The 116,470-nt window shown below is 40.1% G+C and overlaps 11 protein-coding genes and 1 long non-coding RNA gene across 14 annotated transcripts; 7 read left to right on the top strand and 5 right to left on the bottom strand.

Moving 5' to 3' along the window:
- The first annotated feature begins 13,227 nt into the window (after positions 1 to 13,227).
- LOC107303608 lies at positions 13,228 to 14,830 on the top strand. Its single transcript, XR_001549566.1, has 2 exons — positions 13,228 to 13,653; positions 14,453 to 14,830. It is a non-coding gene; the product is annotated as an uncharacterized LOC107303608 (long non-coding RNA).
- A 6,879-nt stretch (positions 14,831 to 21,709) lies between these two features.
- LOC102704312 (premnaspirodiene oxygenase-like) lies at positions 21,710 to 23,953 on the top strand. The gene is made up of 2 exons (XM_040521198.1): positions 21,710 to 22,186; positions 22,838 to 23,953. The coding sequence occupies exons 1-2, from the start codon at positions 21,710 to 21,712 to the stop codon at positions 23,873 to 23,875; spliced, it is 1,515 nt and encodes a 504-aa protein (XP_040377132.1). The 3' UTR covers positions 23,876 to 23,953.
- A 4,003-nt stretch (positions 23,954 to 27,956) lies between these two features.
- Positions 27,957 to 32,386, top strand: LOC102719269 (protein CLP1 homolog). The gene is made up of 10 exons (XM_006647011.3): positions 27,957 to 28,275; positions 28,393 to 28,461; positions 28,581 to 28,682; positions 29,046 to 29,287; positions 29,387 to 29,525; positions 29,632 to 29,688; positions 30,156 to 30,290; positions 30,584 to 30,816; positions 31,980 to 32,024; positions 32,105 to 32,386. Exons 1-10 carry the CDS (start codon positions 28,087 to 28,089, stop codon positions 32,190 to 32,192), a joined length of 1,299 nt encoding a protein of 432 aa, XP_006647074.3. The 5' UTR covers positions 27,957 to 28,086; the 3' UTR covers positions 32,193 to 32,386.
- A 260-nt stretch (positions 32,387 to 32,646) lies between these two features.
- On the bottom strand, positions 32,647 to 36,741 carry LOC102704591 (serine/threonine-protein phosphatase PP2A-3 catalytic subunit). The gene is made up of 6 exons (XM_040520381.1): positions 36,305 to 36,741; positions 35,467 to 35,581; positions 35,074 to 35,182; positions 34,911 to 34,988; positions 33,979 to 34,170; positions 32,647 to 33,317 (listed from the first exon to the last, which is right to left on the bottom strand). The coding sequence occupies exons 1-6, from the start codon at positions 36,555 to 36,557 to the stop codon at positions 33,144 to 33,146; spliced, it is 921 nt and encodes a 306-aa protein (XP_040376315.1). The 5' UTR covers positions 36,558 to 36,741; the 3' UTR covers positions 32,647 to 33,143.
- A 7,330-nt stretch (positions 36,742 to 44,071) lies between these two features.
- LOC102704868 (25S rRNA (cytosine-C(5))-methyltransferase NSUN5) lies at positions 44,072 to 49,211 on the top strand. Its single transcript, XM_015833026.2, has 13 exons — positions 44,072 to 44,387; positions 45,220 to 45,278; positions 45,455 to 45,505; positions 45,757 to 45,889; positions 46,448 to 46,533; positions 46,687 to 46,785; positions 46,885 to 46,938; positions 47,408 to 47,552; positions 48,073 to 48,134; positions 48,241 to 48,328; positions 48,541 to 48,624; positions 48,721 to 48,882; positions 48,967 to 49,211. The coding sequence occupies exons 1-13, from the start codon at positions 44,123 to 44,125 to the stop codon at positions 49,188 to 49,190; spliced, it is 1,512 nt and encodes a 503-aa protein (XP_015688512.2). The 5' UTR covers positions 44,072 to 44,122; the 3' UTR covers positions 49,191 to 49,211.
- Positions 49,212 to 49,433: 222 nt separating this feature from the next.
- LOC102705138 (19.0 kDa class II heat shock protein-like) lies at positions 49,434 to 50,429 on the bottom strand. The gene has a single exon (XM_015833451.2). It carries the CDS (start codon positions 49,983 to 49,985, stop codon positions 49,458 to 49,460), a length of 528 nt encoding a protein of 175 aa, XP_015688937.1. The 5' UTR covers positions 49,986 to 50,429; the 3' UTR covers positions 49,434 to 49,457.
- A 6,248-nt stretch (positions 50,430 to 56,677) lies between these two features.
- On the top strand, positions 56,678 to 64,132 carry LOC102705410 (aminopeptidase M1-A). 2 transcript variants are annotated; one of them, XM_006648392.3, is made up of 19 exons: positions 56,678 to 57,025; positions 57,633 to 57,778; positions 57,859 to 57,961; positions 58,735 to 58,921; positions 59,025 to 59,118; positions 59,590 to 59,743; positions 60,039 to 60,143; positions 60,226 to 60,342; positions 60,995 to 61,108; positions 61,620 to 61,802; positions 61,949 to 62,228; positions 62,301 to 62,422; positions 62,499 to 62,596; positions 62,679 to 62,856; positions 62,958 to 63,072; positions 63,150 to 63,217; positions 63,309 to 63,386; positions 63,472 to 63,546; positions 63,639 to 64,132. In XM_006648392.3, exons 1-19 carry the CDS (start codon positions 56,777 to 56,779, stop codon positions 63,819 to 63,821), a joined length of 2,649 nt encoding a protein of 882 aa, XP_006648455.2. In that variant the 5' UTR covers positions 56,678 to 56,776; the 3' UTR covers positions 63,822 to 64,132. The 2 variants fall into 2 exon arrangements, with proteins under 2 accessions (XP_006648455.2, XP_040376795.1); XM_040520861.1 differs by having other exon boundaries at positions 62,682 to 62,856.
- A 143-nt stretch (positions 64,133 to 64,275) lies between these two features.
- LOC102719736 (U-box domain-containing protein 52) lies at positions 64,276 to 68,262 on the bottom strand. Of its 2 annotated transcripts, none has more exons than XM_015833764.2 (8): positions 68,047 to 68,262; positions 67,658 to 67,746; positions 67,400 to 67,521; positions 67,124 to 67,306; positions 66,382 to 66,691; positions 66,172 to 66,270; positions 65,657 to 66,085; positions 64,276 to 65,217 (listed from the first exon to the last, which is right to left on the bottom strand). In XM_015833764.2, exons 1-8 carry the CDS (start codon positions 68,240 to 68,242, stop codon positions 64,450 to 64,452), a joined length of 2,196 nt encoding a protein of 731 aa, XP_015689250.2. In that variant the 5' UTR covers positions 68,243 to 68,262; the 3' UTR covers positions 64,276 to 64,449. The 2 variants fall into 2 exon arrangements, with proteins under 2 accessions (XP_015689250.2, XP_006647075.2); XM_006647012.3 differs by having other exon boundaries at positions 64,428 to 65,217; positions 66,172 to 66,273.
- Positions 68,263 to 70,245: 1,983 nt separating this feature from the next.
- Positions 70,246 to 75,682, top strand: LOC102705696 (U-box domain-containing protein 34-like). Its single transcript, XM_040520368.1, has 9 exons — positions 70,246 to 70,312; positions 70,450 to 70,718; positions 70,808 to 70,923; positions 71,927 to 72,048; positions 72,178 to 72,470; positions 72,598 to 72,699; positions 73,816 to 74,241; positions 74,363 to 75,115; positions 75,294 to 75,682. Exons 1-9 carry the CDS (start codon positions 70,246 to 70,248, stop codon positions 75,486 to 75,488), a joined length of 2,343 nt encoding a protein of 780 aa, XP_040376302.1. The 3' UTR covers positions 75,489 to 75,682.
- A 5,626-nt stretch (positions 75,683 to 81,308) lies between these two features.
- Positions 81,309 to 82,910, top strand: LOC102705981 (allene oxide synthase 4-like). The gene has a single exon (XM_040520376.1). The coding sequence runs from the start codon at positions 81,342 to 81,344 to the stop codon at positions 82,908 to 82,910; it is 1,569 nt and encodes a 522-aa protein (XP_040376310.1). The 5' UTR covers positions 81,309 to 81,341.
- Positions 82,911 to 93,929: 11,019 nt separating this feature from the next.
- LOC102706259 lies at positions 93,930 to 97,533 on the bottom strand. The gene is made up of 4 exons (XM_040520378.1): positions 97,129 to 97,533; positions 96,676 to 96,941; positions 95,653 to 95,765; positions 93,930 to 95,555 (listed from the first exon to the last, which is right to left on the bottom strand). The coding sequence occupies exons 1-4, from the start codon at positions 97,531 to 97,533 to the stop codon at positions 94,225 to 94,227; spliced, it is 2,115 nt and encodes a 704-aa protein (XP_040376312.1). The 3' UTR covers positions 93,930 to 94,224.
- A 6,120-nt stretch (positions 97,534 to 103,653) lies between these two features.
- On the bottom strand, positions 103,654 to 108,232 carry LOC102706537 (beta-galactosidase 4). Its single transcript, XM_015833313.2, has 17 exons — positions 107,807 to 108,232; positions 107,584 to 107,679; positions 107,387 to 107,499; positions 107,172 to 107,238; positions 106,985 to 107,077; positions 106,729 to 106,872; positions 106,512 to 106,600; positions 106,311 to 106,416; positions 106,127 to 106,214; positions 105,855 to 105,973; positions 105,593 to 105,757; positions 105,332 to 105,501; positions 105,134 to 105,237; positions 104,933 to 105,042; positions 104,626 to 104,838; positions 104,287 to 104,489; positions 103,654 to 104,178 (listed from the first exon to the last, which is right to left on the bottom strand). Exons 1-17 carry the CDS (start codon positions 107,996 to 107,998, stop codon positions 104,070 to 104,072), a joined length of 2,181 nt encoding a protein of 726 aa, XP_015688799.2. The 5' UTR covers positions 107,999 to 108,232; the 3' UTR covers positions 103,654 to 104,069.
- Between the last annotated feature and the right edge of the window lie 8,238 nt (positions 108,233 to 116,470).

A 116,470-nucleotide genomic window follows, 5' to 3' on the forward strand; every position in this document is an offset into this window, starting at 1 on the left:
GCTATTATAGATGGCAATCGACAGTGCACAATAGGTTGCAACATGTCCAAGGGCAATTTTGTCTTTTCTCCATTGCAAACTGAGGCTGCGTTTAGCTGGCAAAGCAACAAAATTTTGCTAGTCGTCGGACCGTCGAAATGAATTTTCAGACACGAATGAAAAAACGAATTTTACGGTTTACATAGAAACCATGGGACGAATCTTTTGAGCCTAATTAATCTGTTATTAGCGTATGTGGGTTACTATAGTACTTATGGCTAATTATGGACTAATTAGGCTCAAAAGATTTATCTCACGATTTCTAAGTGTGTAATTAGTTTTTCGTTTTATCTATGTTTAATGCTCTATTTAGGTGTCTAAAGATTCAATGTGATGTTTTTGTTGAAAAATTTTTGGGAACTAAGGTGGTGTTTAGATGCGAAAATTTTTGGAAGAAGTGTCACGTCAAATGTTTGACCGAATGTCGGAAGGGGTTTCGGACACGAATGAAAAAACGAATTTCACGGCTAGCCTAGAAACCACGAGACGAATCTTTTGAGCCTAATTAAGCCATCATTAGCATATGTTGGTTACTGTAGCACTTATTGCTAATCATGGACTAATTAGGCTCAAAAGATTCGTCTCAAGATTTCTTGCATAACTGTATAATTAGTTTTTTGATTTATCTACGTTTAATGCTTTATTTAGGTGTCCAAAAATTCGATGCGATGTTTTTGAAGAAAAATTTTGGAAACTAAACCAGGCCTAGACAGGGAGAGTAACAGCCAAATTGCTGACAGCGGTGGTACCCTACGAAAGTTTAGCAAAATTAAGAATACATGTAGAACTTGTCAAACTCCGGACACATGACAAATTTTCTGATGTCGTATTTAATAATAACTAACCCCATCCGTGCAGCTGGACGCGGCCTGACTATTGACGTTACTATTCTTCTTTTCTTTTGACAGTGATTAGTTAAAGTATTTCTGACGGCAGATACGTTATCTGGGCCCACCACGAAGTTTCCAGGCAACTTCCGATATTGTTTAGTATTGTCTTCCGGTCCTTTCTTGTTGCTCTTTATTGGTCAGTGGTCACACATTCCACAACGTGACCTGTCGTCGCGTTCTTTCTAAGAGTAGGTAGGGTACGAGCTAGCTATTCTTTAAAATTTAAAATTGGGGAGAAAAAACGGTGAGCTATTAATTTATTAATTTATTGTTAGCTGTATATAGGCTCTAAGACAAAATATGTGTACGATATGTGGGACCATCTATTGATGTTTTATTAGTAACTATTGTATGAGTTGGTTATTGGATTAACTGTAGATGAATTAGAGCTAGTAGCTGGCTATACTATTGAACTTGCTCTAATGATTTGCGTCTCAAAATTTAAATTTTAAATTTAAAGCTATTTAAAGATTTTTAATTTTTAATTTATTATTTATCTTAGTTTATAGATCGTTAAAAATACGTGCATAAATTTTTATTAATAAATTACTTTTATAACAAATATATCGTTTAGTTTTTCAGTTAAAAGGCCGAACGATCACCCCTATGTTAGGTTGTTTCTCGGTGCGCTGAGTGGAAACCGGATATGATACCGACGGACTTTAGCCAGAGTTATAAGCTTTTACTCTAGAGATAATATATATAATATTTTGATTATAATGCTAGCGATAATTTGTATATTTTATTTTTATATTTAATTTAGAGTTGATTTTGAGATTTCTTTGATGTAGTTTGTTTCTGGACTTTATTTCTAGTAAATCTTTGATAACGCGCATATAAATGTTTCACTATAAATATATTTTGTTTGTAAATATATTATTTTACTTTTTCCGCATCATTGTTTGACACTTCAATTAAAGCCCCGTTTAGTTCCTAAAAACTTTTCTAAAAATATCATATCAAATCTTTAGACACCTAAATGGAACATTAAATATAGATGAACATTAAAATAAATTACACAGTTATGGGAGAAATCGTGGGACGAAATCTTTTAAGCCTAATTAGTACATGATTAGTCATAAGCGCTACATTAACGAATATGCGCTAATGATGGATAAATTAGACTCAAAAGATTTGTCAAGTACTTTTCAGGAGAAATCTAAAATTTATTTTATAATTAAACTACGTTTAATACTTCAAATATACGATTAATGTGACCCCTCCCAAAAATTTTTTGGAAGCTAAACGGGCCTAACAAGTCTGCTTTTAAGATCAGTCGTCCAGAGCTCCGTGGGAAGGGTAGAGATAATGGTTATCATTTTTTTCGCAGTTGCAACTGCTTATAAACTAAAATTTAAAATTTTGAAATTAATTTTGGACTTGATTTTATGGTTTTTCATCATGATTTGTTTTATATATTTCGCTTTTAAATCGCTATAAACATGTATATAAAAGTTTTACTTGTAAATTATTTTTCGTTCGCAAAAACGTGTTTTTGCTTATTTCTCTAAAAAGCGAAATGATGGCAGCCAATGTTGTGTGCTTTGAGGGAGGATGGCAAATCCAAGTGTTTCTACGTGACTACGGCGGCCGCGTTCGGCAGTGGGGAAGGAGGATTAGTTATCTGACGCAGAAACATAGTAATAGATTAGTACATGGTTAATTAATTATTAATTACTAAAGAAATATGAAATAGATTAATATGATTTTTTAAATTAACTTCCCTATAGAATATTTTTGCAAAAAAAATACCATTTGCAATTCGAAAAACATGTGCGCTGAAAACGAGAGAATCTGGGATAAGTAGTAGTGTAGCAAAACACTGTCTGCTTGAACTATCGGGTGACCTTAGAGCAAGTATAATAGCAGGCTATAAGCTGGCTATATGCTTACGTGGAGGAGAGAGTATATGAGAGAGAGTATAAGCAGGTTGTTAGCTTGTAGCCAGCTTGGGCACAGGAACCAAGAAACTCCGTGAGAGTGACATGTGGATCCTGCATTAATGATGAAGAGCTAAATAGCATATGTGTGGGCTAAAAGAAGACTATAAAAAGACTTATAGTCATCTTGTTGGCTATATTATTAGCCTTGCTCTTACTCTGAGGTGGTGTTTAGTTTGCAAAAAAATTTTGCAAAAACATCACATCAAGTTTTCGGATACATATTTGAAGTATTAAACGTAGTCTAATTACAAAACAAATTTCAGATTCCGGCTGGAAACCGCGAGACGAATTTTTTGAGCCTAATTAATCCGTCATTAGCACATATTGGTTACTGTAGCACTTATGGCTAATCACTTTCTAATTAGGCTCAAAAGATCCGTCTCAAGATTTCTTCCGTAACTGTGCAATTAGTTTTTTGATTTATCTATGTTTAATGCTTTATTTAGGTGTCTAAATATTTGATGTGATATTTTTGAAAAAAAATTAAGAACTAAACAAGGCCTGAATTTAGGACTACAATGGTTGTTGTTGTTTGGTTCTTTTTAGCTCTATGCCTTAACACCAAATTCTAAGGGCATGAACAATGCTACGCGTGGCCGTACGAGCCCACCAGCCACGATGCCATGCACCATGCCCCGCAGAGGCTCATGCAGCTTGTAGAGGACATGGGTGGCTTTATCCAGAGGGAGCCCCGTGTGGGCCCAAAGTAGGAGGAAGGAGAGAAAAGTAGGCACATGCTCGACCGCTCGGCTGCGAGATCTATCGCTCCATTGCCAAGATTTGTCGATCTGTCGTCAAGATCCGTCACCGAGCTTCGGTCCGATTAGTGGTGATGGAGAGAGGATAGGATGGCGGGCGTCAATCCGATCGAGCCGACGTCGGTCTAGTCGGGGGCTGAAGATCCTCAGCCACACTCTAAACCACGTGTATTGTACATAACGTGTCCTTTGAGTGGCTTTATCCTATTTAGAAGACAAGGATTCTTATTGAGGGTCCATGCATTGTTCATGCCCTAAGGACGTTCATAGTGCTCTTTGGGGTGAGTGATCTTAGTTTGCCACGTAGAAGTTGTACTGCTATGAAGAAGAGGGCATGACGAGAATGGTTTCGGCTGGGTGCTCGCTTCTTGCAGAGAACGCGAATGGTATTGGTAGAGCTAGGGCGAAGCCACGCGGGTACGCGAGAGGGGATACTTGAAGCTCATTCGCGCCAAGAGTAGGAGAAAAGTGGTGGTCAAAGCATATGTAGTCGTGGCGCCCCAATTTATGCCACTTCTGCTATATGGGAGTCATCGTCACCCGATTAGTGCCTCCTCTGCTCGATGGGCGCCGCCACTGCCCGATTTGCGTCGTCGTTGTGGTCGGATCTACGTCGCCTTATCGAGCTCGCTGTCGTTGAACATGGGAAGGGGAGTGAGGGAGTGCAGTGGGAAGAAAGGGATGATAGCAAAGAGAAGAGGGTTAGTTTTAAATTCATTTTCTGAATTTTAGGGTGGTTATGACAAAATTTTAGACTAATACGTAAATAGCAAAGAAGTAAGGACTAAAATATAAAAAAATAAGGGCCAACAAAGAAAATAGTTGTACCAGTTAGAGCCATTAGCATTTTGAGAGATATTCTTAGGGCCCGTTTAGTTCTTAAATTTTTTTCTTAAAAACATCACATCGAATCTTTGGACACTTCGATAAAGCATAACTGCACAGTCAGGAGGGAAATCGCGGGACGAATCTTTTGAGCCTAATTAGTCCATGGTTTGCCATAAGTACTACAGTAACCCATATGTTTAATGATAGATTAATTAGGCTTCAAAGATTGTTTCGCGCTTTCCAACCAAGCTACGAAATTTGCTTTTTTTTCATTCGTATCTGAAAACTCCTTTCGACATTCGGTCAAACATCTAACATATTACACAAAAATTTTCTTTTTGCGAACTAAACACGTCCTTATTGGATGAGTGACTTTATTCTAGTTGGAACTTGGGGATCCAATACACTGTGAATGCGGTAAACACTTAAGGCCGTGTTCGGCACTTCGGTTTCTAACCCAATATTCTCTTGTTTTCTATGTACACGCATCCCGAACGGCTAAGCGATGTATTTTTTTACAAAAAATTATTATAGAAAAATTGTTTTTAAAAAGCGTATTAATCTATTTTATATTTTTATACTTAAAAATTAATTAATCATGTACTAATCTATTACTACGTTTTCACGCCGGATAACTAAACACTCCTTTTCCCATTGCCGAAAGTGGCCTTATATGAGGTATACGTTTTCTTGGGTTCCAATTTTTTTGCCGCGTACGAATGTAAGTTAGTACATAATTAATTAATTATTAGTTATAAAAAATAAAAAATAGATTAATATGATTTTTCAAAGCAACTTTTCTATAAAAAAGTTTTCTCAAAAAATATACCACAGCTAAGGAAACGTTTGCATGAAAAACAAGAGAATATGAGTTAGGCCCCGTTTAATGACAAAAGTTTTTGAGAGAAAGGTCACATCGAACATTTAGTCGGATGTCGGAAGGGGTTTTTGGGCACGAATAAAAAAACGAATTTCACAGTTCGCCTAGAAACCATGAGACGAATCTTTTAAGCCTAATTAATCCATCATTAGCATATGTGGGTTACTATAGCGCTTATGACTAATCATAGACTAATTAGGCTCCAAAGATTCGTCATACGATTTCTTCCATAACTGTGCAATTAATTTTTTATTTTATTTATATTTAATGCTATATTTAGATGTCTAAAAATTCGATGTGATATTTTTGACTGAAAACTTTTGGCCTTTGCCAGGTGGAGTTATGGCTGTACGTTGTTGGGGTGTGACGTAGATAACCAACGATTGCACGTTCTGGTCTCCTTCTCGGTGTGCTAGTGCCAGTCGTGTGTACATGCTGGCATCTAGATTGTTTTAGCTGATGTACATCCACATGGATAGTCGGTTTTGCTTGATCGCTTTGATGCAGCAAGTTCAACAGCAATGCTCCGTGTGTGAGCATATCGATGTTAGTTGTTTGGGACGATTTTGTTTCTGCCCTGATTTTCAAGTCTAATATTAATTTTACCTCTCTCTTTTAGTGTTTCTGTTTTAGCCCTCTATTTTTTTACAGAATGAACCATGAAAATTATGTTGATGTTAGTTGACCAATATATTCAGTTTAAAAAATAAAAGATTTAATTTCCGAATTAATGACGAAACTACCTCTGTTTAAAAATTATAAGTTTTTAAACATGTCATTTGAATTAATAATATATTACTTTTGTATATTTCCATGAAACTTATAATTTTTTAAAAATTTGACATAGTTTTGAAACTCCGTCAAATATTTTAAAAAAATTATAAGTTTTTAAACATATCATTTGAATTAATAATATATTGCGTTTGCATATTTCTATGATTTAGAATGGAGGGTAACAACACAAATGACTAAAAAAACAAGAATCAAAATGATATTTTCGTGCAGGGGTAAAATAATCCTTTAATATGTTATTTAACACGTTAGTCCTTTCATCCAAAGGAGGGGCAACTGGTTCGTTCAATTAAAAAAAAGCAAAAACGAAAACTAAAAAAGAAGGGCAAAATCAGTATTAGAACCTGAAAGAGAGACATAAACGAAATTGCCCCTAGTTGTTTGGTGGGACTGTGTAGGGTGTTGCGGGGCATTTATAATGTAATGATTATGATAATTTTCATATAATTAAATGAAATTATTATATAAGACAAAAGATGATACGACGGATGATTGAATAAAAAAAGAAAATCATGTCTCTGTCTTGTATGATGAGATAGAGTTTTTACGTAAGATCCAAGACAAGATAAGAGATGAATAACATTAAGGACTTCTTCGGATCACAGGAGTTTCAGAGGAAACAGTTTAATTCCTCTATTTTTTCTCTGAAAATCCTTCAAACCGAAGAGACCTAAATTTATATATGAATTAATAATGTTTGTATTGTAAAAGAGATATCTAATATTAGTTTTTTAAGGTATCGAGGGTATACAAATCATGAGCACGTCATCAGGAATGCTCTTGATCAATGGTGTTTGGATAGAGGATCTTCTTGTCGACTCGCTTTTTTTCTTTTAAATTGTTGGGTTTTTGCTCCTACTCATCAAAATATGTAGACATTGGTTACACTAGAAGAAAATTATCATCGCCTGTAAAATGTTGCTCAGACATCATTCGATTTATTTGTGGGAGTAGGATTACAAATACCTCTTCTGCTCTAAAATACGAAGACGTATTAGATTTTTCCATGGTCTTCAATGTTGTAGTTCGATTATGAATTTTTAATGTATTATTAACAACTACAAAATTTATATTATATAAAAATGTTTTAACTATGGATTTATTCATAACACTAAACAATTTAATTATTAGTTAAATTTTTAAGTATCGACTTTAGGAAAATAAGGCTAACTTATATTTTTAGGATGCAGGGAGTAATTATTAAGACAGGGGAGTGCAATGAAGTGAGCTAATCCACAAGAAAAAAATTGATTTAGAAGAATATTTTTTCACTGGGCTGATTTGGATGAATAAATACAATTAGTTTTTTATGTGCTCTTGGTCATGAAAATAAAGCAGTGAAACAATACTAATGTAGAAAACATTTACATTGATTATAAAATTAAGGTCTAAAACTCAGAATCAGTTTACTATTATAATCTAACCGGCCTATCTTTTCACTTTTGATATGCTTACAGGGAATTTTTTAAATTTTTAACCTTAAATTTAAAGTTGATTTTATAGTTTTTATCATATTTTACTTTTCAATCTTGACCTTTATATATATATATATATATATATATATATATATATATATATATATAAGTTTTATATGTAAATATGCCGTTTGATTTTTTCCACAGAGAAAGTCACACAATCACCCCTAAGTCTTTAAGCAAAATAATCCATACAGTTAAATATCAAGTGGATAGATGCATGTCGGGATTAAAAAAATTAAAAGAGTTTAGTAGAAGGACGCAGACAGACAAAGCTATCTTCAACGTTGTAGACTTCAAATCATGTAAAGTTGAGAAGTAGGTTTGCTTTCAATAGTTTTAGAAAAAAAGACATAGTCAAAATCACTATGCTCTAGCTTTTAGAGTTACTCACTCAATTTCCTATTATAAGGCCCTATTTACTTCCTAAAAACTTTTTCTAAAAATATCAAATCAAATCTTTGAACATCTAAATAAAGCATTAAATATACATAACACTAAAACTAATTACACAGTTATGGAGAAAATCGTGAGACGAATCTTTTGAGTCTAATTAGAATGTGATTAGCCATAAGTCCTACAGTAACCAACATGTGCTAATGATAGATTAATTAGACTCAAAAGATTCGTCTCGTGATTTATACGCGGAATCTGAAATTTATTTTGTAATTAGACTACGTTTAATACTCTAAATGTGTGTCTAATTATTTGATGTGATGTTTTTGCAAACTAAACAAGGCCTAAGTCTGGTAAGCTTTGTCGAGATTTATTTATTGATCAATATATATTATTTATATATATGTCTAAATTTATTAGTATCCACAGACAATGTTAGAAAATTTTATGTTAGAAAATCTTATGCCATTGAGTTGTCGATCGTACATTACGTAACAATCTGTCTCATTTAAACAAACATAATTATCATTTACGTAGTATTTTATAACGACTTGTTTAATTATTGAAGGAACTTAAACATACTTATATTGATTTTATTTTTAAAAAGTAAAATAAGTTAAGTCAACTAGGGATGATCATGGGTCAACCCGTGGATATTTTAGTGTCGACTGATGAAACTTAGTTGATTTAGAGCTGATCCTAAGTTACCTGTGGGTCAACCCACGCAAAGTCAACTATGCGTCCATAAAAAGGACTATTTTAGAGTCATTCCGTGTACTCATTCCACCATACAAGAAATAACTATCGTTGAAGATTTAGATACGCGTATTTGGTTTTGTATTATAAGCCTACACTCCACGTCACACGAGTCATTAATTATGTGCGTATATTACAATCCAAAGATATATTCGTTTTAATACTTTAGAAAACACATCGGTCAGTCCGTCCGTCCTTCCTCTCCCGTTCCACCTCTTGAAAACAAAAAAAATCAACTGATTCCCGCCACGTTCACAAGAAAATTAGAAGAAGAAAAAAAAAGAAGCAAATTATTCGGTCGTACGCCTAGATCCAAGCCCTAAAATTCAAACAGAGAGAGGTGTTATACGGTATATACCTGCATAAACTGTGCAAGGCTGTACGTAGCGGATGTTCGTTTAGTTTTGTTGTTGCAGGTTTCAGATGATTCTCACGTAACAGCCACGTTCAGAGAAGAAGCTCACGGCCGGGAAGGGATCCATTTGCGATAGATGAGCAAGCAAGCATTGGGTCATGCACCGTGAGAGGGGAAGGGGAGGAGGAGGAAGAAGACGAGCACGGCGATCGATTCGAGGCGGGTTCATGATCACGGTGGCCGGCCGGCCGGCCGGGAACCGGAAGGGAGTGATGAGTGAGTGAGGTCGGGCACGCCGGGCGAGGGGGTGGGTGCGGTGCGTTTCCAGGAAATTGCCGCCTTGATTTGGATGCGGTCCTACTGATTTTTATAGGCCGCACTATTGTTTTAAAGTGGCTCTAGGCAGCGTTCGCAAATGACATTGCTCATTAGTCAAATCAGCGCACTTAAAACGAAAAAAGTCATTAGCATATAATTAATTAAATATTAGCTTTTACAAACTTAGAAAATGAATTAATCTGATTTTTTAAACAACTTTTATATAAAACTTTTTAAAAAAAATATACCATTCAATGATTTGAGAAACGTGCGCATGAAAAAAAGTGTCCTTTGGTCGGATTCGAACGCTGCCCTAGTTTGTTTGCTGGGAGTATTTCCTAACCGCGTCCCGCCGGTCAAACGCGGCGCGGGCAGCGAGCCGGAGGAAGCTTCGTCGAAGGAGACGAGACAACCCACGCTCCTTTTCTGGGCGAGTGCGTCAGGTACTCACGTGCGCCGTGACAGGACTGGTTGGGCCCGACGAACGATTTGTTGGAGTCTAAAGTATATTTTAAGGTGATGTTTAGTTTGTAATTTATTTTTAAAAAAACATTATATCGAGTTTTCGGATATACAGTGGAAGTATTAAACGTAGTCTAATTATAAAATAAATTTCAGATTCTGGCGGAAAACCGCGAGACAAATTTTTTGAGCCTAATTAATCCGTCATTAGTACATTTGGTTACCGTAGCACTTATGCTAATCACTTTCTAATTAGGCTCAAAAGATTCGTCTTAAGATTTCTTCCGTAACTGTGCAATTAGTTTTTTAGTTTAAATATGTTTAATACTTTATTTAGGTGTCCAAAAATTTAATGTGATGTTTTTGAAAAAAAAATATTGGAAACTAAACACGGGGTAAAGAGATAGGGGGAGAGAAGAAAGGTGGATTAATTTGCAGCAGTTCCACACGGACTCCAAGGCAAAATATGTGTATGACATGTGGGACCATATATTGATGCTTTATAGGTAACTATTATATGCATTGGCTATTAGATTGATTATAGATAAATTGGAACTAGTAGTTGGCTGTAGTATTGAACTTGCTCATACTAGTTGTCAAAATGTTTCGGCAAAAGGATCACGTCGAACGTTTACCTAACGTCGGAAATGGTTTTTGACACGAATGAGAAAACAAATTTTAGATTCCGTCTGGAAACCGCGAGACAAATCTTTTAAGTCGAATTAATCCATCATTAGCACATGTTGGTTACTGTAGTACTTATGGCTAATCATGTTCTAATTATGCTCGAAAGATTCGTCTTATGATTTCCGACACAATAATTAGTTTTAATATTCATGTATAGTTAATACTTTATTTAGGTGTTCAAAAATTCAATGTGATGCTTTTAGGAAAAGTTTTTAAGAACTAAACATGGCCTTCTTTTTTTCCCATTTCTGTCATTTTTTTCTTTCTTATTATCTCTACGGGGAGCCCTTGTAAACACTTTATACATTCAAACTTTATATATACTATTTTTATTATAATTTTGACGTACATTTTTATATAATATTTGTAAATACAGTATTTTAATATGATATTTTCAAATTCATTTACTATTTATATATTATATAAGTTAAATTTGTTTCGGTGCATATAATCTTTTCATATATAAAGATAAAACTTTATACATATAAAAATAAATTATAAAAGTGTATACGTACAAATATACGTAGATGTTCACATCACGCAGATGTTCACTAGTTAGGTGATAGTATCCGCCCACAGGGATGGTTGCAGTGAAAATAATCAGAAAATCACCTAATCACTTCCATAATAGGCACAAAAATTTCTTGAAAACATAATCAACATCAGGAATATTGAAAAAAAAAAGAAAACCAAACTTTTCGATCAGAAACATAATGGTTTCAGTCTGAAACCAATAACTTGTATAAAAAGAACAAACATTATCATCACATATTTAACTTGCAATCTCATGTAATTGCATCACAAATACATACGACATCCACGATTAATTGAGATGTGCTGTCACGCCCATTCACGCAACCAAAATTTAAGGTAAAAGTGTATCTAATCCCAGTACAAGGTCATTCCGGGTACATAGTTGAGAAATTAATTAAGGTAATCATCGTCTTGCGTAAACAAATAAAATATTTTTCTTACCAATGCAACGAAAATAAAAGAGAACATCTAATTAACGTGGAGGCTAGGTCGATAGGCATCGTTGACATGAGCGACACGCCAGTTCTTCGGAACAACCACCATCTGACATATACTCCCTCCTCTCGAGAAAAAAGAGGAGATTGCAAGATTAGGAGGGTGTTTAGATTGAGAAAATGTTTGGGAGAAGTGTTACGTTAAATATTTGATCAGATGTCGGAAGAGGTTTTCGGACACGAATGAAAAAACGAATTTCATGGCTAGCCTGGAAACCGCGAGACGAATCTTTTGAGCCTAATTAATCCGTCATTAGCACATGTTGGTTACTGTAACATTTATGGCTAATTATGGACTAATTAGGCTCAAAAGATTCGTCTCAAGATTTCTTCCGTAACTATGCAATTAGTTTTTTGGTTCATCTATATTTAATGTTTTTGAAAAAAAAAGGAACTAAACAAGGCCTAAGTATAGCTCCAATACTCAACCAGCCATACCAATTATATAAGTAATAAAAAAGAGTGTCACGGTGTTATTTTACAGTAAACCATATTTACACACATTTAGTTGGCAAACAACAAAATATTGAGTAATTATTAAGCAATATTAAGTCAAATACTTATCAGTGTTACACCACATTGCACCAGGAATAACCATTGACTAGTACTATGCTACACCAGACAACGCCAGCTACAACCACCTATGCTAACCAAGTTATTACACCAAGTTTAATTATTAAAAGAGTGTGACGAATCGTGACAAAGCTCGATTAATCACCCACAACGGTGGGCACGATTATTTGAACAATTTTACTCTGGCCATATATGTACAACTTTATCAATAACAGACAATCTCAATGCACGTATCCGAGCACCAACATACCACCATGATACCCTAATGAGAGGTTGTAATAGAACCGTCCACATCACCCCCTTCTAACCATTATAGCACACTAAGGTTGCACCCCCAAACAGGAACCCCTAGCGGGCAAGCTATCCCTCTTGCGTCATAGTAGATCAATCCAACAGTCGATCAACCCTTTCTCGAGCTAACCCAACTCCATCACACCTACCTTCGTCTCGGTGCCTAGTAGTAAAAAGAGCTATACTTCTACTAGTCGTTGCCCATGCTGACTTACGTTAGTATGAAATATCCCACAAGATTTTCACGTGAACATGTCTTTAACTGGTATGGGTGATCAACAGAACCATGAACCCACAGCCTATCATTTTGTTCGGTTTTAATTGATTAAGAGAAATTATGAACCAAATACATTTACCAATATGAGCATGGAGTTAGAGGAGTTATAAATAGTGGCATGAGTACGGTAGCCACCCTTTTGGTTAACGATCTTCTTGCCAAGATCGAGATTCTTCTCGACAATAGTGAGGGTGACCTATTATATACCTCCAGGCCCTCCATGTCTTCCGCAGCAGCCTCCTCCGTTGCATTCACCGAGCTTTGGCATCGTTGTAACAAGCACGCCGGGTATAGCATCATCCCCCTCCTCCCACAACTCTCGAAATGTCTCTCGGGTGTAAAATGCCCTCAAACTATAGCTCTCGCCACCTCCCCACGTCTTAGGAGTTGTTTGGTTGGGCTGATTTAGGCCCGTATTTGTTACCAGCGTTAATTGATTTCGTTACAATAGTTTGGTTTAGATGGGCCGTTTTCGGCCATCCGATACCGATACGGGAGGGGAGGTGCGACCGTGGGAGACTTCGCCCCTGACCTAGAGCCGTGCCACTGCCTCCAGATCGGGAGCGCAGCCGCTGCTCGTTGCCCCCGGCGTCGCTGCTCTTCTCCCCCGCCCCGGCGCCACCGCTCTTCTACCCCGCCCTCAGCGCTGCCGCTCGTCACGCGGTCTCCTGGGGCGCCCCTCATCGCAACTCGCCCAAGAGGCCAGGAGGAAGGAGCCCATGATCCCCACCGAGCCACTGGAGCAGACACGACGCTACCTTTCCTCCATGACTCCGTCCAATAGTCCATCGACGGACCAGTTTTAGCAGTTGCTGCCGGTCGCCGTCTTCACCCTCAACTCCTCATGTCCCCGTTGGAAGCTACCTTCAGTGGGATGAGCTTCATCGTCTGTTCAACATGAACGGGTGATTGAGTCCTCCATGTGATTTCTGTGATAACTTCATGTGATTTTGCTTCTACTAATTTCTGAAAAATTCCACTATATGATGAAAAAATAATAAACTAAGGAGATCACCGGTAGCTGGAGGTGTTTGCTTTTTGTTGGTATGGTTTCTGAAGTATGGATTGCTCACTTCATGACTTATAAATCTGAACAAAATAGTTTTTGAATGCATTTTTTAGCCGAAATGCTTAGTTCTGAATTAGCTAGTACACCAAATTTGTTGTTCTGAATTAGTTCTGAATGCTCACTTCATGACTTATATATGGAATGCATTTTTTAGCTGAAATGATTAGTTCTGCAAAAGTAGAACAACTAAGTAGCTTGAACTAGTTTGCTACCTCTGAATTTCTACTGCCATTGTTGGTCATCATACTGTCAGTGTAGGTGAGAAACAGTGCTGAAAATGTACCCTGTAAGGCCAATTCATGTTGACTAGAATATTGCTCTTGTCAATGTTCTCACACAAGACCAAAATGCAATAAGAGTAATAATGCTAAGAGTATGTATTTTTTAAGCCTTAAAAAATATTGATTCAGCACCAGGACAAGTGGCACCAGGCTAATAATGTTTTTAAGCCTTTCTGTTCATGTCACATGGTTTCATATTTTGATTAATAAAGATTAACTTGCAAGGGCAAAACTGGTTTTAACTGTAGTTCTGGGTGTCTATTAGCATATGATCATTTTCTCTCATTGCTTATAGTTTTTGCATCTGATCTTTATTTTATTTTCATAAATTTATAAATTTTCTTCCATTTTCAGATGAAGCAAAGAGAAATTGATGTACTGGCACAGTTACAACATTTGAAGCTTGTCACAATATTTTGGAGCTCGTCTATTATTTATGACATTTATGCTAATTTGCATTTAAGATTGTTAAATTGGTAGCTCACATTTCAAGATTATGTGCTTGCTATGTGCCCAAATTTGAATTGCATCACTAGCTTATATAGCAGCCTAGAAGCATTCTTTTTGTTTCCAGTCAAATAGAAGCTGACAGTGATTAATTATGTATTTGTGTGATCATGTATTTCCTCGCTGCATTTGTAACCCAATAATAAACCCTGGATGACGGTCATGTATTAATCATGTATTTGTGTTAGGTCATGATACGTGATACGAATTATTTTCGTTGTGACAGTATCATCTCAACGGTCACGTGTTTTGACGTGTACTCCATATCTGTTACCTTGGAGAGCAACCAAACAACGTTAACTAATCAGTATATATTATCGTACCAAACCAAACAAAACATGTAATCTGATAAAATAAAATCGGTTATAGCCGGAACTATTCTTAGTCAAGTCACGTTTGCGTTACCTTGATCGAACCAAACAGCACCTTATTGTCTTTGACACGAATCTCGTACGTATAATCATCTGTGCCTTCGGTTGTTTGTGCTACCCAACACATCCCCCGTAGCTCCACATAAAGTCGCTCGACGCTCCGCCACCTATGTCTTTCTTGGCTGTTATTTTGTTATTTCTCGCCACGAGGGTTTCTTATTTCACGACATGTTATTTTGTTTACGAATTAAGGTATTTTGCTTTTGCTCGTCTATCACCATGGCCAGGTGCTGCCGTTTTTATTTATTTATTTTCTACACATGGCTACTCCAAGTTTACCAATGCATACATCGGATAAATTTGATGATTTGGCACGCTGTTTGTTGCCAAATTACTTATATTAACAATTACGAGTATAACATATCTGAGTCGTTGGATGACAAATAATCGAATCTCGGTCTCGTCTCAAGAGCGTTAAAAAAAAATCAAATCTGTGGGTGCATGGTACGTGGAGCCTGCCCAAAAAGGCTAATGCGCGACCGTGCGCGTGCGAGCGGGCCGCACGAACACTCCTCCTCCTCTCCTCGTTCTGCCCTTGGCCGGCCCAATTACAGGCCCACCAAGTCGGCCCAATCACCTGAAACAACGTTTTCTTTTAATTTTATATGTGTAAAGTTTTTTTTAACTTTATGTGTATAAATTTTACATATATAAATTTATATGTATAAAGATTTTTCTATATTAAGTTTATATATATAATTTTTGTGTATATTTACACTTATATATATATGTATCTGTGTATATATAAAGTTTGTATGTACAAAGTTTATGTATATAAAGTTTACGTGTGTGTGATCTATATATATATATATATATATATAAAGTTTACATGTATAAATTTTATGTGTGTGTATATATATATATAAAGTTTACATGTACAAAGTCTAATAACCGATCGCTCTGCCCGAGCCTACCTCCATTAACGAGCAGCCTTTCCTCGGGCCCGGCTGCTCCCTCTCGCGCGCACTGGTGGGCCTGCACCTGGCACCTGGACTGGGCCGGTCACCCTGGCGCATGGCGGCACTAGGCCTTCGCGGGAGAGGGGCCACCACTATCCGCGTCGCCAAGCGGGCCGGGCTCCTCGCGCTCGCCCATGGTCCCGACCGGGCCAACCGTCTCCGGCCCATCGGTCGGCCTGTTAGGGGATCAAAAGTCCTCTGATTGGGCCCCTGCTCGCTCCATGCCTTGGCCAGTCATTTGGTTTCTATTTTTTTGATTAACTACTATAAAATTTTAAACCGCTTAAATTTACATTATAAACTCCACATCCAGCATATACGGTGTAGATATGGGATTTGGACTTGTCTTATACGGTGCCTTATATGTATAGTACTTTCTCTCTATTTTAATATATGACTTTAACCATTTATTTTATTCTAAAACAAATTATGCAAATATTAACTATATATATTGTGTATAAAATATTTACAAAGATAAAATGAGACGTAATAGAATAAATAATATTGCCTAACTTTTAAATAAGAGGAATAGCTTACGATGTAAATGATTGTCTTGGTGTACACCTCCTTCATCTTCATCTTCGGTTTCCGACGTAAATGACCATCACTCTTTATGCCATGTTGCCTTACATGTGTAGCTGCCATGTCCTCAACGCACGCATATGGACAAATCCAATAACAAATGTCACCCAAGCCCTTAAATGCTCAAAAGACAAACGCATGTGAGAGCAAGTTTAATATTTTATCTCTTTTACGACGTTAGACTTTCTAGTCTTGCATAGATTCATATGGATGCTAATGAATATATATATGAATCTACGCATGCTAATTGAATAATTTAGACAAGACTAGAAAGTCTTGCAATATAAGACAGAGGTATTAGTATACTATACTTACTCGCTATAAGCATTAGACTCAACACGTATAATAGATCAGGTTCTAATTCTTGCTATTTATCATTTTCTCTCATATATGTATTTAATATATTTTTCTTGAAGTATCTATAGTTGTAGATCTCTCGTCATGAGAGCAACCCATCTTCTTTTCTTTTGCATTCACTCTCTCCTCCACATCAATTTATGACTTGTTTATACCCTATTATTATACTTACTCTTAATACATGTTTAAAAATAGCAGAGCTATCAACAAATCCATAACATCACTAAAAACCCTATGAAAAGTACTGATACAAGTGTATGATATTTGTGGACAGCAGGATTTGAATAATTTTAGATGGAGTCGTGTATACACCACATCACTTGTGCTCCCCTCAGACTGCAGGCTTGCATATTCAATTCAGTTAAACCGACGAACTTATGGGATTGTTTTGATTCTAGTACCATGGTTTTTTATTTCCATATAGTCTGTCCTTTTTGTAATCGGTCCATGGTATTTGTGAACACTCGAAAGGAGTTTGTTGCTAAGATGTAATTTATCATCTTCATTTACATCGTCCTCGTTATCGTACAGCTTGTGATGTAAATGATTGTGTTAAGTTGGTGCACCCACGATTCCACCACACCACTTGTAGTGCTTGCCAGATCTGCTTATTAGCATTATATATTCGGTTAAACCAATGAGTTTGTCAAATTAATTACTTTGATTCTGTTAGTCCAGTTTTTATTTCCAAATATATAGTTTGTCCTAGTTAAAAGACAAAATTTGAAAAGCCTATCCTAATAAAATGATAATAGCATTCTAAGCTTAGCCCAATTCATATATCGCAAGCCCGGGTTACAATCTTGTTTTGGGTTAAAATTCCGAACCTTACAAGGATGACGAGTTATCTAAAATCCAGCGAAATTTTAATAAATCTCAAACGAAATTTGACACAAACTAGCTCATCAAAATTTAAACGGAAAAATAAACCTAGTAATTACCACACATGCTCTACCTATGTGGTGGGCTGGCTAGCTCGTGGCAGCTCTTCATCGTTTATATAGAGGTTGCATGTATTATTTGAGCAAGATTATTCATTGTTTTTTCCGCGTGCGTTTTTTGACAGCTAAACAACATTTTTTTATTAAAAAAATTTTATATGGAAGTTTATCATCCCACTATTGTAGATTAGATTTTAAATTTGTAGTACTTAATTCATCGTTTATTCTATCCAAGAGATGTTAGAAAAATCAGATATTTTTTATCTCTCGAAGAAAAAAGAACATAGACATAGCCCTAACCTAGGCATGGCCAGCTAGGCCTCGCGGTTGCAGTGTAAACATATAATAAGTATATATAAATATGCATCTGCGAAATTACTCGAGCCACAGCTGCAGCGCAACTGGAGGCGGCGGAAGTCAATTAATAAGCTCAAGAAAGGGCATAAATATGCAGCAGGCCACTTAATAAGTTGCATGGGCCGATTCGTTTGCGGCCGGCGGCCGGAACTTACCTTAGGGCCTGTTTGAATACTATGGACTTTTTTTCTTTTCCTATCACATTAAATATTTAGACGCTAATTAAAAGTATTAAATATAGACTATTAATAAAACTCATCTCATACTCTTGGACTATTTCACGAGACGAATTTATTGAGCCTAATTAGTCCATAATTAGCGAATATGATGCTACAGTAAACATTTGGCTTAAAAAATTTGTCTAATGAAATAACCTTTATTTATACAATTAGTTTTGTTATTAGTTTATATTTAATACTTCTAATTAATGTTCGAACATACGAGATGATAAAAGACTAAAAAAAATCTCTGGATCTAAACAGCCACTTAAACTATACAAGTCAAAGTCGATCGATAAGATGCAGAATTTATTTCTTTTGTATCATGTAAATTACTATATAGTAATGTACTCCTACGCAGCCCCTGGAGTTTCAACGGATCGAGATGGTCCTCTCTTCCTGCAACAACAAGAAGTCGTCTCTCCATCCCGGCATGCTTGTCTGCTAGCAGCAACTTTTCATCAATTCGGACATATAATTTCCCTTTTTTTTTCCTTTTGCAAAAAATAGTACAGCGCAGAAAAGCATAACGCGTACGTTTGTTGACTGGGTTGGCATATCTTGACATTGACAAAATCCCCCCGTAGACTTAATTTTAACTAAGTTTCAATTTTTTTTGTCCGAATATATCATCTTCAGCGGTTGATCGATTTTCTCTTGTCCCACAAATGTATTGATGTATTCCCGTCCGCTAGGTGGGTAACGGTGACACTTTTGAGTGTTGTCAAGGCTCCTTGGTGTCCCCCTAGTAAAATACTTTAGGTAAAGACCAAGTCCAATGTCTGGATAGGGGTCGACTGCGCATATGACGCTGTACCCTCCCAAGAGATATACTTTCTTCATCCCTAAATATTTAACACCGTTAATTTTTTTATACATGTCTAATTATTTTATATGTACACATAGCAATTAATGCTTGTATTTGGATTAGTAGATAGGCCTACTAAAAAATAATAACCGAAATTTGGTGTAAGCACGCATTAACTAGTTCAATAAATTGATTCAACCATATGGCGGCATGTGCAATGTTGGTTGAATCGATCAGCCTTTCTTTCAACATATGATTTTTACGATAGACACTTATACAGTTGTTTGACTTTTGGTTGGAACAATTCAGAACGTTGAACAAGAAATCTTGACTTAATATAGACGTTCTCCATATTTATAAATGAATTTCAAAATAGATCTACCTGGCTATGCAATATAAAATTGTGTGCTACCTTAGAGGCCCGTATAATTGTTAAATTGTTTAATGAGAATAAACGGGAGGTCTATGCACATCGTTGTGTTGAAGGAGAAGGATCATATATTGTACTGGCGTTTGCATTTCGTTGTTGCCTTCCTTTATTTTCTATTCGAGACATCTACATTAATTGACATTCCAAGCATTTTATGAAGAGATATGTCATATCTCATATGCCAAATAACCTGTGTTGTCTAATATTCTTATAGTTTTTTTTAATGACTGAGACTACGTACAAGAAACGGAGAGCATGCAGATGCTCACGAGGATTTAAAAAGTCAACTTCTTGTACAATATTGTTCCTAAAATAGGGGATTGGACTTTATCCATCTGCTGGCAGCCGCTGGCATACATTGTTTACGCTAGATTTCAACCGTGGCTCTCTAGTTGTTGGATTTCAAATGAATTGTCAGGGGGATCATATTCAATCTTGAGCCGACAGTACAATAAGGCAAAAACAAAGTGAGGAGATGGTACACAAGCCTTACGAGCGATGGTGACAATGATAACAAGCTCCTTGTTGATGTCTTCATCTTCCCTATTGCTATTAACACATGATTTTGATAGAGGACTTATAGATTAAGGTTAGAGTTTAGAAGGTGGGAGGGAACAATAGGGGTAGGGGTTGAGAGAGGGGTAAGAGGACGGTTTCTCTAGGTTTAGAGGGGTAGCCGAGAAGACGGCGAACAAAGGGTGGGTGGCGAATAAGGGTGGGGTAGCAAGGGAGCATCACCACCGGAGTTGCTGGGCTAGAGGAGGGTAGTGGTCGGATCGGCAACAGGGGTGTTAGATCTAGAGCGGTTAGGAGGTGAGAGCCATGCCATCGAAGATAAGGAAGGTGTGAAGGAGGGTGGGTGAGGTGGCATGGTGGGCATGCCTCATTGGCATCGGCAAGGCCAAGGGGTCGCACGAGCGCATGAGCCGAGGGAGCGATACGAGGAGCAGAGAAGATATAAGGAAGGACAGTCACATAACTGTATGAATCTCGCTGCAATCTGAACTGTCCGAAATTCAACTGAAATTTCTTTTGTTTTCAGGTAACTTAGAATTAGGCAATTCTTGTTAGAATTAATCTTGTTCTTTTCATATATTTGTGTGAGTTGTGTATGTGCTTAGTATCTCACATGGCTTAGTGGCGGAGTGAGGCAACCATGTTGTGAGTGCGTGTCTGGCGAGGTGTTTGGTCAATTGAGTCATGGCACAATTTTAGGAGCGGGAAGAGGTCACAATCTTTTTTGCATGGACGCATGCAAAGGCAGAACGTGCAAGAGTGGTGCTGACTCTAGCCAGGCTGAGAGCAGCTAGGCTAAAGGATGCGGACCAGGCAAAGATCATACAGGCAACCAAACAGACCCTATAACATGGAGGTGTGGCCTGCACGTAGGGAAGTGATTAGTGGTTAAGCCATGGAGTGTTTGGCTACGTTGTGCGGCCAATACATGGCTCAACATGTGCTATTTAAGCAGTGTTATCAGCTTGTGTTTTGAGCAGAGAAAAACAGGAGTTGGTGAGTGTTTGTGTGGTGCTGGGCGTGCAGCACTAAAAAATTCCCTAGTCCAGTGTGTTTGTGCTTCTTATGGGGCGTGTGCTCGTGTGAGAGAAGGTGAGCTGGGCCATCCATTCTATTGTTTACATATACATCCCCAGGCAGACCAGACCAACTTTGCCAACCTAGAATTCAATGAATCAAATCATTCAACCCTGTAATACCGCAGGAGTACATGGATTTCCATAGCAATTAATTATTGAAGACGAAAAGTTCTGAGTAATTGCAAAGTGTACTTACGTTGCAGGCCATGCAAAGACTAACATTTTTCCTCTGAAGACCAGCTCAAAGTCTCCTAAACATGTAGTTTGGACTTTGGACTTCTGAAAATCAACCGTTGCCTCCTAATTCTGCTATAAATACCCAGGTTCATTCCATGCACGCTACCAGTCACATCAGTCATCAGCTGATCAGCATACGCAGTTAGCTAGCTAATTAATTATAATTAATTGAGCTAGCTAGCCATAGCCATGGATGAGCTCTTGTACCAAGCGCTCCTCCTCTCGGCGCTCGCCGTCGCGGTGCTCCAGATCGTTAAGGTCGCCCTCGTCGGAGCGAGGCGGCAGGTGGCGGCGCCTCCGCCGGCGCCGCCGGGCCCGTGGCGGCTGCCGGTGATCGGCAGCATGCACCACCTCGCCGGGAAGCTCGCGCACCGCGCGCTCAGGGACCTCGCCGCGGCGCACGGCCCGCTCATGATGCTCCGGCTCGGCGAGACGCCGCTGGTGGTCGTGTCGTCCAAGGAGGTGGCGCGCGAGGTGCTCCGGACGCACGACGCCAACTTCGCCACCCGCCCCAGGCTCCTCGCCGGCGAGGTCGTGCTCTACGGCTGCTCCGACATCCTCTTCTCGCCGTCCGGCGAGTACTGGCGCAAGCTCCGGCAGCTCTGCGCCGCGGAGGTCCTGGGGCAGAAGCGTGTCCTCTCCTTCCGTCCCATCAGGGAGCAGGAGGTGCATATATATGGCCCGCTTTTAGCTAATTAGATATTGCTTATAAGTATTTAATTAATTTAATTCACACATTATATAGCCATATTATATGCAGCTTAGTCCCTAATTCATGTTGGAATGAATACAATCATGGAACCTATTGCCCAAATATGCATGTGGTTGCAATTGAATTGTAGAGTGTAGACATGTTAAAGGATTTTCACAACCAGTCAATCTAATTTCAAGGACAATTTTCGACTGGTTCTCTACTCACACTACAACTAATCTAGACATTTCATTTTTTTGTTATTTAACAAACTATGTATGTTTTTATTGACATTTTGACTATTAGTAATATAAAAACCATAAATAAATGGCTTAGACTATTTTTCTATAGCATTTTTCCCATCTTTAAGAAGTACCATGAGGTATCACTGTTTTCTATGTAAAATTTAGTACCTTCTAGTATTTAAGGTATCAAAAGATACCAAATTTTACATAGACTCCTGATACTTTCTCGAGGATGGTAATTGCTCATTTTTCTATTAAAATAATACTTGTAATAAGTACATAACCATCCAATCAGCTGTAAAGACCATTGTATAAAAGTATTCTTTCAAATTTTAAAACCTTGTAAAAGAAATTCTAATGCAACAAGCTTCCCCTACTTAGATGGCAAGCCGAGTGGAGAGGATCCGTGCGGCTGGGCCACAGGTACCAGTGGATGTCAGTGCACTCTTCTACGACATGGCGATCAGCATCGTCTCCTGCGCATCATTCGGGAAGAAGCAGAGGAACGCCGACGAGTACCTCGCAGCGATCAAGACCGGGGTCAGTCTAGCCAGCGGGTTCAGGATCCCCGACCTCTTCCCGACATGGCGAGCGGCGCTCGCCTCGGTGACCGGCATGCGCCGCGCCCTCGAGGACGTCCATAGGACGGTGGACTCCACCTTGGAGGAGGTCATAGAGGAGAGGAAAGGCGTAAGATCCGGCATGGGAGACAATGAGGAGAACTTGGTTGATGTCCTTATCAGCTTGCATGAGAAAGGTGGTCATTTGGATAGAAACAGCATCAAGGCGGTGATATTCGATATGTTCACGGCTGGGACGGGAACACTGGCGTCGGCGCTGAATTGGGGTATGTCGGAACTGATGAGGAACCCGAGAGTGATGAGCAAGCTACAGTGTGAGATTCGGCAAGCATTCCATGGGAAGGCCGCCATTGGGGAGGATGACATCCAGGTGAGCAACCTCCCCTACCTAAGGCTTTTCATTAAGGAGACTCTTCGGTTGCATCCTCCCGTGCCTCTCCTTGTGCCCAGAGAGAGCATTGACATGTGCGTGGTCAATGGCTACACGATCCCTGCAAGGTCACGTGTTGTCGTCAATGTATGGGCCATTGGTAGGGACCTAAAGTACTGGGATGATCCTGAGGAATTCAAGCCTGAGCGGTTTGAGAGCAGCAAGGTAGACTTTGTAGGGAGTAGCTATGAATACCTACCTTTCGGAGCTGGACGAAGGATGTGCCCTGGCATTACCTATGGTTTACCTGTCTTGGAGATGGCCTTTGTGCAACTCATGTATCACTTCGATTGGTCGCTCCCAAAGGGTGTCACACAAGTAGACATGGAGGAGGAACCTGGACTTGGTGCACGACGTATGACACCCCTGCTACTCTGTGCCACCCCATTCATAGTTCCAATATTATAAGGCAAACTTTAATTGGTGTTATTTGAATGACATGTAACTATTGGGTTCTATTAATGTGAAATTTTGTCTTAATGTTCAATCCATGGTGAACCTTATATGCCTTCAACGTTGCCATCCAACTCACTAAAAGGTTGTGTTTCTTTTCGATCACATATATTTCTTATATTGTCTTAAACAACTTTCGAAGCTTAAATATTAACAAGAATATGATCTGAAGTGCCCAAGAAATATTCAATTAATGTATATGTTCCATACCATATTTATCTTCTTTTCTTTTGTCGGGCCGGCAAAGCTGGCCAACCCAATTTATTAGGAGATGAAGAAATAGTAAAACCTAACGTCAATTAAGGAGGGATGAGATGTGCCTCTTTCATCTGCTTGTTTAAATTTTGACACTTAATTTAGAGTTGATTTCAATTTTTTCGTTGTATTCTATTCTCAAGATCAGCTTGTAAATTACTAGCAATATACCCGTGCAAATGCTATGACCCAATTTAATAATATAAATAAGAAATTATAAATTATTTTTAATACAATAATATATAAACCAAACATTCAAATGTGTTTATCTATCAAATATTTGTTAATTTGATTATTTAAACAATTTAGGACGGAAGGATTACATCACAAACCAAGAACTCTACAAAATGCAATTTTAAATTTCAAATATGAAACTTACTATTACTGGACGTGATGTGTGAGTTCAAATTAATACTCCCTCATGCATAATATAGCTATATTTAGAAGTAGGGGTGGGCAAAAATAAATCGGCCACCAAATACCGAACAAGTAGCGGTTTTTTAGGTTATCGGTAGGATGCTCGGCTTTTGTTTTTACTTGGATCGCTATTTGTCTTAGAGATCAGTTTATATTCATTGCAAACTAAAGGTGCCGAAGAAACCAAAGTCCTTGCACAGCGGTCGGTTAGTCGTCTTCTCCCAAACGATTAGCATATGTATGTGCAAAGTTTTCGTTTCCCAAGTAGGTACGGGGCCTATCAACCATCGTGGGTTGCGCGCTATGCGTGTGTGGCATGGTCCCATGCTTTGCTCCTTGAGACATATGTCTGGGATAGCACATCACATGTGAGGTTTTCTCATGTTCGGTATAAACCAAAACCAAGGAAACCAGACTGATTTTCTTTGGATATTTTCTATTTTGGCTTTGCTTTTTTTTCAGCTAATCCAGTTTTTTTTACACAAACCAAACTTATCTTAAACCAAAGAAATCAAACCGAGCAAAAAAAAACGAATGCCACCCCAATTTAGCACAGTGGTAAGTCAAAATTTAAAACTTTGACTATAACTATTAATAGAAAATTCAAAAAAAATAATGGTGTTACTATATTTATCATTAAACAAAAAATCACATTGTATGACTTTTCTATTTAAAATATTTTATTTTATAAATATTGTTGGTCTAGGTAATACCTCAAACACCATGTCAAGATTTAGAAGTTAGAATAGAGGAAGTAGAACTCAAATTCACTTGGTCTTATTTATTGCCAATTTCATTTGTTCCAACACATAGTTCAGGTAGCTACGTCCTCTACCATAATAATAGGGTTAATTAGATATATACCATTATAAATTTGCTAGTTTTGAAATATATCATTACTATTCAATTAATTGTAAAGATGTCATTATAATTTCGGAACTATTCAAAATATGCTACTCCATACCCTTTTGATGTATTTTTTAAAAAATATTTAGACCATATTGTCCCTCTGTTGTTCATTGTCTCTTGATATGTGTAAAGGGTAATTTGGTCCAAAAATAGCATACTTCAAATAGGACGGAAATTATAATGACATCCTTACAATTAGTCTAATAATAATAACATATTTCAAAACTGACAAATTTCTAATGGCATGAATCTAATTAACCCTAATAATAGTGCGAGAATTCAGTGAGAAATGTGTTATAAACTTAGAATTCCCTAAACATCGCAAAATTACATCATGTAGGAAACAATGTCGTTGTGATCAGCATGTAACATCGGTGGTATGGGATTTATATCCTCACCCTTTAAACAATGATGGTAGAAGTGAACAGTGGTTATGAAATTGGATGAATATTAGCCATCCGTATAAAGATAGATGACTCTAGATCTTCTGCTACAGTTACAAGCTACAGTAAAACAATAATTTTAATACCTACCATAATTTGCTACGGTGATGTACTAATGTACAGTGCAATCGCAACCATGCTTTGTCATTATAACTCACTGTTCACCATAGTATATCTCTGCTAATGGCAGAGGACTTGAATCCAGTGGTATGGTACAGACGTACAGTAGTAAAAAACAATCTAAGGCTCTTTCTGATTCTAAGAAAATTCATAGGAATTTTAGAGAATTTTTTTCATAGGATTTTTTTCTACAAAGAGAACCCTATGAAATTCCTATGGAATGCATCTTCTCATATAAGTTTTGAAGCAAATTTAACAAGAGATAGAACCTCATGAAAAAAATTCTGAGTCTTTTATCTTTCCTCAAATTCCTGTGTTTTTCCTATGGTCCAATCAAACGGTTATTCCTACGTTTTTCCTGTGTTTCGCAATCCTCTATTTTACACTTGCATTCCTATCAGAATTTTATTTTTTTTCAATTCATCCGTTTTTTTAATTCCTGTGATTCAAATGGGCCCTAAAATGACAAATTAATTTACATGGGTCATCAGCCATCACACGATCAAAATACCCAAACCCTGAATTGCAGCTGCTACATCATGGATGATCTACAGATATGATACATAATCTTCACTACATTGTTTTGTTTCATCAGTACATCAGTAGTAAATTGTAGTATTATTTAGATTATTTAATTTTCTTCGTCGGTGGTAAAAGTCACCTAGCTAGCAACCGAAGAGAATTAGAGATTACGCTCGTTGCGCTGGAGGAGGGCACAGATGGCCCCGGTCGCGGCGGCGGCGGCGACCTCCCAGGCGCGCGGCGTCGGCCTGGCCGTGGCCGTGGCCGCCCCAGACAGCTGGTGGGCGAGCTCGAGCACGAGGAGCGCCGCGAGCGCCGACAGCGGCGGCCTGAGCCTGCCCCTCCCCGGCGAGCCGCGGGGCGTCCCCTCGAACCGCGTGAGGCAGTAGACGTAGAGGAACAGGAGGAGGCGGTGGCAGGTGAAGACGGCCGCGAATAACGGGGCGCCGCGCTCGAAGCGGCGGGCCTCCACGACGGCGCTGAGGACGACGAAGGCGCGGCCGGCGAGCGCGGGCCAGCCGCCGTCGCCGGCGGCGGCATCGGCATCGGCTGCGGGCTGGTGATCCGCCTGCGGTGGCGCTGGGTGCGAGCCCATCGGTGATGGATCGAACAGGGAGGAGCGAGGCGCGATCGAGAGAGAGAGGAGGCAATGCGAGGTGGTGGTGGTGGCGGCGGGTGGAGTAGCTAGCACGGAGCAGGAGTTGATCGAGGGGAAGGAAGACGACGACTCGCGAAATGATGAGATGCTGGGTGTGGACTGAGATGGCACCGGCACCAATGATATACCGGCACCAATCATGTCTCTTGCTCAAATTGACGTCCGTTCACTTTTTATCTACGTTTAACTGTTTATTCTATTTAATATTTTTTATAAATATATAAAATTATAAGTTATAATTTAGTAATAAATTAAATCACTATAATATAATTATAGTAATTATGTATTTTTAAATAAGAATGATTGAACATGAATTAAAAATCAATGGTATCGAGTAAAAAAATTGGAGCGAGTAATGCGTGTTACATGTACGTGCACAAAATTTAAGAAAATTTAACTATTTAAATATGTGCTACGGATTTTATAATGTGTTACCAAATTTTCTTATATGAAATAATCACCTTAATTTGATTTTATATGTAGATATCAATATATATTTAATTGGTTTTTAATATCAAAAAATTTAAGGGCTAAATTATAGAACTACAGTGAGGACCACTGCTCTTTTTATAGGAGTATAGATTATTATTTTTAAAAAAATAAAAAAATATTAAAAAAGAAATAGGAGCTTGATTGATAGCGCCATGCGAGCCCAAAGCCCAATTGCTACATGGGCCAAAAATGCCAAACCATCCATCCAAACAACAAATCCTTTTCCATTTTCCTCCTCCCGAACCTCGCTTCGGCTTCCTCACGCCACGCCGGCCGTCGCCACCTCGCTCTCCGGTAGCCGGCGGCGCCGCCTCCCAGAGGACAGCTCGCCCCCCAGCCCACACATCCCCATGGCCGCCGCGGGCGGGGCCGCGCAGCCGCCGCGGCAGTACAAGCTGGCGCCGCAGAGCGAGCTGCGCGTGGAGGTGCCCCCCGACGCGCCGGTCCGCGTGCGCCTCGTCGCCGGCACGGCCGAGGTCTTCGGCACCGAGCTCCCCCCCGAGGGATGGGTCCCCGTCCCTCCCCGCTCCAAGATCGCCGTAAGCGCGCCCCCTTTCCCCCACTTCCCCCTCTCCCGCGGAGAAGAGAAACCCTGACCGCCATTCGCCCCGGCTCAACTGATTGCATGTCCCCTTCTCTCCGTGTGTTTCGGCTAGATTTTCACGTGGCACGGCGCGACGGTGGAGCTGGACGGGGCCAGCGAGAGCGAGTACTCGTCCGACGAGGTGATTTTTTTTCCCCCTTCCCCTCCTCTCGTTGTGAATTTTGGGGGTTTTGAGGCTACTCAATGTGATGCGGTGTGGTGGCGAGAGAATTACATTTGCTCTGTTGCTGTGGCTTGTAGACACCGATGGTGATTTATGTGAACACGCACGCAATCCTCGACGCGAGAAGGGCGAGAGCGAGGGCTGCCGCGGCTCAGGGTGCCCCATTGGAGGCCTCGCAGGTTGGTGATCTTGTCTCATTCCATTTTCCAGCTCGTCATGCAGGTTATGCGCGGTTCATTCGTCAAGAATTATGTAGGACAGTAGAAGGTGCATACTTTGGTTGTTTTTCATCGGCGTCTATGCCCCTTCACATGCTTACAGTTGTTTTAGGTTCCTAGAAATAAGATAATTGTCTGTAATCTGTAGTTATGTTCAACAACCAATGTGCTAGAGCAATAACAAGTTGGTGAGTAGCCTATGGTCAGTCGGTCAAAGATTGAATATTGGTGTTGAAAACCTTGAAACATTGTGCAAAAAAAGGTTATATTGGTCCAGAGAATTTTGGACTGCATTGCTTAGTTTTGCTTCTCTTCCCGGTGTAGGGACCCAGAGTGATCATTGTGGGGCCAAGTGATTCTGGAAAAAGTACACTGTGCAAAATGCTCCTTAGCTGGGCTGCCAAACAGGGGTGGAAACCTACATATGTGGATTTAGATATTGGCCAAGGATCGATAACCATACCAGGGTGTATTTCGGCAACACCAATAGAGAAGCCTATAGATATAGTTGATGGAATTCCCTTGGAGATGCCGCTTGCATACTTTTACGGTCATCCAAGCCCAAGGTATGGCAGTTCCCACTCACTGTTTTTTCCATGTGTATAAAGACTTCTATTCTTCTACTCAACAGTTTTGGCACCTCAACTGTCTTTTTGTTGCTACAGTGTTAGTCCAGATGTTTACAGAGCTCTTATGAAGGAGCTAGCTCAGACATTGGATAAACAATTCTCTGGCAATTCTGAATCTAGGGCAGCAGGAATGATTATCAATACTATGGGGTGGGTTGAAAACCTTGGCTTAGAGGTAACTTTTTGTTCACTAACAATTTTGATTTTGGTTATGTGTGTTGACTGTTGATGGCTAGTATTTATATTCTATCATGAGTTAATTCACCATTTGTGTTGTGCAGTTACTCCACAATTCAATTGAGATTTTCAAGGCCAATGTAATATTGGTATTGGGACAGGCAAGTGCCTTTTGTTTTCTTCATAGTTGTAGCACTCTGTTTAAGCGGAATGTCGCCATTGTACTTCATAGTGCTGTTTCAGGAGGGATGTGCTTGCGCTATAGGGCTGTATAGAGCTCCCTATTCATTTAGCAATCCCTGATTATTGCTATCTGTGCTGGCAAGCTTATACTAGAATATATATTCAGTTTGATGTTGATGTTGATGTTGCCTGCTGTTTCTATCCCTCAGTATAGAACTGTCAATTGTCTGGGGACAACCAAGCTTTCTGTCATGTATTGTGTTCCTGTCCAGGCATTTTCTCATGTAGTGCCATTATTAGCTTGTATTCTTCTTATGCTGTCAGAGGGCAATGTTAATGCAGGACATTTGATTATTGGTAGGTTTATCTTTACAAGTGGTATCATGAATAAGCATGAAATGAAATGGTTGAAGATTGGTTCATTTGTTTGATTTTTCTAATGCAGGAGAAACTCTGGAAGATATTAAAAGATGCAACAAAAAATAAGCCTGGCATTGATGTTGTAAAACTTCATAAATCAGAAGGTGTTGTTCCGAGAAATCCAAAGTACCGTCAAAAGACTAGAAGCTTCCGAATCAAGGTATTTTTTCTGATTATAGAGTGCAGGATTGTGGGTATTACTAAATTTGGCCTTCAAAAGTAGATATATCGAATTAAAGTAAGTTGATGTTTGGTCACTTTTTTCATATTGTTAGCACTATCTTGCAATTGGAGGAGGTTTAAATACACATGCATCTGTAGAACGCAATCCACTCTTTTTCTTAATTTTTTATAATGTTAATTTGCAATCATAGAGTAGCATTTGTTCAGTTAATGTCATCCTTCTATTCTGCTCTGGTTTCCTAATACTAAATTATAATACTCTCTTTGCAGGAATACTTTTATGGCATTGCGAATGATCTAGCACCACACTCAAATGTGGTTAACTTCAGTGATGTCTCTGTGTACAAGATTGGTAGTCATCAAGCTCCTAAGTCAGCATTACCAATTGGTGCAGAACCTGTGGCAGACCCTACTCGGCTTATTGCTGTTAACATCAGCACGGATATGGTCCACACAGTTCTTGCTGTTTCATACGCCAAGGAACCTGACGAAATAATTTCCAGGTGTTGTTACCAACTGTCCAAATTACTGCCTATATTTTTACATCTTACTACTTTCTTATAACTTATAGTCAATACAACTTGATACATTATTTGTGCATATAATTGGTACATCAGGCATATGAAAGAAAAATACAGAGTAGGTGTACAGATTTTTGTCTTGTCTTTTAGCTGGGTGAGTTTCTTGCATGTTTTACATGCTTGACATTATTTTGCTTTCTTCAGAACAATCTAGTATCTGTATGCCCTAAACAAATTCTGTGAGCATCTTTGTGGTTGTGTCCCTAGCTAGTATGCACGTTGCAGCTATTGCCCACCTAAACCTGAAAAATAGATACACATGGAACAGCTTTCAATACTATATAAGTTTATAACATCTTCCGTACCTTATGAGCTGTGATTTTCTGATGCATTATATCATATAAATTCAATTCAGTATATATTTGACATCTGCAGCAGTAATTTAACCAGTGTAACTATAAGGCCAGTCTCAATGAAGGTTTCATAGAGGTATCATACACATTAGTTAGATGACACATCAGCACAAAAGGAAATATTTGTATGAAACTATGAGGATAGAGAGTGAATTAGTTTTATGGCTATGAAACCTTTGGACACTATTACCAAGTCTTCGGTAACGTAGTGAAACTTGCATTGAGCGGCTTGAGCCGTTTTATGCAATCAAACTTTCAACAGTAATTAAATGTTTTATTTAGCTTTGGAAATGGTACAATAAAACGTTGTACTGTGAGTAGCTGTTTCATGCATCGTTTTATCGAGTTAGCTGTTTTGAAAACTGTGTAGTGAAACTGAGCATTGAGACTGGCCCAATCTGCACTGGTTTGTGTAGTCATGCATCACAAAATATCATATATACTAGGTATACTGTTCCTCTTCTTTTTTTGACATGCACATGGTATGGATTGGTGTGGCTGGCCACTGTTACATCAGCCAACCAAACACTTGCTGAAATGATTTTAGTTCTTGGCACGATAAACTTAGCTGCATTTCCTTATTTGTCTGTGTAAACATAACTGTTGGTTTACTACTTTAGCCACACCTCTAGTCTTTAGTTACCACTAGGCAAAAACTGCAAAGTTTGTAGCGTTCTTTTTCTTGTTACAAACCGACTGTACGTTCACTTATACCCCTTAACGATTGTGCAGCAATGTTGCCGGATTCATCCATGTGACAGATGTTGACATCCAAAGGTACACAAAGAACCAGTAGAACAAAACGTTTGCCTGTTCATGGATCTGTCTTTCGCCCAAGCTAATTTCTTCCATTTCAGGAAGAAGCTCACGTACATTGCACCGTGCCCAGGGGACCTGCCAAGCAAGTTGTTAATCGCGAGCTCGTTAACTTGGTACGAGGCTTGATTAGCTAGATGCAGAACAATGGTAGCTAGGTGGTCAGTTACCCAGATGCCCAGATGGGTGTAGCTGTGGTCGTATTTACGTTGTAAGTTCGTACTAAACTCAATGCACAGCTAACTGAAAACATGTAACAGCAAACTTCACTCGTTTGATAAGCTGCTAAACAGTCTGGCTGTGAATGAATCATTGTGATGGTGCTCCAATGGTGTTGGCCTGTGTCATGCTGTTACCAATTCGAGTATTCTGTTATGATGATAATCATTCCCTTATGGAGTTTCATGATGAACTGTGTTTACATGGTTGCCTTTAATGACAACGCATGAATGACAGGTTAGCATGTTACATATATAGTTACGAAAAGTAACAATATGAGGATTAGCAACATCTGTAAAGGTCCTTCAAAAGAAAAGCCAACATCTGAAAAGGCAATAGATCTCAACCACATCCATGAACTTTAAAAATTAAAATTAGTTGAGCAGCCAGCTAAAAAGATCATTGCCAACTATGAATATTAAACACAGAACTCATTACAACACTAACCCAAATTACACACAAGGCAAATCAGATAGGAGCCATTGCTGAAAGCACGACGACGAGAACTATCTTCCCATCTGGAGATAATTTATTCGGTCATGCTGTGAGCACATCAGGCATATGCATCCTGTGAAGACCGAAAAAAATATTAATAGGGGCGATCCTAATGCAGCTTCCCTTTTCACTGTCTACCAATAATACAAAATGGAAGTACATCAGGAGAAAAAATCCAGTGCATGTAACTTTCAAAAGTCTTTGTATAATGGTTGAGAAGCAGCAGCAAAATCTCCAAACAAAAGAATCGAGAGACATACAGCCCGGGCTCGCGGAACCCGTATCTAAGGGACAGAAGATCTACAGACACCGACACTGCAGAGAGGAGCATCAACACAGGTGAGTTAAAATGGTCAACACCACAAATTACAAAAAGTAGTCGGGGGTCTTCCGCGTTGTGTCTGGTTCAATTTGTCGAGGAGCTGGATCGAATTGGAGGAAGTTTTGATCCATGTTTTCTCCAATCTCAAGAATTGCAGCCATGTTACCACAGCGGTAACAGTAGTTTGGTGCACTGAAGACCGTGACAACATTCTTATCCTGGATGACACAATCACAAGACAGTATATCTGAATATTGCATCCAAGGCAAGCAAATTATAGAATATGATTGGTCCCTTGCACGATGCAAGGCATACAAAAAAGTACAGTCATGAATACAGCCATGTCTTCTAGGCTAACACATTACGCATATAACGACACTGAGTCTAATTACTATAAAATGCTCCAAACCTCTTCAGTGAACCTGCCTATTTTCCTTATGACATGGATATATGTGGTGTGTGATCTATACCAGTATGCATATTATCTGCACCAATTCAACTGACCCACTCATGACACGATAACAAAGGAACATCAACACTCATCAAACAAGAAAGTTGCATTCAGGTTCTAATTCTATGATTAGATATGCCTTAGCAGTTTGGGGTTAGCTCCGAAAATTCACATGCATGAAATTGTCTGAGTTCTTAAAATTATGTAGCTTTTATAACTAAATAGCCTGATATTCCCCCAGATTACATGCACCTAAAAATACAGTTGACAAATGTACTTGCAATATTGTCATTGCTATTCCAGCAATTTCCAAAAGGATGGCTATTTTAAGATTTTGCAGAAGACACTTTTAGGGAATGTTTACAGCTGTTTAATTAACATGAGAAGAACTTAATTATAAAAGGTAATATTGCATTATGAACACCTACCTGGCACCAATTAAATCCTTCCATTACAAGTTGATGTGCTCTTGAGATGAGAGATAGACCATTTGTATGGTTAAACTGTTGAGCGATATCTTGCCCAAATGTATAACCTGCTCCTCTCGGTGAAATTCCCCACCCACATCTGTCATCTGGATCAGACCACAAAAGATCACACATGGGTCCTTCATGAGGAACCTGCAAGTGTTTAGTGAAATTTGTAATGTTAGATGACCATAAACATTTGAGAAATAAAGTGCAACATCTTCTGTAAATGAATCACAGGTTATGATGCCAAGAGGCCCAGAGCTAACAAATATCACTGGTAACCTTCACAACCTCCTAGATAATCATCTAACCACGAAAGAAATTTAAGGAACAACAGGTGATTGTTCAATCATATAAAAATAAAATTATCCACAGCATGACCCACATCACAAATTTTATATAACTAAAGTTGAACAGCAGTGCTCTACCTAGAAAACGAAATCCATCTTCATACACTTGCAAATTTGCAACAGCGAGCAGAACCATCATATTAAAAATATTTCTGTCAAAACTGACATAGCTAAATGGTATATCCACAATGTAGACACTCTTAATTATACTCCTCAAAAAGAGGAGTCAGCGACTCATGGTGATGGTGTGTCCTACACCCACCCCCATCAAGACCCTTTTTGGATAACATATGGATAAGTGTGGGCTGTAACACAAATAGTAATGACCTAATTGGCTAATTTTATAGCAATGCTCTGATCCTCCTAATAAAACAAAACAAAACATAAGGGCTCATTTGAAAGCTGATTAACTTATTATTTTATTACTTCATTAATAGCCCATATAGCCACAAAAATTTCTGTTGTTATCACCACATTGCTGGCACACAAGACGACTAACAAACACTGGTTCACCAAGAAAGTGCTAACACTGCTTCATACCTCTTGTATACGATCAAGAGCACGGATGTTATCTAAAGTATCCAACGATGGAGAGAGACCACCATGAAGGCAGAACACCTGTAAAATGGGCGAGTACATGTCAGGCATATTGGATAAGTCATAAGCTTATATCAGTTCAGCCACAATTAGTCATGTAACAAACCTGGTTTTCTATAAGAGCTGTGAGAGGCAAATAATCAAACAAATCCGTAAAGTACTTCCATACATTTGCATTTCCATACTTTCTCAAGCATTCATCATAGAAGCCATACCTGTAGCAAATTAGTAATTGTCATAAATTAAGTTGTGGTAATGCACAGGGGGATAACCCATTGAAGAACTATCTATGGATGCCATGTAAAAATAACATCCTAGAATACTGATGTGAAATAGACACTTTTGGTTGTTAATTGAGGATCAAGCAGGCTATAAAAGATATCATCTTGAATGTTTAACACTTTTTTGTTGTTACAACTTACAATAGTATAAGTAATTAAAAATGAAGAAAATATCAAATATGTGATAAAAAGAATCAAAATCTAGGACATGAACTCACACTTGAGTGATTTGTCTGCTCTCATGATTTCCTCTCAATATTGTAATTCGATCTCTGTAGCGGACTTTCAAAGCCACCAAAAGCGAAACTGTCTCCACTGAGTAGTAGCCACGGTCTGCAATAACAGCCATACGATAAACTTTACCCACATTAGGAAAGCCGAACCAAATAGAGAACAAGAGATGCGAACAAAACTATAGACAAACAAACACAGGCGTAAAAAGAATCATCCTTCTGCTAGGTACAAAAACGATCGGATTACCTTTATACATCCATGAAACGACATAACATAAGATTTCAGCGCATATACTTCAAGGGAAATCAGCATCTCATAGAGTCCCACTTACTAAAAACATGGATAAGCACTTATCACGCAAAGCAAGGATCCACAAATCAGAGAGTCCTGCTACTGAAGCACGCTTCCATTTCTCGCGTAATTGTCATATCCCGATATCAGTTAATGAGAATTCTTCGTGATAGCCACAAAATCTTATGAAGCCAACTAAATATGCTACCCAAAAAGCAAGGATTCAAGTAGGATTCTCGCAAGAGGCGGCCAAACCCGACACATAACCACCACACGCCATTAGCATCAGCATATCGCACGACAAGAACAAAAAGAAACAAAGAACTACAAAAGTCTACATGGATACACAGAACTGCAAGTCCCAGCGCAATTATCATCCCAAGATTCTTGCCACGCTACAACCACCAGCCAGCTCAATTTCATCTCAGGATCTACAGAATCCCCCCACGCAGGAATCGAGCGCGCGAGGAGAAGAGGAAGGGCCAACGCGGGAGAAAGAAAGACCCGGGGGGGGGGGGGGGGGGTCCTCACCGACGTAGTCGCCCATGAAGAGGTAGTTGGTGTCGGGCGCCTCGCCGCCGATGCGGAAGAGCTCGATGAGGTCGTAGAACTGGCCGTGGATGTCGCCGCAGACGGTGACGGGGCACCGCACGGGCTGCACGTTCCACTCCTCCATGAGGATGGCCTTCGCCTGCTCGCACAGCGCCTTCACCTCCCCCTCCGCCAGGTGCTTGCACTCCCGCAGCTGCGCGATCTGCCGGTCCAGATCCCCGTGCGACGGCATCTCCCCCCGGCCCCCGCACCTCACAGTGGCCCGCCCCGCCCCGCCGCTCGCGCTCGCCGCCGGAGAGGAGGGGGCGCAGCCGTGGCCGAGGCCGACGCGCCGGGCGGTGCTAGGGTTTGAGGGGATCGGGGGAGGAGGAGGAGGTGGTGGTCGAGGTGGAGGTGGAGGTGGTGGCGCTCATGCCTCCATTTCTTTTTCCTCTCAATTATTTTATACGTGGCCAGATTTTTGTATTTTAATTTTAATTTTTTTTTCTTCTTCGAACACTTGAGTAGTACATGACGACACTGGGGTTGGTTTGGGGTTTTGTGGTAATGGAAGGGTCAAGGTGTAATTATGTGGAGCTGTGCTGCTGCACAGGTCAGCTGGTCAAAGTAGATGGCTAGTTTTTTTTTTTTTTTTTTGGAGTTTTGCAGTAGGACTTGTATTTGTTTGGAACTCTTTGGTTATTTTTTAATGTAAAGGTTTTACTACCTCCGTCCCATAATAACGTTATTTTTTGATTTTTTATCTAATGCTTTGGCCATTCGTCTTATTTAAAAATTTTATGAAAAAACTTTTAAAAAATCGTTACACATAAAGTACTATTCATATTTAACAATAAAAATATTAATCAAAAAATTCAAATAAGACGAAGAGTCAAAACATTGTATCTAAAAACTGGAAAATGACTTTTTTTCTGGGTTTAAGGTAGTAGTAACTTATTGCTAGGGATATTTTTCGGTGACATGTTATCTTAGGTAGGGCAAGATTATTCGTACGTTTGTTTTTTTCAATCTACGTGATAATATTGTCGTGTCTGACCAAACATTGTTGGAATTGAAAATAGATTTATGCATTAATGAAAAAATTTAGAAGTTAGAAAAACACGTTAGCGTGTGTGTATGTATGCAAGTAATATTGTTACGTAGGACAATGCAAATTTTTAGCGGTCAAACTAATCATTAATGTTTATAGTTATTTAAATACTAAACGGCTATTATTTTCTGCTACTATTTATAGGTTATTTAACTACTTTGTCGTATTCATTTTAGACTATGAAAAGTTAATATTACCGGAATTCTCCGTACTTATCATTATATTCTATGACAAAAGAATATGTCTGATGTAATATATTCTCACCTACCGAGGAAGACTAGAGCCATTCGGAAGGCTGCACACACAGCCACCGAGCAGTGGTGAGCACTGACATCAACCTTCTCGTAGTCAAAAGGAACATACGAATAGAGGTAGGTGGAATGGATTGAGTTCCAGGTGTACTGTATTGAAATTTGAAAAACATGATTCCAAATAAAAGTGTTGCTTGTTCGATAACTTGGGAAGAATTGTTTAGTTTATTTAGGGAAAAGGTCAAATAGCATATTTATAAATAAAAAGTATTTTGTGAATGAAAATTTTATATGTGTATTCTTAGTGATATAAAAGTTAAGGCTAAAAAATAATCTAGAATGCAAAACCTTAATTTTTTAAATTTAAAGTTAATAATTTAAAATTTGGCTTATAAGTAAAATCAGAAGCGAAAAATGTGGCTATTAGAATTATTCAACTATAATAATAGTACTCTTTTCGTTGTTTTTATGTTTCACAAAGTTGTTTTTTAAACATATGTTTGATCATTTATTTTAGGGTTAATTAGATTCATGCCGTTATAAATTTGTCAGTTTTTAAACCATTACTATTCGACTAATTGTAATAATGTCATTATAATTTTAGAACTATTTCAGATATGTTATTTTGGGACCAAATTGTCCTTTGCACATACCAAGGGCACATTGAAAAACATAGGGGCAAAATGATCCTTTTTTAAAAAAAATACACCAAAAGGGTATGAAGTGGCATATTTCGAATAGTTCTGAAATTACAGTGACATCCTTACCATTAATCGAATAGTAATGGCATATTTCAAAACTAGCAAATTTATAATGACATAGATCTAATTAACCCTTTATTTTATTCAACTAGCAAAATGATGTGCCTTGCAACGGGCTTTAACAATATTATTTTATTTTATTTTAGAAATAGTACAAAAATTTTCATATTAATGAATTCAACTATTTAGTGTCAACTTCAATTCAATGCTGAAATTTTTAGAAATTTCATCCCTACCGAAATGTGCAACGAATGTTGAAAATATTAGTGGTACCGATTATAAATATTGATTTAATGGTAATTTTAAAAAGTGAACACTATTTATTTTTTTAATTTGGGAAGGTGTTTTTATTTGATTGGTTGAAGACTCTAAGCATTGATAATAAATGGGCTTCTAAATACGTTGATCAGATATGTTGTGATGAAAATATATAAATTCATAAATTTTGAATTTAGATTCAGCAAAGTACATAAAATACATGAACAATATCGAGAGAATTTATGTATACTTCAACTCTCCTCTTCTATTGGGCAAAAGAAAGGTCCACCTGGCCAGCCCAAGTTAAATATGTTTGTCCCTCCTATTCGACTTAGGTAATATATAGAGAAACCTCGTGCAATTAGGTAATATATAGAGAAACCTCGTGCAATTAGGTAATATATAGAGAAACCTCGTGCAATTAGGTAATATATAGAGAAATCTCGTGCAATCATGACCCGAAAATTGGATCACGAAAAGAAAACGGCAGAAGGAATCTGGTATGAAAGCATGCAAACAAACGAAACCACACTGACAACGCGTGTCGCCTAAAAAAATGGTTGTGAAAAAAATACGACATCAAGCGTGAACGCGGACATGAAGTTACGGCTCGATAAACTAAATACACAGTGAAAAAATACAATTAAAATCTAAACACGTCAGCTTGGATCATTATTTGTTACAGTATTTTTTATTTAACACAATTGTCTTTAACCATTCATATTATTTAAAAATTTAAATAATTATTAATTATTTTAATTACAAGCTTTTAAGAATGTTCACATAGGTAAGGAACAATAATGGAGTCATTGTAGTACAGTGGCGAGCATTCCCGCCTGTCACCGGGGTGACCTGGGTTCCATCCCCGGCAACGGCGCTTTTTGCTGCTGCATATTTTGCGGCACTAGTGGGCCGCGAGTGCTACGCGCACAGAAGTGGGCCGATGGCCTGGCGCACAAGCGGACCATAGGCGACGGACAAAAATCTGATAGAATCGTTACTGATATATAGATAACTTTATATAATTATTATTTATTGTTATGATACGTTCTACCAGTAATAAATAATCATAATTTATATGTACAAATATTTAAATATGTCTAAAAATTAAAACATAAAAATCAAAGGTTGTAGTAGCTATTTAGAGTGGCCGGCATCCATGCTCATATGATTGATCTAAACATCTTTCGATAGTTTTACGTGAAGCTCTCTGTTGCTTTCAACATGCGGTCTCGTTCTCTTTCGGAAAAAAATGGTTACTTTAATAGAAGAAACTATTGTTAAAACAAATATTTCCTAAAAAGTTATCGGTTTTCCATATAATGAAAAAAACATTATTATGTATTATGTTTTGAATATAATGATTTAGAAATCCACTCGCTCAAGTATAGTAAATATACTATTCATATATAAAATTATGTTAATAGCACAGTTGTAATGTGTATTCTCACGGTCTATTCTTTCTTATTCATCAATCCTAACACAACATGGCATCATAAAGGTTTTTACACCTAATCGTATGCATGTGACTTCGATGATTATGAAAAAAAATCGTAAATTTTGAAATGTGGGCTATTATGCTACAGGTCATTATTGCATAAAAATGCAAGTCTAAATTTAATTTACACATCAAGAAACAAAAAATCAAAACTAATTTGCACTGTTCAAATAACTATTCGCTGTCTGGTTTTATTGTTTTTGTTTCACCGGTTGTATAACCTTACATATTTGTGCGTAAACTTAAAACAACCTAATCTACATTGCTTTTTTTTCAAACAAAATTGTAACTTTTTAGGCCCCGTGTTAATAATGGATGTGATTGTGCCTAGGTGGAGAATTTTTGTGTCCATCATGGTATATTGAGACATTTGTTTAGCTACTCACATTTCTTTACTACTTGTATAAAAGTGTAAAAACGTAGTTGTCTATCCTCACTCTCCCATTGGCCCTCGTGTGTAGCATGCTTCCACCCTAAGAATTCCGAAAAAACAACCCGCTTCCCCAATGCACAGTGCATCTCGTCCACAGAAAACTTTTATCCACCTATTAATCAACATTCGGTCTAATAGCCAAGAAAAGGATGGGCGAGCAACAACGACGCGCGCAGGAGGCACCGCCCTGAGCAAGAGGTGATGATGGCTCCGACATGAGTGAGACACAACACTAAGGGCATGTACAGCGCGGCTGTATGAGCCGGCTGTATGACAGTGTTTTTGCAAAAAAAAAAAAAACCCCCGCTTGATCCTGCCGACGGGGTCAGCGTCGTCTCACGAGACAACAGGTCTGTCCCGTTCTCCCAGGTGGAGGAGATGGGCGGGGCTCCATTGTACGATGCGGTTTCCTCACAGAGACGATGGTATATACATATATATCTGTAGTTGATCTAAAACTACATACAAAATATTAAACAGCTTACAGCCAGACCCTTTGACTGTAGATTGTATGGGCTGTCTTTATATCTGTCTGTATGATAAGTTCAAAATTTTGCAGACGACCTGTTGTCTGTGGGTTGTACATGCCCTAACTCCGGAGTGGGCGACGACTGCTCCAAGCTATCGCGTGTGTGGTAGCAACAAATCCGAGCAGGAGGAGGTGGGTGCTGGCTCGGTCGACAGCGGGCATACGCGAAGGAGCACATCCACCATCACACCTTTCCTAGATCCGAGACGACTAGCTCAGTTGGCGTCGTCGATTGGCAACTGGAGCACAAAAGAGCTCGACCAACAACATGCATGCATGAAGGAGCTCGCCGATGGTAGGCGCATGCAAGAGTGGCACTCAATGATAAAGGTAGACGATGTTTCTTGATCCAAGTGTGTTCGTTCAGCTAGGCCAATTTGTTCGATGAGCTAGACCTATATATAGAGAAAATCTAACAAATGCTATTGATAAACACTTAATTCTAAGAAATACCATTGACGAGCATGAGTTCTACAAAATGTCATCATACAAACGAATTTGTCTAAGAAATATCATCGCCGTTAGGGTTCCGTCAACTTTTTCCCTTAAGTTTTATATGTGAATAGTGTATTTAACGGTAAAAAATGGATAGAAACCTAACGGTAATGTCATTTCTCAGACAAATTCATTTGTACAATGATATTTCTTAGAACTCGCATTCGTCGATGGCATTTCTTAGACTTAGACGTTTGTCAATGGTATTTTTTAGATTTTATCACATATATAGGAGGAATACTTCTTCTCTAGGTCCAACCCATCACATCTGTCCTCAAACCAAACAACTTTATTACTGAGTTGGCTCCGTCCAACCCTAAACCAAACACATCCTTGCCTTTTTTTCGTTTTCACACGCATCGCTTCTTAAATTGCTTTACAACACGCTTTTTAAATACCTACAAGAAAATTACAATAAAATTATACTAATCATTTATCCAGTTTTTTAACTAACATCAATTAATCATGCACCAACTAATTTTTTTTTGCATGTTGCGGATAAACATGTTCAAGTAGGGCCTGACCCAACTTGACCATGTATCCATGGTGTCAGTCCTGGATCTAGCTATTGAAATACAGAAATCCAAAAAACTTCCACCTTGACCCGAGAAAGCCCAGGAGTTGAGCCAGGCCAGGCCTGGGCTTTTGCTTTTTTGCAAATTATTGGGCTTCGATCTGTTTTTTTTTTACCGGGCTTTTTCTCGGCATGGCCTACCTGGCCTGGCCTGAGGTTTGACTCTGCCTAATTGGATATAGTTGATTTTTTTTGGATTATAAATTTTATTTATTAAATAATTCACAAAATTGTTTTTTTATTTTGAAAAATCATAGATCTAACCTCTTGCCGTACTCTAGGAAGGCAGAAAGCCTACATGGCACCAGGGTTACCGAAACCATGGTTACCGTGCCCTCCGCGGAGGCACGGTTTCGGTAAGCCGCGGTAACCGAGTTTAAATCTGAGAAGAATTTAAAAAATTTGAGAAAATTTAATAAAAAATATATGTTGTATATGTTGATATATAGTGTAGTTTTGTCAAAGAAATTTATGAAAAAAATGTATTTCCGGCATAATTAAAAATCATAAACGAGAATTTCGGGAAACAAAATTAAAAAATAGCTTATTACAAATGATATTTCATAGGTAGATGGTTAAGAATATTTTGTTGTTAAGTCATTAGTAATTTACACTAGACACTTGGGTACATAATGTTTAAATACAAATATACAACGATGGATATATGGAAAATATGTATGGAGAAAAATTATACGTACACGTTAATAATAATTGGTACTAGGTATAGTTGTGATGCAACAATCAAAATGAAATTGTTACTTGTTATTGTTGTGAATTATTTGATGAATAGTGATATGAGTCATATGACGGTGTATGTTTGTATGTTGCAATATCAAAAATTTAGAAAAGGTCATATGAAAATTTTTTTGTTTTCCCTAAAACATGTTCTATTTTCCTATTTTTCCTATGTCACAACTCACAAATATAGTCACAAAATGGTTTCCTATTTTTCATGTATTTTTAAAGATTTTTTAATATTTTTTTCATTTGACATCACACCCGCAGTTTTCTCGCGGTAACCGCAGTTTCGACTGTAAAAACCACGCGGGAAACCACGGTTTCCGCCGTTCTTGTGTGTTGTTTCAGCACATACTTACCGCGGTTACCGCGCGAAACCATGCAAAACCGGCCGGTAACCGCGTTTACCGCGCGGTATTGAATTCAATTTTTTGTTTTTAAATTCGTTGTGGTTTTTACGGTTACCTTGCGGGAGCGCGGTACCCTGGTTTTCACAGGAAAATGGTTTCGGTAACCCTGCATGGAACACGGTGTGGCGGATGGCAGCGAAGGCGATGACGCTAGTTCATAATTTTTTGCGTTTGACCCCATGCCGTCCTTACAGTATTATTATAAAAAATACAAAATTGTTATTCGCGCCAGAGAACTTCTCGATTAAACAATGGTTTAATACATATATGCACTCCTCGTAAGAGCATATTTTCTCCTATTTCTGCCGACCAAAAAGCCCAAACAAAAAATCAAAGAAAATATGCTCACATGAGGATTCAACCTTTAGCCTCCAAGATAGAAGAGTGACGATCACCACTAAGTTAAGCAATACTTATGATTAAATAATTACATTGTTATAAATATATGTATCAAACCGTGGTTCAATCGAAAAGTTGTCGGACGTGAGCGGCAAAATTGCAAAATTACCCCGCGTGGCCATCGACTGTCCCTGGCTCCCTCCATGTCACCTTTCCGTCCTATAGGAGGGCGGTAAGAGGTTAGATTTGTAAATTTAACAAAGAAAAATATAATTTTGTAAATTATTTATTAAATAAAATTAAATTTTTTTTAAAAAAAATTCGAGTATAAGGGAGAAGATGCAGCCGGCAGCCCCTACTCCGGACACAAGCCGCCCTCGCCACGACGCCAACTCGGGTGGTGCCGTGGTGGCAGGGAGCCATGGCGCCGCCGCCGTCAGGGAATCGCGGCCACGTTCGCGCGGGCCGCCCGCCTCCGTCCCAGCCGCCTAGGCGCCGGATGGCGAGCCGGGACGCGGCGGAGCGCGCGGCTTTCTTCGCGAGGCGCGAGGCGGCCTCGGTGCTCCGGCGCGTGCTCCGCGGGGACGCTTCCAGGCGCGCCGCCGGTTCCATCAAGTCGCTTGTGTACTCCCCCTCCGTCCGAAACAAGCGTGCCACCTTCGCCCTCGTCTGCCAGACCCTCAAGTGTAAGCATTCCCTCTCATCCCCTGCCTTCCTTGTCTGTTGCGTGCAAGGTGTTCGATGGAATGCCAATGCCTAGCTGTCTTGCTAAGTTCGCTCAACTTGGATATCCTATTCCTGCCATCCTATGCATCTCACGGGATGCTTCTCTGGGAATGCGCTTTCAAGTGTTTGTGCCGGTGTTCTACTCATTTGTTTGCCATGTTCACATCTAGCATAACAGTATAAATCTTAAAATTGCAATTAAGTTTCATTGTGTACTAATTCCTATGTAGTTACGTGCCATCGTATTCTGTATTGGCTGCAAGAGGTTATTTTCTGGCAAAATCGCCCTCATCTTTTTGGTTCTTGCTTATAAGCTAAAATTTTAATTTTATAACTTAAATTTGAAGTTGATTTTGGAGTTTTTTTTATCGCATTTTATTTTTCGGCCTTCTCTTTTAGATCGTTAAGAACACGAATATAAAAATTTTACCCTTAAACTATTTTTAATAATTAATTAACCTTTTTGCTTATGCTTATAATAAGCTAAAAGATGGGGCTGATTAAAGATAAGTTTGCCACCTAGCACATATATATGTGATGTATCTAAGAGGTAAAAGTGTTAATATTCAAATGCCTCCAGAGTTTCTCTGTGCAATGTGTTAGTGTTTCTCATTTACGTTGTTGGAAAAAAAAAACAACTGTTAGATAACCATAACACTGTTTTTTCCCTCCGATTTGAATGGTGGTCGGGGACTGGGAATAAAATCATATAGGCTGCATGAAAGAAATAATTTGGATACTGCCACTTAATATTTACTCCTCTCCTCATATTGATTTATTTCCTTCTATCAGATCTTCCAATTCTTAAGGAGGTTTTAGCATCAAGTGGAGTACTAACCAGTAAATGGAAGGTCAGCCAGACGCTTCATATGTTGTGATGGAATTACGGAAATGAATTCCTTCTTGCTGTAAACTGTTGTTATGTGTGTGATGTTAACATGTTGGCTTTAGAAATGCTTCTTAAGTTGCAATGTAGAATACCTGCATGCTACAAAACATGAATTGATATTTTTTTTCCAACTTACAGAAACAGGAAGAGTTAGTTTTTGTGACTGCCTACGACATTCTCTTTGGTCAGGTTCGTCAGTTACTCAACAGGTTTAGATTCAACAAATTTCTTGCAATGGTTTGTGGAACTTCCAGTTTTGGAGTTCAAATCTTGTACCCACAAAATGGTCACTTTTGGTTTGGACTTGAACACTTGATTACATAACCATTCAACATGTTTGAACTTGATCGCATAACAAATCTACATGTCATTGGATCTCACAAGTTCTTTTATCATCTCTCCCTATTGAAAGAAACACTAACATGAAATGATATATGTAGGAAACAGCAACTTCTGGATCCGTTGAGCAGTTAATTATGTTGCACAAAGATACTCTCATGGCCCTTCTTGAGAAAATGTGTCTTAGAAGGAAGGTTCGTAGTGTCGAAGACTTGGTAAGCAAAAAAAGTACAGGTACTTCTCTCTGCTCTGTTTTGTGTAGTTTGTCATTGACTATTCCTATTTTATGATTACTTTTAAATGCTTCTCTCAGCCATCTAATTATCTTGACCTTCCAAAATCAAATGCATTTATTTGTTGTTTAATTTTTGTAGGAGAAAAATAAAATGCTAGGCTGTAATGAAGTATATACTTACACTGTATAGTTAAAATATGTTACAAACTTGCATATGCAAAGTATCCCAATTCATTTTTATCAATACTCAATATTCACTGGTTATGTAATGTTCCATATAAAAGGTAGCTTCCGAGTTCATTTCCTTGTTTTCATGAACAATTGACTTATTATGATAATTGGCATCTTATGGCTGGTTCTGTGTAACCTGTTGATTTTATTTTAAGCAATGCCCTCGCAACAATAGTTGATAAACACCAACCCCAGTTCACCTAGAAAACCGACTTGCTTTTCACAATTAGGATCATAACAATGTTTGAAAAATAAGTATCAATTGGTATAGTGCATTTGCTTCAGTTTGTACATATCAAGCTGCTCACTGCTATCCCTTTCTTCAGTCAAACCAAAACCCAGGTTTCTTCGTGTTAACACACTCAGGACCACTACAGATTCTGTCATTGAAGAACTGAATAAAATACACAAGGTACTTCATCCATCTTCATGTGTAGCAAGCTTGCTGCTGTACGTAACAGCCCTCCTGCTCAGAAGTTTTTTATGAACCTACTACTGTAAATGCAACCTTACTTTGAAATAGTACTACTTGCGAGACTTGACTAATTCACTCAGTATTGAGTAGGTTGATAAAGATGATATGGTTCCAGACATGTTGGTGCTTCCGCCTGGAACTGATTTGCATAACCATCATTTGGTCACAGATGGAAAAGTGTTTTTGCAGGTTAAGTCTCTTGTGTTTGTGTAGCATTTACTTTTGAATGACCTATGAATAATACAGAGTTACAGACTGCTCTTTCCTCATCTGTACCTGTTTTCACAGGGGAAAGCAAGTTGTATGGTGGCAGTTGCATTGTGCCCTAAGCCAGGCTGGAAGGTTAGTGCATTCTATCTCACTGGACAAAAATGTCATTTAAATGGTTATTATTGTCTTGAGAATATTTACAGCCAAAGAAAATAGAAACTGCTTCTTTTTATCAAATCAGTGATAGGATTTTACATAATATGATATTAATATAATCTGAATTGCAGTACTACCTATGTTAGTACACATAACAAGAAATTCTCTGTTGCTTCTTTACTATATGGCCTATTTTTGGTGATGCTGGAATTGCTGGTATGAACTGGCCATACAAAATAATAGCACTTATGTGTTTACTTAACATCTATATACTACTTCTGACTTTGCAAATAGTAAGTCTATGCCTTTTCTTCTTTTATTTTTGTCATGGACTTGGAAAAAATATAGCACCAATATTTTCCAGTTGAAACTTATTACTTTGATTGTATTGTTTTTTAGTTACACAATGGTAAATCATTAATGTCCACTTGAACTTTAAACTTAGGTTATTGATGCATGTGCGGCTCCAGGGAACAAAACAGTCCATCTTTCTGCACTCATGAATGGAGAGGGGAGTATTATAGCTTGTGAACTTAACAAAGAGAGGACCAAGACCTTGCAACATACTATCCAAAGATCCGGAGCAAATAGTATCCTCTATTTAAGTCTCTGGCTTTAATGACCTTGCTAGTGCATTTTAGTACATTGTTTTGCTGCTAACACATTCTTCTCACCTTACTTCTAGTTTAACCTAGATCAAATTTTATTTTGCAAGTTTGCATAGTTTTTTCTGTAACTAAAATATCCTATGATCTTTTTGGACCTTCTGTATAGCTTGGTCTGAAGGACTTTCCAATATTCTAATTAAGTTGATGATTTTAATTTTAGACATTCTGCCTCCCTTAGATTGGGACGTTAATTTCTTTGTAGACAACATATAACCTCCTGCTTGCAGCAGAACTTTGATACGTTCTCTACTTATATGATCATAAAACTCTCTTGATGGTATATAGTAGTAGTTTGTTTCTTCTGTTTCCCAAGTTTATGCCTGTTTGTACTTATTTACAAAGTTCATGACAAAGTTAATGACCTTACTTACACATTGTCTATTATGCCTTAGAAAGTTCATGACATAATATGGTAGTCAACTTTCCTTGACCAATTGTATAGATATTAAAACAATCAACGGTGATTTTTTGGACATCGATAGTAATGATCCATCATATGCCGAGGTTTGTAGCAGGCTAGGAGACTTTAGACATCTTGTAGCCTTTTGTTTGCCTCGTAGCATAGTTACCACTAATTTTATGTGTTTCAATGCTATGATGATTGCTGCAGGTCCGAGCTATTCTATTAGATCCCTCTTGCTCTGGTTCTGGAATCTCTACGGAGAGGCTTGACCATCTGCTCCCTTCACACTCCAGAGGTAACAACAGGTTTATAGCTTGTTAGGGTAGCAAGTCCTGCACCGGGTGCGGTATCCATTCTTAAAAAAAAAGAAGTCCTATACGGATACGGCGTATGTTCACACCTTGCTCACTTAAAAATCTTATCGCATGGTTTGCGGTGCACTTAGTATTTACTGAGTGCAATATGTGTGTTTGTCACATTGATGTGCATTCATGGATTGATATGCAGGTGGTCAGGATGATGAAAGTACGAGTGCAAGGATACGGAAACTCTCCGCCTTCCAGAGGAAAGCACTCTCACATGCTCTGTCATGTAAGTCCCTACTCTTTTCTGTGTCCAATGTTAACATGTCAAATTGTCAATGGACAACGGCTGTAGAAACTGAAGCTCCCATCCAACCTTGCCTAGTTCCTTCTGTGGAGAGAGTGGTCTACAGCACCTGCTCGATCCACCAGGCCGAGAACGAGGACGTCGTGAGCTCTGTCCTGCCGTTGGCATCATCACTCGGGTTCGAGCTCGCCACTCCGTTCCCCCAATGGCGACGCCGCGGCCTCCCTGTCTTCCAAGGATGTAAGCGTTTCTACCTCAAATTTCAACCATGGCCAATCCTGGATGGACAATTCATTCATCTCATGGCTTTTGCGTCGTGTGCAGCTGAGCATTTGCTTCGGACGGACCCGGAGGACGGCCTGGAGGGCTTCTTCATAGCGTTGTTCGTGAGGGAAGCAGCAGCAGCCGATGCTGTAAGGCCTAGCAGTGGTGGTTTGGCAGCATGCAAGCAGGAGGCTCGTAGGAGGCGAAACGGGCTCATGGCGTTCAGCTCGTTGAGACTGTCCAGGATGGTGCTCTGCCCTACCCGGGGTACCTGGAGAAGATGAGTGTCTCCTTGGTAACTTAAGCTGAAGGGAAACTGGTGTTGAACTGGTAAATTTTGTTCGAAAATGCTTAGATGAGTTCTTTTTGTTGATGTAGACGCGATGATATTTAAGGCCAAACTGCATTCCATTTCACACACATAACATTAGCGTAGTGTTATCTGTAGTTTTAGTAGTACAGCAGCACACTCTTATTCACTGACGAGACGATCACTAAGATCAAAGCAGAACACACACTTCAAAAGCACAGCAGCAAGTGATGGCAGTGAGCTACTTGTCCTTGGGCTCGCCGTCGCCGGCCTTGACCTCGACGACGCGCGGCTTCTTGGGCTCCGGCGGCGGCTTCTTGTGCACGGTGACGGTGAGCACGCCGTCCTTGTACTCGGCGCGGACGCTGTCGAGGTCGGCACTCTCCGGCAGCGGGAACTTCCTCATGAACTTGCCCATCCGCCGCTCCATCCTCAGGTACTTCACCGCGTCCGCCGCCTTGCCGTCGCCGGCGTCGCCGGGGCGCTTGCGCTCGCCGCTGATGGTGAGCACGTTGCCCTCCTCGACCTGGACCCTGACGTCGGCGGGGCTGACGCCCGGCATGTCGACGGCGAGCACGAGCGCGCCGGAGGGGAGCTCCTTGACGTCCATGGGGGTGTTGGCCATGGCGCGGCGGTCGCGCACGTAGGCGCGCGTCGGCGGGTTCAGCTGCCGCTCCAGCTCGTCGGGGAGGTCCAGCAGCTGCTGCAGCACCGCCGCCGCCGACGTCGGGAACGGCTCGCCGCCGCCGCCGACCAGCGAGAACTCCATCGGTCGACTCACCTGCCGCTGCAAATCCGGTTGAAAAGGGAAGGGAAGGATATATCCGCTTGTTTGATCTCCCGTGCGCTCTGCCTGATCGCCGGAAGAAACTTATATAGTAATATAGGGAGAGGAGTGAAGAGTGTGGAGAGCAGTGGAAGGCTGAATTGCGGCGGGAGAGATGGAGAAGGCTTCGGGTGTTTCTCGTGGCTTCCGCACTCTCTGCCGGGTGGGGCCCACTGACCGCAGCTGTAGCGCACGGAGCCATTAACTTTCCAAAGACGAGGTGGGCGAAGCAAGCGACGGACAGGCAGGCCGAAGGTGAGGCGGCGACGAAGACGACGTGGGGAACGGCAGGCGGCGGAAACCCGAAGCTCCGGAGGTGGAGGGAGATCAGCGGCGTCCTCTCTCCTGCGGCGCACGCGTCGCGCGCCGGGCGAGACAGCGCGAGGCCAGCGCCTCCACGCGCGCGCGGCGACCCCCGCACATCCAGCCGCACACCGCGGATCCGACGGTCGAAAAATTTCGGGTGACGTGGCCACCCCAACGGGCCGTCTAGCCATTCAGCTTTCATATATCCACAAATGTCATAATGTAAAATCAAATTAAGAGCGCATGGTCGAGGCAGATGTAGCGGATCTCAACCTGAGTATGGCGGCGGCCAGCGGTGCCAAGGTGATGCGATTATATAGGATGGGAAAGAGGAATTGGGAATAAGACTCACTTTAGCACGTGAAAAGAAAAAAAATTGTTATGTCACGTTAGATGCTTGACCGGATATCGAAAGAAGTTTTTAGACACGAATGAAAAAACGAATTTCATAGCTCGTCTAGAAACCGCGAGACAAAAATCTTTTGATATAATTAATCCGTCATTAGCGCACGTTGGTTACTGTAGTATTTATGGCTAATCATGGACTAATTAGGCTCAAAATATTCGTCACATGATTTTTCTCTAACCATGTAATTATTTTTTCCATCATTGTTTAATGTTTTATTTAGGTCTCCAAAATTTGAATGGATATTTTTGGGAAAAAAATTTGGAAACTAAAACGAACCCTAAATACTACCCTAGCTTTATTGAAGGGCTAGACAATGTAGTACATCCATCCGTACGTGGTTAAAAAATATAGCTTTTATAGATAAGGGCCAGTTATCAAAATCAACTATTCTAGAATGTTGACAATATCAAAATTTTATAGGTAATAAACTAAACTAAATTTTACCATCTTATAACATTACTGCTCCTTCCGTTATATATTATAAGACATTCTAAATTTGCCTAGATTCATCCAGATATGAATATATATGTTTTGTAAATGTGTCTAGATTTATTAGCACACAAACGAATCTATACAAGACCAGAAAGTCTTATAATATGGAACGTAAGGAATGGTTATTTTGAAAAGTTATATTCATAAAACTATGCTAAAAAATTGATATGTTATTAAAGTAAACTAAACACAACTTATACATCTTGGCCTTGCCAAAATTACGATAATGCTAAATTTAACTTTACCAATATATGATAAGCTTTATACGAGCAATAAAGTGAACATGTCCAGTTTAGTTGTTACCTACTGAAATATGAGTGCTACAGTTGATTTTGGTAACAACGGGACAGACCTAATGGTGTATTTGGTTGGCTGGACTTCCCTGGATGGGAGATGACCATCTAATTTTTTGATGTGTTTGGTTCGTGGACGAAGCTGGATAGGGTGGGATAGGAGAGGAATATTTTATAAAGATGCTGGATGGGTATATCCGGCCAAATTGGCTGGATGAGCTCATCCGCCTTCACTAACGGTGTTAATTAGTGTTTGTTTAGTGATAATTAGCGTGTTTTGTTATTAATCACTAATTAACAAGTTTAAATTAGTGTTAATTAGTGATGATAGATATATTTCATTGTTAATTTGTACTAATTAGGATAATATTTATGTTGATTAATTAATATTAATATTTATTAGTAATTAAATATGCTCATTCCATCCATCCATCCATCATCATCCATCCAACCAAACAAAACATTGAATCGTCCTATCCATTTAACCAAACATAAAGCTAGATCACCATGGATAGTTATATCCCGTCCCACCTACAAACACACCCTAAATGCACTTGGGGCTAGGGATGAAAATGGTTCGGAATCTTTCTGGATTCCGGACCAGTTTTCGGAAACAGAAATCGTCGGTCGTAATTTTTTCGGAATTTATCGGAAACGGAAACAGATACGGTAAGGGCACTATCCGCCGGAAATCGGAACCGGTCAGAAACTTTTTGGAATTTTTCTCAGAAACTTTCCGGAATTTTCTCGAAAACTTTCCAGATTTTTTCTGCAGGCCTATATGACATAAATCCACAATATCAGCTCAAATAGCTCAGCCACTTCAGCAAGTTAGGCTTAAGTCCTTAATCAAAACATATATACGAACACTTTACTTTGCAACAACTTGTATGATACATACTTTATTTTACAATATGATAAGTGAACTTTTATAATAATCCGCGTGATTTGCTCTTTACCATAATAATTTATAATGAGAGCCTTTATTTGGTATTTAGACAATCATTAACAAAGTGACATGTGAACTTGGTTGTAATGATAAAAAGTGGTATTGTTAGTTCTAATGTTTAAAATTTTTGATCTACTGTTTTAGAAAAAAAATTGAGAACTCGGTTTGGGAGTTTTTATATTGTGATAAATTTTCGTTACCGTATCCGTTCCGATTCGAATTCGCTCTGTTTTCGTATTCGATAATATTCAATTCCGTTTTGTATCCGAGGTTTCCGATTTCGATTACGATTCCGAAAAAATATGAAAATAGAAACGGTAAAGGTGGTTTCCGTCCGTTTCCAAGCCGTTTTCATCCCTACTCGGGGCTTTGTTTGCCAAGCCGGGATTTCAGGGCATGTCACTTCGGTGGGCTGGGATCAAAGGAAAATCCGGTCTGTCCACGTGGATGGCCCGGAATTGAGGCTTTATACAAACAAGGCCTAAGAATCAACCTCTTTGCTAACTTGATCCAAGGTCTTATTTGAAGAGTTTCTTGTAATTGCAGTTTCTTTTATAATCTTGAGCATTAAAAATTGTTTAGCTTCTCACAGATATTATAAGAAGTTATATTTGTAGAATTCATAAAATAAAGTAGAAGTCAAAAGTTGAGAAACCCAACTTTCTAGATTTTCATCAATTGGCTTCTCAAAAGTTTGCATTTTATAGATTTGATATGATATGAATTGAAAACCAAAACAATGTTAATACGTACTACATCTATTTCAAGATATAACTATGTGCTTATACATAGAATATCTAGATTTGTAGCAAAAAATACTTATGTTTTTAGAACAGATTGAATACTACTATTGATATCACTCATATGAAAACCGTAAAATTCAACTAAACCGAAAGGAAGGGGCTCATCAAATATGATGTTGCCCTATATTTGTCATAGTTTCACGTCTTGTGAGACTCCTCGCTCTAGGCTTGTTTGGAAGTTCCTTGTGATATAGCCAGGGAAGGAAACCCTTGGTGTTTTTTTCATGGTGGCTAATAATTCACTCGTTTTCCTTGGATATATTCCCTGCCACTATTTGTCAACAAACTCTTACGTGGAGACGACACCATTGTCGACAGCATCAAGGAACCTTCCCTCCCAGTGAAGCCACCATACCTAGTCGGTAAGGAGCTGAGAGATCAATGGAATAGAGTGTATACAACCAATGCGACACCTAGAATCCAACAATCCAGACTCACTTCCTTGCTATAGCCTCGACCTCGTGGCTCTCCACCTTGGTGGCATCATCGTACCCAGTGACATAGTTGTGTAGCCCCACGAAGGTTACCTTTGACATGATGGAGTTGACAACGGCAGCCCCAACCATGTTGGTCGTGCTAAGCACCATGCCACCTACGAACGCCATGGCCCTAGAGCCCCATCTGCCTAGAGTCCAATATCGTACCCTGTTGGCTCCACCACGACGACCACCAACAGCTCCACCGTTATCCTCACCGCAGGCGACAACACCTCCACTAGTGGCTGCACTCCTGCCAACTCCCTTCTCGTCCAAACACCTCCTCCTCCGCCGCCACCGTGCAACACAAGAGCCTTAACCCACGCCTCCTAGCTAGGGTTGTCAATGAGCCGAGCTCAATACAAGCTCGAGTCGAGCCTATTCCACCTTTCAGCTCAAGCTCGTTAGCTAAGCTTGGTAACCATTGCTATAATATATATTTCAATGATAATCTCTTCGTAAATGTAATTATTTTATAGTTAATCATATTATCGATAAATGTAATTATTTTATAGTTAATAAAATAATAGACAAGAGATCAAGATAAAAATATATTACTAACACATGTTATTTTTTATAGATGTATACTATTGTTTATTTATTTGTTAGTTTATCAATAAATAAGGTTCATAAACCATACAAGTTATGTGTGGTCGAGCTCAGCTTGGCAAAGCTCGCGAGCTTGGGTTCGAACTTGACTCGTTTGGGGCTTGAGCTAAGCTCAAACCGAGCCAAGGATGAGCCAAGCTCAAGCTACTTGTGAACCTCAAGCTTTTTGTACAACCCTGCTCCCAAGGAGCGGGAGGAAAAATTCTTGACCTAGCAAGGATTGGGATATTTTCCTAGGGATCCCACATGGATTGTGCTAAAAAAATTCTCGCCCTGTGGGCTTCCAAATGGCTAGGAAATTTGGCCAAGCCTTTCTCCCGGGGAATGGGCTGGGATCCCACTAGATCCAGGTTGTCAAGGATGTGTTTGGTTACGTGTATCAAGCTAAATTTACACCCACTCATACAACAAAAAGTATTTGGTTGCCTGCATGCCTTATAGGGTCTGGTCCGGAGCAAGCAAAATCGCTTCCGCAGCCAGGCTGTGGAGAAACGCTGGGTTGAGTTTCCCTCTCTGTCCGGGCTGGGTGCATGCAGGCCCGTGGATACGCGGGTGCAGCGCGCGGATGCGCTGATGCAAGACGGGAGATGGGGTCGCGCGTCCCCTCACCTCCCCCGCCCCCATTTGCTCTGGCTTGCAGCGCGTTCGTCGTCGCCTCTCCTTCCCCGCACGGTCGTCTTCGCCTCTGCCGGCCACCAAATCTAGATCGATGGCCTCCTTCACCCATCGCTGGCAGCCCCCCCGAGCCAACGCCTCCCGCACGCCGTCGCCAGCAGCCCCTCGAGCCAACTCCTCCATTGCCAGATCTAGCGAGGGCCGAGAGGATGGAGAAGCCGAGCAGCCAAGAGAGGAGCAGGGAGCGATGGAGAAGAGGAAGCCGAGCGGCGGCGGAGGAGGAGAGGCGAGATTCACGGAGGAGGGGGGGGGGGAAGAAGCGGGCGGCGCCGTTGAGCTAGCCCTCCTCCGCCCATCGCCATCGTCGTCGTTGACGGGTTCTGTAGGCAAGCTACCAAAAGGACGATATCATTTTTTTACTTTGACAGTTGACGACTAGAATTTAATATAAACTGTAATTTGTTACATGACTTTGCTTGTCTGTTATCAATTGGCATTGCAATTTGCATACACTGTAATTAAGCTATGTAAAAACAGGCACTGTGCAATTGCTTCAAGTATCTGATCTTCCTGAGACAAAATATTTGTCAGGTTTAGCTTGAACTGAAGAACAAAAGAAAAAAGTCTCCAGGACAGGAATTGCCTGCTAGTAGCTGCTTTGTACTTTGTGTGTTCATGCTTCTCCAGAACTTCTGTTGCTGAATTGAAGTGACCATGTGGAAGTACAGGATCGATACGCCGGTTTGCTTTGATCCAACTAAAAGTATATATGGAGAGAGATGACAAAAGAAATATACTACAAATATATTTTGCTGGTGGATTTAATGAAACGTCTTGTGGATGTTAGGACATATTTTCGTAATCGAGATGAGCTTAAATATGTTGGACTCGGGATAAATATAAAACGAATTATAATATGAAACAAACTGATTACTAAACAGTTAGGCTTTGGCTAATACATACAATGGTCATGCAGGATAACGACAGAAAGTTTATCATGAATAAATTTCTGTAAAGTTGATAATTCAAATCATCCAAATTGAATTTTAGAACCTATAACTCCAACGACAGCGGTGTCACCATTACACAACCGAATCACACCTCTCATTTCTTGCCGATATAAAAAACGAAAAACGAAAAAAGGAAAAGAAAAGAAAACAGCAGAGTGAATCGTGTTAGGCTCATCTTTTGCTACTGCTTATATTATAAGCCAAAATTAAAAGTTTTAACTCTTAATTTAAAGTTAACTTGAGATTTTTTATCACAGTTTACTTTTCATGTTTGACTTTATCATCATAAACATATATATACACTACATCTATCTCTAACTGTAACACAGCTGACTTTTTTATGCATGTTTGACAATTCGTCTTATTTAAAAAATTTACATAATTATTATTATTTTTATATCATTTAATTTATTGTTAAATATATACTTTTACGTATATATATATAGCTTTCCATATTTTGTAATTTTTTTTAATAAAACGAATAGTTAAACGTGTATACAATAATTAACGGCGTCAAACATACATTTATGAATAAATGGAGTATATATATATATTATTCAGAAACTATTTTATTTATAAGTACGCCGTTTCGTTTCTTAAAAAAACAAAACGATAACCGCCTTCATGTCAGCTATACTATAAATCTACAGTACCATCACCCGAAAAAAGAAGCCGAAAACCCCCCATCCGAAACCGCAAAATCACAAACAAATCCCACCGAATCTTTCGTCGTCTCCGATAATAGTACTACTCATCGGCGGCGGAGGAGGCCATGGCGGCGGTGGCGGCGGCGGCGGAGCAGAGCGCGGAGCAGTTCAGGGGCAGGGCGCGGCTCCCGGGGTTCGCGGCGCCCCGGCGGTACGACCTGCGGCTGGCGCCCGACCTCGGGGCGTGCGCCTTCGCCGGCTCGGTGGACGTCTCCGTGGGCGTCGCGGAGCGCACCAGGTTCCTCGTGCTCAACGCCGCGGAGCTCGAGGTCGCCCCCGGCGGCGTCCAGTTCAGGCCCCAGGGCACCGACCAGGTTGGACTGCTTCGGTTGTTGGTTTCGGGTGGCCGTGGGGGCTTTGATCTACTCGTGTGTGAGGGCGAGGTGGGGTTTGGGGTGTGAGGGCGCGTAGGTGGTTTTCCGGTGGCTCAAGGGTTTGATCTTTCGAGTCGAAACACTAGCATTGGGGGAATTTGACATGCACTTCAGTTATCGGAGCTTGTTAGGGCTTATATTTTTTTAATATGCTAAAAACATTTCGATCTTTTCATAACCTCATCAAAGGCTTCATGATCGTGCGTGTCAAGGGTTTTAGATTTAGAGCAAAAAAGGGTTTTAGATTTGATAGTGTCATGAAACCGAGATGCGGTTTAAATTTAATTGCTTAGATGTATTTTTTCTGTGAAGGTGTTCGAATACTCATAATAATAAGTAAAATGGTTTTGCGTGTAATAGTTAGCTTTAATTTAGGATTTGCCTTTACTCTTTACAATGTTGCACATGGTTGTGTGGTTAGAGCCAAAATAGCCATGGCTAGGATGCAGCGATCTTTATGTTTTAAGGCCGAGGATGGTTTTGCAAACAATGTCTTAGCATTTTGTTCTGTTTTTATTCATATGGATCAATTTGTGTTCTGTATTAGGTGCTTCATCCAGCGGAGGTTACCAATGTACCAGAGGATGAAATCCTGATTATCCGCTTCGATGAGGTTCTTCCTCTTGGCGAGGGAGTTTTAGCAATTGCATTCAAGGGAACTTTGAACGATAAGATGCATGGCTTCTATAAAAGGTAGTCATTTTGCGTTAACAAGGTTTATTTGTAAATAAACAAATATATATCTGCAATGTTATTTGTTCTGTTGTTTTTAGTGTGTACGAACTTAATGGGGAGAAGAAGAACATGGCGGTGACCCAGTTTGAGCCTGCTGATGCAAGGCGTTGTTTTCCTTGTTGGGATGAGCCCTCTTTTAAGGTCTATTTCTCTGGCCTTTTCTACTCCTGGTATCTTAAGCTATTACTATATGCGTGCTTTTTATTTCTGCTGCATGATGAATACGTGTTTTGGCCTTTTAGGCCATGCATGCTGCTTTTGTTCAATCTTGCTGTGACCCAGAGTCGAGGACAAAACAAATCCTGACCCTACATGGATATATTAAATCCTGACCCTACATGGACATATTGTGCCATGTGGACTTGGGCTCTTGTGGTTATTGCTTCGTGGAGTCCATGGATATTTTTACTAGCTCATTTGTTCTCTCCCACTTTGATGGTTAGGATTGAAATTCGTTGGATGGGTTATTTATGTTTTTTGACTATTTTTTACCTTTTATTTACTCTTCTATAGTTTTGAGTGATATAAACCTAAAGGTCAACCCACAGGTTGGATTCATCCTTAAACTCTAGTGTATGGACTGATTACATCTTGCCTGGTTTTATCCTTATGAGTTATTAGTAAACAAGTGGCTAATGCCAATTAGATATAATGATATAGAACATGACATGTATTGTTTGATTTTTGTGGACCTATGCCATATTTCTTTTTCTTTTTGCTTCTGGAATCAAAATAGGTCTAGAATAACATCTGCGATTCATGCTTTACCTTGCAGAAAAATACCAAATTCTGACTATCTGTTCACCAGCAGGTTAAAAGTGCATATACAAAGGAGTTAAATATTAAAGGACTTTAGATTAGAGTTAGACAGAAAATATACTGTGGGTTTAGTGAACTTCCCTTCTCCATTACAGGCTGTATTCAAAATTACTCTAGAGGTTCCGTCTGAGACCGTTGCATTGTCAAATATGCCAGTGGTTGAAGAGAAGAACAATGGACCTACCAAAGTTGTCTGTTTTCAAGAAACTCCAATAATGTCCACATACCTAGTGGCTGTTATTGTTGGCATGTTTGACTATGTGGAAGCTTTCACCACTGATGGTACTGTAACTCATCTGTTTCATTATCACACATCTCTTTAGCTTTCACCTTTTGGTGGTTCATGTCTTGAATTTAATTGGACTTATCTTTCTTTTGTTTGCAGGCACTAGGGTTCGTGTTTACACTCAAGTTGGCAAGAGTGCTCAGGGAAATTTTGCACTAGAGGTTGCTGTGAAGACACTGGTCCTCTTCAAGGAGTAATTATCTGATCTTCTGCCTTAGTATTGATTATTTTATTGGGCAGAGTTGTCTTGTGCAGTTGTGCTTGTTACAGTCCTCATTAGACACTAATTATTTTGATACCAGTATTATTGTTTAGGAATTTCTGGAACTTGTCACTGATATGCTCTAAATGATATAGTCTATAGACAGATATACGTACAGATGCATATCTGCAAACTATAAGTTCTGTAGGTTGATAGATATATTTCATTCTATTGGAAAACCTATTTTCCTATATTTATTGAAATCAAATATTTCATTATGAGCTATTTTTGGATGTTAGGAGTGTTAGAACAGGCATTCCAATGATGTGTCAAGGTTTTGCCTGTTCTGAAACCTTTACATCAGTGTATAATTTTGAAGAACTGTTGAGAAATCTACATCTCATCCCCTAGTTGACTTACTGACATACACGGTCCAGCTGATGACAATTTTGATGTTGCTAGGTATTTTGCTGTGCCGTACCCACTCCCGAAAATGGATATGATTGCCATTCCTGATTTTGCCTCTGGAGCAATGGAGAACTATGGCTTGGTTACATACCGTGAAACAGCTTTGTTATTTGATGAGAAACACTCTGCAGCTGCGAATAAGCAAAGGGTAGGACACTATTCAATTTTATTATTTTGATCATATGTGTTAAGCTTTGCAATATGGTTCATAGTTACCATTACACATGATGTATCAAACCTATTTGGTTCTATTACATACAAATATTGATCTGATGGTGCAATCAGATGATGTTCTTATTAGCTAATTAACCGAACAGATGGATGCTTTAAGTCATCATTTAAAAATAATAATTTCTGATACTCATATCCATTTTGGCGGTCATGTTTAAAGGATACCATCCTTCTGAGAAATTTTAGCTAATCTCTTATTGCCTATTGTTCAGGTTGCAGTTGTGGTGGCCCATGAATTAGCTCACCAGTGGTTTGGGAATCTTGTGACAATGGAGTGGTGGACTCATCTATGGCTCAACGAGGGTTTTGCAACATGGGTAAGGACTAAGAAGTCGAGAGCAGAAATATATTGAATATTAACATTTTTATGTTGCTCATTTGATGTTTTTGTTGTTGAAGGTATCCTACTTAGCTGCAGATAATTTCTTTCCTGAATGGAATGTTTGGACCCAATTTCTTGAGGAATCTACAACAGGTTTCAAGTTAGATGCCCTTGAAGGGTCACATCCTATTGAGGTAACATATCCATATAACTGCATATTTTTCTATTGATAGGTTGGTTCTCATTTAATACTGTAAGTTTCATTTAAGTGTTTTTTTTTTAAAACGACGCTTAACCAAGAAGAAAAAAATGCTATACTTTTGATCATATATGTCTGTATCATGTTCTAATTAGACATGGCTAGATAGGAGAAAATGCAAAAAAGGAAGGTCAATTTAGCTGCTTCTTAAATTTCTTTCAATAATTTGGAAAGGCCATTAGACATGACTATTTTAGGAGTGAGATCATTTGGTTTTACTAGAGCTTACCTGGTTTGCTAAGTTCATATTTAGTACTACCTCTGTTTCATATTGTAAGACTTTCTAAATTCATTCATTGATGAATGTATATAATTTATATATGTGTCTAGATTCATTAGCATCAACATGAATCTAGACAATGCTAGAAAGTCTTACATTGCGAAATGGAGGGAGTAACTGTTAGCTAAGCTCATATTTAGTAATTATGTAACACCACACCTGCTAATTCAAGTCTGAGAGGATGGAAGAGCAGTATGCTCAGCAATCCTATAAGTCCCCAGCATATTTCATTGGAGTGATATTAAAATTTTCATTTTATACATGTCCATTAAAATTTATGTTGCAAGTTGATGTACATTATTTTCAGGTAGACATCAATCACGTTGATGAAATAGATGAAATATTTGATGCTATTAGCTACAGGAAAGGAGCTTCTGTTATTCGGATGCTGCAAAGCTATCTTGGGGCTGAGACTTTTCAGGTTTGTGATGCATATACTACCAATCCATGCAGTGCTACAATTTTGAAATGAATACATATAATAAATCCTAATTTTACATAATACTAAAATAAATATATTTGAATCTAAAACTAACTGAAAGCATATGAGCTGGTCAACATACACATGCGCACATGATTTAATAGTTAAAAAAGATCTTACAAATGATACACACTTGAGTATATATATCCATCCACAGGAGTAGCATATAGCTTACCATAACTACCGCCGACTCCTCTTTTAAAGCAGAGATCTTCCCTTTGTTATTTTGGACAATGCAAATGGTTGACCAAATGATTGCTTTTCTGCCATCATGTGACTCCGTCATATATTTGGTTTTTTAAAGACTGCTTGCCAGCCTGCTTAAGCTTTATTGGGACCTTAATCTTTTTGTATGTTAACTGCGGAACAAACTGGTTTCATTTTTGCCTGTCAATTTCAATTATTTTTTTTCAGTGGAAATAGAAAGTTAATTATTTATTCTTTTTGCTAGAAATCACTGGCTGCATACATAAAAAAGTTTGCATATTCAAATGCTAAAACTGAGGACTTGTGGGCTGCACTTGAAGAGGGGTCTGGTGAACCTGTGAAAACATTAATGCATTCATGGACAAAGCAGCAAGGTTATCCTGTTGTTAATGTGAAACTCAAGGATGGAAAGATAGAGATGGAGCAGGTAGGTTGTGAACTACTTTCCTTTTTTTCATTATAAGTTGTCCATCATGAACTTTCTTCCCTCCATCTACCGTTGTATCCCGTAAAAAAATAATCTAGTTTCTATTTGGAGAACTTGTGATAATTTTCTGGTTGTATCTCTTTCAGACACAGTTCCTATCAAGCGGGGCTGAGGGAGTTGGGCAATGGGTGGTTCCTATCACACTATGTTGCTGTTCATACTCACGTCAAGAGAAGTTCCTTTTTGATGGAAAGCAAGAGGATTTCAATTTGTCAGGGCTGGTAGAATGTCAAAAGAAGGATGACTTCTGGATTAAACTTAATGTCAATCAGACTGGCTTCTACAGAGTGAGCTATGACGAGGAACTTGCATCTCGACTTAGATATGCAATTCAGGCCAACAAATTGAGTGCGGCAGACAGATATGGTAAAGTTCTTACAGAAGCATCTTGTATATGGACCCACCCAACTGAGCTTACAATATTATTGTTTGATACAGGTGTACTTGATGACACGTATGCCCTATGTATGGCTGGCAAACAAAAGCTAGTCTCCTTATTGCATTTGATTGCTGCTTACAAGGATGAAACGGAGTATACTGTGCTCGCACATGTCATACATGTATTGATCTTTCTACCTGAAAAATGTTTTTGTTAAATTGATTTTGTCCGAAGCTTCTTAATTCTTGGTTTGACAGACAAGTTTGAGCATTGTCGAGATGATGGCTGTTGCTGATCCTGAGGGGTTGGGCAAGCTGAAAAAGTTCCTGGTTGACTTTCTTGAGCCGTTTGCACAGTATGTTGTGTATTATGCCATTCCGTATTGAAAGATATTTTGTCCTGCAGCCTCTCCTAAACTTTCAGGTAATCCTTTGCAGTAGAATTGGTTGGGATGCTAAAAGTGATGAGGGTCACTTGGATGCATTATTGAGAGGTACACTTTTATCTGCACTTGCTGAACTTGGCCATGAAGCTACAATAAATGAAGCTGTACGCCGATTCAACGTCTTTGTGGAAGATAGAGACACACCGCTACTCCCTCCAGATGTTCGAAAGGTTAGCATAGTAATGTAATGCACATTTATGCATGTAGTTATGCTCTATGCAAACTATCTGCACTCAGGTCTCCACTTGTTAACCATCATCTTGTTTTGTAGGCGGCATATGTTGCTTTGATGCAGACAGTGAACAAATCAAACAAAGCTGGCTATGAATCACTTTTGAAGATCTTTAGAGAAACTGATCTGAGCCAGGAAAAAGTCAGAATTTTAGGTTAGCAATATATATTTTCCAAATTTATTTGACATGCCTGTTGAAGTTGGGACCTCATATACGTTCTCCTCGCATAGGTTCTCTGGCATCTTGCCCTGATCCTGATGTTGTTTGTGAAGCACTCGACTTCATGCTATCACCTGAGGTAATAAAAGGAATCTATCAATAAACACCTCCACATTCTACATGATACCGTCAAACTTTGTCTCAACTCATTTAACATTTTAAATGAACAGGTGAGGAACCAGGACTCTATATTTGTCCTTAGAGGAGTGGGTGCAGCGGGACATGAGATGGCATGGACCTGGTTGAAGGTACTTGCAAATATACTTTTTTCCCCTCTGTTAGCCTTTCTACTTCCTGTTTCTTTTACTGACTCCATGCTTCTTTGTGGTTCAGGAAAAGTGGGACTACATATCAAATACCTTCTCTGGAACTCTTCTCACCTATTTTGTTTCCACCACCGTCTCACCGGTACACCCACCTTATATTTGATGTTCTCACATACTCGTGCCATCATCATTACATTTTAAATTTTGCTGACGTGATGTGAAAAATTGTTTCAGCTGCGCACTGATGAATTGGGCGACGACGCAGAGGAGTTTTTCAAGAGCAGGACGAAAGCCAACATCGCGAGGACGGTGAGGCAGAGCATCGAGCGAGTGAGGATCAATGCCAAATGGGTCGAGAGCACCAGGGCCGAGGCTAACCTGGGCAATCTCCTCAAGGACATAGGCCACAAGCAGTGAGACGACTGCTCCTTTCCCGTGTCGTTTACTCGTTTTAGCCTGTCAGATGCGTACTCTCCAGCAAGGAAGTTAATAAGAACCGAGTGCTTCACACGACCTGTTGCAATGTTGCATGCCCTTGATACTTCTTGCATCTATGTAACAGCCAGGCTTCATTTTAATACATAGATGTAGCTCGCTGGAGTGTTTGATAGTTCCCATATTCTCTCCATATTCTGGGAGACAATCCCCTTGATGAACCTTATCTGTCGTGTCAAAGATCAGGGCTGTGAGGCCTAGACTACAAATATAAATAGCTGTAAGATTTCTCAGTAGACAAGTATTTCGGTGGCCCGATGATGATCAAAAGGGACGCAAAAATGTACTCTTTGAGAATCCCAAAAGATTGCCCATCAAACTTGGCATTTCTGTATGTGGAATTGCATACAAACATGCATTGCCTTGAGTAAATCTCCTTTACATGGTTTAGTCATCTCCTCTTGATTAGATATCTACACACTAATAATCAATTCATCACTTCTGCTTGATCGAAAGAAACTATGTTGCATTGCATCATCAGTCATCAGCAGAGAGAGAGAGAGAGAGAGAGAGAGAGAGAGAGAGAGAGAGGGAAGGGAAGGGGGAGAGATCATGAGATGGAGAGGTCGTCGTTGCCGAAGCTGTAGCTGGAGCAGGTGGTGCTGGAGCTGCTGAGCTTGGAGGCGTCGTAGTCCTGGCCGAGGCAGCGCAGGCGGTTGAGCTCGGGGAGGATCTCCTTGCCGAGGTCGGGGCGGTCCTTCTTCCTGAGCTCGGCGCAGCGCAGCGCGAGGCGGGCGAAGGCCATGGCGTCCTCGACGGGCCAGTCGGTGACGGTGGGGTCGAGCACCTCCTGGAACGCGCCCCGCTCGATGGCGCTCTCCACGTGGTGCGTCAGCCCCATGGGCGACCTCGCCGTCACGATCTGCAGCAGCAGGATCCCCAGCGAGTAGATGTCCGACTTGGTGGTCAGCATCCCCGTCTGCTGGTACTCCGGGTCGATGTAGCAGAAGGTCCCCGCCGTCGAGGTCATCCGGTACTGCGTCGCCTCCGCGGCGGCGGCGGCCGGCACCAGGCGGGCCAGCCCGACGTCGCTGATCTTGCTCACGAAGTTGTGGTCCAGCAGGATGTTGGCCGGCTTCAGGTCGCGGTGCACCAGCGGCTCCGGCTTCGCCTGGTGGAGGAACAGCAGGCCGGTGGCGATGTCGGCGGCGATGCGGAAGCGGATGTTCCAGGGGATCGGGAGGGTGTTGCCCCGCCGGCACAGCCGGTCCTCCAGGCTGCCGTAGTCCATGTACTCGTACACCAGGCACCCGTACTCCGGGCACGCCCCCAGCAGCAGCACCATGTTTGGGTGCCTCATGCAGCTAAGCACTTCTATCTGCACCCCCACACACGCACGCACACTCACAACTTTAAATTTCTCATCGCCATGAAAGTTTTTACTGATCATGTTTTGCATATATAATTGACATCAGAGATTTGATCAGGAAAAAGCAAGAAACTTTCTCATCATCATGCAGTTTGTTTGCTTTATCATAACTCTCTTTTGCATAATTGAATGAATGCAGATAACTCTTTTTGTATTCTTGATCATGCAATATGTGTTTAAAAACATGCGGAAGGAATAACGATATTCTGAACTTCCTGATTGTCAGATTATTCATTCAGGCATTAAAAAAAGAGAGGAAAATTTGCCTCCTGAGGGTGAGCAAAATTATTGCATAGTTTTTGATCTAGTTTTACTCACATGCAACACTTCAAACAACTCTCAATACACTGAAAATTGAAGAATTTACTAGATACTATAGCAGATTTACCTCTTGCTGAAACTGTTTCCTCCCTTGCGATGCATCTGGCCTCAAGATTTTAATGGCGACATTGGTATGATCCATGACGGCTTTATACACTGGTCCATATCCTCCTTCCCCTATCTTGAGCGCCCTGTCAAACTTATGGGTGGCAGCTTCAATGTCATCAATGGAGTACCTCCTGTACCTCAGATCAGTGTTGTTCATTGCATCAGTTGCTCTTGTCCTCTCCTCGGCTTCGCGCTTCGCCTTCCACTCCGCCCTCAGTCTCTTCTGAGCCTCCAGCTCTGCAATTCTCTGTGCAGCCTCTGCTGCTTCTAGGGCCGCTCTGCACTTTGCCTTCTCCATTTGGACCAGAGCAAGGGCTTCTTCTTCGGCGTTCCTGAGTTCTTGATACTTTTTGGACTCTTCCACCTTCATCTGGTGCATCTGAGCGGCCTGTGGGTTTTGATCATTATTCACTGTTATTTCAAAATCTTCCAGATGATAGTTGAAAAATTACAGCAATACAGGAGCAGTCAGACCTTATTTTTAGCATCAATTGCTTCCTTGCATGCGGAGTTGTACATTTCCATCGTTTGTTTCAGCTCTAATCTCAGTCGTTTCATTTCAGTTTCGACATCCTTCTAATTTCAAATGATACAAACAAGAGCGGATGTAAAATACAGCACTCAACATATGCAAATATTATGATCAACTTCAGCAAAACTGATATTGCTAACGTGCTTTCTCACCCCAGCTGAGCTTAGGCTTTCCATGGACATTGATGCGGAAAGCTCCATAGAATCGACGAAGTCCATCGACGGCAACTCCATGCTCATATTAAAATCAACATCATCTGAAAAGGAGCTACGGGTCACCGAGGGTCTCGGAGGAGCAATGAAGTCGATATAGTCGTCGAAATCTTTTGGGGGTGCTGTCCTTGCTCCAGAGAGAGGCCTATCCCGAGATGGAGCTTTTCCAATCCCAGGTAGTCGATCCACTAACGGTCTGTTTGCCTTTGGAGATGATTGGTGAGAAATCTTCTTCCAGTCTCCTCTTGATCTGTTCAGCAAACCCGGATCACGCTTTAGAGCAGGTACAACAGCCGGCTATAAGCCAGTTATAAACATATTTTAAGGAGGTAAGAGAGCAGAGAGAAGAGCAATGAGCTACAAATTTATAGCTAGCTGCACACGGGCTCCAAAACACAGTATGTGTATGACATGTGAAACATGATAGTATATATTTTGTAGCTAGCTATTGTATCAATTAGCTATTAGATTGACTATAAATAAATTGGAGCTAGTAGTTGGCTATACTATTGAACTTGCTCTTAGTATCATATTAGCAAGTTCAGAGGATAAACAGAGTGGCATGACTGATAAACAGATGCTATATCCTAGTTATGTGCATACAAGTGTTTAGAAATTTTGGATTTCTGCAAACCATTTTGCTTCACAAACATGCAATGCAATTATTGGGTTAAGTATTTACCTCGCATATCCGTCGGAATCTATGCTTGATTGTGAGTATTGTTTGGGAGGGAGAGTGGTAAAGGGTGCTGGGCCTTTGGCTGCCTTCACTTGGATTGCCTTCCCTTTATGGATGACATGCACTGTGCAGTAATCAGGCACCATCTTCATCAAGCATGTTGGCACATCAGGACTTCTGAACTTTCTGCAGGACATGAGATTCATGACTGTGCTCAGTTACAGGTTATCAAGGCAATGGGGAATGGCGCACAGCCATGGAGGATGGACAGTCATGCACCTGATGAATGTGTTCCTAGTTGACGCCCCTACGACGACGTCGGTGATGGCGTTGCTAGTAGCGTAATCCACGATTGCCTTGGAGATGTCAGCGCCATCCAAGATCACCTCCTTCAGTTGCATCTGCAGTTTGCAATGTAAGTTTTGCTTGAGTTCATTTCGTTCCATTTGATTTTGGTATTGTCATCTTATCTTGGTACTTGGTAAGGTAAGTTGGTACTTGGTAAGGTAAGGTAGTATATATTCTATCGGCACTCACCCCTTTACGAGCACAATATCCTCTGTAGGAGATGAACATCTGTTGCATCTCTGCATCCGCTTCATCTTTACCTCCACGGCCTGCTTCAGCTGCAGTATGGCCAAACCAATCAAGAAAACTGTCCATGAATCAAACAAACCATATGCAGCATTTCAAAACAATGCGCATTATCGACAAAATCACAACCATTTTGCCATGTCTGAACTTTCCATTTCCCTACAAACCTATAGCATAATGACAAAAATTGGTTGCATGCAGGTCTCTGCTACATCCAATTATGTTTCTCCCATTCGATCAAGAAAAAGGTACGATTTTTTTCTCATTCATATTTGATGCTACAATTATAGCTTTGGTTGGGTTCATGCAGGCTGATGCGGAGGCAAGCTCACCGTTTTGGGTGGGCCTGACATGGACGAGCTGCAGAACGCTGCCCCTGGCGAGGAGCCGGTCCACCGCCCATTTCGCCGCCTGCTGGCTGTTCTTGTCCCGGTCGACGGCGACCAAGGTGGAGCTATCCCTCGCCGCCTCGCTCTCCCCCACGCCGCTGCCTTGCGAAGACGTCGAGGAGAAGGCCGACAAGTACATGCTCCCCCGCCTCGCCGGACACTGGCACAGGCCCTCCGGCTAACTAACCGGCAGAGAATCTTGGGACGCGCGCGAGACTGGACGGCGAGAGGTGAACGGAGAAGAAGGAGAGACAAAAAAGAAAAAAGGATTCTTTTTGTCTCCCCTCTTCCTCTCACCTTTTTTTTTTGCCGCAAGGCAATTCCAACCCAAAACTGCAGGAGGTTTCACTGTTTTTTTCTTCATTTTTCTTCTGCTGCGGGGCCAAATTTGGGTGCTGCAGAGTTGTAATGTGCGTTCGTTGGCTTAATATATTTTGTGGCTCTGGTGTCCCCACCTGTCATTGCAATCCAGGTGGTGCCTAGTTATCTAATTTTGCATTTCTTTTTGTATGTATGTGTGCATCATAGTTGAAACTTGGAGTGATTTGTGTTGGATAGATCGGGCGCCCTGTGGTGCCGTTGCATTTCTCTACTGTGTTGCTTCTCTCTCTGCCCACTGCAGGCCTGGGTATATGCATGCATACATTATACTTCCTCTTACATTATACTTCCTCTAGGTAACGTAAGATATTTGATTTTTTATTATAAAGTTTGATTATTTGTCTTATTTAAAAAATTAGTATAAATATAAAAAAGATAAGTCGTGTTTAAAATTTTTTTATAATAAAGTAAGTCATAAAGTAAAATAAATGATATTTTCATAATTTTTTGAATTAGACGAATGATTAAAAAAGTTAAACATTTTACATTATGAAACAAGGGAGCAAATGACAGTGTTCCAATAGAAGATGCATGGATAACTCTATTAGCAAACTTTATTTATAACTTATCCGATCCATGATTCAATTGCACCAACCTATTCGTTATGATTAAATCTTCGTAACAAGCAGTGGGGGACTCATCTTTTAAAATAAAGACAAGACATGATGTTTGATTAAAACCACTGAAAGTAACGCATACACATATTGTGTCATATTTAGGTTGAAGTCAAAAAAACAAAGTACAATAATTCAATTTATAATAAAAATATAAGACGGTATATCTTATTTGGAAACAAAGGAACAAACTTTATAGTTCATCACATATCAAAAGATAATGGTAAACCAGTCAATTTAAAAAATATCTAATTTATCAAACATGAGTAATAATTAACCAATGAATAATTTATAAATTCTTGGTTTAGTATATGAGAAGACGTACCACTGATAAATCAGTAAACATGTTTAGGGCCACTACCAGCGATGACTCACGACATTAGGCTGCTAGTTATTGCAATCACTAAGCTACACGTCATTTCACTCGTACCTTAGGTTATATTTACTTTATGAAAAAAATAAAACTATGACAATAATTCTTAGATTAACCATCTATGTCCTATCACCGTTACTGCCGGAGTTGGCTCGTAGTCTCTATTTTCGATAGGTTCTAAATTTTCCAAATCCAATATGCACATAGACTCGTTTTTACTCATATCTGTATTTTTTCCTCCAAATACATATTTTATATAAGATTATACTTTGTTATTACTCATCCCATCTGAAACTAATAAGTTCAGAGAGGAGCATAAAAGAGGACGACAAGAAAGAAACAGACACTTCTAAAATAAGTTATTATTTCTGTTTCATAATATAATCTAGATTCATATAAATATTAACAAAATTTTTAGCCTCTATTGTATCTAGGGGTGGGAATTGCCAAAGTCCGTGGATTCTTTCATAATCCTATTTAATTCTTAAAAATTTTTAGCTCAAAACTCTATATAATTTTATTTTTAGCCAAACCTAACCATTTAAATTTTTTGGCAAAATAGTTGGACCCATTATCACCCTAACTGTGCTTCTGTGAGACTGACACTGCTGGCCCACTCCTCCACCGAACTCCACTATACTAGTGATCGAGCTCGCTCCTACCTCCCGAGGTGCCCGCGAGTTAACCAACGAATTCCCGCGTCGTCTTCAACCTCTCACCCTTCCCTCCTCGAGATCGCCACCCCGATCGCCGCCCCCACCCAGCCACGGCACCATGGCCTCCGCCGATCCCCGCCCGCCGTCACCCGCTGTGGCCGTCGCCGTGGCCGTCCGCCCCGGGGGCAGCGCGAGCCGCCGCGCCGCGCGGTGGGCGGCCGCCAATCTCCCCGCCGCCGCGGGAGACGGGGACGGCCACGCCCTCGCCGTTTCCGTCGTCCACGTCATCTCCCCGATCCGGTTCGTCCCGTCCCCGAGTAAGTGGCGCTACCGCCTTGGACTGCTCCTCGCCCACCTGGTGGATTTTTGGCTGATTCGGGTTATACGTTGCCACGGCTTGACGCGGGGTTTTTTCTGCGCTGTGTGGTGTGGTGCGGTGGTGGCCGTGAAGCCGGGGAGAAGGTGCCGGCGGCGCGGGTGGCGCGGGAGGCGGCGGAGGCGTACGCGCGCGACCGCCACGCTCTCGCCCAGGAGGCGCTTCGCCCCTTCCGCCGTATCTTCGCCGCCGCCGCTGCCGCGGCGAATGCGATGGTGAGTTCCCCCGATCAGACCAAAAAAAAAAACCCCTTTTCTGAACAGTCCCTGTGATCTGATCCGACCACCTCGCCGCCGCGCCGCAGGTGGAGACGGTGGTGCTGGAGGGCGACGGTGTGGCGGAGGCGCTGGTGCGGTACGCGGCGGACTCCGGCGTACGGAGCCTGGTGCTCGGCTCCGCCTCATTAGGGTGGTTCAGAAGGTGCGTCCTTTGCCCCCCTTTTTCAGCATTGAATTTGTAAAACGATGAATGTAATTAGGGCACTGTAATCATGCAGCTAAGAGGTGAGTAAGAGAAAAGAGTGCGCTGTTTTCTATTAAATTTTACCTTTTTTCAGTCTCCAAGGTTGGAAATGAAATGATAGATTTGGACTGCACGGAGCAAATGGCTTCAAATGTTTAATAGAAATTAAAGTGCATTTTTGATGGGATTAGTTGCAATCCTCATGTCACATTTGTTATGGTATGCCGTATGGTTGCACTGTTGTGTACTATACAGCATGTGTGTTGGTGCTAACATTATGGATTACTGATAATTTGGTAAGCTGCTCTTTTCTGCTTATGATGTAGGGTACAGTCGTCTATATGTCTTGAATTGCATTACAGATGGCTAACAGAAATGTTTTGTCTTGTCTCTGACGATGGAGTACAGTATAATGTGGCATTGCATAAGTCCTTTTTAAACGATTTTTTTTCCTTGCAAATTCACTGAAAATGTAGGCATACCTTGTCACCGATTGGCTCCTGTAAACATTTTTTGAAAAAAGATAAAGTAAGGTTGGTAAGCAATTTATTTGATGTCGGTGTACCAGGTTGTCAGTTCAAATTTAATGGACAGCTAGCTGGTTTCTATATGTACCTGATGTCTAATGCAACATTCTAAGTTAAACCCCCAACAGTGCTTATGTTTCTTTGAAAATGGTTTGGGGGACCAAGCTTTACTTTTGTTTGCTAAATTTACTTCTGGTCGTTAGCTTGCTGATGCTGGCTGCAACCAGAATCTTCATCATTGTTCTGCCCTGGGTCTTCTATGGATTGAGAGACTCCTTCATGTACAGAAGATTGTAGATAAATCTGTTTTATTCTGGGCTGCTTGACGTTTCTGCTTGTCTTTCATAACAGTTTTTTATTTGCTACCATCTTTATCCAGAAAGTTTAGCATTGTATATTTGCTTTCCTTAATTACGGCGCCGTCCATCTTACAGGGCAATGAATATCCCAGATGTTGCCACTGCTGTCCTGAAAACAACAGAAATTTCATGCAATGTGTTTGTTGTGTCCAAACGAAGACTGACCCTGAAAGTGATAAGGCATCCTCAAACGAGCAGTATGTCTTCAATTTGACAATGAATTCTCTTTCCTATATTCTATCATTATCATGTAGTCCTGTTGCATGTTTCCTTTGCTAGTTTAAACATTTCAATGCTCAGATTGTATTGGGGCACTCCTTTTGCAGAGTCTGGTACAGGCTTGAGAATTCAGTCAGTTAGTCAGAAAGCATTTGCAAAATCATACAGAAGTTTGTTATTCGACAACTTTCCTGAGGAGCACAGACACTCGGATTCTTGCTGCCAGTCCCGTATTTCTCATCGTGGTCCTACTAATGCTCGTCAAAGTTCTGAAAGTCATGGGAACATCACTCTGAAAAGTTTACTTGCGAAGACAGCAGGAATAGAAGGATATAAAAACCATGGTTTTCAAAGCCCCTTCAAGGAAGCACATCGCGCTGACTCTAACTCAAGTGAAGAGGTCAGATCTGTTCCGCCATCCTTAAACTTTCTTGTACTACTATTATTCAGTGTTGCAATCGATACAAATTAATTTGAGATATATTTGCTTTCGTAGCATGCTAAATATGTTACCCTGACATATACAGTGTCAATCCATAGATGAAGTAGCAAAGCTGAGGAAGGAATTGCAGGATACCTTAGTGATGTATGACAAAGCTTGTGAAGATCTTGTCCATGCTAAGAAAAAGGTAAAATTCTTAATACAACTTGTGCTATCTTCAAAAGTTATTATCTATATTTGGTCCTGCTATCCCTATAATCTACCTCTTGAATTCTAGTTCATTCACCCACGATTTTTTTATACTTTGTTTTTGGGCATTGTTACGGTACCTCTAGTAGGAAGGGTAATAGTGCAGTAAAATTTAAATCTAATTATATATTTTTGTAGGGCAATTTTTCGGTGCATTTTACTTATAGTATTATACTACCAGTAGAAAAATGGTAGTTTTGTACTTTGATAATTACTTAATTAGCAATATTTTGTAATTTTTTACAATAAAGATCATAATAAAAAGGACAATATTACTCATTCAAATTTCTACTATACCTAATATTGTTGGTAGTATAATTTAATCACAGCCGTCGGATAAAATAAATCAATGGTATGGATTAAATTCTACTACCAGTAAAATGCACTGGAATCGGCCACATTTTTATAAGTATATTAAACATTTTATTTGAAACAATGATAAGATATATTTAGCAATTCATCTATTTTAATATAAAATATTATACATAAATTTATTGTAATGTTATATATTTTAGTTTTAATTTTATCTCTATAAAATCTCTACTACACTACTACCAGCCTGGTATAAGAAAATCAGATCCGTTAGATCCAAAGTGACGGACGACTTACATTTATGAAAGGGTACCTTAGGTGTTGTTTAGATGGGCTAAACTTTTTAGCCCCATATCATATCGAATGTTTGGTCACTAATTTGAAGTATTAAACAGAGACTAATAAAAAAACTAATTTTATAAATGAGAGCTAATCCACGAGACGATTTTTTGAGCCTAATTAATCCATAATTAACAAATATTTACTGTAGCATCACATAGGCTAATCATGTATTAATTAGGCTCATAAGATTCGTCTCACAAATTAGTCTAAAATTATGGATGAATTTTATTAATAGTCTACGTTTACTATTTATGATAAGTGTCCAAACATCCGATGTAACTAGGGGCTAAAGTTTAGCCCCTAGAAACAAACACCCCCTTAAAAAATCCTTGTTTTGCTAAACACACGCTGAATTCATGTTACGCTGAATTCTTTAATCCTTGTCATCATGATGAGACAGATTCAGGTACTTTCCAACGAGCGTTCTGAAGAGGCAAGGAAGGTTGAGCATGCACTACAGGAGGAAGCGCTGAAGCAAGTAGTAGCAGATGAGGAGGCAAAGCATTTGGAGGCCATTGAAGAAGTTGAGCAAGCAAAGAAATCATTCACCCGAGAGGCCTACTCCAGAAAAAAGGCAGAAATGGTAGCGAGCATGGTCTCCGTCGATAAGGCAAAAGTCGTTGATGCCATTTTGTCAACAAGCAAGAATTGCAGGCGGTACAAAAAACATGAAATAGAGCTTGCCACTGATAACTTCTCTGAATCAAGGAAGATTGGTGAGGGAGGCTATGGGAATGTGTATAGGGGCACCCTTGATCATACTGAAGTTGCTGTCAAGGTCATTCAGCAAGATTCCATCGACAAGACCGATGAGTTCCTGAGGGAGGTAACTGTGGTTTATGGCAAGATTCATGAAAATGCATGTAGAATTCATTGTACAGATTATCCTTATTTTCCTTGTGTGTGATAATCTCAGTAAAATAATTCTACTGTATGGATTCATGCAGGTTGACATTCTGAGCCAGCTTCAGCATCCCAACCTGGTTTTGTTGCTTGGTTTCTGTCCTGAAATCGGCTGTCTTGTATACGAATACCTGCAGAATGGGAGCCTCGAAGATCAACTTCTTAACAACAAAGGGCGCCAACCATTGCATTGGTTCCTAAGGTTCAAAATCATCATTGATGTGTCACGTGGGCTTTTGTTCTTGCATGGAAGAAAACCAGAGCCAATAGTCCACCGTGACCTCAAACCTGCAAACATCCTACTGGACAAGAATTATGTGGGTAAAATCGGCGATGTCGGCTTCGCGAAGCTCATATCAGATCTTGTGCCTGAGTGGCAAACGGAGTACAAAGAGACCATCATTGCAGGCACATTGTACTACATGGATCCTGAGTACCAGCAAACCGGGACGGTTCGTCCGAAATCGGACCTGTTTGCTCTGGGGGTCATCATTCTTCAGATGCTAACCGGCAAACGCCCAAATGGGCTCATTGTCAGCACAGAAAACGCCATCAGAAACGGGACGCTGGCTGACATTCTTGACAAATCACAAACTGATTGGCCGCTTGCTGAGGCAGAAATGCTGGCAAGGCTTGGTTTGAGATGCACGGCCCTAAAATGCAGAGCGAGGCCTGGGCTTGAGACAGAGGTTCTCCCAAAGCTCCAGGAAATTCTGAATAGGATTACTTCTTCTACTGTCAATGTAAGAAGTCCAAAGCTAAATGTGCCGAGCCACTTCATCTGCCCTATAATGCTGGTAAATCCATTACTACCTTACTGTCAATAATTTTACTCGTATTTATTATGGGGACCGTCATAGACTACATGCCCTTTCGCATTTATTATACATTCCTAAATAATATTTTTATATCTTCAATCCGATTAATGATTAAACTCTTCTTTCATAGAAAGTTAATTACACAATTTCCATACAGGAGGTAATGAATGATCCTTATGTCGCTGCTGATGGACACACGTATGAGCAACAAGCAATCAAAGCTTGGCTCAAGAAACACAAAGTATCCCCGGTCACGCGGCGAGTTCTACCAGATTCTTCGGTAATCCCAAACCATTCGTTGCGAGCTGCGATACAGCAGTGGATGTCACAGTCAGCTCATGCAAAGGCATGAGATGGGCGTTGAGTTTGTTTCAATTTATGATCCTTTTTTTTTCCATTCTTTGAGCCCTTTAACCTGTATAAATTTGAGTGGAATTAGGCCTTTTGGGACGAGAGGTGTTACCCTGTAAATAAATGTGTCAATCTATTAAAATTGTGCAAATATGATCTATTCTTTGGAATATGAGCATCAATGCCTTTGGCTTTGTTCCTTTGCTACGAACCTGCATCTTTATCATAAGGAATTTTATAATCATTTCTGTAAATAAAACCTATAGTTTTGGATGTTAACATGCTCTTTAGAATACAATTTCGACTGCCAATTTTTATTTCACAATAAATAGAAAACCCAATTAAATTATACATCCAACCTAGGGTTCACTTTACCGTGGTTAACATGGTAACTGTGGTCTCTACTGAGAGACGGTTTCGGTATGACATGGTAGAGTCGTCTAAATTATGAAAAAATTTTTATATGCATATTCTTAATGATCTAAAAGCAAAACCTGAAAAATAAACCATGATGAAAAACATTAAAATCAACTTCAAATTTAAGTTTTAAAATTCAAAATTTGTCTTATAAGCATAAACATAAGAGGGAAGATGGTGCTAGGTCTCTTTTCCTATCCTTGCAGAAATCATTAGTGTCCAAAAAAAATCATTGAGGGAAGAAAACCGAGCAATCCAGAGCTTGTTTGGCACAACTCTAGCTCTAGCTTCACCTCGTTTGGAACAGGAGCATAACCAAACTATTTCACTTCTACGAGAATTAGAAGCGGGGTAGACTATAGTAATCTGAAAATAAACGAGAAATGTGGCACTAGGTTTGAGCAGCTCCAATTTTTCACTCCAAACTTAGCTCTTAGTGTTAAATTTAGAAGTTTAAGCCGTGCCAAATGGGCCCCTGGTTACTCTCACACACGTTATTGTCGCTCGTGATCCTCTCTGCACCCTCCATTGTATCCCTTTAGTTTGCGGACCGTGTTTATTTATATCCTATAAATTCATAATATAGGAATTTTACATATTTTTTAAATCATTCTTATGGGCTTTTAATTTCCTGGTTAACATATATTTATTTGAATATTTCAACCATCAGATAAAGCTATGTTGTAAAACAAAATAGATATTTCCTGTTGCCTTTCCCCCAACAACGTGGTACCAATTACTTTTTGTGAAAAAACTAGTGGTTATCCAGTGAAGAAATACTGCATTGATGACACGGTTTTCTTGTGTGTATTTGATGGTGCGGTTTTCTTCTCCTCGACCACGCCACCTTCCCCGGGGGGGCGCCAGGTGGCGAGGCGGTGCCCTTGCAATGGATAAACAATATATCATGCCGCTGAGTTAGTTATATATATATATATATATATATATATATATATATATATATATATATATATATATATATATATATATTACTCCCTCTGTTTCATAATATCATTTATTTTGCTTGTGACCTATTTTATTATCAAAAGAACTTTAAACATGACTTGTTATTTTTATATTTGTACTAAATTTTTGAATAAGACAAATGATCAAACGTTGCAACCAAAAAAGTCAAACATCTTACATTATAAAACGGATGTAATGTATATTTTCATCACACTTGGTAGTTCATACAAAAGCTGATCAGTGGCGGAGCCAGGACGAAAATTTACCTATGACAAACTTAAAACTACTAAAGGGGTGTTTAGTTGAGAAAAAAAATTAGATGTCACATCAGACGTTTGACCAGACGTCGGAATGAGTTTTCGGACACGAATAAAAAAACGAATTTTACGGGTCGCCTAGAAATCGCGAGATGAATCTTTTGAGCCTAATTAATCTGTCATTAGCGCACGTGGGTTAATGTAGCACTTATGGCCAATCATGGACTAATTAGGCTCAAAAGATTTGTCTCATGATTTCTCACATAACTGGACAATTAGTCTTTCATTCATCTATGTTTAATGCTTGGGCAACTCTCCGGTGCATTTTACTTGTAGCATTATACTACCTGCAGAAAAATGATATTTTTGTACTTTGTTAATTACTTAATTAGCATTATTTTGTAATTTTTTTTAATAAAGATCACAATAAAAAGGAAGATATTACCCCTTTAAATTTCTATTACACCTAATATTATTTATAGTATAATTTAATCACAGCTGTTCGAAAAATAGATCATACTAGATATGGATTAAATTCTACTACCAGTAAAATACACCGGAGTTAGCCCCTTAATGCTCTATTTAGGTGTCCAAAGGTTCGATATATTTTTTTGGGAGAAATTTTTTGGAACTAAACAGGGCCTAAGTTCTATTTGTATATAACAATATTTGTAAAATAAAATTAAGTTATAATGCATTAACTTATAAATCAGCATACGAGTGGTACTCCATATTAATCACCATACTTATAAATCATCTTCTGTACGACGTAATGGCGAGGGGGTCTGCTGGCGGCGAGGCTATACCTGGCCATATTGGTGGCTCCGCCACTGAAGCTGATACTTGCCCACTCTCAGGTAAGGAGAGCGAGGATGGATCTACGACAAAAATAATAGCGAGAACTGAAAATACTCTATCCGTTTTTAGATCGAACTTCGGCTACTTTTTCAACTTATGATAGATAATTTTCATGGGTGCTCAAGGGGGTCTATGGGGCTAGAGTGGGCAGTGGGGGTGCATGCATGTCTTGAAATCCTTAGCCCCCATGGTACGTCCACCACCAAGGATAGACATAGGTACATCGTGCCAAATCTTGCCTGTTTACATGGAATAGGTGATTTATTTTGCTTACCAGGTTTGGATTCTATATCAAACTTTGGTTTTTAATTAACAGGTATACGAGTAAGCACATGACCACATTGTAGGGTGCATGTGGATGTGGTCGTATACTCATGAGCTTCCATTAGTCAGCCCAATCTTCATATGGTTGGGAGGGTTGGGTTGCGTATGTATTTATTGGGTACGTGTACGTGCTCATATCAAAGTATTGTATTTGTATTGTATTTTGGAAAAATAAATTATACTAAGTGAAAAGACAAAGAAACAAGAAACAGAAAACCAACACCTTGTTTTTAGAAAACATGGATTCTATTATATTGTTGAAAAGAATGTTGAATTTTATTGGGTTCATACTACCATTAATATTTTTATTTAATACCGTTGACTTTTAGATCTATATTTGACTATTTATCTTAAAACTTAGATAATTATTAATTATTTTATTGTGAATTATTTTGTCATTTAAGATACCTGAACTTGAAGTATGCCTTACAAATTTATATTTATACAATTTTTTTAAAAACAAATTGTTAAACATAAATGTGATACATTTTTATACATTTAGGGCTGAATTCGGCCTGAGCAAAGCCCAGCCCAGTCTATGGCGTGTGACATACAACATTTTTCTACGGATGAACAAATCGACCGATATTGCTGCGGATGAACCAAGAGGGGCCCAAAAAGAAAAAAGGAAATCCTCGCATGCAATACATGCATCCGCACCTCTGGCGTGTGACATACAGCACGTATTTTTCTACAGGTACGTAGGGTTGACTACTGTTTTTGTTCTTTTAAGTAAAGTATATGGCAGGTCCTTAAACATATGGCGCGGTACCAGTTAGGTCCATAAACTTAGAAAATGTATGTTTAGATCCATGAACTTGTTTTAACGTACCATCCAGATTTATGAACTTGTTTTAATGTACCATCCAGATCCATAAACTCGTTTTAATGTACCATACAGGTCCATAATTTTAAACGTTAAAACGAGTTTATGGACCTAAACGTATATTTTCTAAGTTTATGAAACTAAGTGATACCACGTTACAAGTTTAAGTACCGACGATGTACTTTACTCTTATCTTTTGTTCCCCTCGTTTCACACGCGTTTGATTTCATAAAACAAATTTGGGACTACGTATTCTTGATTGATAAGTCGCCAGGGTGTCCTTTCGTTAAAAAAAGGATTCTCAAAAAAAAAAATGTACTAGCGGATAGCTAAAATATAAGTTTAAGGGTAAGTTGGTGAGTAAGGAAACATGAAGATGAGGATCACGTAGAAAATCAGTAAATTAAGTATGCTCCACATGTTTTTTTAAATGATATCATTGAATTTTATATTTATGTTTGATTATTCATTTTATTAAATATATATAATTATTAAGTATTTTTTTAATTTGATTTAGTATTGTAGAAACTTCAATTGCGACACAATTTTGCATATTTGAATAAGATAAACGGTCAAACAAAAAGTCAACGACGTTACGTAAAAAACATGGAGAGAGTATTAGCTAATTCAAACCTGGAAAGGAGATTATACGATTTTTTAAAACACGTTTTAGATATAAGTATTTTAAAATGTTTAATAATTTGAGATGAATCTAACAACCGTAGCCGGTGGATAACAAGTCGACCAAATGTTGATTTAGCTATTGTAATTCGGGAGCAGCTAAAGTAGCCCATGGACAACAAATCGACCGATATTGCTCATCATTGATATTATTGTAATTCTAGAGTTGCTTAGGAATTTTAGCTTCTTACTTATTGGTTTATCATTGATTCCACAATTATTGAGGCAATAGTGGTAGTAGATGTGCTCACGGTTGTTATGGGATTTCTTTAGGGAGGTGGTACCGAATCACCGATTCAACTAAAATTTTGGGATATTTCAACCCGAAATAATTTGAATTTGAATAAACATTTTCAAAATTCAAAGATTTCATTCCGGAGTTTTAGACTCAAGCTGTTGGAAGCTCGGCAAAATAGTGTGTAACTGCATTATGTGGATGTAAAAAGTGCGTTATCTATAGTACTCTCTCCGTCCTTAAATATGATGTCATTGATTTTATTATACACGTTTGACCATTCGTTTTATTTAATTTTTTAAAATATGTAAAACTATATATATAAGTATACTTAATAATAAATAAAATAATATAAAAATAATTAGTAATTATGTAAATTTTTTAAATAAAACGAATAATCAAATATACATTTAAAAAAAATGAACGATCAGGAACGGAATTAGTAGTATATATGAGCTGCAATCATTCATCCGCTCACTCCTCCGCACATCACATGCACGAGTTCAGAACTTCAGATCGTCTGGAGTGCAGTCATTTGCACAAACACCGTGTCCAGTCCACTCCCTCGTGCCGTGAGCAGGGTCGTCTATTTATCAATAATAAACATCCTATGAGTCCAAATATCACATTTTTAATTAGATGAATCTGTTGTAATAAACGGATATGTTACTGGTTAGTGCGGTTCGAATTTGCAGCCTATTTAAAACAAGTGGCATATCCAAATTTTTATTTGGGTAGTCCAACTTACATAACATTTTAATTGTCACAAATATAACATATAATATATATAATATTATATAAATATAAAAAAATAAATGTGTATTTTGCATGTGTTAATAAATAATTTTTAAAATTTATTATATACTTTCTCCGTTTTTTTATTTGACGTTGTTGACTTTTTAATTAACGTTTGATCCTTCATCTTATTCAAAAATTTTGTTCAAATATACCAAAGTATAAATCATACTTAAAGTTACTTTAGTAATAAATCAAATCATAACAAAATAGTCAATAATTATATAATTTTTTAAATAAAACAAAAAATCAAATATAGATAAAAAAACAATGGCGTAAAAAAATCAAATAAAGTGTATATATATATATATTCACTTAAGTCGGAAATTTTTGGTGGTCCCGGGACCACCAGAAGTGTCTCTGCCCCTATTTAAACCCATGTAGGAGAGCAGCTTAAAGATCCATTAGCTGTGGCAGGGACGAGTGGAGACTTAAAACTATACTAGTTTTGTCTTTTGGTACGTAGCTTCACGTTACCAACCTCTGCTTCTGCCCATGGCGCCGCCGCGAGCGAACACTGGCCGTGACGACGGCAGCGAGGCTCTCGTCGGAGACCGGAGCAAGCTCTCGCCGTCGGGCCTGCCGGTACGCGAGATACCGGGCGGATATGGGGTGCCCTTCCTCTCGCCGCTGCGTGACCGCCTCGACTACTACTACTTCCAGGGCGCCGAGGAGTTCTTCCGCTCCCGCGTCGCCCGCCATGGCGGCGCCACCGTGCTGCGCGTCAACATGCCACCGGGCCCCTTCCTCGCCGGCGACTCCCGCGTAGTCGCCCTCCTCGACGCGCGCAGCTTCCGCGTGCTTCTTGATGATTCCAGCGTCGACAAGGCCGACACGCTCGACGGCACCTTCATGCCGTCGCTCGCGCTCTTCGGCGGCCACCGTCCGCTCGCCTTCCTCGACGCCGGCGAGCCCCGCCACGCCGAGATCAAGCGCGTCGTGATGGGCCTGGCCGCCGCGCGGATGCACCACGTACCGCCGGCGTTCCGCGCAGCCTTCGCCGCGATGTTCGACGCCGTCGACGCCAGCCTCGATGCGTCGTCCGGCACCGTCGAGTTCAACAAGCTCAACATGAAGTACATGCTCGACTTCACCTGCGTTGCTCTGTTCGGCGGCACGCCGCCGAGCAAGGCCATGGGCAACGGCGCCGTCACGAAGGCGGTGAAGTGGCTCATCTTCCAGCTGCACCCGCTTGCCAGCAAGATCGTCAAGCCGTGGATGCTGGAGGACATCCTCCTCCACACCTTCCGCCTGCCGCCGTTCTTGGTGCGCGGTGAGTACGCGGAACTCACGGCGTACTTCGCCGACGCCGCCGCCGCCGTCCTCGACGACGCCGCGAAGAACCAACCGGGCATCCCCCGCGACGAACTCCTCCACAACCTCGTCTTCGTCGCCATCTTCAACGCTTACGGCGGCTTCAAGATCTTCCTGCCGCACCTCGTCAAGTGGCTCGCCCGCGCAGGCCCGGAGCTCCACGCCAAGCTGGCCGCCGAGGTCCGAGCCGCCGCCGTACCCACCGGCGGCGAGATCACCATCTCCGCCGTGGAGCAGATGCCTCTGGTAAAGTCAGTGGTGTGGGAGGCCCTGCGCATGAGCCCCCCGGTGGAGTTCCAGTACGGCCGCGCGCGCCGCGACATCGTCGTCGAGAGCCACGACGCGGCGTACGAGGTGCGCAAGGGCGAGCTGCTGTTCGGGTACCAGCCGCTCGCCACCCGCGACGAGCGCGTGTTCGACCGCGGCGGCGAGTTCATCCCCGACCGGTTCGTCATCGCCACCGGCGACAACAACAACGACGACGACGCTCGGCACGGGCGGCGGCGGCTGCTGGAGCACGTGGTGTGGTCGAACGGGCCGGAGACCGGGTCACCATCGGAGGGGAACAAGCAGTGCCCCGGGAAGGACATGGTGGTGGCGGTGGGCCGGCTGATGGTGGCGGAGCTGTTCCGGCGGTACGACACGTTCTCGGCCGACGTGGAGGAGCTGCCGCTGGAGCCGGTGGTCACGTTCACGTCGCTGACCCGCGCCGCCGGCGGCGGCGCGCGTGAGAGCTGCATGGTTGGTTGACCCCAAAAAGATTGGAAAAAAAAAGGTACTTTCGCGTGCATGTGGGGCAGGTTCCCGAGTATAGGGATTCCTTGTGTGATTATGTAAGTGTGAAGTTTAATAATGATGTGCATTTCATGTGCACTATCTTTTAAGATTAAGATTACATGCATGAAAGATACGCGCGATCGCGCATATATATTGATGGATTTTAATCGTAGATAAAATGTGCCTGTCTTTTTACATGTTAATAATTTGTTTAATTATGAAAAAAAGAAAAAAAATGCTAGATGGATTAGTATGTGACTCCACTAAGAAGCATATTAAAATCTTAAGAAATGTCTATAGGATTTGTATTAGTATACGTAACGTTGCACCTTTTATATAGTAATAACGCTATAAATATATGTATTATTATTGTACAATTACAATAACATCGTGGTAGAAGTGCAGTAACATGTGATGTGACTGTATATTGTTGCTATAGTACAACTAATACACGTGGGAGAGCTAAAAGATTGTATTATCAATTTTTAGAGAGCAATATCTTATTTGTCTTACATTATTTTTTAAAACCGTTTTCACCATGGTTAAAAAATATAATTTAAAAACTAGATCTGTCATGATTATATTTTGATGTTGTTCCTACATTTACAATCATTTTACAACTCACAATCATTTTACAATCATTTTTTATCTGTCATGACCAGTATACGTATATTCACGATCATTTTACAACTTACATAAGTCAGGAGCATGTTCTTACAGTAATATATCACATATTAATCTATTTTATATAAAAATGTTTTTTATAACTATCTATTGAAATGTAAAAAACCGAGAGGGTTTAAAAGATTCTTTACTTATGCTTCGACATCTACGAGTGTGCCACATTAACGCGATATGCTTTAACATCAATTTTCTAGTGTATAAATTAGTATATTTAAATATTATTTAGTAATAGGTGCCTCTATGTAACTAAATTTTGAGTACAAATTTAAATATCTAGATGTATTTTCTAATGGATGGTAAAGTTCTTGTGGAATACCTCTACTAGGGGTATCCGTAGACTATACATATAGCAGGGGGTTTACCGAATAGGAAAATAATTATATCATGGTATCAATCGGAGTTTTGGTAACCGGATTAGATGCCGCATATACTGGATCCGAGTTGTAACTGAATTATGATAGATCTTAGTCTCATCAGATTAGGACTCCACATGTAAACCTTATCCCCCACTATATATAAGGGGGATGGGGGCACCCCTTAGGGGGACGGCCAAATACACAACATATCCAGATCAGCTATTCTCTAGTTGATCTGCCTACAATCGAATACAATTGCCAAGCAGGAGTATGGTATTATCTCGTATATCGAGAGGCTGAACCTGGATAAATCGTCTTCTTCTTCATCCAAACCATCTAGTTCCTAGCTTGATAGCCACCCCATAGTTTTATTGCCGATCCAAATCATCGACAGTTGGCGCGCCAGGTAGGGGACTGCACTATCTTTTCTTTAAGCTAACCTTTTCTACGAAGCTTAATAAACTTCAACTCCAACATCATGAAGAGGAAGTTCACGCCAGGTTCGATGTTCAAGTTCGGTGGAATTCAGCTCCAAACCAACTAGTTCAGTGCACTCTCCTGCACCAACTCAAGCTCCTCCGAGTCTGGCGATAAGGTTTGCAGGTTCGAGCCCGACAAGGAGGCACCAGATCAAACCCAGATCCAATCTAGGTCACATGATACTGAGATGTCATCTCCAAAGTCGACAGACCTAAAGGTTGAACGTGAGGCTATTCTGATGGAGGTGGAGGTCAACCCCAAGTCGGTGCCAGCTGCTCTAGTCAACGCATCTAACACTAGTAGCAGCATGGGAAGCTTCGTGCCGCCAAGGGAGATCTTCGTCATCGCTCATCCGCCCTCGGACGACACCGAGAAACGGACACAGGAGGAAGAAGTAGCCAGATTGTCCGAGGAGCGCCAACTCCAAGACGAACGAGAACACCAAAAGCAAGAAGAGATAAATCGACGTGCGAGTCAATCGCATGCCGAGCTACGGAACCACTCTCGGAAGATGCAGTGAAATCTACTGCAAGTTCAAGTAGAGGGGCACGATGTCTTTAAGACGCCCCAGCAAAACGTCCAAGTGGCTGCCGAACTACTCGGCGATGTCATCCAGCAGCTTCCCCAGCAAGATCTATAGGTGGTGTAAACCATCAATAGGATCAAAGCCATGGTAACTGCTGCTACGATCCAACATTCCCTTCAACGTACCTCGGGGACACCAACGGCCTGTTCAAAGGCTCAATCATCAAGGTCACCTCAATCTAGGCTGAACGTCTCTAGGCGACCGACTGGTTTCTGGCCACCTATAAAAAACAGGTCGTGCCATGGGTCTCCCAACTCAGAACACAAGAGTGACGTCGCAAAAAGGCAACGCCGCATCGACGACGCTATCCGCTGACTGGATAAACAAAGCCAAGACCTTGAAGCCAAGAAGAAGCGTCTCTACCAGTAAGATAGCTTCAACCTCCACCGAAAGATCGAACGCCAACGTCAAGCCCATCGAGGTACCGTCAAGATCGCGAACATCAAAGCCATAGCCGGGGGTCTAGGCATCGGTCACCCGAGAGCTCAGTCGACACCAACATGGTCGATGGTGTAGCGACTTTCACCAAACCTTAAGCTAACTTACTTTGACAACTGGTTTCAAGTCGACTGGTATCAAGAAATATGACGGCTCTACCGATCCCAAGGCCAAGCTAACGGTGTACACCATGGCTATCCGAGCAGCCGGCGGTGACACAAAGACAATTGCCAACTACCTACCGGTCGCTCTGGACGACTCGGCTACACATTGGTTGTCAGGACTCCCCAAATGGTCTATCGACTCATGGGCAGAGCTCCGCGACCGATTCATCGCCAACTTGCAGGGTACCTACGATAGGCCTCGGCCCAAATACGACTTATACCAAGTCCAACAACGCAAAAATGAATCTCTATGGGCCTATATCAAATGGTTCTCTGAGATTTGAAACTCCATACTAGATATCAAGGATGATGTGGTCATCGCCGCCTTTCGCAAAGGCGTGAAGGATGAGCCATTTATCGTGGAATTCACTCGCAAAGAGCCAACTACGGCCAAAGATCTCTTTGACATGGCTAACTCCTATGCTGCATCAGCAGCTGCATCCCATCCCAACTGGCATGCCGACTCAGACAACATGAACCAAGAAAATCAAATGTACTGCTCATGAGCTCTTCATCTATTCACTGGATCGACGTCTGGATGCGGTTATACGACTTGGTTGCTTAGATTAATTGATCTATATTGTGTAGAAGTAGATGATTTACAATGATCCCGGACATATATATTTGTACCCTCGGGTTGATAGTAGTCCATGTCAGACATGACACACGACTCCTATAGATAAAAAGAAATAACAAACTCTATTTGGGGTCTATATCTAATTTCTATTAAATACGACATGGTTTCCTAATACATAAAAAGAAAACAAACAAGTCCCGATCGAACTCTAACTCTCTTAGAGATAAGGCAAAAAATTAAACTAACTCTAATTCATAAATAAAATTATGCTGTCATGCCTTGGTCTTCATGATTCCCTATTGGATTTGAACTTCTCCAAATAAAATTTCCATTTGTGATTGCCCCTTTCCTTATCCGAATCCAATAAGGAATTTTACCAAATTTTGGTGTTAACACAACCCTAGTGACGGTGTTCCCATGGATTGGATTCAGTGGTTACATCGGCGATATAGTCAAGATAGATGACTGGTCTAAGCTCATATATTCTCCAACGTTATATTCTGCTTTAGTCGAACCCCAATCACTAGTGGTTATGAGATCATGATTCAATCAACTTAGGATCGACCATTGATTTCCGAGATATTTTTTTATTAGTTTGAGGAAGACAACAACTACATATATTTTATAGTTTTCTTGTTTAAATAAAGCTATTAATTTGCAATTTGTGGTTTGTCTCATAATATCTATAATAATTGGTTGTAGATTTTTCGCAAAGCGAGATCGAAAATAATGAATTCCATTGTTAAAAACCAATAATTAGCACACAACGAAGCTTTAGTGTTTTTTTAATTAAACAATGCTTCATTAAGAGCCCGTCTGGATTCAGTGACTTTTATTAGTCTCTTGACTTTTTTTTAATAGTCCCTAGGACATTTTTGTAGTCCCTTCTATCTAGGAAGAGGGACTAAAGTGTCTTACTATAGGGCACAAATACTATAGTACCCTTGAGAAGAGTGGGGAGAAAAGGGAAGAGAAGAGGGGGCGGGTGGCCGAGGACGGCGCTGGCGAGCGGGCAGGCGATGCCGGCGGGCGGGCAAGCATCGGGAGCTCGGGTGGGCGTCGACAGAGGGGACAAGAGGGGATAGAAGAGGGGGCGGCAGCGGTCGGCGAGCGGGTGGGGGCGAGGCCGGCGTTGGCGTCGATCGGCGAGCGAGGTGAGGCGTCGCCGTCAGGCGGGCGGGTGGGCAGGCGGCAGAGAGGAGAAGAGGGGAGAGAAGAGGGGGCAGGGGCGGTGTCGGCCGGCGAGCGGGCGGGGCAGGGGCGGCGCTGTCGGGCGAGCATGCGGCAGAGGGGAGAAGAGGGGACAGAAGAGGTGCAATGCGTGGAAAGAGGAAGAAAAAGTCCCACCCAAGGGACTATTGATTTTTGAGGGACTTCTAGGAAAAAGCCTTAAAAAAGCCCCTCATGTTTGGAAGAAGAGAGACTTTTTCCTAAAAGTCACAGAAACTTTTTTGGATACAAACAAGTTCTAACTCTGTAACGCCATTACCAAAATCATGCATTCACCGATGGCCAACGCGGATTGTATGCACATTGCCGACAGGGTTGCCGACGGCTCATCGGAGTTCGGGGTGCGACTGGGTCACCGGAGGACGGGCCCACATGTAAGGGGTCGACCATGAGGCTGCCACCTGGCGGCAAAGTGCAGGAGGTGGTCATTTTCGAAATAATATAATAAAAGAAGGAGAAAAATGTACATGTCACCAGGGTTCATGATTCCGCGGTTACCGCGGTGGTAACCGCGTGGTCCGCGAGGGTACGGTTTCGGTAAGCCGCGGTAACCGAATTTAAATTTGAGAAGAATTTAAAATTTTTGAGAAAATTTAATGGAAAAAATATATGTTGTATAGGTTGATATATAGTGTAGTTTTGTCAAAGAAATTCATAAAAAAATATATTTTCGCTGTAATTAAAAATCATAAACGAGAATTTCAGGAAACAAAATTAAAAAATAGCCTATTGCAAATAATATTTCATAGGAAGATGATTAAGAATATTTTGTGTTGAGTCACAATTAATTTACACTAGACACTAGGGTACATAATGTTGAAATACAAATATATATCGATGGATATATGAAAAATATGTATGGAGAAAAATTATACGTGCATGTTAGTATATATATAATAGTTTTATTCGTAATAATGGGTAGTAGGTATAGTTGTGACACAACAATTAAAATGAAGTTGTTGTTACTTGTTATTGTTGTGAGTTATTTGGTAAATGGTGATATGACGGTGTATGTTTATATGTTGCAATATCAAGAATTTAGAAAAGGTCCGGGGAAAATTTTATTGTTTTCCCTATAACATATCATATTTTTCCTATGTCATAAATATAGTCACAAAATATTTTTCCTATATATCTTTCATGTGTTTCTTTAGATTTTTTAAAGTTTTTTTGCATTTCATATTACACCCGCGGTCTTCTCGCGGTAACCGCGATTTCCTCGCAAAAACCACGCGGGAAAATACGGTTACCGCGGTTTTCATGCGTTGTTTCAGCTATTACTTACCGCGGTTACCGCGCGGTAACCGTGCAAAACTGTGCGGTAAGCCGCGAAAACCGCACGAGTTTAAATTCAAATTTTTTGGATTCAAATTTATCATGGTTTTTACAGTTTTCGTGCGGGATTCGCGAGAGCACGGTACCGCGGTTTTAGCGGTTTACGCGGTAAGTGAAACCCTGCATGTCACATGCATCTCTGCACAGAATCCCCTCCCAAAATGACCTCATTGTGAGGCCTAGGCCGCATTCAGCATCACGAGAGAAGTGGCGGAAAATACATGATTAATTAATTACTCTCTTCATCTCTAAATATTTGACGCCGTTAATATTTTTATACACGTTTGACTATTCTTATTATTTAAAAAATTTATATAATTATTAATTATTTTTATATCATTTCATTTATTGTTCAATATACTTGTATGTATATATATATATAGTTTTACATATTTGACAAAAAAATTTAAATAAGACGAATAGTCAAACATATATAAAAAAGTCAACAGCCTCAAACATTTAGGACAGTGGTAGTATTAACTATTAAAAAATAATATGATATTTTAAAACAACTGCCCTATAGAATTTTTTTAAAAAAATACATCGTTTAGTGATTCAGGAAACGTGCGTGTGGAAAACGATGGGTTTAGATAACTTGCCACGGGGCCGAACGCGACCGTAATCACGCTAGGCTTCAGCCCAGAATGGCCCACTCCAGATTTGCTCATTGTCTTCCATGGGTTTTTTCATTCTTAATTTTATTTAATAAATATTTACAGAACTATTTTTTCATTTCAAAATTTTATAAATCTAACCTCCTCACACCCTTCTAGAGGATGGAATATATAAAGTGCCCTCTAGAAGGGCGCAGGAGCTAACGTGGCAAACGACGGGAGGCCGCGAGAGACTGCCATTATCGGCACGAAGCCATTTTTGCTTTTTAGCCCCTTGGCACGAAAAGTGCTAAATTTTCACGCACGCTTGAGACGGTTGAACCGTGGTTGGATACAAATATATATAATGTATGTAATTGTCTAATCACAAGTTCTTAGATGACTCAGTGGCCACCGACACTCTCTTTAATCCTAGAAACCAGAGGTCAAATGAACTTGTGATTAAACTATTACATGCGTTATACATATATGTATCAATTTACTATTCAACCATCCTAGACATGCATGGAAACATAGCAATTTGCCCCCTTGGTGGTAAGAGCTAAACTGCAAAAATTTCACCGCCCTGTCCATCGGCCATCCCCGCCTCCTAGCCATCTGCCACGTCAGCTCCTGTGCCCTTCCAGAGTGTGCGTTTTGTATATTCTGTCCTCTAGAAAGGCGCGAGGAGGTTAGATTTACAAAATTTTGAAATAAAAATATAGTTTTATTTCAAGCACGGCTTACCATTTTTTATATTTATAGTAAATTTTTAAATAAGACGAATGATCAAACGTTGCAACTAAAAAAGTCAAACATCTTACGTTATAAAACGAAGGTATTATTATTTATCTCTTCCATTTGGATTTGACTAGTAAGCGTGCACGTGGAATCCACGTCGCTAATAAAATAAAAATAAAACAAACAATTATTTGTTCATATATACTAAATTAATTGTTGATTACTCGTTACCCTGAATATAACAAAATGTAGTTTAGGTTTAGGACGTGTGTTCAGAATATTGTTCAACACTCCTATAAAAAGAGCCAAATAGAATATACAACATATTAATAACTTAGAATTCAAAATTTTGTATGCAAATGGAGCCTGTCTCACAAATAGATCCTTTCTGTCGAAGATAGATAACAAAACATTCACATGTCAAGTCCACCAATTTACATCACATCGTACAAATATCATTTACATAATTGCAATATATATATATATATATATATATATATATATATATATATATATACATCACATCGTACAAATATCATTTACATGATTGCAATATATATATATATATACACCCAAACTTGCCAATCCCCAAAATATTAGGTCACTATCTATTTCTCGAGGATGTACAAAGCTTGAAATACATATATATAGGAGGCATAGCAAATCAGTTAAAGAACATGTAATAGCAGGATCATAGAGATTGTGCTCAAACTTGTTACTGGCACACATGATAGATTATCTCACGGGACCGGCGGAAGAAATGCAGGTCATCATATATAGTCCAACATCTACTCCAATACTTCAACCAGCCCTAGATTCTTCTTAAACTTGAATGTAAGCCAGAAAATTACCTGGATGGGTATTAGCTTTGGATGATTTCAAGTCTCCTTTTTGTTTTCCTTGATCATTGTACCAATCTTGATGTCAAGAGGGGCAAACCTAATAGAAACATCTGAACGGAAATCATTTGCAAAATCAGAGCAACAATGAGAGTAGCTTGATGCACTTCAACTGAATTTGAGCTTCCATAACCACAAACCCTTCCACACATGATTCATACTTTTGAGAGATAAAGTTGGTCAAAAATCTAACCTCTCTAAAGTTTAGCTAAAGAATACTCTTAATCAAAGCACTAAAATATGCATTAGATTTACTGATAAACTGAGAAACTATGAATATTGTGTAATGCAATATAACATCACTGAATTGAACTGCAATAGTATTTACACAATTACTGATAAGTGTTTACGCAACAAACAAATCACCACACAATTGCATCGTCCTTCCACCAAAATGAGTCTACTTCCATCTTTCAAAGACTAAAATCGTACGCATCCATGAAAAGAGAAAAAAGAATACGGAGAAAGAAAAATATCCAAATCCACCAATTGTGCAGAACAAACACCACGAATGAAAACAAATCCCAAATTCATAGCATAACCTTCCATTAATTGTTTCTTCCATCTGCATGGAAGAAGCAGCGTGGGCGCAGCAGGTGGCCGTCGTCTTTGGGGCAGGAGCAGGCGGCGGCCGACAGAGTGGGCGCGGTTAGCAGCGTCCGGCCACGGCGGCCAGTGTTCGGTCAGGAGCAGGCGGCGGTGCCGGCAACGGTCGGGAGCGCGGGCACAGCGGCGGTCGGCGTTGGGGCTCCGGAGGTGGGCGTCGGAGTGGGGGCGGGAACCGGTGCCGGCTGGTCGGAGTGGCAGCGTTTGGCATTGGGACGGTGGCAGAGGCTGCCTTTCGGCGACGCATCGGGACTGGAGTTTTCACCAGCGTGGTAGACGTGGAGTACGTAGTTAGAGGGTGTGTCCCGCGTGGATTGTAAGAGAGAGCATTTCAGATCGTTTTAGCCCATTGGATCAGTAAATCTAACGGTGTCAAATCGATTTAGTCTATCCTATGTATATTTTTTTGGGTAGCCATAGATAAATTTCAACTCTTCTTTTTATATTAGTATAGATATCCTATGTACGTACACTTTCTGCACTACATCCATCCGGCACGTGCGCCTATGGCTTTCTCAACCAACCTTACATGCATATATTTAAGGGGTGTTTAGATGACAAAAGTTTTTGGCAAAAATATCACATCGGACGTTTGACCGAATGTCGGAAGGGGTTTGCGGTCACGAATGAAAAAACAAATTTCAAAGCTCACCTGAAAATCGCGAGACGAATCTTTTGAGCCTAATTATGTCATCATTAGCACATATTGGTTACTGTAGCACTTATAGTTAATCATGAACTAATTAGTCTAAAAAATTCGTCTCACGATTTCTCCCATAACTGTGCAATTAGTTTTTTTGGTTTATCTATGTTTAATATTTTATTTAGATGTTCAAAGATTTGATGTGATGTTTTTGGGAAAATTTTTTGGAACTAAACAAGGCCAAGAGAACTACTGCAGTAGCTTGGAAATTCCTGACTTGCACGACACAGTTTGGCAAACAAGTTTCAAACCTTAGGCGACGTTTGTTTGTTATTGACTTCTTTTTAGTCACCATCGCATCAAATGTTTAGATATTAATTTCAATTATTAAATATAGACTATTAATAAAAACACACCTCATACTATGGACTATTTCGCAAGACGAATCTATTGAGCCTAATTAGTCCATAATTAGCGAATGTGACGCTACGGTAACATTTGCTAATCGTGGCTTAATTAGGCTTAAAACATTTGCCTAATAAAATAGTCTTTATCTATGCAATTAGTTTTGTTATCGGTCTATATTTAATACTTCTAATTAACGTCCAAACATCTAATGTGACAAGGACTAAAAAATATCTGTAAATCCAAACAACCGCTTAATTTTAATGACCTAGCGCTGTTGGGTCATTTTTCTCACCTATAAGGCTATAATTTACTTAGCCCCCTTTAATTCAAAGGTAATTCATATAAATTTTAGAGGATATTATTCCTATAGGATTTTTTTCAAAAAAAGCCCTTTGAATCAAAGGTATGAACCCTATGAAATTCCTATAGAATGCCTCTTCTCATACAAGTTTTGAAGGATATTCCTCCGTTTGAGTCTTCATCTCTCCTTAAATTCCCGTGTTTTTTCTGTGGTCCAATTAAACGATAATTTCTACGTTTTTCCTGTGTTTTGCAATCATTTGTTTTACACTGATAGCCTATCAGAATCGTATGTTTTTCCTATTACTCTGTTTTTTTATTCATGTGATTTAAAGGGGCCCTTAGATGCGTTCGACTTATCCTAAACAAGACCGAAAAATAGAAAAAGAAAATTTATAGTCACACAGATAAGATTGATACTTCCTCCGGTTTTTTCTGACGCCGTTGACTTTTTGATTTACGTTTGACCCTCATCTTATTCAAAAAATTTGTCCAAATATATAAAATTATAAAATCATACTTAAAGTTATTTTAGTAATAAATCAAATCATAATAGAATAGTCAATAATTATATAATATTTTTAATAAGACAAAGGATCAATCATAGATAAAAAGTCAATAGCTTCAAAAATAATCGGAGAAAGTACTTCATATTTATCTCAGCAAAATTTTCCCGTTATGAATCATGTAGATTCATCCTCTCACGGTTGTGTTCTTTAACTACAAATGATTATGGATTTTTGCTGGCAAATTTTTCAAACTTCTAAATAAATAATGTATTTTATATGAAAAAAATTATAAAACATCTCATGTAGTCTTTTTAAAGTAACATTTTCACTTTTTACCATATCGTAAGATGTTCTGATTCTCTCTACATTCACATGGATTCCAATAAATCCTTATACACATATATAAAACACATGTATTACTCCATGTATGAATTTACCCTCCAATAGCTATCACAAAAATTAAATAATCCTTCCATCCTAAATTCTCGCTTATGTCAAACACGGCCTGCCACGCCAGGCCAAAATTATCATCCATTTTTGGAGTAAAAAATGCAAACTTAACATCAAACGTCATTCTAATTGAGCATACCAAATCGATGAATGACTTATTTATCATCTTTGAAAATACTACTAAGATTAATACATTTCCTATCACTAGTCAACTAATTGAGAAGGCAATTAAGGCATAACTATTGAGCATGTCAAGCCAATTAATCAATAGTCACTACTTCTAATACTCTAGCCGCAAAATCGATGGTTGCGGCGGCGGCAACATCTGGCTCGCCTGTGCATGCAGGAGGTAGAAGCCATGTCCGGCTCCTCGCCTGGTAACAAAGTCGGCTTGGCGGTGCAGGGAGCAGCATAAGTGTCGTCGTGCCGCCGCTCTCTGGCTCTTCCTCCGGTAGGCCGAACTTGTTCTTCTCCTCCCACACGCCCGCGCGTCCTCTTCAGCTCTAGAGTCCATTGCTTTTGCCTCTCGAATGTCTCCTCGAACAGCGGGCATTTCTTCAGGTGGCTTTGGAAGCCATTACCGAGGAACCGGGTGAGGAAGTTGAGCTGGAGCAACTTCGTCCAGGTGCTGACCTTGAGCACATGTTGTCGGTTAGACGACGCCTGCACCGACTTCGCCGGACACTTGCCGCTCCCTAAGAATTCTTCGATCCGTCGGAAGACGTTCCTTTGATCAGCAAGTTGCCGCTTGTCGGTACCGCCATTGCCGGTGGACTCGTTGGCTAGGTTGGAGACGGTGGTCCTGATCGCAGCCATGTCCTTCGGGGAGGTGTCGTGCGCTAGTTTGAGCTCGACGCAAACGGCGAGCGCCTCGCCGGCGGCCATCCAGACGACACTGTCATCGTCATAGAGGAGCTCGGCGAGGACCGCGATTTTGTCCTTGCAGCTCTCGCCTGGCTCCGCCTCGTACCGGTCGTGGACGACGGTGAGGAGGAACGCCCATGCTGAGACGGCGGTGGCCAGGACCTGAGGCGTCGTCTTCCTCGCGGAGCCGGACCCTAATCTTGGTTCGATCACGCCGTCCCAGATGTCGTCCATAGACCTCTCAATCTCGTCGTTTCTATCCTCGCCAGCGAATGTCGTGGCGGCAAGGCTGCGAGCGCAGCGAGCACCCTCTCCATGTCCGACGACACCTCCACCGTCTTGCTGAGGAAAGGGAACACCTCGGCCAGAATGTACTTGGAGCCTGTGGTGGCATCGCCGCCATTGCCCGCCGCCGAGGTTGAGCGCGAGGATGCCGAGGGCGCGGTAGGCAAGACAGGCCTCCTTGCGGGAGCCTTTCTTGAGCGAAAAAATGCAGCGTGACACGATGCTTCCGTATTTGCAGCGGATGTCTTCCTCGAACTTGAAGCCCTCGAGCATGCGAACGAGGTTCAACACGGCCTCCTCCCGCGTGTAGCCGCGCTTCTCGAAGAGCTCGACGATGCACTCGTCGATGTTCTCCAAGATCGTGCACTCGACTGGCTCCTTAGTATTCACGAACCGAGAACGGATCGGCTTCTCATCCCTCGCTACACACTTTTGATATTTGCCGCCGCCATTCTTGCCACCTCTAGCTTCTGCAAACCGCCATCACCGGAGACATCAAATCAAGCAATCACACACACATTTTATATATAAGAGGAATAAATAAAGACATAGATGAATAAGACATACGTCTAAATTCCTTTCCGAACGGAGCCATGGAGATCTGCGTGCCGCGGATGTCCGTCGTCTGCGGTCCTGCTTCTGCTTCTACGTTGGGCTCGGGAGGATGTCTGTCTCGGGGACTGTGTCGGAAGTCAGAGACCGATCCAGAAGAGTTCTTGCAATCTTCTGTTGAGCGGTACTAGTATACGAACTCTCCTTTGCTTGCCAACGTAATATTATTGACTCGATACATAATTTATTTTCAAATTTATTTTAACTAGAAAAATTGCCGTGTATCGCAATAGGTAGAGATAATTTTAATTATACATAATTAGGAATGATCTCCTTATTGCTTATATTAGGGTAGAGGTTTTATGTGATTTGGCTTTTATTTTATATTTCCTACCAAAAAAACAATTCAACGAAAAATCAACGGCATCATGGATTAAAAACGAATTAAAGCTAGAGTGAGACACGGAAAACGTAGCAAATGATTAACATGTCATTAATTAATTAATTATTATCTATAAAATTTTAAAAATAGATTGATATAATTTTTTAAAGCAACTTTTCTATAGAAAATATTCACTAAAAATACACCATTTATCAATTTAGGATGTCTGTATAGGAATAACAAGGGAATCTGGCTTACTAAGCCAAGCAAACGAACGCAACCTGAGTAGGACGGCCCATCTTTTGCCCTACATCATATATGTTGTTCCAAATATCAATATTTCTAATTAAATTAAAATATCATTAAATCGATATCACTAATATTTTCAACCTCCGCTGCAAATATTTGGTATAGGGATCCAATATCACTAAATTATAAAATTGAGTTATTATATAATTTTTTTCAACCTTGTATGAAGTTACTAAATAGTTGAACAAACCCCAAAATCAACTAGAAATTGAAAATTGAAAATTTAAATTAAATAAACAATGATGAACAAACTCTAAAATTAACTATAAATTTAAGATTAAAATTTTAAATTTATGCCTATATATATATAAATATAAGTAAAAACAAAATAGAAGGCCTCGACTTACCTGTCACGAACTAAAACACCGCTGTTTTTTTTGCTCTCGACTTGGTGTTTGTCGGAGGTATAGGCGGCGGATTGGTGTGATTTGTATTTGATCTGATTAAAAGATCGATATGCTCGAGAATATATAGGAGTGGGCATAGCCAAATATGAGTCGAACACTGAGTTTGAATCTGATTGGGTGCGAGAAACAGAGTTTGAATCAGATTGGCGAGCCGGGGAAGAGGCAGTGCATGCAACGGCTCTGCCGTTCTTGCCCTGAGTTTGAATCTGATTTGGTGTGAGAAATTAAACAATGAGTTTGAATCGGATTGGCAAGCTGGGGAGAAGAGGCAGTGCATGCATGCAACGGGTCCGCCGTTCTTGGCGCGGCCGTGGCGGTGCAGCTGCTGATGATCGGCTTCCTCGTGATGAGAGGTTCTACGCCGAGGGGTTGGCCAAGGGCTGCTCGGCTGACCTGCTCGGTAATGGCTGCTCTGAGCTGCAGCGCCGGCGACCTGCTCGGTAATGGCTGCTCTGCTCCAGCTACGTCAGATGCCATCTGTTGACGTTTCACAAGGGCGTGCACCGAGCCGGAGACCATCTCGTCGTCGGCGCCATTGCCGGTGGACTCGATGGCTAGGTCGGAGACGGTGGTCCTGATCACAGCCATGTCCTTCGGCGAGGTGTCGTGCGCCAGTTTGAGCTCGACGCAGACGGCGAGCGCCTCGCCGGCGGCCATCCGGACGGCGCGGTCGTCGTCACAGAGGAGCTCGGCGAGGTCCTTGCAGCTTTCGCCCGGCTCCGCCTCATACCGGTCGTAGACGACGAGGTGAAGACGAAGTTGAAGACGAGGCGACGAGCAGGCCGGTGGCATCGGCATGTTGTGCGCGGTGCGATTCAGCTACGGCTGCGCGCCGTCGATCAGCTCGAGCAATTGCGAGTGTGCGACATTGTCTCCTCGTCTTCCGCGACTCCTCGTCGCCGACTCGCCGAGCCACCGTGGCGGTGGAGGCTTGTTGCACGCCAGTGAACAGGCGAGGCATCACCACTTCGGCGTGGGAGTACGGAAGGCAGCCAGGCGGGACCGGGAAGGCGGCGGTCGCTGCCTCGCTGGTCGGCAGGCGGCAAGCAGGACCGCGGCTGGCCGCGTGGGATGGTGGGGGGCGCGCGCCGAACGGCCGAGGGCATGACGCCGATGCGCGAGGCAAGCCGCTGGCGTCGGAGCCAGCAGAGCCGCGTGCGGCGTGCCACTGCCTTGCTAGCACTTGCTGTGTTGCAGAAATCAGAAATCAGACGGCAGAATATATTTATATTATTTAGATAGCATGCAAGCATACCAGTGGATGTTCACACGTTGTTTTTACGTCATCTAAATAGTCATAAAAATATGAAAAATTTCACAAGATAGATTAATATGATTTATATTATTACACAAACATGTAAGTTTAAATTAACTTCTATAAGTTGTAGCAAAAATAACAAAAACAATTATAAATATGTGTATACTTAGTTTCAGTTTTGTTTGTTTTTTTACTACAACTTGTAGAAATTGAATTTAAACTTGCATGTTTGTGGAGTGATATAACTCATATTAATCTATCTTGTCAATTTTTTCATATTTTTTATGACTATTTAGATAGGATGCAATGTGCTAAAAACTGATTTTCAGAATGCAGTATGCAGACTTGAGACTTGAGAGTTGTGACTTCACTGTTGGAGTTGCAGTCATGCAGACTTGCGGATTGAGGGCATGAACAATGCTTCTACGTAGCGAGTGGTTTTCAACTCGTCACCTAGGAGGATTGCCTAGCTAGAGGAGAGAAGGGCGGAAACGAGTGGTCTAGGGAGTAAGCTCGTAGCTTCTGCAAGGCACGATAGCATCTTAGAGATGGTTAGAGAAAAGCGTCGGGCGACTCGTGGGAATCGCACCGGGGAAAAGCCCGCGCCTGCTAGAGAAGCATGAAATTAGCGTAAAATTGCATAATATTGATAATTAACTACTAAACTAGCGTATTCTATGAACTTATTTGCTAAACTTAGTAGATTAAACTAGCTCTTAGAACCACATCGGACCAAATTGACATAGATTGGATCAAACCGAGACAGTATACAATCTAAACCGATATAATTACAGAAAATATGATGATATATGAGTTGATAGATTACTTGAGATAATGTTGGCTAGAACTCCAACAAAAGGAACATGTAAGTATTTGATCTAATATATAAACATAAATTCAGCAAATGAGATTGATCAAACTAAACCGAGACAACCATGTGAATCAAACCCATATTGACAAACACGACAAAGTACCAGCATAAACCTTGATCGAGGATGAACTTACTCCAAACTAATGCATAGATCGAAACAATAGTAAGCCTCAGATAAACCGCTGAACAAACTAGATAGAAGATCGAACTAAATCGAGACAGTTATATCTAGTTGATCCGATGAGTTGACAAATACAAACTCACATTGCGAAGCAGATTAACCTCATGTCGAGAGCTCGTTCCTATCGAAAGTTATGACGATGCGCCGAAAATTATATCGATTTGATTGTTGATGATTTCATAGGTTACGGGGTGTTGTATACCCCTAAAAATAAATAGACTCGGATACATATTCATATCTATTAACTAACTTATTACACGGATTGTATTTGAAGTAGATACCTAAAACAATCTCTATTATTACCGTTATTACCTTACACAGACTCTATTCCCTTCCCGAATCAATATGTACTTTTCTCAGGCCCAATTGGACTTATCTCCTGATCCGATTCATTTTCCATCGGCTTTATCCGATTCTATCTCCGAACGATTAGTCCGATGCCGCAATTCTCGTCTGATTCGGTTGTCTTGTGCCGTTTTTCTCTCCCACAGTGAAATATAATTTGTGTTGTTAACCATCAGTCACCGAAGCTAGATCGATCGATCGAGCGAACCAGTGAGCTACATGGATGGAGCAATGGAGATCGCCACCGGAGTCAGGGAGATGACCTATGTCGCTGGCTCTCTGCTAGCTACCTACTGTCTTGTCGCGTCTGCGACCCTGCTTGTGTTGTTTATGGGCTAGTTCCCGGAGCCCATAGTAAGTTTGGTTGGGCCCAACCCATCTATTTCTAGCCTAAAATTAGAGATGCGAGAATATGAGATTGGATTATAATTTGGATGTGCGTTACTGAATTTTTAGATGATGTAAATTTTGTGTAAAGAGAAAGAAACTAGTGATTTTGATGATGTAATAATGCACTTAATTTTTAGGGACTCGTATTTGCATTAGAAAAGAAAATAATGCACTTAATTTTTAGGGACTCGTATTTGCATTAGAAAAGAAATGCGGCCAAAACATTTGCATTGATGTTGTGTTTGTACTTTGTATTGCAAGTGGAGATCCTTCGCAATTTGTGGGAAGTGTAGTTTGTAGATACATTGCTTCATTTAGTCTTGTTTAAATCGTCGTTGCTATAAAAGTTCAAAATCTGGTGTTCATTTTACACACGCGTTTTTCCTTCGTAGGAATCTCACAAGGTTAGGGTGACTGCTTGGAAAAAGCCAAACGTGATATAAGCAAACGAAAAATAATTTATAAGTAAAACTCGTATATACGTATTCTTAGCGATCTGAAAGCCACGACTGGAAAATAAACCTCGGTGAACACCCCCCACCCACCCACCCCAAAAGTTAAAAAATTAATTTTGATGCATAAGTATAAGTATAAGAAAAAAATAAAGGCGTAGTTCCCTTGTGTTTATCTATTGAGTGTCATGTATCATAATTTGTATACCTGAGACGGATGTATGTACGTGCTAATTTAAGGCAAAACTAACTTGGATTGGTCTGTATCAAGATTGACTCGGATTGACTCAAACTTAGTTATAACAAGTTGAGATTTTAGCTCGTGAGCTACTCATTTAGCTTGTTAGTATAGAAAGTTGTCATATGCATCCTTTTGTTTGTTATAACCGATACTGTCTTTTAGTTACTTTATCTATATTTAGTGAGTTCTTTACTTGCTAGTGCTTATTATTATGTTAATGTATAACTGAGATAACATGCTATTATTATTATGTTCATGTATAAATAAGATAATATGTTAATGAGCAAGCTCATGAGTCGAGCCAACCTAGAGTTTTTGCTCGTGATGCTTTAATACTACGACAACCCTATCTTTTCGTTTTTCTTATACCACAAGCCAATATTTAAATTTTTAACCTCAAATTTTAAATTTAAAGTAGATTTTGGGGGTTTTATCGTAACTTATTTTCTGGTCTTATCTTTTAGATGGCTAAGAACACATATATAAAAATTTTATTTATAAATTATGTTTCATTTGTAAATATATTTTGACTTTTTTTTATAAATAAACCAAACAATCATCCGAGCCTTAATGAGTCAACATGGCTATGGCTATGGCTATGTTTAACTTCATAGCAAAACATAGTTATATTTTGGGACAATGGTGACATGCAATTGATTGAGCATATGGGACGAGGTTTTGTTTTTCTTTAAATTTGAGTGTCAAGACCAACTAAGAACATCCACAATTTATGAATAAAGTTGTCCATTGTGAAAGTAACCCATAGAGTAAATCAAATGGTAAACTATCCATATGAAAAGCCATGAGAATGGATCTCATCTTTAAAGACGAATTTGACCGTATAGTACTATACATTGGTAATGTCTTGGCGCCAATTTTTTGCCATGTCTTGGCGCCATTCCTCTTTTGATTTTCTTTTTCTCCCCTTCCTGCTCTCTGCTTCCGAGCCCAGCTGAAGTCTGAACCTGATGAAATTTAATACTAATACAGTTGCTGCTGCAGCTACCAAGGGAGATGAAGGCTATACAACAGTGTGCTGCATATCTTGCGCAGCTGTGTGTGCTCCAATGGATTCCTTCACCCACTTTTCCAGACTTGACTCACTGATGACCAACAGTGGACTCCTCACACCTTTTCATTAGTGCTAATACGATGTTATCCGCGTCAGGTTTGCATTGGTCAGGCAGACACACACAAGCTTTGTAACATCCGAAAAAAAAAATCTCATGGTCATGGACAGGTACAACCTTGGCCAGTACTACCATGCCCTATATTTAGGCCTTTCGATTTAAAGAAAATTCATAGGAATTTTAGATTATTTTATTTTTATAGAATTTTTTCCTACAAAGCTTTTTGAATCAAAGAAATAAACCCTATGAAATTCCTATATAATATCTCTTTCCATACAAGTTTTGGAGAAAATTTAACAAGAGGTAGAACCTCATGGAAAAAAAATACTTTGAGTCTTTATCGATCCTCAAATTCCTATGTTTTTTCTGTGGTCCAATCAAACGGTCATTCCTATGTTTTTCCTGTGTTTTGCAATGCTTTTATACTTATATTCCTATCAGAATCATATGTTTTTCCTATTTCTCCGTTTTTTCATTCTTACGATTCAAAGGGCCCTTAGATTTTATAGCATTTTTAAGTTATACTCCCTCATCCGTATTTTAATAAATGATGTTATTTAATTTTCATCACATATTTGATCATTCGTATTATTCAAAAAATGTTATGTAATTATTATTTATTTTATTGTGATTGGATTTATTACTAAATATATTTTAATTGTAACTTATATTTTGCATATTTGCATTTTTTTTAATAATATGAATTGTCAAACATATGATAAAAGGTCAATGGTGACATCTATTAAAATATGGAGATAGTATTATACTTGCCTCAATCTCATAATATTTGTATTTTTAAAAGTTAAACTTCTCTCTCAAAAAATACATTGGTGGAGATTAATTTTATTTTACCCACGCTCATTTTTTACTTCATCTTAATAGGGGAATTTAAGTATTTTTTTTATCCCAACGAACTTTTGTCTATGCTGCTTCTTATGTTTGAAAATAAGATCATTTTTTTATCCTCTTTTGTTTGTTTTAAAATAATTTTTTTAAACAATCATTATATTAGAGTTTGTGAAAGAAGACAATAAATATATTGGAACTAGATAAAGTGAGACAATTACAATGGAATTTGACTGAGTGGACGGTATGTGTGAGATGGGTGAAAAATAAAATTTTGGAACGGACAGGGTATTAGTTAAATAATCAAATATTGTAGATTAATTTGCATATTCACTTAAATACAAAGTGTAGTATACAGTGAGAAGGGTAAAGACAATTTGGTAAATTAATATTTTGGTTATTGGCTGCTTGGATGAGAGACGTTTATTATACAAGAGTAAGCGACGTGCAATCCTCTATCACTGTGATCGAGCTTATGGTTGGAGTAAAGCTAAATGATCGTGTTACTAAAATATTATTTTTAATATTATAGTAAATTTTAAAAGTGTGATAGTTTATACTAGCAATATTAAAACATTATCCCGGCATTGAAACGAGATTTTAATTAAAGAAAATCATTACTAATCTATTATTATCACCATTTTCTGCTCATATTTTAATTGCTACCAAATTCGTCCCAAAATAAGGTTATTTTAAAATAATATTGTATTAGAGATCATGAAAGAAAGAAATAAATGTATTGTGAATTGTAAAGTATGGGATAGTTATATTGGAATTTGATAAAGTGGAGGGTATTTTAGTCTTTTAGCTTTTGTATTAGTAGTTATATGATGAGTGAAAAATAAGATTATTTTATAACTGAGGGAGTACATACATTTGTTACACCATCTACGTTATACTGATGACGGTAGTTGACATGTGGGCATCCACCATCATCACCGTTAAGTTTTAAAGATGTATAACGGTTGGCCAAGCGGCGTATTTACGAACGAAAAATAATTTGTAAGGATATCATTCGAATGATAGTTCTAATAGTATTTTTGTAATTTTATAGTGACAGTTTTGTAATAACATTTTAAGCTAGTGACAAATTTACGATTGTCCCTAATTTTCAAGGACAGAGAGATTTTAAAGCCAGCAGCATAAGAAGGGAGAAGATGGGGTGATAGTGCGCCAAGAATAAAGATGACACTGAATGAACAAGGTCACCAGCAATTTCAGATTTGCTGCATAAATCAACGCTCACAAGTAGCGCTCCAATCTATAGCGTCAACAACAACACAACAACAACAAAGTTACAAATGCTCTATGCACTGTAGTAGACATCTGACCAGTGGAAACGAACGCCTGTGTGCCGGCCGGTGGCCGGCGACGCAGCTGCCTGCCGTTCCTGCAGCCGCAGTGATGGCCGGCCGGCCAGACAACCACCTCTCCGACTCCCCAATAAATTAGCTGCTCTGCTCCTGTGCTTCTTCTTTTTTTTTTTAATGTGTAAGGTGTTCGTCTTGTGTGTATAAATACCGTCGACGAATTCTGCGTGCTCGGATGAACTAACTACTCCTCGCGCGCGTGTCGACGACTCGTATCAATCGTTGATCCATTGAGTTTGCTGGATCTTGTTCATGTGGTTCTCGTCGCCAGACTGACGCCGGCGAGGTCGCCGCCGTACTCCTCCAGCACCACCAGCAGGTTGCCGCCCGGCTTCAGCCATGATCTTGGCACATGGTACCTGTTTTTTCATCGTTGCGAGAGTTTAAATTCAGATGAGCAGAACTCGATTTCACGAGCAAATTGAGCGCTGTGAGAGGGGGAAAGAAAAAAAAGATGAACTTTTTACCATCTCTGGGACAGGTCGCCGCAGTTGGACCGGCACTTGTCCTCGTGGTACGTCCCGGCGTAGCTGCAGCCGCCGCAGCCGCCGGAGGCCTTGTACGACCAGTACCGGCCGGCGTGGTGGCCGTTCACCCAGATCTGGCCCTTCCCCATGCTGCCCATGTCGAGAGCCACCGGGTCGTTCCCCGCCGGCGCGCTGAACAAGGCCTGAGACGACGGCGACAAAGGAAAATTCAGCGACAAGTGGCAAGAATTCTCAGAAGGGTTTCGTGAAACTGATGAACTGTGATTCCACTTGGCATTGCTGGTGGTTCAGAAATTTTCTCCGGCGATCAACACTGACCTTGTGCCAGGTCAGTGGCTGATAGCCGCCGGCGCCGCCCCATTCGACGGCGGAGCTTCCGGCCACGGTGTGGAGGCCCAGCGATTCGCCTTTCAGGCCAACCCGGTATGTCCATTTCTGATGGCTGAGGTCCTTTGTGCCTCCATTCAGGCCGGAGAGGGTCACCGGCCCGAGGATGCCGACATTCCAGTTCTCAAAATGGTTGCCGACATTCTGCGAAAAACATCGCATTCCAGTGTTACAGGTGATTTCAGATAAGTTATGCCCAGGGTGGGGTATTCAGCTAAGCTGCTGTGGATCAACTCACAGGGAGACCAACTGCTGAGCTTAGGATGGAGATCTTGTTACTGCCCTGCCACATCTTCACACGTCCATTGTATGTCAGTTTGGGGTTGTCATAACCACCATAAACAGATCCTACAAAGGAAGCAGAGTATGAACAGTCAATAAAGTGATCGATCTAGATTTGAATCCAACATGAAATGGTGCTAAAGAAAGGTATTACTACCATATGATTTGCCATTGACGAACACCTGCATTGAGTGCCCAGCAGAGTAGACGGTGAGCTGAGGAGACTGGCCAGACTTCAAGTCGTTTGCACCAATGTTGACGCTACAACAAGCATTCATCAGAACTAAGGGAAACTCGTGTGGTTTCTGGTAGAAATGGCTGAAAATAGTGGCACATATCAAGGTTGGTCACTCACTATGTGGTGTACCACAGGTAATCTGACTTGTCCCATGTCATGCTTAGTTGCTCAACAAGGCCATCCTTTGTGAATGCGCTGTCGTCCAGCGAGTTTGTGTCCTCGCTATATGACTGCCAAGCAAATCGAACCACTGGGTTCATCTTTGGCAGCAAAGTTGGCTCCTTCACCTGTGCCATTATCAGGTAAGTACATTAGATCATGTGCTCCAGCAAGGTCCAGCTAGTTCACATAAAGATTCAAGCTTCAATGTTCCCAAACCGTTGCAGTGTTGAAGACCGCGGTTTTGCAGTCCGGCAGAATGCTGATGGACCAAGCAGGGAGGTTGTACTGCTGCCCATTGAACCTGACTTTGACTGCAGAATTCATGTGGTAGTTCGACAGGAACGCGGCGCACGCTCCATTCTTTGCCTTGAAGACGTATGCCTAAAGGATTTGACCAATCATGAGTCCAGGAATATCTGTGGATGATCACATCTGGAAGCTATCACGATATTGTGTGCAAGATTGTAGCAACACCAACCTTCTCATAGCTGCCAAGAGATTGTATTGTCGGATCGGTAGAAACCAGCACAGGCTCAGCCTGCTTGATGGCCTTGTGAAGGTCTCTCAAGTGACCCCATTTCGGTTGCCTAAGCAGACCTGAGATGTACATGTCACCCATTTTATCAAATGAGTCAAATCCATGCCAATCAAGATTACATACAGAAGATAAAAACCACAGTAAATTTCCGAAAAAATCCCAAGACAGCAGGCAGGAATTCAAGTTTATCATAGAAGGCAATCACTGCATACCAAATTCGTCAATCGGGGCATCATAATCATAGCTAGTTGCAATGAAGGGACCACCGGCCGTCCGTCCAAAATTGGTTCCTCCATGGTACTGCACCAGAGAACATGAAAATGTGGTCAGAACAAGTAAAACTGCATTCACTGCAACACCAGTGTTGGTGTGACCAGTGACCCCATCTCTTCTCACCATGTAATAGTTCACGAAAGAGCCACCCTTCTGTATGAATCTTGCCACAGCAAAGGCCATATCCTCCGCTGGCCGATGCGGCACCCCACCTCCGAAAGATGTAAACCTTCAGATACAGTAAAAATGTAAAAATGTAGTAAGATCACTCTCATCATACTACAATGGTAAGAATTGAGGAATGAGTTGGAACAAGAAAATTACCAGCCAGTCCAGGCCTCAGTCCACATAGCTGGCTTGTAATTCTTGTTTGGGCTGAAGTAGTCACAGTAAAAGCCATTGCAAGTGTTGATCTGCCATGGTTGGGGATCAAAAAGGTAAGAATTGGGACAGTGAACTGCACAACCAACTCATTCATTCGACGCCACTAAGGAAGGTGCAGTAGTTTGCTACTAGTGCAATACTACTCTTATCAATGTACCACTGGGTCAGGGGCGTCGTCCTGCTTGCACATCACCCATGGCACGCCGGTGTTGGTTCCGACGGCCATCTTTGCGGCCCAGTTTGCATACGGCTTCGCACCGCTGCCACCGACTGACTCCATTGGCCCAAACTCATTCTCTATCTGTTCGAATCAGTATCAGAACATCAATCACAAACATGTTCAGTTCCACTCTTAGCAGCATTGCACATTGAAATGGACTAAGCAGAGAACTTGTTCTTCTTCAGGGACTCACCTGAGACATGATGATCGGGCCACCTTGCCACTCAAACAATCCCTCGGATTTCATCATCGACACGATCTTCTCCACAAACTTCTGCATCTCCGCCTACAATTGCAAACAGCAGGAATTAGGCACACATGGAAGCTCAATTCCTATGAAATGCAAGGGATCACAATTGTTTGTTTGGTGGCAACTGTACCTTGAACGGGCCATTGTCCGTCCTGAAGCTAATGCCCGGCACATATTTCAACCAGACAGGAAAACCCCTGCAAGAACAGATGCGCAACAACAATAAGATCGCAAATGTTTCCAGCTGCAACAACTTGCAACCAAACAAATTGCAGAAAAAAAAGATACTGCAATTTTGCTCCAAAAAATCTACATGAGCTGCAGCTCTGTAAAATGTCTCAGTACCCAAAGTTCCACTCGGCGCAGACGTAGGGGCCGATGCGGAGGTGGACGTAGAGGCCGGCCTGCTTCACCAGCTTGACGAAGCTGACCAGATCGTACCTGTCGCTGAAGTAGTACTGCCATGGCGGAGAAGAGGAGGAGCGGAGCTCATGAGGCAAGAACCCGCAGGAGGAGAATGCGAGGTGAAGCCAAGAAAGTACCTGGCCCTGCACGGGCTCGTGGCCGTTCCAGAAGACGTAGGTCTGGATGACGTCGAGGCCGCCGTCCTTGGCCTTCTGAATCAGCCCCGGCCACATCTGCGGCGGCGGGCGGCGGCGGCGGTGGCGGCGAAGCACACAGAGAGCAAGAATCAGAACCAGAGCTAAGTTAAGCTAGGAAGAAGAGGCGAGGCGCCGCGCATTTGGGGGCAGGCGAGAGGGGAACCTCGGGCGTGCTCCGCGGGTAGTGGATGGAGCCGGAGAGGAGGATGCGGCGGCGGCCGTTGATGACGAGCGACCGGCGGTCGTACGACACGGCCGCATTGGCCACGCGCGCCGCGAGGGAGAAGGCCGCCATGAGCGCCGCGGCCAGCAGGACGACGCGGCGGCCGCCAGCAGCAGACGGCGCCGGCGCCATGGCCCCCCCTCCTCACACCTCCAAGCAAGCACCCACCCCCCTAGGCGGCACCTAGCTACCTCCCTCCTCGCTCCCTCTCTCTTGGCGTGACAGAGAGAGGAGAGGGGAGCAGTGAGCGGCTTCTTGGAGCAATGCGTGCAGAGTGAGTGGCCCGGCGTTCTGCCGAGGGCGGCAATGGCGAGATGGAGCGATTCTTGCAGGTTGCAGCAGATGGGCGCGCGGGTGCTTGTGAGGTTTTTATGGGGGAGAGTGCAGTGGGCTGAGCTGAGTGAGAACTGGGAAGTGGTGGAGGGAAAAAGTTGGCGCAGTGGAACTGGAACTGGAAGGGGGGTGGTGCGGGTGGGGAGGTGGGCCCACGATATTTCTCATTTATTCTTACGTGGGCCCGTCTGGTGCATGAGGAAATTTTGGTGTAGTGGCACATTTTTGCGATTCATTTGGGACCAGAGTTTTTTGAACGAAATTTTCGTTGATTGAATTTTTTTCTGTGAAAATACTGTGAGGCGTAAATATTGGTTTCCAGGACATCCTTAAACTGAAGAAATTTTTGAAGATTTTCATATTAATTGGTAGAAAATTCAAATCCTTGGGAAAATGTCCCTATGATATCCTTTGAATCAAAGGGAACAGGATGTCTAAGGGCTCCTTTGAATCACAGGAATAAAAAAACAGAAGAATAAGAAAAAATATAGGATTCTGAAGGAACGTAAGTGCAAAACAGAGGATTGAAAAACACAGAAAAAATGTAGGAATGACTGTTTGATTGGACACAGAAAAAAACACATGAATTGAGGAGAAATAAAGACTCAAAAGGATTTTTTTCCATGAGATTCTACCTCTTGTTAAATTTTCTCCAAAACTTATATAGAAAGAAGCATTTCATAGAAATTTCATAGGATTTCATAGGGTTCATTCCTTGGTTTCAAAGGGCTTATAGAAAAATTTCCTATATGAATGAAATTCTTTAAAATTTTTATAAATTTCCTTTGAATCAAAGGGGCCTAAATTTCTGTGTACTATTACCGCTCTAAAATATAATTATTTTTAGATTATTTAGTATATATTATCGTTGGGAAAAAACTATAGTATCCATTAATAAATATGGAATACTATATTAGGAGAGGTAGGTAAGTATAAAATAGGAAAAAAATTGAATACAAGGCGAATAATGGGACAAATATTATGAATAGTAACAGAAATGTTTATATTTCGATATAACATTTAAATCTTAAAATTATATTTTAAAATTCAGAGTACTATATTTCTATGCCTCCTATTCCATATAAACGAATTTTTGAGTTTTTAGATAGAATTTTCAACTCTTCGTCTTATTTAAAATATTTTTATGATTAATATTTTTATTGTTACTATATGATAAAATATGAATAGTATTTTACATGTGATTAATTTTTTTATTTTTAATAAATTTTCAAATAAGACGGATGGTCAAACGCTAATTCTAGAAAACCTAGAAATTGTTTTTTTTGGACGGAGCAGTAGGAAACAAGCTTTTGTACCTCACATTTTATTTTTCTTTCATAAAGTCAAATGCACTCTCTTCATTTGTCTCTAGTTTCTCTCCAAGACAAATAACTTCCTTCAATATTCTTGTGTTTATTTCCTGGAAATCATTCAAGACTCCACTGGAATACATGAGAGTAAAAATATAGAATAAACATGTGAATAGGATAGGATCGTATGGTTGAACGAGAGAATTGAAAAGAAAATTACTATGCAGGATTCTTGCCAAGAAGTTAGTGAATTCTCGTTTTTCCCTAAAAACATAGAGAGGGAATAGTGTTCCTTTGGACCAAAGGTAGTAAATCCTAGGAACCGAATGAGAGGCAGATTTAACATAGGAGCGGCAAGGGCTTAAGGCTCCACTACCCCGATAAAGCTATTGGAGCCCCACGAAGATCCTCCTAAAATTTTATGGCAAAGATCAATAGAAATAATGGTTAAAACTCCATCTAACTTATTTAGACCCCCTTATAATCTCGTTGGCTAGATGCGTCATTGAACTAAAGGCATCTGCATTTGCCAATTCAAAGGAATCCTACATCCTCCTTTTTTTTTTCTACGCATATCATCCAATCCGAATAAGCTGTCAAAGTCATCAGCTGTAGTATTCAATTATTCATGTTCCTACGTGTTTAGATTTGTTTTGTATGTTTTCCTTTTCCTATATGGCTATATGTTTAGATTTTTTTTCCTCTTCAAAGGAGCCCTAAAAAGGGGGAGGGAGTGGAATGAAGCCTTGCAGCAATGTAGGAGGGCGTGCTCCTGCGAAACGAAAATTTGATATTCTTTCGCCTAATTTCGAAGCTTTTGCAATGACACTGGCAAATTTGATTAGATTGGACAATGAACCTGCAAAAAGAAGGAAGCTTTATAGAACTTTGCATCCAGACTAGTACATGATTAAATTCAATTCAAAATAGCTAGCTTAATTTGGCCACTGTGCATGTTGCATCATCTGTTGTAAATTTGAAAAATACATGAATAGGGAAAAAACACAGTTATAGAATCGCACGACGTACATGCACAGTCCTACTGAATTTGTTGAATGAGTCGTTTGGATACTTGAAAGAAAATTTACATCAACTTTAGGGGAAAAATATTATTAGAATAGAGTTGAGAGGAGAGAGAAATATATGGTGCGTTGGACTTTTAAAGATAATCAAAACCATGAGGTTTGAAATCCTCCAAAAGGTGGAGGAAAGGAAGAATTCCTATATAATAAATTTCTAGCCAAATCCTTCAAAACAGATGGCTCCATAGGAGAATTTCTCTAGGGTTTTAAGCCTACAAATTTCCTATGAAAATCCTTTGTTTCAAAGGAGCCCTAAATATTTTTCTTGAACATGTTTTGAACACAAAATATATTTCATCGATCTCCCCAGAAAATAAGTTACCAAACATTGGTCCATTCATGATTCATGGTTGTAAGTAGAGCAGGTACAATAGCAGGCTATAAGTCAGCTATAAGTATATTTTAAAGAGATAAGAGGGGAGAGAGAAGAGAGGTATATACTAATTTGTAGTCAGCTGCATATGGGCTCCAAGATAGAGTGTATATGATATGTGGGACTATGTATTGATGTTTTATAGATAACTATTATATGAATTAGCTATTAGATTAACTATAGATAAATTGGAGCCAGTAGTTCTGGCTCAAATGCACGCAACCTGTTGGAGCCATCGGGTTCGTTATTTAGTACACACAAAATGGAATCCGTTCATTCGACAGGACAAAATCCACACGCCATGTCTGCTAGATCCGGCCGTGCGTGCTCCTCACACTAATCGTGCATGTGAGTGTGGCCAATACTATACTGTGTAGGCTACCACCCTTGCACACATGCCACTGTCACGGCCAACGCGTGGAATCCTACGTGCTTAGTACACGACAAATTAACACGATGGGCCACCGAAAGGCTGGTTTAGTTTTGTTGCAGCAGATATATGCAAATAATTATCCCATGGTTTAAAATCACGATGGGAATAATATAGAGTACCGAGCCAGTGACACTGACACCGTTGAGCCCATACGATTTGGTTTTTTGGAAAAATCAAATGTTATATTTATAAACAATAAAAAATATATGAATAAAAATTTTATAAATAAATATTGAAAAATAAACTATGATAAAAATATCTAAAATCAACTCTAAATTTATGAAAATTCAAATTTTTACGTATAAACATAAACATAAGAAAAAAACTGGGTTTATTTTTTTAGCAACTAACTAATTTTTTTAAGGTATACGGTGATAGACAGCGACAACATCCGTGACAGACCTCCAATAGTCGCACAGCCTAAACTCCAGGAGCTCGCCCCGCCACTACTGAGGGTGTTGTTTGATGTTTTATGGAAAAACCAAGTATATTTATAAATAAAAAATAACTTATAAGTAAAAATTTTAAATACGTATTATTAGCGATCTAAATGACAAGACTAGAAAATAAACTTCGATGAAAAATCCTAAAATCAACTTTAAATTTAAAACTAAAAATTCAAATTTTAATTTATAAGTATAAGCATTAGCGAATAGATGTAGGGTGTGACAATATATGTTTTTTTCCAACAACCAATAATATACGTGCTAAGTAGTAAATGTGGCAGTAATGTGCTATGCAAATAATCATTTAATGGATAAATCTCTTACAGCATCACCCGTAAGTTATAGATGAGACTACTTAGAGCATCTCTAATAGCTTATCTAAATTTGATCATCCATATTTATATTTAGATGATCTAAAACAATTTCATCTTTCGTATCTTTTTATACTAAATCATCTATATATAACATTCTTCATATCTTTTTGAGGATAAAGAGAACATCTAAATATGACATTTCTCTATTCTAATATGATGAATAACTCTGTTATAGCTTAATTTTTACTCTTTATTTTCTATTTTTAGAATAAAGGATAAGATAGCTGATCTATTAGGGCATCTGCTCTAGCTTCTCCAGAGAAAAGCGCGAGTTATGCAAAACAACAATTCTTGACCAGATCAATGACTAAAGCAGTAGAATTAATAGAAAACCGAGAAATATAAACTGCGTTCCACCAGCTTCTTCCACGAATTAGATTGTGCCCCAGTTAATGATTGTTCGGTGTGCACGCAGAAAAAATCTTTCATTGGACAATAAAATTTTATGACGGAAAATTGATTGACCATATACTTGGTTACTTCCCGTCATTTTGCAGCAATGCCTACTGTACTTAATTTGATGGAGTAACGTAACAAGCAACCTCATCTTTTCGCTGATTATAAGCACAAGCAAAACAACTTATTAATGATTAAAAAAATAATTTATAACTAAAACTTTTATATATGTATTTTTAACGATATAAGAATGAAGGTTAGAAAATAAAATATAATGAAAAACACTAAAATTAACTTATAAAGTCAAGTTTTAAAATTTAAATATTAGCATATAAGCACAAGATAAACAAAAATATAACCATAAAAAAAGTCGACAGAAGTGTTATACTGATGTGCAGGGTAAGTACTAGTAGGATTGATGTGGTGCCTCGTTGTGCTCACAGAGAAAAAAAATTAAGAAAGCATGCAGTGCACTATGCAGTACGTGCAACGGCGATTAATTCCAGCTAGTTTGTTGCTTAACCAGGATGTTACTTCAATGAGACGCGGCTGATCTAATTAATCCAGCCGCGATCTCTCTCCTAGCGAGGAGCTAATTAAGACGGCCTCTAATTAACAGCCAAGTCTGTTAAACCGATTGCTAATTATCCAGACCAACTAAAATGAAAGGGCAATTTGCAGGCTGGCCCTGTGTAATGCAAGCACCGATATTGCAGCTGAGATATGATGCTAGCTAGCTTACAATTGAGAGTACACAGCATTAGTGTGTAGTACTGACAGCGCCTGATCTCAACAGACACCCGTGTTAGTACTACTAGTTAATTAGTCTCGCTAAGCAACTTTAATTAATGACCTCTCACGTACCCTGCACTTCTATAGTCTAGGCCATACTTTTTTAGCCATCCATCATCATTGATATAAAAGAAGCAAAAGATGAGGCTATACTTTAACACATGCTTCCTCCGTTTTAGGAAAAACCAATTTATATGATAAACTTAGATATACAATTGTTTAGATTTATTCGTGTAAGTTAATTTTTTTCGGGCGAAAGGTGTATATGCTCCATTCGAAAGGGAAGCCCGCGCGCCCGTGCGCCGCACAGCCAGCACTGCCGCCTTTCTCCTCGCCCCCTCGCCCCTTTTCCCTCGAGCCAGCCGCGAGGACTTCGTCGGCCCCTTTCTCCTTCGACTCCGACGACTTCGGTCACCGGCGACGGGGAGGAGGGTCCAGGTTAGTCGGGTAGATTCTGTAGTAGGGTAAATCCTTTTGTTTTGTTTGTGTTTTTCTTTCTCTGTACAGCTCAAGAGGTTGTCGGCGTCGTATCCTCTTATCTCGGTACAAAACCATGGTTGTTGATCTTCTGTGGTGGCAGTTTCGAGTTTTCTCATAGCGTCTCAACTGGATGTGTTGTAAGTTTACGTTTTAGCGGGTTGTGCCGAACTTCACCTTTATCTCCGCCAATCCATCCGCAAGAATGTCGACCTTCTTCGTCAACGCAGACAGATCTTCAGCGAGTGGCTGAACTTTCTCATTGCAGTCAATGAAGCCTCAACCTCCATCGGAGGCTCTTTTTGGGTTTGCTTCTTGGCGTTCATTTACAGTTGCTTGTGGCCTTCAAATCACCGTCGTCATTGTCATAGTTGTCTTCGTCCAAGCGGAGAGAAGCAACGAAGAGCATGATTGTTTTTTTTTATCTTCTAAACTCATTTGTTATAAAAGTCCTGAGTTTAGGTTAATTTGGCTTTCTGCAAGGGCCCTCTTTGTAAAACTGTTGGTGCATACAGTTCCATCCTCGGTGTCCAGTCCTATCCATAACATGTATACTCTTCTCTACTAAATAAAGTGCATGAGTTAAAAAGAGAGATCGGAGCAGTAGACATCAAACATGTCGACGAGGATCTCTTTAGGAATGTGGTGACCTTTTTCTTAAGGAATTACACTGACATATCACATATGGTGACATGTGTTTGTGTCTGCGTAAAGCCAGCTTCCGTGCTAGTACATTTCATCCTCTCTTGGGAGTAGCACGTTACAACCTAATTAAGCTAGCAATATACTGCAGTGCCCTGCTGCTGCTTATTTTTTGAGGGTGCCCTATTGTTGGGGAGATATATAGACAAAGGGGGCCATGCTACTGTGCCATAGCCAAGCCAGCCCGGCAGTTTACTCATGTGAATTGAAGTAGATTTTTGTACCTACTTGCCTTATGGATGCCACTTGGGCTGCTTCGATCTACTTTTAAGTATGGTTGATGCATCATTAATAGTTAAGAGCCTCTTCGGTTCCGATTGTTAGAGGAAAATTGAAGTAATTAAATGTTCTCTATAGAAATCCTATAAATCCCGCGTTTCAAAAAGACAATCTATACCCAAAATGGAAATTACTAAGGCCAGCGTGTCTAGATAAGGACAGTTTAGGTTTTGGCAATATTTTCACATAAAATTTGTGAGTTTCCTATGAACATGTTATCACCATTCACCAAGGCGCGTTGGTGTGGAGGCTTTTCTAGATAAAAAAGGATATCCTTCAATTATGCAGCCCAAGATATCGCAGAACAAAAGCATACTAAAGAGAATGCTTGAGACAGAAGCAGCGTAGGGACCACACAAAAGAAAGGGTACAGATGACATACCTACGAATTATACGACCATGATGCTGTTACTTGGTTGACAAATGGCCAAACAGGGAGTAGGGTGAACCTTGTGGATTTTGACAGCTTCTAGTGACATTTAGCACACTGCTCAGCACCATGAAAATCATCGTCTAGTTGGGGCTGTAGCACTGCCAGGTCGTTGCTTAATGCATTTTTCATAGAAACGTGTTGCCTCACGCGTTTCCCTTTTTTTTTCTATAAATAACTTGAAAATTAGTACACACTCAGGAGTCTCAGAGAATCAAGATTGTGAAACTTCTAAAGTTTGTAAACAAAAGTGCCTGCTGTCACGAATAAAAGTGACATGTTTAAACTCACCTTGGGAACACCTCCCTTCCTAATTGTTTGGTGGCGTTGATAAGAGTGCAGGAAAGCCAGCGTACCTAACAAAAGCACTATATAACAACCCCAATCTTGTTCTATTTATTAATCAATTAATTTATCCAGACCAATTAGATATCTTTGCTATTCAACCATGACCGGTCAGATCTTTAGCCAGTATATATATAGATCCATATACTTGTTTTATGCTAAGCAGATCATAAACTAGTAAAAGATACACGTCCTTGTTTGATGCGATGTCTCTGAGCACCTTTTTGCCGGACCGATGGTGCTCAAGAAAAGGCAGCTTGGTTATATCTGTGATAACATGAGCGGTTTGATACTGTTCTTGTTTGTACCTTCACTAGTCACTAGCTACAACCCAACAAAATCTACAATGGAAATTACACTTTGTAAGCGAATCGATCCAATCTGAAATCCATCTAATCAACTGGTTGGGATCCTACGGCCTAGATGAACCAAATCAATTCGCAAGATGGGTATAATCCTTACTATAAAACTTAGGGGGCAAAAGAGAAGATGCAAAGTGCAAGCCTAATCATAAGGAGTTCTCTATTTACTAATCCTATCGCTTAGGATACGATGAGCTTGTAGGAGCATGGGCCAGGAGAATCGTGCAACTTATCGCTTGATATTTCAAACAATTATAATTTACTCCCTCCTGCCCTAAATGTTTGACACCGTTGACTTATTTTACACGTTTAATTATTTACCTTATTCAAAAAATTACATAATTATTAATTATTTTTATATCATCTTATTTATTGTTAAAATATTTTTATGCATATATAGTTTTACATATTTGATTTTTTAAATAAGACGAATAGTTAAACATTTATAAAAAAGTCAACAGCATCAAATA

This window comes from Oryza brachyantha, chromosome 2 (assembly GCF_000231095.2).
Source record: "Oryza brachyantha chromosome 2, ObraRS2, whole genome shotgun sequence".
Taxonomy (NCBI): Eukaryota; Viridiplantae; Streptophyta; class Magnoliopsida; order Poales; family Poaceae; genus Oryza; species Oryza brachyantha.

Bases quoted from the DNA above. Each gene is read 5' to 3' on its own strand.
- LOC102719269 (XM_006647011.3), top strand. From the start codon at position 28,087: ATGGCCGCCGCGGGCGGGGCCGCGCAGCCGCCGCGGCAGTACAAGCTG. The intron at 28,462-28,580 runs GTGATTTTTTTT...TGTGGCTTGTAG, and splicing joins GCGAGTACTCGTCCGACGAG to ACACCGATGGTGATTTATGT. The intron at 30,817-31,979 runs GTGTTGTTACCA...ACGATTGTGCAG, and splicing joins CCTGACGAAATAATTTCCAG to CAATGTTGCCGGATTCATCC.
- LOC102719736 (XM_006647012.3), bottom strand. From the start codon at position 68,242: ATGTACTTGTCGGCCTTCTCCTCGACGTCTTCGCAAGGCAGCGGCGTG. The intron at 67,522-67,657 runs GTGAGTGCCGAT...TGCAAACTGCAG, and splicing joins GATATTGTGCTCGTAAAGGG to ATGCAACTGAAGGAGGTGAT. The intron at 65,218-65,656 runs GTAAATCTGCTA...GTGGGGGTGCAG, and splicing joins GGAAACAGTTTCAGCAAGAG to ATAGAAGTGCTTAGCTGCAT.
- LOC102706537 (XM_015833313.2), bottom strand. From the start codon at position 107,998: ATGGCGCCGGCGCCGTCTGCTGCTGGCGGCCGCCGCGTCGTCCTGCTG. The intron at 107,078-107,171 runs GTACAGTTGCCA...TTGCAATTGTAG, and splicing joins CGGACAATGGCCCGTTCAAG to GCGGAGATGCAGAAGTTTGT. The intron at 106,601-106,728 runs GTACATTGATAA...CAACCATGGCAG, and splicing joins ACGACGCCCCTGACCCAGTG to ATCAACACTTGCAATGGCTT.
- LOC102705138 (XM_015833451.2), bottom strand. From the start codon at position 49,985: ATGGAGTTCTCGCTGGTCGGCGGCGGCGGCGAGCCGTTCCCGACGTCG.
- LOC102705981 (XM_040520376.1), top strand. From the start codon at position 81,342: ATGGCGCCGCCGCGAGCGAACACTGGCCGTGACGACGGCAGCGAGGCT.
- LOC102704868 (XM_015833026.2), top strand. From the start codon at position 44,123: ATGGCGCCGCCGCCGTCAGGGAATCGCGGCCACGTTCGCGCGGGCCGC. The intron at 44,388-45,219 runs GTAAGCATTCCC...TCCTTCTATCAG, and splicing joins CGTCTGCCAGACCCTCAAGT to ATCTTCCAATTCTTAAGGAG. The intron at 46,939-47,407 runs GTTAGTGCATTC...CTTTAAACTTAG, and splicing joins GCCCTAAGCCAGGCTGGAAG to GTTATTGATGCATGTGCGGC.
- LOC102704591 (XM_040520381.1), bottom strand. From the start codon at position 36,557: ATGCCGTCGCACGGGGATCTGGACCGGCAGATCGCGCAGCTGCGGGAG. The intron at 34,989-35,073 runs GTTTGTTACATG...CCCATTTTACAG, and splicing joins CAGCTCTTATAGAAAACCAG to GTGTTCTGCCTTCATGGTGG. The intron at 34,171-34,910 runs GTATGAAGCAGT...AAACACTTGCAG, and splicing joins CTCTTGATCGTATACAAGAG to GTTCCTCATGAAGGACCCAT.
- LOC102705410 (XM_006648392.3), top strand. From the start codon at position 56,777: ATGGCGGCGGTGGCGGCGGCGGCGGAGCAGAGCGCGGAGCAGTTCAGG. The intron at 60,144-60,225 runs GTAAGGACTAAG...TTGTTGTTGAAG, and splicing joins ACGAGGGTTTTGCAACATGG to GTATCCTACTTAGCTGCAGA. The intron at 63,218-63,308 runs GTAATAAAAGGA...TTAAATGAACAG, and splicing joins ACTTCATGCTATCACCTGAG to GTGAGGAACCAGGACTCTAT.
- LOC102706259 (XM_040520378.1), bottom strand. From the start codon at position 97,533: ATGCCGATGCCACCGGCCTGCTCGTCGCCTCGTCTTCAACTTCGTCTT. The intron at 96,942-97,128 runs GTCAGCCGAGCA...ACACCAAATCAG, and splicing joins GAGCAGCCATTACCGAGCAG to ATTCAAACTCAGGGCAAGAA. The intron at 95,556-95,652 runs GTATGTCTTATT...GGCGGTTTGCAG, and splicing joins GTTCGGAAAGGAATTTAGAC to AAGCTAGAGGTGGCAAGAAT.
- LOC102705696 (XM_040520368.1), top strand. From the start codon at position 70,246: ATGGCCTCCGCCGATCCCCGCCCGCCGTCACCCGCTGTGGCCGTCGCC. The intron at 72,700-73,815 runs GTAAAATTCTTA...ATGATGAGACAG, and splicing joins TTGTCCATGCTAAGAAAAAG to ATTCAGGTACTTTCCAACGA. The intron at 74,242-74,362 runs GTAACTGTGGTT...GGATTCATGCAG, and splicing joins CCGATGAGTTCCTGAGGGAG to GTTGACATTCTGAGCCAGCT.
- LOC102704312 (XM_040521198.1), top strand. From the start codon at position 21,710: ATGGATGAGCTCTTGTACCAAGCGCTCCTCCTCTCGGCGCTCGCCGTC. The intron at 22,187-22,837 runs GTGCATATATAT...TCCCCTACTTAG, and splicing joins GTCCCATCAGGGAGCAGGAG to ATGGCAAGCCGAGTGGAGAG.